The sequence below is a fragment of the Lithobates pipiens genome, unplaced genomic scaffold (assembly GCF_037356315.1).
Source record: "Lithobates pipiens isolate NorthernLeopardFrog02 unplaced genomic scaffold, aLitPip1_a1.2 Scaffold_13, whole genome shotgun sequence".
Lineage (NCBI taxonomy): Eukaryota > Metazoa > Chordata > Amphibia > Anura > Ranidae > Lithobates > Lithobates pipiens.
This window is the reverse complement of record NW_027507718.1, coordinates 119,729,453-119,873,631: the sequence shown is the minus strand read 5'-3', so window position 1 is coordinate 119,873,631 and position 144,179 is coordinate 119,729,453. Positions and strand designations below refer to the sequence as shown.

At 39.3% G+C, this 144,179-nt stretch overlaps 1 long non-coding RNA gene across 1 annotated transcript; it reads right to left on the bottom strand.

The window, feature by feature from the left end:
* Nucleotides 1-30,152: 30,152 nt before the first annotated feature.
* On the bottom strand, nucleotides 30,153-116,218 carry LOC143974271 (uncharacterized). The gene is made up of 4 exons (XR_013272192.1): nucleotides 114,217-116,218; nucleotides 112,734-112,769; nucleotides 51,199-51,632; nucleotides 30,153-30,602 (listed from the first exon to the last, which is right to left on the bottom strand). It is a non-coding gene; the product is annotated as an uncharacterized LOC143974271 (long non-coding RNA).
* Between the last annotated feature and the right edge of the window lie 27,961 nt (nucleotides 116,219-144,179).

The window sequence follows — 144,179 nt, the reverse complement described above, 5'->3', positions numbered from 1 at the left end:
ACACATATTTCCCATCCTGAATACAACCAGGTGATTTTACCTGCGTGCTGCCACATTACACAGTCATTCCCTGAAATCAAGCAAAAAACACGTCAAAATCGTGGCTGCGAAATCGAGGCAAAATTGCGCAACTTTGTAGTCGCTATAGTGTGAAAGGGGCCTAAAGGTGATTGACTGGCCAAGAATGTCTCCAGACCTAAACCCTATTGAGCATCTATGGGGCATCCTCAAATGGAAGTTGGACTCCATGCCCAAGAAGGTTAAGGCAGTGCTGGAAAATAATGTTGGCCATACAATATATTGACACTTTGGGCTCAATTTGGACATTTTCACATAGGGGTGTACTCACTTTTGTTGCCAGCGGTTTAGACATTAATAGCTGTGTGTTGAGTTATTTTGAGGGGACAGCAAATTTACACTGTTATACAAACTGTACACTCATTACTTTACATTGTAGCGAAGTGTCATTACTTCAGTGTTGTCACATGAAAATGTAGCAAGGTCCAAGGCCTCCTCCAGTCTAATGAGAACCTTTAGAGCAGGGGTCTCAAACTGGTAGCCCTCCAGCTGTTGCAAAACTACAAATCCCATGAGGCATTGCAAGGCTGACAGTAACAAGCATGACTTCCACAGGCAGAGGCAGCTGGAGGGCCGCCAGTTTTTAGACCCCTGCTTTAGAGCCAAGAACTGCTGACATCCTTCTGTATGTGGTGGGTTGTAAGGCATAGTGGGTGTAATGCAAGGTAGATTCATTGGGCGCCAGACACTTCTTGAATGCAAAGAGATTTTTTATTTCTCTTGAACAGAACTTTGGGAGAGAGGATTAGGGCCAGGACACCCTTAGGTAGTTGCAATGTTAACTAACAGACTCTGAGACTTCTACAAGTAGACAGCCATGCAGGGAAAGGCATCCAGCAAGACACCACATTTGCATGTGTAGGAGTGCTGCCTCCTATGGCAACAGTCTTTAACAGTTTCTTACACAAGGTTACGTCACAGTGACGTCACTTCCACTACAATCACTTCAACCCACTGAGCTCCCAGTCTCTCTCTCACTAGACTAGACGATTCACTGCCACTGAATCCCTTGAGCTCTTCCAATCTTCACAGTAGTATCTTCCTCAAGCGTCACCCCCGCTTCTCTGCTGGGTCTCTAGGTTCGCACTCCAGATACTTATCAAGCTTCACCACACTGGCCTGTTTGGTCCCTGGCTTGACACACAAGGCTACTCTGCAAGCGTCACCTCCACTGGCTGGGTCCCTGGCTTGATGCCCGCTGAAGTTTTCAGATTCTTCACTGTTGGTTGGTGAGAATAAGGCTCTGGTAATTGTTTCAGCTACTCACTGTGGTCCCTTGTAATAAAGCGAATTGTCCCTTAGTGGCAACAGTTTCCCCTCTACCTCCGACCATGAGAGGTTCTCTGGCCGGCAGAACCGGCACTTCTGGTTGGACTGCAAGCCGCAATCCCAACTCAGCGCAGCTCTCTTACTTCTGGATAGGCCCTGAAGAAACCTTTCCGTCTTTGGAGATTAAATCTTTTTTGCCTCTAGACGTAAAGAGTGCCCCTTACTCCTCTGTGATGACCTTAAAGTGAATAACTCAACGTCAATTAACTATATGGACCACTTATTTATTTGCACATGTGCATCATATCCCTCCTTAATCTCCTCTTCTCAAGAGAGAATAAATTCAGTTCCTCCTAATCTTTCCTTATAGCTGAGCACTTTCTCCAGTTCCCTGATATCCTTTTTGAGAACTGATAACAAAAATTGAACAGCATATTGCAGATGAGGTCTTACTAATGATTTGTACAGGGGAATAATAATATATCTCTCTCTGCAGTCCATACCTTAATACAAGTAAGGACTGCTCACTTTGGAAACCACAGCTTGGCATTGCATGCTATTATTGATCTTATGATCTACCAAAACCCCCAGATCCTTCTCCATTATGGATTCCCCCAGTTGTACTCCCCCTAGTATGTATGATGCATGCATATTCTTAGCCGCCAAGTGCATAACTTTACATTTATCAACATTAAACCTCATTTGCCACTTAGTTGCCAAATTAGACAGTGCATTGAGGTCAGCTTGTAAATTGAAGACATCCTGTAAAGATGTTAATCCACTGCAAAGGTGTCATCTGCTAAAACAGAAATGGTACTTTTAATCCCAGAACCTATATCCGTGATGACGAACCTATGGCACATGTGCCACAGCTGGCACGCAGAGCCCTCTCTGTGGGCACACAGAAGCTCCGGGCACACAAATGCTCCTCGCGCCCAGTGCCCCCACATTGTCCCGGCACCACCTACCTCCTCTGGATCACATACAGCACTTTGACTCAGCGGACAACTCTTTGGAGAATGGACTGTGGGACTGACTCACAGACTGGCAGGAAGGGTGGGCAATTACCTCCCTCGGCTGGGAAATGAACAGCCAATTAATTGACTGGCGCAGGAGGAGAAGTGGGTGTTTGTTTGCCTGGAAGTCACCTGTGTGCAGCTGCTTCATTCCATTGGTGAGAAAGCCCGGAGATGAGGCTGGCGCGGCCGGTTGAGCTGCGTGATGAGCTGCGTCACATGAGCATGTTCTGTGCTATGGTGATAGCAGAAGAGGTGTGTATGGGCAAAGGGTGCAAGACAGGCTACATGAGTGTCACTGCACCACTGCCGTACCACAACAGTGGGGGGAGGGGGTGGTGAGTTGCAGAGGGGGAACCAGATGTGTGATGGAGTATGCCATGAGTTGCATGAAGGGGTGTGATGCATGGTGAGGAGGTGTGCTATGAGTTACATGGTGATGTAGCTCACTGATGTGATGTGGCTGGACAACAGAGAGGTGTGAGCTGATGGCCAATACACAATATGTGCTAGACAGTTACAGTGTGATGGAGATGTGCGTTGTGCTGCACGGTGATGGATGTTGGGACTTTGAAATAAAAAGTTGGTTTTATGTTGCAGTTTGGGCACTTGGGCTCAAAAAGGTTTGCCATCACTGCCCTGTAGCATTTATAAAGATATTAAAAAGTAAGGGTCCTAACACTGAACCTTGGGGTACACCACTGATAAGCTTAAACCATTCAGAGTAAGAATGATTAACCATTACTCTCTGAATTCTGTCTTTTAGTTAGCTTTTTATCTCATTTACAAACTGATCTTTCCAAGCCTGTAGACTTTACCTTAAACATTAGCCGTGAGTGGGGAACTGTGTCAAACGCTTTTCCAAAATCATAGTATACCATGTCCACAGACACTTCTCTGTCCAAGTTTTACTTACCGCCTCAAAAAAAGAAATCAGGTTTGTTTGACAACTTCTGTCTTTTATGAATCCATGCTGTTTGTTGTTTACATTTTTTTTTCAGCAAGAACCCATCTATGTGGTCTTTTATTAAACTCTCCAGTATCTTCCCGACTATAGAAGTTAAGCTAACAGGTCTATAATAACTTGGTAAAGACTTTGATCCCTTTTTAAATATAGGCACCACATTGGTCCTACGGCAGTCCAGTGGTACCATTCCAGTCATTAATGAGTCCCTAAAAATGAGAAACAATGGCTTTGAAATGACAGAACTCAATTCTTTTAGGATCCGTGGGTGGATGTCATCTGGTCCTGGTGCGTTATCCACGTTTATTCACCTTTATTCTGTCTAAATATTTCTGGACTATATCACTTTTGAGCCATTGTGAATCATTTAGAGCTGTGCCAATACCACCCGCATTATGGGCATGAGCTCTCCCATGCTCCTTTGTATACACAGAGCTGAAGAAAGTATTTAATAAATTAGCCTTCTCTTTGTCCCCAGTCACCCACTCTAGATTATTTTGTAAAGGGCCTACATGCTCAAACCTGATATTTTTACTATTAATATATTTGAAGAATTTTTTTCCTACTATCTTTTGCAATCTGTTGTTCGTTTAGAATTTTTGTGTCCTTGATTTCCTTTTTACATATCCTGTTATATTCTTTGTAGCATTTAAACGATGATAGTGTTCCTTCATTTTTATATTTTTTAAAAGTTATTTTCTTATTATTTATAGCTATTTTAACTCTGACCGTGAGCCACCTAGGTTTTATTTTTAGCCTTTTAAACATATTGTCCATGGAAATATACTTTGCAGTGAGTTGGTATACAGTCTTTTTGAATAATTCCCATTTCTGTTCTGTGTCCATTGATGCCAATATTGCCTCCAAGTCAAATGCCCCATACGCACGATTCGAAAATCAAACGACAGATCATCAGACTTTTTTTGCTTACTAGTCACAAGTAGAAATTGAATAGGTTACTAAAGTCCCGAAAATTCTTGTACAACAGAAGAAAAAAAATCTGAAGTGATGCCATCTGTTGTAGTGTATTTGTATTGTATTTTCAGATGGCAACTGTACGGACTAAACAAAAATCGTATGATCTGGTATCATACAAGGAAAATTTTCACGCTTGTCCGATGAACTGTCATGATCAGCTCTCGAAAGCTCTGTACTAACGATCCGATTATCTTACGATCGCGGCAAAAGCTGTATTTTTCGTCCGATTTTCAGGTCCTGTGTATGGGCCATTAGTCTTGAAGAGTAGCCCTCATCCTTGGAAAATTTGCTCTCTTAAAATTGTGTTTTTATCTTTCCTGTATGTGTTTGTTGCTTACAGCTAACATTAAATGAAATGTTATGTTAATGTTATGGTCACTGCTACCCAGATGTTCTTTTATATGAATATTGGTAATAAGCTCTGCATGTTTTGAGATTCCCAGGCCCAGCAGAGCATCATTCCTAGCCGGGGCCTCAATAAACTGGACCATAAAATTGTCTTGTAATAGGTTTATAAATAGGTTTAATAAATGTAGATGTAATAGGTTTAAAATTTTTTGCCCTTTAACTGTCCCAGCAGTGCCATTACTACGGGTAGTTAAAATCCCCATCATTATTATATCTGCCCCAGCCCTTACAGCCCTTTCTATCTGTGCAAGAAGCTGAGCAAACTCCAATGATGACCTTTGTAATACATATACCCATGTACAGTTCCACCCATAATGCTTCAGACTCATCACACTCTCCATCAACTAGGTCCTCTTTCACACTCGCTTTGAGGTCACATCTTACATAGAGATAGCCACCGCTCCTCCATTTTACCTTGTCTTACTGAAAGAGAGCTTAGCCAGGAATAATAATAGCCCAGTCATGTATATATTATACAATTTTCTTATTCAATTTCCTTTACATTTACCTGCAACTATGTAGTGCAAGGGCCTGTCTGATTACAAACATATTGAATGGTTTGGTATGATTTTGGTAAATCTACAGGGAAATTGTACAAGAAAGTTATATAATGAATGGCCAGCCTTACTTCCAAAGGGAAATCATGTCTAAAGAGATGTAAACACGTTAGAGCCCTGCAGGTGCAGCAACTGACTGATAATTATAAAACCACTCCCATACATGTTCTCTCTACACATGGACATAAACAAACTATTTTTTCTGAATAGCAAAAAGTAGGAATCTGCAAAGTTTGTTGAAATCCTGGCAATTTACATTGATCGCCCGGAGGGGAATGTACTGTATAAATGTCACTGGCAGGGAAGGGGTTAACACTAGGGGGCAATCAAGGGGATAAATGTGTTGCTAGGGAGTGATTCTAACTGTGGGGGAGGGGACTGATGGGGGAGGTGACTGATCGGTGTTCCTCTGTACTGGGAACAGACGATCAGTCTCCTCTCCTCTGACAGAACGTGGATCTGTGTGTTTAGACACACAGATCCACATCCCTGCTCTGTGACCGGACATTGCTGCTGCGAGGCATGCGCATTGGCTCCGGAGTGATCCGGGCCGGTGCGCGCACCTCCTAGAGCCCGGGAAGCCGTGGACGTCATATGATGATGAGAAAATTAAGTTCAATGCTTCCAAGCATGCATCAAATTATTTCTGAGCGTAGGAATTTTGCGGAATTTGTGCAGACAATCAGAATTTCTGATTGGAACTTTTTCCGCCCGAAAAATAGAGAACCTGCCCCCAATCTTTTGCTGGCTGGAATTCTGCCAGCAAAAGTCCAATGGAGCATACACATGGTTGGAATTTCTGACCAAAAGCTCACATCCGATTTTTGCTGGCAGAATTTCTGATCGTGTGTATGGGGCTTAACTCTTCGTATTGCATAGGTGGTAAGTGTGCTGATACACAGGACATTATCTTTTTGTGCCCTATGATGTTAAAATAGATGCAAAGGGTCACTTTTTATTCACATTAGTATGGTAAACCATTCCCATTGATGTGTAATAGCAGCAATAACATATCTTCTTCCATTTAAAGTAGTTTTAAAGTCAGAAGTATTGTATGCATTAAGATAAAAAAAACCTTTAGTGTGCAGCAGCCCTCCTAATACTTATCTGAGCCCATCTCGATCCAGTGATGTTTCTCGAGAGTCTTGACAACCTCCTGATAGGCTGAGACAGCAGTGGTGTGCCATTGGCTCCCACTGCTGTCAATCAAAGTCAGGGAGCCAATAAGGAGAGAGAGGGGGTGGGGCCAAACCATGGCGTGTGTCTGAATGGAGACACATTCAGGGTGCCCTCATAGCAGGCTGCATGCTGTGCTGGCACTCGGCAGGAAGAAAGGGCCAGGAGTGCCGGTGAGGAACCTGAGAAAAGGAGGATCTGGGCTGCTCTGTAAAAAACCACTGCAAAAGCAGTTAAAGAGGGATTCCACCTACAAAATAAATATTAAAAGCCAGCAGCTACAAATACTACAGCTGCTGACTTTTAATAAATGGACACTCACCTGTCGGCTCTCGGCTGCTGCCGCCGCCACCATTCTAGGTGAGGGAATCAGGAAGTGAAGTGAATCAGCTTCACTTCCCGGTTCCCTACTGTGCATGCGCGAGTCGCGCAGCGCAATAGGAATTGTCCGCACTGTCACTGGGACCCGTGTGTGTCCCAGCAGACAGCGCGGCAGGACAGGAAATTACATAGACTCCCATGGGAGTCTATGCCCGGAAGTGGGTGTAAATACCTGTCTTTGACAGGTATCTCCACCCCCCTCCCCCCTGTAAGGTGCCAATTGTGACACCGGAGGGGGGGAGGGTTCCGATCAGCGGAAGTTCCACTTTAGGGTGGAACCCCGCTTTAAGTATTACATGTTTATTATTTTTAAATTAAAAATAATGAGACTTTAGTATCACTTTAAGGGAGAGGTATTATGTGTTCTGTTGGCGTATCCGCTTGGGATACCAGAAACTCATTATTATTGCGGGTGATGTCAATAGTTATTTAGATGGTACACCACATACCCACAATTTGTCTACAGTTTCCTGTAGGCAATTGAAAACTCATCTCAGTAAATTGATTAAGGGAGTCCAATCTGTTGATCTTTGCAGTTGTATCATTCCTTTAGTAATCCCCTCATGTTTCCATTTGTCAGTCAAATCTATTACGTATCTAGAGAACTGTCTGACCACTTTCCACTCATAACCGGTGGTCTCTTTTGAGCTTGTGGCCCTTCCCCAGTGCAAAAACAACTGTGGAAGCTGAACCCCTATTGGCTGACATTGCTTATGACCCAAGAATATATCATAGAGCTCATTGAGCAGTTCTTTGTTGATAACTCTATATAATTACATTTAGATTTACAAAGGGTTCAGAGGGTGCGTGTATCTGCGGTATACACGTCTCTCACTTAGCCAAACCCAAAACTTGCCTATATGAATCAATGGGAAAGGGACCTGAACCTTACATTTGATCTGACTGAGTGGCAGGACATAGCTCAAATTTTTATCTAAAATCTCCATCAATACAACTCTAATAGAAGCTAATTACAAAACACTCCTGCGCTGGTACCTGGTTCTGAATAGGGTAGCTAAAATGCATTCCACTTCGTCAAATTGTTTCTGACGTTTTGGCCAGTTGGGGACAATGCACCATATTTGGTGACAATGCCCCCTTGTGACTAGATTCTGGATCAGAATATTTAATCTTATAAACTCGGTGACGGGGGTGAACATTCGCAGATCTCCAAAAGCAGCTCTTTTTCACAAACTGCCTGATGAAGTGCACAGAAAATCTGTGAAATTGATCACTTTTATATTGCTGGCAGTGAGGATTACAATTGCTAGGCATTGGAAACAGTCAATTATTCCTCTCAATTACGTTAAAGGAAACTCAATTGGATCATGGTTAATGATAAGCTCACTCATATACTCTGTAATAATTCCAATAAATTGATAAGATATGGGACCCGTGGATCAGTTATATCTCGACTCCCTAATGAACTCCGGGTTCACTCTGTTCTTCTTCTCCTTCTTCTTCTTCTTCTTGTTCTTCTTCTTCTTCTTCTTATTCTCCTGCCTCTTCATCTTCTTTTTCCTCATTATTTCCCTCTTTTTCTGCTATCTACATGTATGGTACATTTGGTTGTCTAGGGAGCCTCAAACAGTTGTGTGCCCTACATTAGTTTCAGGGATTAATGCCAGGATTCCCCCGTGGCTCCTTACCCATTACTTTCACCCTCCCTCCATCTTTTCCCTATACCATGCCCTTGTTCCTGCTCTCCATCATCCATCATACATAGTTGTGCTCCTGACTTCCGATGAGAAGCAATTGGTTCCATCACTACTCAGGATTACTTTTTTTTTTGGTCTTGTTTTTGATGATGATGGATAGTACAGTCAACCCTCGGAGGTTAACCTGAGATTATTTTTGCCTAAAAAATGCTTGTTTCATGCAATGTTGGATGACAGTTATCTTTTTTGGTCATACTTTTCATGCCTTTGTTTTACAACCTGAGAATTGGCTTTGTTTCAATGATACTTTTCTTACTACCAGATTTTTTTCTTTTCTAAAAATATTGACATAAATTTACAATGGGAAAAGTCCTACTGAAAAATGCTGTCCTTGACCTGAAAATTGGATTTCACAGAAGGAATATATTATTGCATTTGTTTTGAGAGGATTGTTGTTTATATTGCAATTGTATACATAATTGTTTATACACATAAGAGACGATGTGGAGCTGTTTTTCAATGAACATTTGCATACTGTATTGGATAAGACTATTATAATATTAATTGTTTAACATGTTTTATGGTTTGTATTAAGACTAGGACATTATTTACTTTAAGTTTTGGTAGATGATACGTAAGTATGATTGGAAAAATCAAGGTTTTATTTTATTGAGTTAAATTAGATGGACCCAACTAACCCGAACCTTCCATTGTCTGATGCTATTAATAATTTCATATACATAATGTACTTTCAGACATATGCCTTCTGCTATTGAAGGGCTAACCTTACCTTGCCAATGTCATAGTTATATAGTTTCCTCCCTATGCTGGAATCACCATTGAGGTATTTATATATCGCTATTATATCTCCTCTCAAGCGCCTTTTCTCCAGGGAGAATAAGTTTAATGTTTGTAGTTGTTCCTCGTAACTGGGATCCTCCAGTCCCCTTATTAAAGTGGATGTAAACCCTCACATATACCCAGTGAAGTGAACAGCCTCAGATGATACACAGGGATGAAACAAATCTCCCTACATATTAGTTCCCCATCTGTTGTTCTGTGGCTGTAATTTTGTTTTGCCAACCCATTTCCCAAGGGTTTAGTTATTATGGTTATAGCACCCTCTAACTTTCACTCACTGCTGGCTTTCGCTTACTTGGATCCCTCCCCCCGCCACCTAGTTTAAAAGCCCCTTTAGCCATCTTCTCCTCCAACAGAGCTGCACCCTCCCCATTAAGGTGCAGTCCGGCCCTACCATAGAGCCGGTAACCGAATGAGAAGTGAACCATGTTCTTCAGGAGCCCAAAACCCTCTTTGCACCAATTACTCAGCCACTTGTTAAGTTCCCTAAGCTGCCTCTCTGGTGTGGCTCGAAGTACAGGCATTATCTCTGAGAATATCACCTTGGAAGTCCTTCTCTTCAATATAGCCCCTAAGTCCTTGAAATATTTTTTTTAGGATTCTCCACCTTCCTCTAACTTTGTCATTGGTACCAACGTTTACCATGACAGCTGGGTCCTCCTCAGCCCCACTCAAAAGTCTGTCCATTCTAATGGTCATAGGAGTTTACAACCATTAGACAGTGTTTAAAAATAACTTTTTTATCTGAAATACAGACCCTGGGGAAATAAAATAAAAAATATAATTTTTCCACTCATCCAAACTAAATAGCATAGATGAAGGAATCTCCCCTGCTGGCTATTGTATTCTGACAGCCAGGATTTGTGGCTGTCAGAGTATTGGAACAATGTCAGCATCTGATTGGATGTAGTCACTGTTCAACCAACAATTTTCCACCTGGCTCTTTCAACAAAAGTCAGGTGGTTCTGCTGGCAGAGCCACCCAAGGCTGGGATTTGGCCCAAATCAGCAGCAATCTTGCTGAATTTCAAGATATGCATGGCAGACTTTACTTGCAAAAAAGGAATTCCTCCCTGGTTAACCCCTCTTTTCATAAAGATGTAATGTGATATGACTAGATCTAGATAAAATAGGCAATTCTTTAAATTGAATGAGAGGACACTCTTGTGTTAGGTGTGATGTTAATGAAGAAATATGGTTCTTTATTTGCCACACACCTAACCAACCCTTGGATTCTCGTATATTTAAACAGAAACTGATCTGATTATTTTCAACTTCATCTTCACTTCACATCTATCAAATACAGCATATATGTTAACATCAACACCTGAGGCTAGTCTGGGTTTTTCTATAATTGGTGTGAGCTACTGAATTACTGGCAAATCATGCAGCCCCACTCTTGGCAGCCTGTGATAGTCTTTTAAAAGCTGGCAGCTGCTGCAGTTGGATGGTACACCAAGTGGTAATTATGCTTAGGGCAGTATGCATCCAGGGAAGAAGGCCCAAAACGCAAAAAATATGCATTCTGGGCATTATTCCCTGGGAGCATACTCCCCTGAATTTAAGTTCCCCGTGTGTACCATCTAGCCACAGCAGCTGTCAGCCTCAGGCTGCATGGCATGCCTGTACCTTCTACCTGCACCTAAATGCCGAAGCCTCACGCACCACGTCTAAACACTCAGTGTGCATGAGGCTTAAAATATAAATCTTAGATTTTGAGTTTTGGAACCAATCCACAATACTGTCTTGTGATATATTTCAAGGTCAGGAAGGCCAATTCCCCCTTCTTGCTTAGATGTACATAAAATGTCATATCATATTTACTCTCATCTTTAACCACCCACTATCGCTGAAGTAAAACGGTCCATGGTAGTGCTTCCTCTTTTGGCTGGCCATTTTTAATTCCTTTTTTTAATGTAAAAGTCATCAGAAAATCAGATATGTTATTTATCAATAGCCACTTGAAAGTCTGAAGGTGCTCTTGGTTTTAGGGCCCCTCTTTGTGGCTAAGCATAAAAAAATTCTCAATCATGTTTATATGTGAAGGAGTAGCAGAATGTATTCTTGTGTGTGATTGTAAGTTTGCCCATACTGTATGTGGGAAATATAACATTGTGAAAAATATCCAATTTCCTTTCTTAATAAAAAAAAACATTTTGGCAAAAAAAATTGTTTTTTTAAATACTCACCATGCCTCTTACCAAACACCTTGGAGAGCTGTTTGTACAATCCTGGAGGCAAGACCCAGAAGAGAATGTTCAGCCGTCATACTCATCCACCAATCTAGGCAACAAGGAAGCTGTCTGTTCCATACTGTGAATGGGTCCTCCAGTCTCTCTAGCCACAACAGGCCACGCAACTCAAGGGATTACAGGCTTTTGTTACACCTGCTGGGATGGCTTGAGAGCACCTCTTCCCATATTAATATGTGAGTAAATATTTATTATATATTATATTTATTGATATATTTTTAATTGTTTATTGAAATTAATTTTTATGCTTAATCACATCAGTACAGTGCACTGTGCTTCTTTCATTGTGCTTCAGAGCCTAGGCGAGTACCTGTCTCTCTTGCTGTGCTGACATCCGGGGTGCCAAAAGATACCACTGTGCCAGTAATCTTTATATGTGGGGCTATTCATATATCTTTTTCATACATTCTGATAGGTGTCATGTTTTTTTTTGTTCTGTGTTTCTAGGGTGGAATTTGTGCCCTTAACCACTTGTCTACAGGGCACTTACACCCCCTTCCTGCTCAGACCATTTTTCAGCTTTCAATGCTGTCGCAGTTTGATTGACAATTGCGCGGTCTCGCTACACTGTACCCAAATGAATTTTTTTATCATTTTCTTCACACAAATAGAGCTTTCTTTTGGTGGTATTTAATCCCTGCTGGGTTTTTTATTTTTTACAAAAAAAAGACGAAAAACTTTGAAAAAAAAAATGTTTTACTTAGTTTCTGTCAGTAAATTCTGTAAATAAGTAATTTTTCTCCTTCACTGATGTGCGCTGATGAGGCAGCACTGATGGACACTGGTGGGCATTGATGTGGTGGCCCTTTTGGGCACTGCTGAGGTGGCACTTATGGGTACTGTTTAGGTGGCACTGATGGGGAAGCAATAATATGCTGCACTTATGGGCACTGATAGGCGCCACTGATGGGTATTGATAGGCAGCACTGATAGGTGGCACTGAAGGGCAAAGATAGGTGGCACTGATTGGCACTGATAGGCGGCACTGGTGGGCACTGATAGGTGGTACGGATAAGCGACACTGATGGGCATTTATGGGTGGCACTGATGGGTGACACTGATGGGCATTGATGGACAGCAGTGATGGGCATTGATGGGCAACATTGATAGGTGGCACTGATAGCCAGCATTGACTAGCATCATTAGTGGGCATTGATTGGTGGCACTTGTGGGAGATGGTGGGCACCAATTGCTGGCACTGGTGGGCAATGGTGCACACTAATTGCTGGCACTGATTGGTGACATGGTGGCACTATATTGTAATCAGTGCACTGATGATCAGTCATTTGCTGGTGGGCGGGTGGCAAGTAGTTAAAGGCCAAGTTCACTTTTTAGAAAAAAAAAATTTTTTTATCATTTCAAAAGCCTGCAGAGCATTGCACGGCAGATTGTGGGTGCCAGGCTCCTGCAAACACTTATTATAGCTTTTAGCCCATTCCTGTGTATGAGCTTACTGTTTCAAAGCTGTAGCAAGTGTCAATGAACTATGAGAGTGCACATCAGCACTCTTACAGCCCATTGAGAACTACAATTATAACAATTTTGCAGCACTAGTGAAAACATTTCTACAAGGCTACAGAAATCAATGACTGTTAGTGCTCATAAATCTATGAACAAAAATAATGATCATATATATAGTAATAATGCCTGTGAAAAGAGTCCATATAGTGCAAAAACTTAAAAGTTGTGATCATATATGATAAGACTGAATCTATTAGAAAAATGATAGTCCTTTAAGATATGAATAGATGTGAAAGACAGCCACCACCATTTGCAGGAAGGCTTACCAGAACAAATGGATCCAAATGGGCATATGTCCAATGAGTCACCAAAGCTTGCGGTGTAAACACCAGAGGATGGGTCATCCGCATGTATGATTTAAGTGAAGATGAGAGATGCTTCCATATACTGAAAAGGGCTCCGACCGGGCTCCGTTTAGATAGACCGGTGTCCACAAGTCTCGATGGGATGTGTCTTTAACCTTGTAACATGCAGTATAACCGAGAAGGAAACAGAAAACTTTGCATAGTGTAAACCCGAAGGTATACTAAGTTTTAGGTAAAAAAAATTAGGAACACTCACATTTGGGAAGAATAAAATAAGTGCTTGTAATCATGAATAAAAGCAATGCAATGACATCAGCAGAGCTCGTACCGACGCTTACAGAGACATCATCTTCTTACATGATTTTAGATTGAGAATTACAAGCCATTTGCCGCTGTGGGCGATGGGACTTGTATTTCATTCATACACAGATCACTGTAAATTAATGACACGATGTGTGTTGTCGCAGGGAGGGATTGGGAGGTGCGGGTAGGTGCTCTTTAGTAACATGCTACACCCTAAATATGGGTGTAACATGTTACTAAAGGTGAACTTATCCTTTTCTTTCTATTTCTATACTACATATCTGTCGTGTCTTTCCCCGGACATCTGTAGAGCTTCAGCTTACACTATATGGTGTCATCCCCATCCCATACTCAGAAGTTGCATACAGCTTATATATTAACTACTTGCCAACCAGTCGCCGCAGTTTTACTGCGGCAGAATGGCACAGCTGGACGAAACGATGTTACCTTACATTGCTTCGTCTTTTGGCCCGGAGCCGATGCGAGTGCCCGGCGGGCGCGATGACCGCTAATCAACCACGATCGCTCATGACAAAGCAAGAACCGGAATCTGTGTGTGTAAACACAAATCCCGGTTCTTTCAGGGGAGAGGAGACAGATCGTATGTTCATACAAAGTATGAACAGCGATCTCTCTCTCTCTTCCCCTATTCAGTCAAATCCCCCTACAGCTAGCCCTTCCCTGCCAGTGACATTTATACAGTAATCAGTGCATTTTTATAGCACTGATCGCTATATATTTGTCAATGGTCCCAAAATGTGTCAAAAGTGTCCAATTTGTCCACTGCAATATCGCAGTCCCGATAAAAATCTTGGATCGCCACCATTACTAGTAAAAACATAAAATAATAAAAATGCCATAAATCTATCCCCTATTTTGTAGATGCTATAACTTTTGCGCAAACCAATCAATATATGCTTGTTGCGGTTTTTTTTTTACCAAAAATATGTAGAAGAATAACATATCGGCCTAAACTGAGGAAAAAATTAGTTTTTTTGAAAAAAAATGAAAAAAAGATATTGTGTTTTTTTTCAAAATTGTCTCTCTTCTTTTGTTTATAGCACAAAAAATAAAAAGATGATCAAATACTACCAGGGCCGTACCACAAAAAATGGCCTAGTCATTGAGCAGCCAAATTTTCCAGGGCTGAAGTGATTAAACACACTTGCCAGCTAGTCTGCTCTAAACTATGAGAATCTCCATGTCTGAACATATGCAGCAATGTATAAATTAAGGGCAGATATGTGTGAAGGGACCCCATTTCTCCTTAATCACACATTAGATGCTTTCAACTGCCATTGTGCTTTTGCTGGGCTTTATAATGTGTTCCTGCACCTTTTTAGAAGAAATGGGCTCCCTCCAGGTGTTCCTCCCCTTAATTTATCCATTGCTATATATGCTCCAATATGGAGACTCTCAAAGATTAGAGTTAGGAGCACACTATACAGAGGGGCTTTGATAAGGCAGTGTGGCTTCCACATATAGTGCCTTGAAAAAAGTATTCATACCCCTTGAAATTTTCCACATTTTGTCATGTTACAACCAAAAACATAAATGTATTTTACAAAGTTGCACATAATTGTGAAGTGGAAGGAAAATGATAAAGGGTTTTCAAGTCAATACTTTGTAGAACCGCCTTTTGCTGCAATTACAGCTGCAAGTCTTTTGGGGATGTCTCTACCAGCCTTGCAAATCTAGAGAGCACAATTTTTGCCCATTCTTCTTTGCAAAATAGCTCAAGCTCTGTCAGATTGGATGGAGAGGGTCTGTGAACAGCAATTTTCAAGTCTTGCCATGGATTCTCAATTCTAACACCTAAATATGCTTTGATCTACACCAATGTACTATAGCTCTGGCTGTATGTTTAGGGTCGTTGTCCTACTGGAAGGTGAACCTCCACCCAAGTCTCAAGTCTTCGGCAGACTTAAACAGATTTTCTTCTAAGATTGTCCTGTATTTGGCTCCATCCATCTTCCCATTAACTCTGACCAGCTTCCCTGCCCCTGCTGAAGAAAAACATCCCCACAACATGATGCTGCCACCACCATGTTTCACGATGGAGATTGTGTTCGGGGTGATGTGCAGTTAGTTTTCTGCCACACATAGAGCTTTGCTTTTAGGCCAAAAAGGTAAATTTTGGCCTCATTGGACCAGAGGACCTTTCTCCACAGTTTGCTGTGTCCCCATATGCCTTCACGCAAACTGCAAATGGGACTTCTTATGGCTTTATTTTAAAAATGGCTTTCATCTTGCCACTCTTCTATAAAGACCAGATTTGTGGAGTGCATGACTAATAGTTGTCCTGTGGACAGATTCTGCCACCTGAGCTGTGGATCTCTGCAGCTCAACCAGAGCTACCATGGGCTGCTTGGCTGCTTCTCTGATTGACACTCTCCTTGCCTGGCCTGTCAGTTTAGGTGGCCATATCTTAGTAGGTTTGCAGTTGGGCCATAGTCTTTCCATTTTTAGATGATGGATTGAACAGTGCCCTGTGAGATGTTCAAATCTTGGGATATTTTTTTTTATAACCTAACCCTATTTTAAACTTCTCTGCAACTTTATCCCTGACCTGTCTAGTGTGTACCTTGGCCTTCATGAGGCTGTTTGTTCACTAAGGTCCTCTAACAAACCTCTGAGGGCTTCACAGAACAGCTGTATGTATACTGAGATAAAATTACACACAGGTAGACTCTATTTACTAATTAGGTAACTTCTGAAGGCAATTGGTTCCACTAGATTTTAATTATGAGTATCAGAGTAAAGGGGGCTGAATACAAACGCACGCCACACTTTTCACATAAAATTTCACAAAAACAATTTTGAAAACCATTTATAATTTTCCTTCCATTTCACAATTATGTGACACTTTGTTTTGGTCTATCATATAAAATCCCAATAAAATACATTTATGTTTTTGGTTGTAACATGACAAAATGTGAAAAATTTCAAGCGGTGTGAATACTTTTTCAAGGCACTGTATATTAGCAAATGTTGTACAACTACAACTCTTGTTAGACAGTGTAATTTTGTTTTGTTTTTTTCTTGCAGGCTTGCTGGTACGTGTGCTGGGAAATACATTTTGACAACTGAGTTGCTGAATGTTCTTCCTTATAACAAGTAGTGCCTCGGCATATGCTTTCTATTTGGATTATAATTAAGAAAGCTGCAGAGTTGAAAAAGATGGAACACAACTTTTGGAACAACGAAAAACCAACTCCCCCTCCTCCGCCCACTGGGGGAAAAAAATCTCTGTATACATACATATATACTTTTAGCTAATCATGTGGCAAGCAGGTTCTTTGCTTTTCTACTCTGGTGTTGGTGGTCCTCAATGAAGCAGCACCATTTTTTTCAGCATCGCACTATGAGCTCAGGCCCATGTCATAATATAGTTTGAGGGTTGTGTCCGTGGAAGCCTGGGCACATGGGAACATCGGGAAGTGGGTTGAATGATACTCTGCAATCTAAAGAGTAGCACTGGAGGATGGAGTGAAGTGTCTACAAAGCCAGAGAAAAGGTGAGTATTGCAGCAAAAGCTGTAGTTTTTATTTTGAGAGCTCTTAGGCAATTTCATATTTACATTTTGTGCTTCAAAACTTATATGAGATTTTAGATTTGACATAACTTCATGGAAGCTGGCCGCTGGAGAGATCATGTGACCGGACTGGAGCGCTCTCAGCATAGGTAAGTATAGCCATCTTTGCTTTACAGGGTAGTTAAAATAGGGTTTAAAATGGAGGCGGGAGCAGGTTTAGTTATTATTTGACTGGAATTCTGCTGCCAAGATGTAAGACAATGAAAGGCAATTAGACTTATGGATTGAATAAATAAGGCAAAAAGAAATACACAAAATGCTGTAGCGTAAAGCAATCAGATAATTCATAATAAAGATGTGATTGCTTGATATGCTGGCCTATAGCCAACTTAGCCCCTATTACAGATATTAACCATTTCAATTAACTACATTTTAGCATAAAAATACATACCTCTGTTCTTTCCAGATACCCAACTGGGCATAGTGAATGGTTATAAAAGAAAGGAATCCTGGTAGTAGTTTACAAATAATGCCTTGTTTTACTAGCCTAGCTAATCTGAATAACAAATAGTGTATTTATTGTTGCTTTTGGTATACTGTCTCTTTACAACTTTTTCCCCGCGTCTAGACCAGATGCTTCTCTGCAGTTAATTAGCTTGTTAATTGGAGTTTTTATGTACTAGCTACTAGTGGGTTTATGGCCCATTCCCACTATTTGATTAATGTTGCTTTTAAATGAAAGCACTAAGCCGTACAGCAATATGTGTTAACATCTCTTTACAGTCTTAAGGTCATCCTTCACAAGTCTTACATGGCTAATGACATCTGTGCTTTAGCCCAAATGATGCTTTTCATTGCGGTCTGCTTTTTTGCAGCAGTGATTGATACACTAAATCTCAAGCTGGTCATACAGTTAGGGCCCTGTTCACACAGGGAGGTTGATTTATTAAAGGCAAATATACTTTGCACTACAAGTTCACTTTTTGCGAGTTCACTTTAAGTGCATTCGCTCTGGATCTGCTGGTTTCTATCATCCAATCATGTATAAACAAAAATACTGTTTTTTATATTCTTTGCATGTGATTGAGTTTTCTTTTCAAAGTCAAGTTTTACCTTATTTACTAATCTCTGGAGCAGTGCACAGTATATTTGCTTTTAGTAAATCCACACCATAGCGTGTTTGCATATGGCAACGCACTGTGTAGGTGTGCTGCTATTAGCTTTAAATGACATGTCAACACCTCCACACAACACCTTGTTCCAACAGTACACCACAGCGCATGAAGTGAACAAAAAGAGTGGGAGTGATTTCTCCTGCATTGGAGCTTATTCAAAGCAAGTAGGCTGCAGTGATTCAGCATGCCATAATACACAATAAACCATGTTGCAGCACCAGCTATACTGTAATGTAATGTACTGTGAAGGGGGCCATAGTTTTTTTTCACTAGTGTTGCTAGTGATGATTATGGAATTGGCATATAGCAATTCTTACTAATTGGAAGGGGTTGAGGCTTGCAGTCTTCAAACATTTTAAAATCAGTTTTCTCAGTGTTGTCTTCTACATATGTAAAGGCATGATCCTTTCTTTGTGCGCTTTATATGCTAAAACCCAAATTTGTTGTTATGGCAGCACCAGGGGAACCATGATTGTTTCAAGGCAGGCAGATCAAGTAGGCAGCTCTTTTTATGAAATCTGTATGTCTGTAGTTGACCTCATTCTTTAGTTGAGCAATTAGAAAGCATCAAAACCATGATAAATCAGCTTTTATTTCAGGCGGTTAAAGAGTTAAGACCAGAGTAAAACCTTTAATCCTTCTGGAGAGTCAGGTTGAAGTTTTATCAGTAGTTCAGACCCCTTCAAATCCTGAAATCACTTGTAAGCTGCAGCTTCTTTCACTCGCATGTCATATGGATGAGCGCTCACGTGGTGGGAGGTCCAGGATGGATTAACATGACAGGGAAATTCAGGCAGCCTACAGAGGAGGCATGTTCTGTCCTTTCAGATACTGTAAATCTTCTGAAATCCATATGTATTTAACAAGGTTTTTTTTTTAAATGATTACAATTATCCTATGCAAACACATTTATGTAATGTCAAACCATTTTCATAACACTTTCTATAACTCTATAGCTTATCCCTAGGTTTCTTGTTCACCTGTCAACCTCTTTTAAATCCTGATTTCTACTTTTCCAGCAGCTGCAGCTGCTGCCCATAATTCCTTTGATTTACTATCTACAGCTATTTTAATAAGTTGTCAAAACAAATCAAATCAGGTGTATGTATAGTAATTCGTAAGATTTCATTTTCACTGGCTGTAGTGGAGAAACCGAGATTAAAGGATTACATCTAGGTATTAGTGACCAACTCACAAAATACACAGAACTGACCCAGATCAAACCCATTAGGATGACCCTACAAATTGCACAGGTCAAAAAGTGATTCAAAGTGTTCATCAAGTATATTATGTTTCCCTCATTCCTGGTGAATTTCCTAGCCTTCCTTCTACTTTTAACTTAAAGGTGTAATTTATTTTAAGGCCCAGTGACATCAGTCAGCTTTGTAGCATATCTATGGCATAATGGATTATTGGTATAGGTTGTTCTTGTATACATATGTGTAGCGGGTGCCCCGTGGCCCCACACTTCTCTCCAGCCGCCGGACTTTACGCACACAGGCACTGATTGGCTCTAACAGAGGAGAGTGTGCTTGTCAGCTCCTGTGGGGGAGAATCTTTCCTCCCTCTCCTCCTCACTCACAGTGTGACAGAGCGGCGCTCGCAGAGGACACAGCTGCCTGACCTAATCCCTCCCCTGCTTGCTCATTGGCAGGGGGAGGAAACCAATGGGACATTTAGTCCCTAGCACAAGGAGCCCCACTGTAATTTCTGGGAGCAATACTACAGAGGCCAGCATGCTCTAGGAGCAGAGAAGTAATGGAGATAAGAGGGTGCCTGGGATCTGGCAGAGACACCACGAGGCAAGGGAGAAGACCGGACCTAGGGTAGAGGTGTTGCCTCCCAGTCAGCCTGTGCTTCGTTACAAGCATCCACGGCTGGCCAGGGACATCATGCCTGAGAGGGGATCTCAGGCGCATCTCCAGAGGAACCTGTACTGACAGCATAACGTTTTTTCAGTTGTAAGGTAGCTAGTTGGGTTACCTGAAGAGCCTGCCTGTTCCAGGACATTTCACTTAGGCCTTTCCTGCAGGATTGGTGAGCGGGCACTTGCCCATTTTCATGGAAACAGAGACACTGCATACAGACAACGTTACTTATCTTGCCCACACTTGTCAGAACTTGGGTCACACTTACCCCCTGTTGAGCAGTCACAGTGTCCACCTTCTTACTCGTATATTGCCAGTATACTGTAATTGTACTCTACCAAGCAGGACATTTAAGTGCACCAACTAAAGTGGCTAGCTGAAGATTAAAGGCCTTCTCCTCCAAGGAACTGAAGTTACTGGTGCCATATGGGCATGCACACACATACTCAGGCCTCAGTATATGTAGTGCATGAGCGGTGTAGTCTGACTTGGGAGTAACGCCATTGACCACTGAACTAGGTGCAGTGTTTATAGTTTGTGGGCCTGTGGTGTCAGGGGAGAGAAGAGAGAGGTCTGACATAAGAAAGGGTAATTCCTCTGCTCTCTTCCTGCCTGGACTCATAGAGCCCAATTTAAGTAGAGTGTTGACCAATCCGTTATAGTGTTTGGCATCTTGTGATCTCTCATTTTTAAAGTGTTTTGCCTCTGCTCTCTGGGTTATTCGCTGTTGAGGAATCCCCTGAGAGCAGCCTGATAATACCATTGAGTTTATTGCTCTTGGTTCTCAGTCGTTACTATACAATTAATTTACTTGAGCTATACTTGCCTGCTGTTCAGATATACTGCTACTGTTTGTTACCCCTTCAAAGAAACTTCACAGTAAAGACAATTTCTGTTTTTATTATAAAGTGTGTCTTTCATTGGTGTTATTGCTCTAACATTCTCACCAGGTGTGCCAGAGGGGCTGAGACGGTTCTTGGGGTTGGGAGGTAGAGTACGGAACCAAATATACCAAGCGACTCCTGCAGAGGTAGCGCTACATAAATAATTATATTATGGCTGTAACTGAATCAATCCTCCTCACTAAAGTGGATAACTTGGCTTTAATGATATGGTTTAAACTTTTATATGGTAAAATATGTGCTATTTTATGAGTAGCCATCCTCCTCTGTATGTATGTACATTTTTTATTTAAATGTTTGGACTTGGTTGAGAACCATTGCAGTGCGGTAGTTTGTAATTATGGTTGCATGATCTAGTTTCTTGGAGACTCTGCTAACTCACCCAAGACAAGTCTTTAAAATCACAAATAGTTTCTTTAGTTCTGACAGTTTTTGGACCTGTAGGCTCAGTATTTCAACCCCTGTATATAACATTTTGACCATTGAAGCATGGTATCTAGCCAAATATTTTGGAAAGATTTGTTTTAAAAAGAACATACTGAATTCAAACAGACTATCACTAAGAACAAGAAGGACAAGGAGTTGTTGAAACTCACGTACAAATGAAAGGATCCATTTGTGGGAGAAATATTTGGAAGAAGAAATGATCCCTTAGGGTTTGAGAATACAAATCATATATTAAAGACATGTCTTCACAGTTTAAAGGAAATTGGAGCCACATCTACAAATCTGTGCCAGGAACATGATGCTCTGTGAAAACCATCTATATAACAACAAATGGGTCTTTGAAATATTCATGGCAATAGAACCCCTTAGACCAGGGATGTCCAAACTTTTTTCAAAGAGGGCCAGATTTGATGAACTGAACATGCGCGAGGGCCGACCATTTTGCCTGACATTCTTTGAACCATTAAAATTCGGTCTAAGCGTGTCCATCCGAGCACTAATACACGGCCCAACAAGAATTCTCTTGCCTTTGTGGCTGTGTGTGGTGAATAGATGAACTCAAGGGTATTATTTGGATACACCGTATTTATTGGCGTATAACACGCACCTTCACTTTAAGAGGGAAGCTTCAGGAAAAAAAAAATTAAAATTTTAAATAAAGAACTGTGAAGCAAAACAAGGGTCAGTGTCTATCTGCAGACCCACAATTGCTAGGAATGCAGCGCTCACCATTGCTAGGAATGCAGCGCCCACCATTGCCAGGGATGCACCCACCATTGCCAGGGAATTCACCCACCATTGCCAGGGAATTCACCCACCATTGCCGGGAATTCACTCACCATTGCCGGGAATTCAGGGATTCACTCACCATTGCCGGGAATGCAGCCACCATTGCCGGGAATTTCACCCACCATTGCCAGGAATTTCACCCACCATTGCCAGGAATGCACCCGCCATTGCCAGGGATTCACCCGCCATTGCCAGGGATTCACCCGCCAATGCCAGGAATTCACTCACCATTGCCAGGAATGCTGCCACCATTGCCGGGAATGCAGCCACCAGTGCCGGGAATGCAGCCACCATTGCCGGGAATGCAGCCACCATTGCCGGGAATGCAGCCACCATTGCCAGGAATGCAGCCACCATTGCCAGGAATTTCACCCACCATTGCCAGGAATTTCACCCACCATTGCCAGGAATGCAGCCACCATTGCTAGGAATGCAGCGCCCACCATTGCCAGGGATGCACCCACTATTACCAGGGAATTCACCCACCATTGCCAGGGAATTCACCCACCATTGCCAGGGAATTCACCCACCATTGCCAGGGAATTCACCCACCATTGCCGGGAATGCAACCACCATTGCCAGGGAATGCAACCACCATTGCCAGGGAATGCAACCACCATTGCCAGGAATGCAGCCACCATTGCCAGGAATGCAGCCACCATTGCCAGGGATTCACCCACCATTGCCAGGGATTCACCCACCATTGCCGGGAATGCAGCCACCATTGCCAGGAATGCAGCCACCATTGCCGGGAATGCAGCCACCATTGCCGGGAATGCAGCCACCATTGCCGGGAATGCAGCCACCATTGCCAGGGATTCACCCGCCATTGCCGGGAATTCACTCACCATTGCTGGGAATGCAGCCACCATTGCCAGGAATGCACTCACCATTGCCAGGAATGCTGCCACCATTGCCAGGAATGCAGCCACCATTGCCAGGTATTTCACCCACCATTGCCAGGAATTTCACCCACCATTGCCAGGAATGCTGCCACCATTGCCGGGAATGCAGCCACCATTGCCGGGAATGCAGCCACCATTGCCGGGAATGCAGCCACCATTGCCGGGAATGCTGCCACCATTGCCAGGAATGCTGCCACCATTGCCGGGAATGCAGCCACCATTGCCAGGAATGCAGCCACCATTGCCAGGTATTTCACCCACCATTGCCGGGAATGCTGCCACCATTGCCGGGAATGCTGCCACCATTGCCGGGAATGCAGCCACAATTGCCAGGAATTTCACCCACCATTGCTAGGAATTCACTCACCATTGCCAGGAATGCAGCTACCATTACCATCAGTGCAGCCATGGAGGGCAGGACGAGCGCCAAAGACATCTTACAGGAGAATCTCCTGTTTACACAACGGCCTCTTTAAGAGAAAGTCCCGCCTCCTTTGATGGACAGTACAGTCATCCAATGGCAGAGACGGGACTTCCTATTACAGCTGCCGTGTAAACAGGAAATTCTCCTCCTGTGTGCACAGCACTCGTCCCGTCTCCTCCCTCCGAGGCAGCCGGACTATATATCTTTTGTGGCCCCGGCACTGGGAGATCGCCGGGGGCCACAAAAGATATATGTATTTAAACAACCAGGCGGGCCGTTCAAAACCAGACCGCGGGCCGCGATTGGCCCGCGGGCCGGACTTTGGACATGCCTGCCTTAGACAGATTCTATGTTATCAGATAAAAGAATTGGATATACAACAGTTCATTGAAAAATTCAGTCTGTACATGGGAAAATGTTTAATTAGTGTGGAGAGGGCATGTTTGGTAAGACATATGCATGTGGTACATATGCACAACAGACATGTTGTAAATAGTCACACTACAATGCAAGGGAGTAGTGTTTTTGATGTGAATCAGTTACACAGGCTACACCCAGTACTCAAGGTTATAGACATAAAGGACTTAAGGAAAGATTGGAAGGACTGGCTCTAAAAAAAGTACATACAATCCAATAAAAATAAATAATGCAGTTTTTAATGAGGAGCAAGATATGAACATAATCAGTGTAAGCACAGATATGAATGATCAACAGAAAGCTACTGGTTTTACACAGAATGGTAATGTGTGAAACGATTGTAAGCATACTTTTATGGGTAAGCACCCTTGACTGTATGCATGTACGTATTTATTCCCATTATTTGTCTTGTAGAGAAGTAACGCAGTTGTTTTAATTTTTGTTAGTATTGGTCTAGCTAAGAGACTTGATTTTGTCGATAGATCTGGGAAATGTTTACTGTCCTGTTCCAATGGCCAATTCTTTACAGAGTTTTCGGAAATTTGTGGTTCTGAATCGTCAGCTACAGTTTACCTCTCTTTCAGTTTGACTGCCTTTTGCTCCTCAAACTTTGTAGGTGTTTTTGATCAGTGATCGCCATTCTGAAAGAGAAGAGACTGCATATTTATTACTATTGAGTCAACATTCTTCTGATGACGAGAGACAAAGAGTTTTCTTTCTCAGAGACCAATTTTAGATCTGCCGTCAATCCTTTGGATTGGGAGAAAAGCCAGTTGATGACTTTCTGTAGCTTAGAATGAGTTAACACCAGAACAGTGGTTTCTCTTCTAGCAGCTCCATGCTTCTCTATTGCAACTCAAGGTCTATTGCACACAGCGAATGTGTGCCTAGGTTTGCCATGCAGGGCCTAATGCTTCTTTGCTGCATGAAGTGCCCCCTTGCCTCTCTGTTGCCAAGCTGGGCCTCATGCCTCCCTATTGCATGCAGAACCTCAATGCCTCTTTAATGCAGAGCATTATCCCCCCTTGCATGCAGGGTCTACATGCAACTCTTCTGTCATGTGGGGCTTCATGCCCTTCTACAGTATGCAGAGACCCCAGGCCTCCATATTACCATACCGGGCCTCATGCCTCATTGCATGCAATGTCCCCATGCTTCTCTGTTTGCAGGCAGGCCTTCATGCCTCGCTCATGCCTGCAGTGCCCCTATGCCTCTTTATTGCCATACAGGGCCTTATGCTTCCCTACTGCATACAGCACCTGCACATCTCTCTAATGTCATTCAGGGGGTTAAGCATTCCTTTTATCGCAGTGCCTCAATGCCACTCTGTTGCCACATAAGAACTTATGGCCTCCACTGGATGCAGCTCTTCTATTACAGTTTATGTTAATGCCTCATTTTCCCACATATGCCTTCTTGTGCTTACCTGTTGCATAGAGTACCTTCATGCCTCTTTATTGCCACACAGTATTTCATACCCTCCAATTGTACACAGCAACTACATATGTCTTTACTGCCACATGGAGCCTAATGCCTCTTTATTGCATGTGGTACATCTCTATTTCAATGCAGATGTATTTTTCTCTTTGTCACGAACAGTGCCTCCATTGCAATACAGGGCCTCATAGCTTTCTTTTGCATGCAGGAACTCTCTTCCTTATTATGATATGAAGGGCTTCATGTCTTCCTGTTGTCATGCAGGCTCTTACGTCTCTCTGTTTCCATACAGTAGCTTATGCCTCTCTGTTGGCAGACAGCACCCTCTGCAACCCTTCTTCCTTTTGGCCATGCCATGCCCCACTCTATTCTTTCAACTGTCTAACTGAAACCCCTCCCCTAATGCCATGGTCCCCTCCATGTCCCTCCTCCCCCGTTCTGTCTCCAAGCCTTTTCCATACCTCATCAATTCCTACTACTACCCCTCTCCCTATTGTCTCTACGATTCAGCCCCTCCCTTTCTCCTACCTCACCTTTCTTCCTCCACCCCACTGCTATTTTCAAATTCCTCTAACCCTCGCTCTCCTAGGCCCATTCTATATCTATGCCATTGCCCTTCACCCCACCCCCCCCCCCCCAAATCATCTCCATCCTTGCTCTGAAAACCTTTTCCATCCCTCCACCTAGCCCTTTCCATCGCTGTTATTGCCTCTCCCCTTTCCCACCTGGATTTCCCTGTTCTACTTTTACTGACTTTATCCTCCATTTCCAAAATCCCAACGCCAATCCCCTGCCTCCCTCCATTTCACCTTTAATTCACCTTCAATCCTAACATTTTCCTCCTTCCCTTCTTTATTGTCCATTCCTCCCAAAATGCAAACCCTCCTCCCCATTAATTTATACCCTATTGCACTCTAGAACCCATTTTCCGTTCTGCCAGCCCTTTCAGACAGTCCATTAGTGCCTTTGTCAGGCGTATCCACAGCACAACAGTGCGCTCTGTATTACTACTCATGTACCAGTGGCACTACTTAAGAAGGAATCTGAGACTGTGGAGTCTGCATATGTTATTTGCACCTATGGCTTCCTTGCACATAAATTGTACAAAAAAAGAAAATATCTACCAAAAGTGAAAAAGCGATTTAAGGGAGCTCATAACTTCCTGTAATGAGCTGACATTTGAAATCCAGAGGGGTTTTATAAGCCTTGCCCAGGTTCCCCTGAGAACTACAAACTACATACCTCTCCCTAAGTTATGGATATAAGAAGAAGGTGTTCTGTAGTCCCAATAAGAAATGCGTATCCTAGGGCAGTGATGGCGAACCTTGGCACCCCAGATGTTTTGGAACTACATTTCCCATGATGCTCATGCACTCTGTAGTGTAGTTGAGCATCATGGGAAATGTAGTTCCAAAACATCTGGAGTGCCAAGGTTCGCCATCACTGTCCTAGGGTGACAACATTCACTTCTATAGATACAGAGCAGCGAGTGTTGTCACCCTACAAAAGGGATTGTGTTATTGGCAGGATTACTAGGTGAAAACAAGGGGATTTGTTACTGCCCTTCAGTCTTGCCTCCACTTGCCTTTGCATCACTTTGGCAACCAGCTGACCAGTCAGTGATTGTTTCAGTATCTCCTGCAGGTCAATTTGAGTTGATTATATTTTTAGGTCTATTCTGAGAACAGTGCAAAGGGTGACGACCTAAAGCGTTTCAGCTTACTATACTCAGCAATCAAGTGATTTTTAGGTGTGTGTGTGTGTGTGTGTGTGTCTATAGACAATTTACTTTCACACATGCCTACTCCAATGGTACATTTTTACTCTTTAACAACCAGGCAACATTGTGCAACATATAGACAATATTGTTTACTTCATTTTATACCTAAGGGATGATAATCATTAAACTGTCTACACTACATTATTTGCAGTGATTATGTACTCCTTTAAATTCACTATGTAGTGTGGATGGATATTTAATGGAATTAAATGGATTTTTTAGATATTTCCATAGCTTTGGGATTGTTGTTAAAATGCATCATGGTGCTTCTTTTTTTTTTTGTAAAATTTGAAAATCTACATAACTCACATAACACAGCAGTGCATTGCAATGGGGTATAGTTTCTTGGAACACATTGCGCAAAATTGCAACGTATCCTGTTTTTTTAACAGACACCAACATAGTGCATTGGTATGAACAGAGTCAATAGGACATAACGCAAATTGCCTTACCTATATGTTGGGCCTGGTGTGACTGAGCCTACTGTTAATCCTGAAAGCATTTTAATGTGCATTGTGCTAAGGCAGACCATTAATTTGAATGCGCTACTAATGCAAAAAAAATCACACCAAAAATGCATGTACTATTTTCTCTAACGCAATGCACTGCAACACAATGTAGTGTGTTGAGCCCTCTTTACGCATACTGTGGTCACCTGCATTTTATCACACAGGATAAATGCTGGTCACGGCTAGGACATACAGAAAACAATTGTCTTGTATGTGTCCTCTTCACACTGCGACCCAGCCCAGAGGTGTGGTGCAGTGAGCTGCAATAAAATGTGAACATGCTGCATTTTAACGCAGTGCACAGGAAGGCATAGCATATCACTTTATAGCAGAGCAATGTACCGCGCTGCTGTGTAGTGGCACGAATGAAGCGTCACTTAGTGCAAGTCAAATAAAATTGGCACAAAATAGGGAACTGTGATGCACTGAATTGCCAGTTCACTGCAGTCTGCATACTACATCACTGTGGTTTAGTGTGCAGGCAGTGGAAACAGGTCCTTAGTATCCATTTTGGTGTGCTGCAATTTATGTACGTTGGTGAGGTGCGCTGTTAATTAAGCATGGCTCTTCTGAAGCCACAAGAGGCTTGCTTTTATTAGTGGAAACCAAGGATGGATTGGTATCAAATATAATTCTAAGAAGAGTACCTGATGGTTCTGATTATCTAGGGTTGGCTCATTCCTTTAAAACCTGATACATCTAAATGAGGTTATGTGGCAAATGAAATGCTGGTAAGGCACTTTTTTACAGCTAACGTTTTTTATCTTTCAGCCCCCCTAATATTTACCTGAGCCCCATAAAGATCCAGCGATGAGCCTCAGCTCTCCTGGGTCTCTCCTGCCTTATTGGGTGAGACAGCAGAGCTAGCCATTGGCTCTCATTACTGTCAATCACAGCCAGTGAGTCAATGAGGAGAGGGAGGGGCAGGACCAGGCCACACTCCATGTGTAAATGGACACACAGACCAGCAGCTCTGGGAGCGAGTCTGCTCAGGTACCCCATAGCAAGGTGCAGGAGGAAGGAGCCAGGGGACCTAGCAGGGAACCAGAGAAGAGGAGGATTGGGGCTGCTATGTGCAAACCCAGGTAACCACACAACCTGTGTAATGTATATGAATTTTAATGGAGTTTGGTGGCCTTCCTAGCCAGGTCACATTCAATACATCATCCTTTTAGTCCTTGTTTCCTTGTAAAATGTTTGTATGTGGTAAGCCGTCTGTATCTGGCATAGCAAATCAGTTCCCACATTACTAGTACCTATTATTGCATATGGAACTTGAACAAAAATTGACAAACCATGCAGACTTTCATAGTGGAAACTTTGCCTGCCACAAGAGTCTCCCTATATGCCAAGAGGCATCTCACTGCTCCTTTTGTATTTTACATAATGTGAAATTAATGGAAAATTAGCAGGTTGAGGGAGAGCCCCATAATGTCTGACTTGCAGTTGTCCTAGAAATTCCTCTACCCCTGTGAGTGCTGCACATTGTGTCCAACAGTGGCACGGTGGCCCCGTTCATTCTGGATGAGTATTGCATTCCTAAAGCAATAAATAGCGTCGCTTGTGCATGTACAAACTATGGTTTTCATTCATGACTGCTTGCTTAATGTTGTGAAGCTGTGAATGGCTCACAGCTATCACATGGTACCCAGCTACCTGTACTATATGATTAGCTGTAGTCAATCACAGCATGTCAACAGTAACTAAGCTGTCATGAATGTTAAGCCATTCATGACAGTTAAAACTATTGCTTATAACAGTGAACTTTACTGTAATAAGTCATAACAGTGTAAAACCGTGTAAAAAAGCAATCCCTGATAACCCCCCTCTATGGTGTAACTGGTGACACTGAGTTACTCTGACAAGTTGTAAAAAATAAAGTGGTAGAAAAAGAAGAAGTTATTTAATTTTTTTATTTTATTTTACATACTGTCATTAGTCAGTATCCCTGATCTCCGCCACACCCGTCATATGATGACATTGTACTGCACTGGTGACAGTATGTAAAATATAAACCCTGCAAATTTTATTTAATTTCTTCATTTTCCAAATAATCCACATCCACCATTTTTGTTTATATCATAAAAAAACCCAGTGGTGATCAAATGGCCCCAAAAGAAAGCTCTATTTGCGTGAAAACAAATTATACAGATTTCATTTGCGTACAGTGTTGCAAGTGGTTAAAGAGATTTCAGGAGGGTGATTCAAATCATCAGTATGTATCCCAAAAGAACATGCTAGTTTTAAATAAACAGTTTATTTGTTATTTTACTTTGAATAATACTTGAACTTCAGAAAGATACCAAAAAATTAACTCAGCGTTTTGCTCAATAGGCCTTTGTTTTCATTGCTTTATTTAATGATATAATCATATCTAGCAGACATAACCCAAACATCATCTTCTGAAGCAAAAATATACCTGCCCACAGTTCTGTTTGGCCCGAGCAGTGTAGTTTTTGGATATTTCAAAGGGATAGTAGCCTATAATTTTATAGGCAAATGCTGTGAGCCAGGTTTATACTCTGTCACAATTTTTTTACACCTTTGCTACTTGTAATGATCGATGACCAAAGGCGCCACATTGCATATCTTGCTCATTAAGTCTTCTATGCTTATTCCTTCTTATCTGCCGTCAACAGTATTGTTGTTCATCAATTTCTCTTCAGCTTCGGCTTTGATATTTTCATCCTGTTGGAAACAAAGTTTTGTGGTGAGTAGTATCATGCTGATGTTGTTACAAATATTAACTATACACTTACTATATGTTTTTTAGTTGCCTTACTGTCATGTTCATGTTTTTCCTTTTCGTACAGTGAGGACCTGACCTCAAACAAGCATGCAGATGGGGACTTATAACGTTTCCTGAATTTTCTAATCTGCAGATTAGTGACTCTCCTGCCCCTCCTTCTCCTGATGCCTGTCATGGAGGTCCTGGGAACCCAGGAGGAACAGGTAAGCCCTGGACACATGGAGGAGTTGGGTTGTAACTTCCCAGCAGTGTAGAAGTTATTGGGTAGCTTAACCCTACCCTTTGTGTGCTCCTTGAGGGTAGGAACTGATGTGAGTGTGCAATGTACAGGGATAGGGACAATTGTAGACACTCAATCAGGTTGAACTGGATGGACTGGTGTCTTTATTCAACCTTACTAACTATTTAACTATGTAACACCTATCCGAATCACTTTTTGCTAGAAAGCCAGCAGCTGGGAGCAAAATGGTAAACCAACTCCTGGCTGCTATAGCTGCTAGAAGTCTGTTTAAATGGCAGTATTGTGGCACTGTAATAGGTCAGCAGCAGCAAAATCAAAACTTGTTTTGTACTTTTGGATAGACTTGGAAAGAGCAAGTACTTCTGTTAATACTGGTGTTTGTGACCCTTTTAGGGAGATTTTTTCTCACTTCCTGTCTCTGTGACAACAGGACAAGAAAATAATGGGCAAAAAAAACACAGACAGTATCCCCACTAAAGAGATGTTCCATAATTTTCTGTCCCATCAAGAAGTGAGGGAAATTCTAAGGGGTCACAGACAGTCATAAAAACTTGACAGAGATTCTATATCTTCTGCACTCTGTTCAAAAATATATATATAAAAAAAACTTGTTTGGATTGGTCACTAAATATTTTATCCTCGAAAAAAAAAAATCCATATACATTTATTACCTAATGGCCCTGTAATCTATTTTTTATGAAATAGTTACTTTCTGTGTTTTTCTGCCTCCTCCTTGTAGACCCCCCCCCCCCCCCCATTTCCACTTGTTTTGAACAACCAGTGCGTGTTAGTTGTGGTCATGTGCACTGGACATTACACACTACAAATGCCATAGTCCATCCCATAGCCCTTCTCGGTAGTACACAAAAGTAGGAACATGGAGAACGCAACCACCATCTAACAGGAAGTTGGATCACAGCAGGAGATTGGAGATTTAGAGGCTGAAAACAATAGACGGTTACTTTTTTGAGTTGAGGATACATACTTGAATAGAATTCATAGTTTAATGTCACTACCTGACCAGTTATGAAGAACATCTTATTTTGATTGATTTCCAGCAAAGGGCTGTAATGAATATATAAATACAGTATCTTAAAATCATTCGTGAAATATTAAATAAAATGGTAAAACCGCAGCACCCATATACTGCATAATAATGCATGCATTGTTTCAATAATCTGGCATAATAAAATCTGTGTAAAATTCTAGTTTGGTTTTAATGATGGTTGTTGTGCAAGCTTTGGCAATACATTCATGCACAGTTGGCTCCTGCAGATTTAACGTCATGCACTCACATGCAGGCAGATTGTAGCAGCATTAATACGTGTTCTGTTTAATATATACTGCTAAGTACTCTCTTAATTTAATAAATTAATAATTTAAATATTTTGTTATTGCATAACATAAGAACTGTCAGTATTCAAACATAACCAGGTTTGAATTTAAAAAAAAATGCAAAAAAAAAGTTATTACATTATTTTATAAGTAAAGTAAAATGACAGCACAGGTCAGTTGAGTTGCCAATGTGTATTCATTTGGTAACTCCCTTATTTTATTCATTATAACATTCCTATACATACAACAGTTATGCGGCAAGGGAATATGCACTTGAAATATGCTTTTATAATTATGGGGCCTTCCCAAGTAAGGTATGCATGTGTGCATAGAAGAGCCAGGGTTCTGTGAAATTTGGCATCACCAGTATCCCTGTTACATGTAAAATATCTCCTAATATATGATTTGATTAGATTGTGAGCTATCATAGCTGTAAACAGGCATCAGTGTATGATCGATTCTGCAGTGGATTGAATTCTTGATTGAGCAATCCAAAGTTACATAGTAGGTGAGGTTGAAAAAAGTCCATCAAGTCCAACCTATGTGTGTGATTATATGTCAGTATAACCCTGTATATCCCTGTATGTTGTGGACGTTCTAATATCTAATAGTTTCTTGAAACTATTGATGCCCCTCGCTGAGACCACTGTCTGTGGAAGGGAATTCTACATCCTTGCTGCTCTTACAGTAAAGAACCCTCTACATAGTTTAAGGTTAAACCTCTTTTCTTCTAATTTTAATAAGTGACCAACGAGTCTTGTTAAACTCCCTTCCGCAAAAAAGTTTTATCTCTATTGTGGGGTCACCAGTTCGGTATTTGTAAACTGAAATCATATCCCCTCTCAAGCATCTCTTCTCCAGAGAGAATAAGCTCAGTGCTTGCACCCTTTCCTCATAACTAAAATTCTCCAGACCCTTTATTAGCTTTGTTGCCCTTCTTTGTACTTGGTCCATTTCCAGTACATCCTTTCTGAGGACTGGTGCCCAGGACTGGACAGCATACTCTAGGTGCTGCCGGACGAGAGTCTTGTAGAGTGGAAGAATTATCATTTCATCTCTGGAATTAATCTCCTTTTTAATGCATGTCAATATTCTGTTTGCTTTGTTAGCAGCAGCTTGGCATTGCAGGCCATTGCTGAGCCTAGCATCTACTAGGACCCCCATGTCCTTTTCTATCCTAGATTCTCCCAGAGGTTCTCCCCTCAGTGTATAGATTGCATTCATATTTTTTCCACCCAAATGCATTATTTTACATTTTTCTACATAGAACCTACCACAATTGTTATGATCTCACTTACACAGATCACTGGTGAATTTGACCTACATATTTAAAAATGGTGAAAGGGGGCTAACCACGGTACTCTGATTTCTCAATTATTGTTCTATGAGCCCATTTGCCACTGTACACCTCTTTTCCTAAACTCATCACAATTCTCTATTTGCAAATGAATGACCCCCAATAGCCAATAGTCCTAATAGCCGCACTTGCATTTCCAAGTGGGACAGAGACCTTAGAAGTACCAGAGACAAGGAAGACTGGTCACAGATCTGGTCCACTGTGACTACCTATTCCATCAATACACTCACAGTTTAATCAGCTTTCAAAACAGTCTCGAAGTGGTACTACATAGTCCTTTCCCATTTGGCACATCTCCACCCATCCTCTCCTGACACCTGTTTTCAAAGCTGCTCTGTTCCTGGATATGCCATCCACACATGGCAGACATGTCCTATGCTCTCTAGATTTTGTTCTTAAACTTTTACAATCCTATCTAGCTTGTCCTTCTCCTAGAGACTGATGGCATGTCTGCTACACTTGAAGCCCCTGGACCTCACAAGCTATCAATTTAAATTGGCAACGTATGTAATAATGGTGGAAAAACAAACTATAACAAGAGCATGGAAACAACAATTTGTCCCCTTTACAGTCCACTATATTTTATCAATAGAAAGCTTACCAACATATTCCTGATAAGCAATGATTCCAAGAGCATTGGCGCGTTTACCTGGCAGTCTTCATTTAACATCGGGTGGAACCCTTCTTACCGTTTTTCCAGTGGTGGGAGTTCCTGTTTGGGGTTATTCCCTCAAGAGTGCCTGTTTGATCCATATACTATACAGTACATGTCTCCATCGAATCTGGTAAGAGGGAACACTCTACCATTTTGACTGTATTTTTAAGATTCATTCTGGATTATCCAAGAAAGACCTTTTCACTTTATTCTGAACTCTAATGGACTTTCCATAGATATTTATTATTCACTTTGGACTTTTATGTTTTGGTTTTGTTCACATTCAATTTTACACTGCCTGTTTTACCTTATCAGGTTGATACGTTATTCACTTGCATACCTAGCACCACACTTTTGTCTTTTATACTCTTAGACATGCATAAGAAATTCCTAAAAATGTGGACCCCATTGTTTCAATACGCCCACCCTTCTATGCCTGTAGCCAGTTATATACACTGCTATAGACATTAAGGCCCCTGGATTCTGGCTGGGGTGTCTCTGATATTCTTTCCTCTTCTCTTTTTTCCTTTCTCTTTCTTCACTTTTTTTTCACCCCCATTCTCTTCAGCTATCTTGCTGTGGAGACCCTTATTTAAATACTTCCCTGCTTTCTGTAAGATGGACCCAGCTTCCGCATCAAACCTATGAGCGTCCCTTGCTTTGTTATTGACACTCAGTCCATGTTTTTCCATACACTACTATAAACATTTATTGTTTTGCTAACAGGTATTTTGGTGTAGATATTGTTCTGCCCTTTAATTAAGCCGGCCAGTTCAGCAGGGACCAGACCAAAATACGAACCATATATATGCAGGATCGATCAACTTGGGTACAACCAGCCTGTTGCATTGTACATGCAATTATTGCTAGTGGCTCCCTTGCCGCTAGAACACAATGGCTCCATAGGAGGGATTCCCCCACCAACACTGACTTTGTTGATGGGAGGATCAAGCAATTTTCTTTTTTCAACCATGAGTTGCAGAAAAGAAAATCCCTCCATCTATGGCCGGATTTACTCTAATTTAATTTTATTTTTGATGGATATTGGATATTGTTTTGAAAATCAATGATATATTGATCTTGCAAATACATCTACATGAGGTTATGATCTATGACCTTTAAAATCTTTCATAATAGTTATTGAAAGAGAGTGGTGAAAAGGACTATTCAGATGACAACATTCTCGGTGCTGCCTCTCCTCTACACTTTTTGAGTGTTTTATATGAATTGCAACGCTATTGCTACAGTATGACAGGGCACCGATAAGAGCTATATTGTAAATATCACACTTTTATTATTTATGAGAAATCTATTGTCAATACACTGCTGTGAATGAGTCTTGTGATCTTCCGTAGTATGAATATGAACAACAACCATCTTGTTTTTAATTAGGACTACATTTGTATAACTGAATCAGACTGCATCAAAGTTTATTTAAGGCAGGCCATACATGGTGCAAAAGAAATTTGCACAATTCCCCCCGTCAACACAGACAGTGCTGACAGGGGAATCCCTCCTGCCGAGCAATTGTCTGCTCCTGTGAAAGTGATTATCGCTAGCAGCTATAGCAGGCGCTCACGATAATCAGAAGACTGGTTGTACTCAAGTCGATCAACTTGGTACATTCAGCCTGCCCATTAACAGTTCAAATCTGTCTAAACCGGCTGAGATTCAAACCGTGTATGGCTCGCCTAAGTCTATCTGTCTGTTATGAAAATCCAGCACTTGTACCATTATCTTCTTCCACTAGATAGCACTATAACCTGCTTTACTGAATTTGCAGTTATACAGCTTAAAGTATACTTCCATTGTTCCATATTTATTCCATAGTTTATTCCATCTTTATACCATAGTGATTTCATACCAAGGTATTTTAACTACTAATGTATAATGAGTATATACATCTGCACAGTCATTATCAGCTATAAGATTCCTTAATAGCTCAAGACTGCAAAATCAGCCGTAATGCTGTATAATTCCCTTATGCTGTAAACACATATATGGAGAGTACAATACTGCGCATGAACAGGACTGCAAAACGAACGTCATGGCTCTGCCTCTGCCTCTGCAGGAGACATGGACCTCATCAGTGAATGGTGAGGGGTTTCAACTACGACACAGGACAAGCTTTAACAGAGAGAATACCGCTGAACATACTGTGAGGGAATTTCCTTAGGAGCCAGTTGAAATGTGAGCTGTTGGTGACACTGTCAGCACCCTCCTTCCCAACATCTTTCAATCTGAAAGAACTGGGTAGAAAATTATCAGCAGAACAGCAGCCACATCCAATCAGATGCAGCCGCTGTTCAAGTATTCTGACAGCCATGAGTGCCAGATAGTAGAATAACATATGCCATCCATGTTGTGAAATATCAGGGGCATTTGAAAGAACACTATTTTCCACGGACAAACATTCTGAGATCTGGGACTGAAAGAAATCACAAAAAAAGCTTTTTAATAGCTCACAGGTTGTAGGAACAGAAATTAATATACCTGTCTTGATGATACATAGAAAAATTCAAACTATGTATACTGCCTGATATATTATTATTTTCAGACCTTTTACACTATTAGCTAGGAAAGGAGAAAACGAAATACATTTTTACTGTACCCCATGTGATCCAGTGGTCTTCAACTACAGACATACTAAAGGAGGATGTATTGACTGTAGACAAACCTGTGAAGGTTTCTTCACAGTAAGAGCTGTGGAAATGTGGAATAGACTCCCTGCAGAGGTGGTTCTGGCCAGCTCAGTGGATTGCTTTAAGAAAGGCCTGGATTATTTCCTAAGTGTACATAATATAACTGGGTACTAACATTTATATGGAAAGTTGATCCGGGGAAAATCCGATTGCCTCTCGGGGGATCAGGAAGGAATTTTTTCCCCTGCTTTAGCAAATTGGATCATGCTCTGCTGGGGTTTTTTGCCTTCCTCTGGATCAACTGTGGGTATATGGGCTTATATGATATTTATTTTATATATATATATATATATATATATATATATATATATATTTTTTTTTTTTTTTTTGTGGTTGAACTGGATGGACTTGTGTCTTTTTTCAACCTGACTAACTATGTAACTATATGTAATGTTGAAAGCTGGAAACCTCCTGCTCAAGACAGTCATAGACTGAGAAAAAGATGTATGAAATGATTAGAGAACACTGCCATCTTGCAAATTAATGCCCTGCTCCCACTACTTGGGTCTTCAAAGAACCACCAATACCAAAGAGCTGCACATTGAGTACCAGGATGCTATAAATTCATTATATTCTCAATTTATTTGTGAACTGATCATTTCTGACAAGCATTGATAAAAAAATACACGATATAAATATGCTTAATTTATCCTTATCTAGTATAAATTACACTGCCTCCCTTTTAGACAAGCCTAGGTTTGATTTTTTTAACCACTTGGGTACCGCGCTATTGCCGAATGACGGCATTAGCGCGGACCTAGATTTCCGGGACTACGTCTATTGACGTCGTCCCAGTTACGAGCGGCCTGCGCGCCCCCCGAGGGGCGCGCGCGGCGCGCTCTGTGATCGGCGAGTCCGTGAGACTCGCCTGATCACCGATCCGTGTAAGGGGTCGATCCCGACCCCTTTTCACGTGATCAGCTGTCAGCCAATGACAGCTGATCATGTGATAGAACGGAGCCGGTAATCGGCTATTATTCCTCCTCGCGCTGACAGCGCGAGGAGAAAAAAAAAAAGCCGATCACCGGCGGCCGTGATCGGGACATCAGTCCCGATCACGGCCAGCAATGCAAGGCACCACATGCCACCTGCCAGTGCCCACCTGCCTCCCGCAGTGCCATCCTGAAGTATAACTAAAAGTAAGTGCCCCCCGTCTGTGCCCATAGTGCCCACAGTGCCACCCACAGTGCCACCCACAGTGCCACCCCACAGTGCCACCCACAGTGCCACCCAATCTGCCTCAAAGGTGCTGCACCCCAGTGCCGCCCATCAGTGCCCAGCAGTGCCGCCCATCAGTGCCCAGCAGTGCCGCCCATCAGTGCCCAGCAGTGCCACCTATCAGAGCCACCTATCAGTGCCACCTATCAGTGCCCATCAGTCCCATCTATCTGTGGTACCTATCAGTGCCCATCCGTGCCACCCATCCGTGCCACTTATCCGTGCCACCCATCCGTGCCATCTTATCTGTGCCCATCTTTGCCCATCAGTGCCGCCTTATCTGTGCCCATTGGTGCCGCCTTATCTGTGCCTATTAGTGCCGCCTTAACTATGCCTATCAGTGCCCACCAGTGCAGCCTATCAGTGCCCACCAATGCAGCCCATCAGTGCCCACCAATGCAGCCCATCAGTGTCCACCAATGCAGCCTATCAGTGCCGCCTTATCAGCGCACTTCAATGAAGGAGAAAAATGACCCATTTGCAAAATTTTATAACAAACTATTAAAACATGATTTTTTTTTTTTGCATCTTTTTTTGTTTGTTTAGCAAAAAATAAAACTCCGAGCTGTAACTAAATACCACCAAAAGAAAGCTCTATTTGTGGGAAAAAAATGATAAAAATTTCATTTGGGTACAGTGTTGTATGCCCGCGCAATTGTCATTCAAAGTGCATCAGCGCTGAAAGCTGAAAATTGGTCTGGGACTGAGGGGGGTTTAAGTGCCCAGTAAGCAAGTGGTTAAAGAAGTAGATACTTAACATTCTTTGCTACTTTTCAATTCAAAATTTTACAGAAGCCAGTTGAACAGGAGATTAAAGGTATTGTAAAGTCAGAAGGTTTTTTATCTTAATGCATTCTATGTATTAAAGAGGGATTCCACCAAAAAAAAAATATTAAAAGCCAGCAGCTATAAATACTACAGCTGCTGACATTTAATAAATGGACACTCACCTGTCCCGGGTTCCAGCGATGCCGGCAGCCGAGGCCGATCGATCGCTCGGCCCTCGGCTGCTGCCGCCACCATTCTAGGTGAGGGAATCAGGAAGTGAAGCGAATCGGCTTCACTTCCTGGTTCCCTACTGCGCATGCGCGAGTCGTGCAGCGCAATAGGAATTCTCTGCGCTGTCTCTGAGACCCGTGTGTGTCCCAGCAGAGAGCGCGGCAGGACAGGAAATGGCGTAGACTCCCACGGGAGTCTATGCCCGGAAGTGGGTGTAAATACCTGTCTTTGACAGGTATCTCCACCCCCCCTCCCCCCTGAAAGGTGCCAATTGTGACACCGGAGGGGGGGAGGGTTCCGATTAGTGGAGGTTCCACTTTAGGGTGGAACCCCGCTTTAAGATAAAAAGCGTTCTGTGTGCAGCAGCCGACCCCTCAGCCCCTCTAATACCTACCTGAGGTCTCTCTCTGTCCAGCAATGTCCACAAGTGTCTCAGCTGTCCTAGATTCTCCCACCTGATTGGCTGAGACACAGCAGCGGCACCATTGGCTTCTGCTGCTGTCAATCAGCTAGCCAATCAGGGGAGAGAGGGGCAGGGCTTCGTGTCTGAATGGACACGGGGAGCTGTGACTCAGGTCAGGTGCCCCCATAGCAAGCTGCTTGCTATGGGCACACTCAACAGGAGGGAGGGGCCAGGATCTCAGGAGAGAGACCTGAGAAGAGGAGGATCTGGGCTGCTCTGTACAAATCCACTGCAACAGAGCAGGTAAGTATGACATGTCTGTTACTTTAATAGGAAGAAAAACAAGAGTTTACAATCACTTTAAGGGAAGCATTCTATTAGGCACATCTGTTTTGATGACTTTAAAAGGTACAAGTTTAAAATAAAATTTTCAGTGATTTTCAAAGGCTAAAGGTGCGATTTTAAAATCATTTTGTGATGATTTCCTTCAACCTCCAGGCATAGGATTCTCATCATCCTGGCGAGGCTAATCAAGATTGCCAAAGATCATAAACCTGGAAGATGCTGGCAAGTAGATGTTGGAGCTAACGACGGAGCTTGCAGACATTGCATCACTGGAGTGAGGGGGAGTATATCTCTGATTTATGTAGCCTATGAGTTCAATATCTGGATAAAAAGAATTTACAGAATTTACTTTTTTGTTTCTGTGTTGATGTAGCATTCTCCCTTGTGTACTGATCTGATAATTCATGTTCTTGGAAATATAGCATATAATGTTCATTTTTTTAAATCCCTTTGGGCTTTTGCACTAACAATAGGCAGCATACACAATTACTCAATGGGGGAGAAAATAGACTGGAATATATGTATAAGGTCCATCTGACTTGTACAGCTCGGCCTAAGGGAGCTGCTAAGTTATCTGGTAACAATAAGATCAAGTTTACTACTGTAAAATCAACGATGAGAACACAACAGAAAAAAACAGCCTACCATAGTCAATTTTTAAATAGTAATGGAAACCACAATTAGAAAAAAATGAATAGGAATCAAAGTTATTGCAATGCCTGCACTTAAGTGTGCAGGAAAGGGTTACAGTGAATCAGCTGAACTGAATAAGTGTCATCAACCTTGTAGAAAGGGAAATGCCTGGTAATACACCATGTAGGTATAATCAACAGGAAGGATTTAACTGAAAGTATCATCTGTCAAGATGATAGTGAGTAGTTTATGTTCAGACTACTTAACCCAGGGTGGACTGGAAGGTACCCCAGAAAAAACTCAGATCCGAAATCTGAGGGCCACAAGCTAATAACCCAGCTTTGTCCACCAACAGGCACAACTCCAATCTTCTATCATCTTTCCAGATCATATTGGGAAATACTGTTGTCCATTTTGGGCTCAGATACACTCAAATTAATTGACATAATTAAGAATTTCAAAGTTTAACAAATCATGTACAGTATATCATAGCAGTCTATCTAGAATGTATGGATAGTTTACATTTCTCTTTATTACTATGGACCAATCTCTTTATAATATGGGAATGTTCATATGTGAACACTCCCGGAATTTATTTACATAACGTGCTATCCATGCTACCATGCTTGGAATGATTGAATATCTCCTGTGATCTTGTGGGACCCCCTACCCAGACAATGAAGATAGTGCATGCAAAACTGGTATTTGATGATTTTTAATAGAACAATTGGACCTATTTAACACTCATCTCAACTTTATATATGGAGGTTATATTCTTTGTCTTCTTGATACTTTTTGATCTGTTATAGATGCATATGGGAGCATGGATTTAAGGAGGAGGTATTCATACATGTTCAAGGTTCATGAGCACAATGTTTTATTCATCTTTTAATGTGTATACTAATAAAAATTTACACGTTTTAATATATTAGCAGTCAATTACTTTGTTTATACTTTAAAAGTCGCACAATGCTCCTTTTGATACAATAACAATAACCTAAGAATGGTTCTAACTCTTCTAAATTTTACAGAAATATAATGGATTTTATTGTAGTCAGGTTCCCCAATAGAAAGATTTTGCACAATTTCTTGCAACACATGCAAGCTAGGAGATTCTTCTCAATAGAGACATAGGGGTTGATTTACTAAATGCAAATAGGCTACTCGCTTTGCAAGGAAATTGTCCTTTTATTTAGTGAATGTGGTAAAAATTCATTACTAGTTGACTCCCATTATGCTCTGCCTGGAGCGTGCACTGGATTTCCTGCTCACATTACACACTATAGAGTGCAGACTGAAGTGCCAGTAGCCTGCATATGCTAATAAAGATAAGTGCCCCATTATCATGGGAATAAGTGTTCCCTCCTCTTTTGTTTTTCTCAACTCAAAATTTTGGAATTTCCCTTGCTTTCAGTCCTGCTGACAATGGTCACCTCATGACAAACAGTGTAAACACAGACAACATTTAAAACATATAAGGGTTTCTAGTCCCACCCCACTCTTTTCAAACTAAATAAGACATATTTATTTAAAGTGTATCTAAACCCAAAAGGAAAAAGATAATATATTACAGCTTACCAATCCTTGAAGTGCTTAAAACCACTGCCACCCCCCTCCTCCTACCTATGCTGTAAAGTGCTAGAAAAAAAAGGTCTGTGTAAATACCCTTTTTCAGTCTGGTTTGATCTGGTCACGTGATGCAGAAGTTCCAGCTCCCCTGTATCATGGAACGCTGCTGTAGGGGAGAGGGGTGAGCATCAACAACGGATGGACAAAGGAAGCAGCTGACGTCATGGCTCATGGAATTCAACCCTGTTGCTGAGTGCTCCATGACACAAGAGAGCCAAAGCTTTTGCATCATGTTTTTGGACAGAAGCAGATTGAAAAAGGGTATTTAGATTTCTCTTTTTTACCAGCACTATACAGCATAGGTACAAGGAGGTTTTAGCATACTCATATGCAGGCTTTACCGCAATATGTATATATGCATTGTAGTTTGCAAATGGTTTATCTGGATTATGGCTGAAGATACTAGCCTTAACCCCATATTTTGTTTTTCAGCTGGTGGCTGGCTTGCTCTTAAAAGCATTCTGAGCGGCTCATTTGCCATTGGAATGCTTTCAGAAGCGGCAGGAGGGGATGTCTCTCCCCCGCTCTTGCTGCTAGCAGGTGTCTCACGGGCTTACTGTTTCTGCAAGTTCCCCCAAGAAATGATCCAATGGTGCAGGTCACACAGGCGATCAAAGAGTAGATCTGCTTTGATGGCCTCTATGGCCTTGGCGGGCTCATGCCGTCACTTTGGGTCCAGGGTGGAAGTAAACAATTTTTTTTTAAAGGAAAAGATCAAAAAAATGTTTTTTTGTATCTTGTGCCTTTAAAGGTAAAGAAGAGATTTTGGGTCTTTATGACCCCAGATCTCTTCATAAAGAGGACCTGTCATCCTTATTTGTATTACAAGGGATGTTTACATTCCTTGTAAAATAAATAAAAGTGATAAACAAACAAAAAAAAAAAATCAAAGGGACAGTGTAAAAACAAAGTAAATAAGAAAAAAATTAACATTTGCAATTTTAAGGAGTAACATATTAGGTATCTACTCTGCATAACATCAGCCATCATATTATGCAAGAAAATGGGGTGCATGAACATATATATACTGGCAGGATCTCCAGGTCAAAGTAAAAAAGGGTCAAAAAGCATCAAAAAATAAAATGAATGCAGACAACACATTTAAGGATTGTTGCATTACATTCTTTTGTAATGTTTGAATTTAGATACATTTTTTGTACATACTATAACGTTTAATGGTTTCCCCACACATCTATAAGTTCCTCTTGCCTATAGCTAGGTTGTATATAAAAAAGTTCTATATATCTCTTGATACTCATCACCCTAATATGTAATGTGTGCGGTTGTATTGGGGCCAAAAGGACAAGACTGTCCATCAGAGCTGCCTTTAGTGGAGTACAATGGAATCTACATTCAGTAAAAGACCACTGAGTGCTTGAGAGGCTGGTGGTACCGTTTTCTTCCATTACTAATGATACAGAACCAAATCTTGATGCCAGCTATGTAGGTTACATATGTAACAGTAAAAACAAGTCTGGAAATGCAAAACAATTGCATAAAACACCAGGTAAATCAAAGGTTATATGGCTGTCCCTTCCACCACAGGCCCTTTCTAATGACTTTAATAAAATCTGAACGATTAATTGAACATATTCTACAATGAAAACATCACAGGATTCAAAAAGAAACTGACCTAATTGTGTCTACAGCATTTTTGTAAGTAAATGACTGTTGTAGTGCTAAAAAGGGCCATCACTGGAATTTTACTCAAAGCAAAGCTAAACCTTCCTCCAAAAGAGATGCAGTTGGCATTAAGCAGAGCAGGACGGAATGTGTTCTCATATACAGCTCATCTGATATATCACATGCATATGCCTTCCATCTTGCCATATCTTTATAATATTTCATAGTCATAATAGCAAGGAGAACACTGTATGATAATGTTGCATGCATCAATAGAGGACGTGTCTGCGAAAAATGCTCCAACAATGGATTTCTGACTATACATCTCCGCTAATGTGATATATAAACACACAATGGCAGTGTGTTCATGTTTTATGCAGCTTTTACTCTGTATTATTCAGGGTTGGATAGTTTCTAGGTCAGTTGGGGGCTGTGGGCATTGAAGGGTCTTTAGTTCTACAGAGTATAAATCTTTTGCTTCTACCCCAGGGGAGGAGGATGGGGGGGAGGGGGGGCACGCCACTTTATGTCATGCTGGAAATTTACTGGGTTACGCACAGACAAGCTAAGATGTTCACTGGCCCTTTCTTTTGCAGAATAAGTCAGATGTTTCATCCCTGCAGATTTTTAAAGGGGAGAATGAAATGACAATCTTTACAATCATTAAGTGGAAAATCATATATGTCAATTTAAGTCTAAACATCCTAAAACATACATTGAAATATATATATATATATATTGGTGACTTTGGAATGGCGTGCTTTCTTGTGAAAGGTTGGAAAGGGCAAGGTTTGGAATACCAGTTGCTGCCCAACCACATCATACACAGTGCTTAGCATGGTTGCCTAGGAAATAATGTTAATTGGTGAGTATTTTGGCATGGACACCTATTTAGACAAGCTTTAGAATGTAAATGTTAACATAAAAATTCAAAGCTATTTTTAAGACCTGTCAGGATTTACTTTGGCTGTCTGTGTCTCATGGGGGAGAATTAACTTCAACTTCTGTATATAGACACAAGTAAGTGTGTGTGCACCAAGTATTTTAGCTTTATTTCTTACCTCACTTTCAGTCCCGTGACAATAGGGAGGAAGAGAGGAAAATAGAGAGTGAACTGGGGACACAAAATGCAAAAAAAAAATAAATAAAAATAAATAAAACAAAGGCTGACATAAGTTCTAGCCCTTCCTCACTCTACAAGAAATATGGTAGTGACTCAATTGATGTCAATTAAAACACATGCCCAGGAAGATTCACCAGCTGCTGCGTTATAAATGTGTTCCTTTTCTTTATATTATTCGCATAGCAAAGTTTTTTTCGCCCCTTGCTTAGATCAAACAAAAAAGTTCTTGTACACAAAAATACTAGGCCTTCGCAACCTAGAATTTCACTGTAGAAAACAGTTTTGAGTCTGTGCTATTCTATTGCATCAAGGTAGCATCTTTTCTTGACAGCATGGAGCAGCTCCTGGTCCTTCCCCATCCTCAGTGCTGCACCCGGGCAGGGACATCCTGAAAATTGGAAAGGAAGGACAAATCCTGGTGGAGCCCCATTTATCCTCACATCCCCAGTATTTTTTCCTGAAGCAGGAGGACTGGTAGATGGGGACACTGAGTCAGATGTGCTGCTGGTGGGACAGCACACCTCCAGCCGAGAGGAGCCAAGAGCAGCTGGGGGTGATCACCACCCTCGGGAGCCAAGCCAGGTGGTGGGCAATAAGTGAGATTACACTGAGTGGCCAGAAGAGGGATAGAGAGAGCGGAGGGATGACCTCCCTTACTGGTCTCATGATCCTGCACCCCTCCCTAAGGTACAACTTATGAAGGAGAATTTGTTTTATCTCTGTGTATCACCTGAGGCCAGTCACTTCACTGGGTATAAGTAAAGTTTTACAACCAAAAGTAGGAACCAACCTAATAAGTTTGCTAATGCACTGTGTATCAATAACAATTGCCCTTTTTTAAATAAAATACTGTGATCACCTTATTTCATGCTTTATTGAATTTCATGGTTGGATTTTTTTATTCTTTAACTCTAGTAACTAAATAATTCCTACTCTTTTAGTATATTAGCACCATCTGTGTTTATAATAGACAGGATAAACATTGATTGTTCAAGTTCAAGTTATTTTAGTATTGGATATAATGAGATAAAGTTAAAATTTATTTTAGGCTTTCATTTCTATCTGTAACTCCTTTTGAGAGATATTTCCTCACTTTCCTGTCCCTGTGGCGCTCTTACAAAAAGTGGGGTGTCATTGTCACTGGGACAGGAAAGCATAGACAGCAGAAACATTTTCAGAAGTTCTAACTCATCCTCGTTCTACTAAAAATGTGCGTCATGATATTTATTTATTGATTTATTTATTTTGTATTACTTATTATTACATTGCCTTCACATTTTGTTGGATAAAGCTTCATACATATGATCAGATTTTCAGACGACCGTTCGTCCGTTTTTTATTGCATGCTAGTCTAATGCCAAAAGTGAAGAGGCTACTCACCATACGAAAATTCTCGTACGACAGAATACAACTTTAGAAGTCACGTCATGTGTTGAATAGTTTTGTATGTATTCTTTTGTTTCTGAGCATGCGTAGTCTTGCTCTTGCAATTTTTTTGGGACGAAAATCGTACTAATCAAATGAAAATACAGCTTTTGTCAGACTAAAAATCGTAATTGGATGTTGAAAGCACAATACTAACGATTTGAAAATCAGCAGATCGTTAGTTGAATGAAATTTTACTTCCAATTTTCGTATTGTTTGTACGGGCCTTAAGCCTATATAGTAAGTACTCAAGGAGTTAGATTCTAGTGTCAGTGAATGTACAATGCTCTTGTATCAGTGTGTGAATAATGCTATAATGCCTGAAGGAAGCAGCATAACCAGTGTTCCAGAATTACGCCATTCTGTGTCTCTTGATGTATAATTAAGAAAAAAGCATTTGTATTTTGATTTCAAAATTAACTATATTCACTAACTACATCTATGTATTACAACACAAATTATCTTATCAAACACCTCCTTGCATCCGTTTCTAGAAATAGAGCATAACCTCTACGTTCCAGTAGTACCCACTGCCAATATTAACTACATTCGCAACCACGGTATAACCAAATGACATAACCAAATATGATGTTCTCCTGTGCTTGATCGTAATCTGTGGTCGGCATGAAGAGCCAATCACGGCGGCTCTTTACCACATAATCAGCTGTGTCCAATCACAGCTGATCATGGATGTAAACAGGATCACATCAGACACTTTTGACACTATTTTGGGACCATTGTCATTTGTACAGCGATCAGTTTAAAAAAATGCACTGATTACTGTGTAAATGACACTGGCAGGGAAGGGGTTAGACACTAGGGGGCGATCAAGGGGTTAAGTGTGTCCTAGGGAGTGATTCCGCTGTAGGGGGATGGGCTACAACTCCCATGACAGCGATCACTGCTCCCGATGACAGGGAGCAGTGATCTCTGTCATGTCACAAGGCAGAAAGGGGGAAATGCCTTGTTTACACGCTAGTCCCGCCAATTAAAGGGGACATACCATACAGGTACACCCATTTGCCCACCACTGCCACTGTGTGACTTATATTGGCATGCAGTGGTTGGCAAGTGGTTAAGCCCTCACTGACATCTGCAGCTGCAGCCACTGTGGAGTAACTCATTCACACAGATCATAACAGAGAAAATAAGGCTGATTAACCAAAGGAGTTTTTTCTACACTTGATAAAAATTAACTTTAATTATCCAATTATGTGGAAAGCAAATTCCTGTTTACTTATTTTATCATCACATGGTTGGGTATTCAATGTGAACAGATATGTGTTTTTACATGACTGGATAACTGAATGTTCAAATGCCTTTTAGAAAATAGGCCTTATAGAAATCAGGTTGCAGTCCATTTCTAAAATTTACAGCACCTGCTGTTTACATTTAAAGGCTGGCAGTCCCTGCTACTTGATGATTAGTTGTGATTTCAGGGCCTCTGCTGTAAATTGTGAGGCTGAATTGCTCCACAGTTCCTGCAGCTAGTGAGCTTAGTGTAGGCTTATTTTAAAGCATGTGTACTGACTGTAAATACTTTAAAGTATATGTGAGCCCTAACAATGGTCAAATACCTGTTTGTCATGTCAAAAATTCAGGGTTATCCTGTATTCTTTTCACTCTGCCTGTGTTATCTCAAGGAACCTAATCATCTCTCCCAGTCCTTACACTGGACTACGGAACATTCCCTCTCTGTATTTCTGAGATGAGGAAACAAGAATTCTGTCGTTTATAAAAAAAATAACTCGGCAGGGCTGACATCATTTCTTGAGTGCATTTAAAGCAGATTATTGTGTATTTTTTTTACTTGAATGATGAATTTTTTTTTTGTTTTCACTTTAATGTCCATTCACTTTAACCACTACAGATCCGCGCTATTGCCAAATGACGGCATTAGCGCGGACCTACATTTCCGGGACTACGTCTATTGACGTGGTCCCGGTTACGAGCGGCCTGCGCGCCACCTGAGGGGCGCGCGCGGCGCGCTCTGTGATCGGCGAGTCCGTGAGACTCGCCTGATCACCGATCCGTGTAAGGGGTCGATCCCGACCCCTTATCACGTGATCAGCTGTCAGCCAATGACAGCTGATCATGTGATAGAACGGAGCCGGTAATCGGCTATTATTCCTCCTCGCGCTGACAGCGCGAGGAGAGAAAAAAAAAGCCGATCGCCGGCGGCCGTGATCGGGACATCAGTCCCGATCACGGCCATCAATACAAGGGACCACCTGCCACCTGCCTGTGCCCACCTGCCTCCCGCAGTGCCATCCTGAAATAAAATAAAAGCAAAAGTAAGTGCCCCCCGTCAGTGCCCCCCGTCAGTGCCCATAGTGCCCACAGTGCCACCCACAGTGCCACCCACAGTGCCACCCACAGTGCCACCCCACAGTGCCACCCACAGTGCCACCCAATCTGCCTCAAAGGTGCTGCACCCCAGTGCCGCCCATCAGTGCCCAGCAGTGCCGCCCATCTGTGCCCAGCAGTGCCGCCCATCAGTGCCCAGCAGTGCCACCTATCAGAGCCACCTATCAGTGCCACCTATCAGTGCCCATCAGTCCCATCTATCTGTGGTACCTATCAGTGCCCATCCGTGCCACCCATCCGTGCCACTTATCCGTGCCACCCATCCGTGCCATCTTATCTGTGCCCATCTTTGCCCATCAGTGCCGCCTTATCTGTGCCCATCGGTGCCGCCTTATCTGTGCCTATTAGTGCCGCCTTAACTATGCCTATCAGTGCCCACTGGTGCAGCCTATCAGTGCCCACCAATGCAGCCCATCAGTGCCCACCAATGCAGCCCATCAGTGCCCACCAATGCAGCCTATCAGTGCCGCCTAATCAGCGCACTTCAATGAAGGAGAAAAATGACCCGTTTGCAAAATTTTATAACAAACTATTAAAACATGATTTTTTTTTTTTTTTTTGCATCTTTTTTTGTTTGTTTAGCAAAAAATAAAACTCCGAGCTGTAACTAAATACCACCAAAAGAAAGCTCTATTTGTGGGAAAAAAATGATAAAAATTTCATTTGGGTACAGTGTTGTATGACCGCGTAATTGTCACTCAAAGTGCATCAGCGCTGAAAGCTGAAAATTGGTCTGGGACTGAGGGGGGTTTAAGTGCCCAGTAAGCAAGTGGTTAATGTCCATAGCCTGGTCCCAGGTTCTCTGTAAAGTAATAAAAATAAGCCAGAAGCATTGTAACAGGTGCCATATGGAGCCTGCTCAAGGCTCGTTCATGTTTCCTTGTCATCTCAGTCTAGCTCTTCAGAAACAGTCAGCTATTTCCTCTATGAGGCACATCAAGAAGCCACCATTCTCCTCTTACAGCTTTGAGTAACCCCCCCCCCCCATCATATATTTTCGGAAAACACAAGGCCTTTCGAATTTGTAGCATTTAAAGCAGTTCTACACACACTTTTCAATATTAATGCCATTGTTTTTAATATCCTTTAAATATGCCCAATGCTCATTTATTTTTAATTATTTTCCTCCTACCTTTAGTTATCTGCTGGGGTTTGTGGTCCTACTAATCTTTCCCTGCGGCTATGGGCGGGGTTTCTGCGGGTATCAGCATAATTTCTGCTGATCTCCGCACTGTCTCCTGGGATCTCGTGTAATTCATCCCAGGAGTCAGTGCACCTAGACGAAGTGAAATCTCACGTGAACGGGGGGGGTGGTAACTTACTAAGACACCACCCGTTGTCATGGCAACATTTAGGATTACGCCACTCGTAGCTGTAGCCACTGAGCATGCGCGGGAACCAGCAAGGAATGCTGGTTCCTCCAAATCAGTGCAGAACCGCTTTAAAGATGGTGCTACTGATTTTTTTATGTCTCCTGATAGTTGTGCAAATGTTTATCAAATCTATATTTTTAATTAAAAATACACTAAAACCAGTGGAGAGAAACACATGTGAGGGATGGTTAAATCATAGAAAGTGTTCATGTCTTTGATGGTGAAGATGAACTGTAATGGCTGGGACTATCTTAGAAATGTCCTATTTAGTATTGGATTGAATAGGGAAGGGTTCAAAAACTTTGATGTTTTTATTGTTGCCTTTGTCCCCACTTTGGCAATGTACACTCTCTATTTATCAAGTGGTACCAGTATTACCAAGACAGAAGGTGATGAGAACTGGAAACAGAAAAAGAGGAGTCATCTTCCACCAGGGACACCCGTTGCAGTGACAACTTTCACTTCCTGTTGTATCTTTGTGACCGGAGATGATGAGAAATTCTTAAAGAAAAACATTTTGACTATGTATGCATAGTATTGCTGTGCTGTATGGTACACGCTACAGTTTTTTTTTTTTTTTAGGTTTTATTTAGGATTTATCTATGCTGTAAGAAATATAAAGGCTTATATTATTGTTGAGCTCTTTATTTTATTATTGCTTGCCTGGCTGTCTCTGTCTTTGAATACTTTTAGCATACGTAACCTGAAAGTAGTATGCAGCAAAGGAAGCCATGACAGTAAGGCAACTAGCATTTTCAGAAATAAAGGTCAGCAATGGCAGCCCCTTGTTTCTTTCAATGCATTTTTTCAAGGGTGGTTTAACATTACATCGCATAGTATCACAGCATGCACACAATTATTGCAGCTAATTTGTGTATGCTGGGTTGCAGCTCAATGACTGTACCACATTACTGTACGTTACCATATGCTGTGTTAGAAAAAAAAAGGGTCAGGTCCAATTTTCAGGGTGCTGGGGTGAATTGTCAGCTCATTCAAAATAAATGGGCTACCTAATGCAACTTACATCAATGTACAGTATAACACATCAGCTCATGTAGAATATCTGAAAATATTGCACAATTTCTATATATTTTTTAGTTGGCTTACCTGAAAAAGAACTGAAAAGTGCTGAAAACCTCACAAAGGAGTTTTCTAAAAATAAAAATGAAATCCAGCCATTCAGTCTTTTCTACTCCATTGGGCTTGTGTGTCCATGTTTTTTTAGTCAATAAACTTCATTTTAAACCACTTCGGTCTCATTGTTTACTTTGAATTGCTTCTTTCATGGCTGGTGTATGTTCTTTACCTGAATATCTCTATGATTTGACAGTTCATGGTCATAGTATGAAATCAAGATTCAAGTCTTGCTGAATAATCCTAGCACAAATCATATTTCTATATTATGACTCTATATTTGAAGTTATGTAGATTGAGAGAGCCATATTTGTTGAATTCTTGGCAGTTTCTTTTGTGGTATCTTTATTTCTTTCCAGCAGTTCAGCAAAGTGACCCGTTGCTGTTGCATCGAGGCAGGTGTTCATCTGGAGGTAAGCATAAAAAAAATATTAAGACTAGCACAGTTGAGAATTTTCATTTCCCTGAAATTTTTGCAAAAAGTGGGAAATTAGTTTGCTTAGAGTCAACAGAAAAGACAAAATTAAGGTGGTCTTTTGGAGACCAATGGACATTAAAGCCAGTATGAAACTCCTGTGCTGCAGTTTGGTTGCAGTGCAGGTGTAGTCGCAGTTTCCCACAGAATTTCTATTAGAATGCACGCTTTTGGTCCATTTTCTGAAAGCACACCAAAAGTCCTGCATGCTGCATATTTGATGTGATTTCTGAAAATGCACCAAAAATGCCCAATCTTACAGAAAGTCTATGGGAAACTATGGATTAACCGCAAGAAAACCGCGAGCACACCTGCACTGTGGCAAAACTGCAGATCAGAAGTTTGAAACTGACCTAAGAGTCCTGAAGGTTACAAAAGCTACTACTAACTATCCTGAACCTGTTCTAAAAATGCCTCCTTATTGGGCTCATTATTTCACCAAAAGAAATATCAACCTAGAAAAGTAACAAAAATGCATGCCATAGATCACAAATAAGAATAAATTATACAAAAATGGGAAAGATCACAAATGTAAAGAAAACTATACACCAAACTACCAAAAATATACTCCCACCCTATCAAATAAATATATGCGAATGAGGCATAATCTTATGTCCACTGACAGGTAAAGTGAATAACATTTATTATTTTGCTACAATGTCACCTGGAAGTTGGTGAGATAAATTAGGCAGAAAGTGCACATGTCCCTGAAAATGATTTGTTGAAAGCAGAAGAAAATGTGCAAGCATAATGATTTAAGTGACTTGAGGGCCAAATTGTAGACCACTGGGTCAGAGCATCTACAAAACTGCAGCTTTTGTGGGATGTTCTTGGTCTCCAGCTTCAAGCTTCCAAAAGTGATCCAGGGTAGGAAAACTGGCAAACCGGTGACAGGGTAGGCAGCCAAGGCTCATTGATGCACATAGCAAGCCAAGGCTGGCCTGTGTAGTCTGATCCACTAGAAGAGCTACTGTACACTGGTTCCAAAAAAAAGGTGCAAGAACACACAGTGCATCGCAGTTTATTGCCTATGGGGCTGCATGGCCACAGACCAGTCCGGGTGCCCATGCTGACCTTTTCCCACAGCCAAAAGTACCGTTAATGCACACGTGAGCATCAGAAATGGACCTTGGAGAAATTGAAGAAGTTGGTCTGGCCTAATGAATTCAAGAATGGTTTGAGGAACACAACAGTGAGCTGGAGGTGTTGACCTGACCTCCAAATTCTCCAGATCTCAATCCAATCCAGCATCTGTGGGATGTGCTAGAAAACCAAATTTGATCCATGGAGGCCCCACACCAAAACTCACAGGACTTAAAGCGGCTGTATACCCCTTTAGCACATTTGTACCTATAGGTAAGCCTATAATAAGGCTTACCTGTAGGTAATATAAATATCTACTAAACCTAACTGTCAGATGGTTTGCTGCTCTCTACATCTACCAAAAATATGTTTTTGGAGGACTGGTCCTTTATGCGCAACACTGTCTAATATGGTCGTCTGAGAATAAATGATAATCCTAACAATGATGGTGATAAACAATATTTTTATTATCATTATTTTATTTTAGTGCTTTATACTTTTTTGGTAAAAGCAGAAAATGATTTTAATGTCAGTGTGGTGTATCAATTAGTAAGTGGTAATGAGAATGTAATAATTTGGCATAAGCAAGGTGATTTTGGCAAAATTGATCTTACAGTCAAATAACCATTTATGCCTTTGAAGAAATTTCATGGCTGACTCTCAGTATTACTCTGGGATGAGATCTGTGCTTGGATTCCTGGTTTTCAACAGGAGAATCTTCATAAACGATCACAGTGGGACATTTTGGAGTATCCAGGGCAAATAAGAAGCCAATGGCTAACTCAGTCAACCAGACTCCACCTATATATAACACATCACTTTTGGATTGAATGACCTATTAAAAAATAGAACCCTAACCGTATAAGCTATTGTCCATAGTTTTTCTTCCTCTGGGATGCTGTTTTTCTATTTTCTCTTAATCATACACATGTTCTTAATTTTGTTTGTTTCATAAATTTGGGGAATTTGCTGTTGTAAAGAGGGCCATACTTTGGCATAACAGATTATTTTGTAATTGATGCTTGTGTACTCTACTAGCTAATCTTTACATACTGCTACACCTAGAAAGGCCAAATGCCTATCCAGCAATGGATTTATGAATATACTTATTTATCTCTGTTTATGTGTATTTATATGTTTTACCATCCGTGTGCTACATTTGTCTAACAGTGATATTCCCTGTTGGAGGGTTCCTAATCTGAACTCAGTTTATTGTCCTCAGATTAGGGAAAGGATGCAATTGTGCATAAGAATGATAACTACAACAGCCAGCTCTGCACAAAGATTTATCTTTGACAGACATTGCAGAAAGAGTTCTGTGCCCCCACCTCACCTCTACCCCCACTCCTTCAACCTTGCTCATCGTGAGAAAGTGTTGAGGACATGTCATAGGGAAACAAGACTCTTTTCAAATTCATATTAATTTATCCATGCACTCTGGCAGAGCTGCAAGGAGCCCAGAGACCAAGGGAAAGGGGGGTCTGCAGAGCCAACATTAGGAAGAGAAAGGATGATGGGGGTAAGTGGGGAGAGGTATGAATAGGATCTCAGACACAATAATGACATTCATAGTTGGATTGAGCAGACACAATAAGAGAGTTCTGTGTGTGCTGGGTGGACAAAATGGCTCCATCCCAATCTTTTTTTCTTCCCTTCATTATATAATAGACATGCTCTGTGTGTCGTCCTCTCTAAACAGTGAATGAGACTCATGTTTGTGTAACTGTCAGAGGGATAGAGATAGAAGATGTTGGTGTAGAGAAGAGCTGCCTGCTTTGTCTTTCAACATTGGACTTGCAAACAGATAGTTGCTGTGATCAATCCACCCCCCCCCCCCCCCCCTAAAAAAAGAAACAACAAAACTGCTGCAGTTTTAATCCATGGAAAGATATTAACTCATATGGCCTATAGATGTCTAAAAAGTAGCTCATTTGGGGCTAGTATTAAGATTAGATCTAATAATTAATAGAATGTGAAGAACTATGGCAATTTATTTGCAAAGTGCATTAATCCACAGTAACCATTAGGATTAATCTAATTGGATATGATGACCTACTGCTCTTTGCATATTATATATTCTACTTGAACATAATTTGCTAAATAATCCAGCACGATTGTGCTTTTTTGTATGTTTGTATGTGAGTATAATATACTGTATATTTGCCTGTTTTTGTGTATTTGTGTCTGGGGAGGTTGTGTGAATATATCTACCGGTATATACAATTCCTTAAGGTTTATCATTTCTAGCTATTATAGAAGTTATTAAAGCAGAATGTGACATTTTTGAAAGTATCTCTGTACATTTCGGACTAGCAGATTTAAAAACCCCAAGCATATCCTAGCAAGATGAAAACATCATACCACATAGTAAGGAATAATTCATTATATTTAAATAACCCATAGACTTTACTGCTTGCTATCTTATTCTTGAACTATCTTTATTTTGTCATTTATGTGCAGATCTGTTTCCCATATAGATAGTCTTAAAATTATTAACATTTATGTATACCCTTTGTTTAAAATGTTGAATAGATTCATGGGAAGGATTCTTGTCAAGTTCAGCTTTTAGTCAAAGAATGTTTGGTGGAGTGGTGCCGACAGGGCCACCCACTGACCAAATTTTATCTGGTTCCTTAGAAAAATTGCTCAGTGTATGGCAAGCTTAAAGTGGTTGTAAACCCTTCAAACCACTTTGACCTACAGGTAAGCCTAGATTAAGGCTTACCTGTAGGTCCAAGAAATATCTCCTAAACCTATATGGTTTAGGAGATATTTGCCCGAAAACAGGCACCGCTGTTGCAGGCACAGGCGCACTGAGCGCGGCATTCTCAACGACAGAGCTGCCGCGCGTGTCGGCTCCCGTGCGCATGCGCGGGAGTGACATCATTGCGGCTTCGCCGAATGACAGCGGCGGAGCTGCGAGACCCCACCAAGAAGATGGATGCGGCGGACTACAGGGGACAGCGGCGGCTTCGCTGGCTCCTGTGTCAGGTAAGTGACACATAATGGGCTACTATGCAATGCATAGTAGCCCATTATGCTTTGCCTTTGCAGGGAATGAAAGAGGAAGTAAACTCATCAGGGTTTACTTCCTCTTTAAGGCTGACAGTACATTAAGCAATTTTCTTTCCTTCAACCCGTGGTTGCTCAGCACTAAATGTGTTGATGGGAGAATCTCTCCTGCTGTGCTATTGTATTCTAACAGCGGGAGGTTTCCCCACCATCAAAGTACAATGATTACTGCTGCTGGCTACAGCCGGCAGCAGTAATTGCATAAAAAAAAACCGGACAAAATGGTTATACAGAAGTCTATTGACTTTGTTCAATCAGCTTGCCCTTAGATGGATCAAAATTTGTCTGGTTCCTGCTGAACCAGAAAAATTTTGACCCATCTATGGGTGGTTTAAGAGGGGCATTTTCCTTGTCCTTTTCAGATATTTCTTATCACTTTTTGTTATGTTTCTGTCATGTTTCTGGGTCATGACATAACATTTTCTTGGAACACAGATCACAAAAAAAAAAATGGCTGCTGTTAAACCCTTCCTTACGCTGCTTGAACCTGAAAAAAAAAAAGGTTTAGCTATCCATAGCGTTTAACCAAAGTGAACCAGGACTACAGATGAGGCTGGAAGCTTAGTAATAGTTTTCTTTGCAGTGACAACATTTTTTTTTTTTAATCAGGCAATTTGTATTAAACAGATTTTACAGTTTATAACACAACTTAGAAAAATCACTTCCAAAGAACAAGTGGAAGCAAAAAAAAGACATGCAAAATAAAAGAAAATACAAAGTTTAATTATATCATATGACTCCAAGATCATGCCGACAATTTTATTTTTTAAATGATCTTTTCTTGCGTTCGTGTTACGTGACTTTATGCTTTTTTATAGGTTGCGTTTGAGCTATCGAATAAGATTGGATTATGTTAATGAGACGTTGCACGTTCAGGCTGATGAAATATGCAAATATCTTACATGTAATCATGTTTATGATGGCATAGTGTAACATAGGATTCTCCCTGTAATCTCTCTTATAGTGGAAAGTGAACGTTTCCTATAATTTTACCACTTTAAGGCACTATACAATGGGGGACATAACAGGACATGTTTCTAATGTGTGCCTTCTGTCAATTGGCCAATCGACTCTTGTTCAGGGGGCCTGGGTGAAAAATTTGTGGCTGAACAGTGACTGCATCTAATCAAATGCAGCCACTGTTCTGATATTTCGAGAGCCGCAGGTGTTGGCTGTCAGAAAACAATAGCCTGCTGGGGAGATTAGTCCTACCATGTTGTTTGGCGTGGAAGAAGGAAAGAACAAATGAAATCTATGTGTATATGGTCTTAAGTCTACAGGAATGTAGCGCACATTATCTGAGCAGCAATCTGTCTCGCGTACACTGTTGCCAACCGGAAACGTGTATAAAGGCAGGATGCAGCAATCTGAGAACTACTTACAACTCCCAATGTTCTTTCTTCAAAGTGGGTGCGAAAGACAAACTGAAGAACATTGCTGCACAAGTCTCACCAGAGGGTTTCACACCTTTCTATCCTGTAACAACAAAGTGCTTCTTCCAGCAAGGGCCAGAGGAGGGAACCCAGCAGGTTGTAAAGAACAGGCCTTTTTAATGTAAATAGACCAACATCATCATAATTAGTGGGGTGAATTAGAAAACTACAATAAAGAAAGCTGCTAGAGAAACAAGGATTACACTGGGAATTGTCTGCAGTTAATTAACAATGTCATCTTGTTTAACGCACTGCAAAACCACTCTGCTTTTATTGCACACTCATTATAAGGTAATCAAATTTACTTACAACCTGTCAGTGAAAGGGACTTGGCTAGAAATGGGAAAAAGACAGCACTGGATAATATCCAGCCACATAAAATAATAATAAAAAAAATGACATCTGCTCTTGAAGTGCTTCCTAGTTTTGGCAGTGATGTGAAGAGCTGAATTGGGTGCCAGCTAGATTTTATTTGTAAGGAAAATAAAATGAGTGTTAATGGACAGATGATCACTTTAAAGTAGGCTAAAAAGATATTAGAGATGCCTTTAGCACAAGGTAAAAGACCTGAAGTTGGGTCACAATTGAGGTCAATATATATGCTGAAAAAGAAAATGAAGCTGCATATTGCCATTGATAAGGGACACAGACTGTGTATATATTAGTGATGTGAGCCAGGCTGACCTCAGCGGGGTGAGATGTCGTTTGGGCGTGAGAAAAACTCTGAGACCCTTTTCACAGCTGTTCAGAGCGTCCCATTGAAGCTACGGAGAGCAGAGTTAACCGTCTCCCCTCCCTACCTCTTCCCATTCATTCCGCAAACCCCCTTTGAGAGCTCCTTAAAAATATACCTCATTACTCAGTGCCGGTTGTATTCAGGATCCCACAGTGCTCCTGGTATCTTAGCGATCCCCTGCTGCTTCCCTGTGTTTTCTAATTCTATTTTTTGGAGGGGATTGGATAGTTCAGCTAGAAATGCATCATATGACATTTAGTTATCTTCTTTTTTTTTTATATAAAGGATTGACTTTATAGTATAAGAGTGAAAACAATTATTTTCATAATATAACTAGTGAAAATATTATTTGGAATATTAATGTCATTAGTGCAATGATGGCAAAAAGCTGCCTTTTTTAAATTCAACATAATGCACTTTAAGCTTAAATAATATTCATCATTACTAATCGTATAATGTTGCAAGCTGGTATAGCTAATAGGTACAGACTGCAGTCAGGGGTCTCTGGCTTCCTATAGACCAGTATTTACTGGTTCATAGTTCTCCATTCAGGAATGGATTAGAATGATTTTGAAATATAAAGTACTTAAAATACTTTTTTTATTAAATAAAAAAAATGTATGGAATGTATTCTGGCAATTTTGCGTGTGCATTTTTTTGTTTGCCTACAACAAATAGTGAAATTGGTGCCGATAACTAATAGGATCATTATAATTTTGTTGAAACTGCACAAACCTGATAGCTAGACTTGAATAACTTGTGCGCAGTAGCTAGCTATATATAAATGAGCACATAGATGAGGCATGCAGTCACATGACAACAATGTGCAAAGATTGAAGGTTGTAAAATCTACATATTGAAATACCAATATAAAATATTGGGTGTACTACTTTGTGCTATTTATGGATCTTTAAAGTAATGTATCCTACTTTTATCCTAGTATAAAATGTATTTATTTAAGAAGTTCGGGAATTGGAAAAATAAATAATTATACTAATTTTGGACCTTGGACTGATGCCGCATCTGTCCCCTGCCATCTCTAAGACCGAGTGATCAAACACTGCTGATTGCTCTGCCACTGGCTCTCTGCTCTGCCCCTCCTGCACTCACTGGAGTCTCGGACTGTGGAAGGGATAAAATCGTCTGGCTCATTCTCCCAGTGGCTCGCTGAACCAGCTGCCTGTCCAGGCATCTGGGTGCATCCCGACATTAAAGTCAGTATTGACCCAGAGCCTAGACCGGCTAAGTGATGTCATCTGACAGTGGACTGTGGCCTGCTTTTGGCTGAAAACAAGTCATAGAAGTGTAAAACAAAGTCCAGTAGTTCTGGATCTATTGCAATGCCAGACTGTGAATAAAAAACAGCCCTTGCATATAAAATACACCAGCTTATTTCTTTGTACGTAGGCAAAGTTTGCAAAGTCAATGGCACAATACTGTGTATTCATTGTGCTCTGATGGCAGGGAAATCTCCCACTGTCATAATACAATAGCATGGCGGGAAAGATTCTCCTATCAACACTAAATGCGTTGATATAGGAACTGAGCAATGTTCTTTCCTTCAACCCACAGTTATAGAAAAGAAGATTGCTTAAGGCAGGCCATGAACGGTTCAAATCTCAGCCGGTTCAGCAGTAACTGGACGAGATTTAAAGCATGTATGGGCAGGCTGAATGTACCAAGATGATGACTCTATCAACTTAGGTACAGCCAACATGCTGGGTTTTACCTGCGATTATCGCTAGCAGCTGCTATAGCCGCTAGCAATAATAACTGTCTTCTATCGGGAGAAGACGATGGCACAGCAGGAGGGATTCCAGCATCAGTACTGTCTGCGTTGATGGAGGAATTAAGCAAATTTCTTTCCTGCAACCTACGGTTGCAGGATAGAAATTTGGTTTGTGAATGGCCGGCCTTAGGCTCAGCCCTTGCATATAAAGCACACCAGCTTACGTCTTTGCACATAAGCAAAGATTGCAAGGTCAATGGCACAGTACAGTTAATAGAATCTCAGCCTAGATCAGTCCAGGGGCAATGTAACATAGTTTGCTGCCTTGGGTTGTCTAATGCCGCGTACACACGAGCGGACTGTATGGCATACATAGTTCGTCATACAATCCGATGGACAGTCCGTCGTACTTTCCACTGAACGGACTTGACCACACATGGATGCACAAACAGTCCGTCGAAAGCTTGCGCGATGACGTGTACAGCACGTACGACGGGACTAGAAATAGGAAGTCCAAGACACAGCAAAGCACCCTTCCGCCGTGTAAATCCTTTCTGGGCATGCGCCATTCTTAGTCCGTCGAACTAGCATACTGACGACCGTACTGTCCGCTGAAACCAAAGTACGACGGACAGAATTTCGAAAAAACCGAAATACTTAGTACGCCGTACTGTACGCTGAAAAAGTCCGCTGAAGCCCACACACGAGCGGATTGTCCGCTGAAATGTGTTTCGACGGACTAAGTACGCCATACAGTCCGCTCGTGTGTGTACGCGGCATTAGATGACTTAAGGTCTATGCTTGCTAATCCATAAATAACCTCAGATTTAGTAGCCCTTGCCAATTGCCATGATTTTCAGCCTATTTATCTGGGCTTGAACCCATAAAACTGAATGCCACTACAGACTATTTTTACAATGTAACACACTGTCCAAGGGACAGAAAAAAACATTTTGTGCCAGCACATGATAGATTAAATGTATGAGCACAGCATCACCTTATTTACAAAGCTCAGTGGACATTTTATTTGCTAAGTGAAAAATCTCTACTTCTTTAGTAAATCAGCAGCATTGGTTGGGAAACTTCAAAGGCCAAAGTAAAGATGTGATGTGTTGCCAAAATCATGATATATCTTTCTGTGTTTTCCATTTTTCAGAAAATCAAGCCACATTTAGCTAGTATTTTTCATTAGATGTGTTGGTTTCATAGTTATGACACTGAACCTCAAAGTAACTGCTAAAATCACAGAAAAGCAAACCTATTTTCTAAAGTTCTGCAATCAATGATGTGTCTGTTGTAGGCGTTGTAGGGGTAGTCAACCTTTTGGGCCTAGTGTGATGAAAATTTTATGTAAGAATTTGAGAGAGCCAGATGCAGAAAATTGGTGTTTAGTGGTTTTATTTATAATACCTCAGTACCTGCTCCCACTATACCCCTTACCTCCTCTGAGGCTGCTTCAGTTACTCTGCTAGAACTCTAATGTATTGGGCAGAAAACCATTGTAGCAATTGATGGCTAATTAAAACTGCAGGATCCCAGTGGGTCTTGCATGCTATCTGACAGTGGTATGCCAAAGGTTGCTGACTTCTAGTCTAACGTATAATGCTATTTTATTGCATGTACTACAAAATGCAGAAGCTATTGACAATGATGAAATTTTGGTTTGGATTAAGATTTGATATTGTCTATATCTTTGTAATACTGGCATTATTTATGCATTCACTAGATGATGTATTTAGTATTAGCAGGAAAGGAATATAAGAGACTGCATAAGTAACTATACACTGGGACTTATTGCATGCTACATAGTTTACATAGTAGGTGAGGTTGAAAAAGGACACAAGTCCATCAAGTCCAACCTATGTGTGTGATGCTAAATGATGAAGAAAGAAATAAACCAAGACAGTGTTTTTATGCCGTGTTTTCTGGAAAGCAGATGAGCATGTCCACCCACAGATTACAAGAAGCAACAGTGCATTCCTACCCATAGAACATAGGGTTATGTTCTAGGAAAAAAAGAGAAGCAATGAATGAACATGTGAGCTTTATCAGCTACATCACCACACGCCTTTCCTGGCATTTTTTTTAAAAACACTGTATAGTAGATAATAGTGTACACTGAAGTTCTCAATATGACATGTATTGCTTAGATTAAATAAAAAGGTGTTTTGTATAAGTCATTACTTTTGATTAATAAATATTAAATACGTAGGCCATGTCCTCCAATAACCTTGAAAATGCATTTCCGATTGAACAGAGGACACAGAAATATTTGATTCCCCCCCCCCCCCCCGCCCCCCATAATAGTAATTCCCAGTGAATTAGTCGTCTTTGCAAAACATTTAAACATTTTAGAAGAAAAAGGTAGAAATGAACCCACTGTTCAAAGAAGCCAACAATGTATAGGCATACCCCACTTTTTAGTACACAATGGGGTTTATTTACTAAAGCTGGAAAATGCAAAATCAGACTCACTTCTACATAGAAACCAATGAGCTTCTAACCCCAGATTGTTCAATTAAGCTTTGGTAATAAAACCTGGAAGCTCATTGGTTTCTATGCAGAAGTGAGCCTGATTTTGCACTTTCCAGCTTTAGTAAATAAACCCCATTGTGTACTTAAAAGTGGGGTATGCCTGTATTTCTTTTATTTTCCCAGTCCGAAAAATGTCAAAGGGAAACAACTGTCTAAAATGCCTTCACGTTTGTATTTCTCCTTTTTTTATACAACACTTTTGACAGAGATTGTATTTTTATGAAAACACTGGCTTAAAGAGGTTTATTTTGTTTTTATGACATTCGTATGACTACTAAGTTTAAAATATTTGAAATATTGATGTGCTTGCAGTCCATAGCCATGCTTTGTAAATAACATTACCAAAATGGTTTCAGCACTACTACTTAATGGCAGAATACAGGCTTTGACATGCCATCCTCCTGATCTTTCTCCCTGACCTTTCCCCAATGCCATGATATATATTTTTTGACAAAAGAGAGGGGATTACACACCTTTTAATGCTGTGTTCTGCAAAGAAGGTTAGGCAGTGGGCCGCCAGCCAGTAACTGTCAGTAGGCATTAGGGGGATATGAGTTTTCCCATCCTGGGATGTTTTGTGCATGAGTGCGTCAAGCCTACAGTTAACACCCCCTCTTCCTCAGTGTCCCTGACGCCCCTTAAGATGGGAAAAATATGAACGGACCAGACACATGCACCAGAGAATTCAATCGTGCCCAGGGAGAAACTTCTATTTTTCTTCCCCGTGTCCCTCCCGTGTGTGTGTGTATATGTATGTATATATATATATATATATATATATATATATATATATATATATATATATATATATATATATATATATATACTATCCATATATATTTATATTTAGCTTTATTTTAAGTACATATGAATATAGAATGGGCGATCTAATAATTTTATACTCAATTTACATTTTACATCTAAAAAGAGCGCAGTTTATGTATATTGCTATTTTCTGTTTATGTCCTGTTTATTCACCACCCAGCGGTATTTCAATGTTCTCTTTCAGATCTCAGACTGACAATCTCACATTTATCTTTGGTAGCTTTGATCCTGCTTCTTTTTTTTTTTTTGCAGCTCTGTCCAGATCAATCACTTAAAAAAAAAAGTGACTAACTTTTTCTCTAACTGCCATCTGTCATCTTACTATGTGACTAAAGTGTAAGCTCATTAGATTGTCCATTCTCCTTTCAGGAATCATAAAGGCACAGTCAGATATTGTCTTAAAATATTTCCTATGCTCCTCTCCAGGCCATACTGAACAGCATTTTGTGTAAGTAGTATCTATTCAAAGTCGCCCTAATGCACCTAATGCACAAAGAGACTCTGTGCAATAAAAATTCTACTGGTCACCCTAAATCACAACCATTAATATAACATCACACACTGCACAAAATCACAATTGCCTTTAGGAAAAAGTAACAGTGAATATACCTTAAAGGACATCTTTTTTTAGATATTAAAAAAAGTTATTTAAGAATAGAAAAATATTTCAGACATAAAGAAATATTTCATTCAATATTTGAATATATTCAAATCTTAACATCCATAATTAACATTCAGAAAAAGATCTTAGTATTTCATGTAGTACCAGAATGTGGCAGTAGGTAATAATGGCTTCTAATTTGCCTTTGATATGTGACATGCAAAATGGTTTTCTATTAAAGCATACTTAAACCCAAAGAAAAAAATTAGATAAGATAAGATATTGCAGCTTATCAGTCCTAATGCAGCCATTGCAATAGCTGCATTCGTTTTTAATTTTTATGCTTGTTTTTCTTTGTTTTCACCAAGTAGTCCTGAAAATAATACACGTTTTGCACTGCATCTATGGAGGGCTCCATGGCTCCATGGTTGTCACACCGGCTGGATATCCCTGTCGTCATCTCCTTTACATAAAGGGTGGGGGATTAGTAGTTTACAAAAGAAAGATAACACTGTGAGGTTTATTTACTAAAGCTGGAAAGTGCAAAATCAGGCTCACTTCTGCAAAAAAACAAAAACAAAACATGCAGCTTGTTCAATTAAGCTTTGGCAATAAAACCTGGAAGCTGATTGGTTTCTATGCAGAAGTGAGCCTGATTTTGCACCCTCCAGCTTTAGTAAAAAAAAAAAAAAAACTATTTGTGCTTCCTGTTCAGCTCACAGGACGTGACAAGGACACTGCATTTCTGGCAAGATCAACAGATATTTTCTGTACTGTACTTGCTGAAAATGTTCTTAGCCCGAAAAAAGAAAACAAATCCACCCTCCACATCTAAGGGCTGGAAGGCTGCAATATATTATATCCCAATGTTGTAAAGCGCTGCGTAAACTGTCGGCGCTATATAAATCCTGTATAATAATAATAATAATATTACATTTTTGTGTTTGGTTTTAGTATTTTTTAATTTGAAATTTATTTATTTAATTTTAAATTTTTAAGTATCAGCTGATGGTGGAAATGTTGTGGTATTAAAATCAGTTCAGTTTATTTGTATTTTTTGTTGAAAACTTTGTAGTGGTTTGGGAAAGATAAGACAACTGGCAGAAGTAGGTAAAAGCTTTTTTGATCAGTTGCAAACAAAGATGATAAAAATGGTGTACCTTTATTAGCTAACTAATACTGACTACAGTTTTTGCTTGCCGTACACTTGGAGACCCTCCAGCCAAAACAACAGAATTTTTTTATATTTTAGTGATTTTCCATTGTCTAAGGTATAGTTGACATACAAGATACTGGTTCCATGTTAGTGTGTTTTTTAAATACAAAAGGTACTATATTGTACAGTGCTAAACATAAACTCTTTGGGAGGGTTCATATTGTTGCAATATGCATTGTGATAAGGCACCCCCAAGTGTGTTGTATGTGTTGAACATACCCAAGGGAGGTTTAAAATGTATTAAATTGCTTCCTGCAAAACAAATGAATGTTTCAGTAGGGTCTGTAGGGCTAAATTTAAATACTTGTGTGACTTTCTGCAGTCTATCTATTTATCAGGTTCCAGGGAATGGTAAGAGTGTCTTGTTAAGGAATCTCATAATTGTACCTACTTCCTGCACCTCTGGGTTTGATCATCTTAATGAGAATCTAGCACTCAACCACTGAAGGCTATATTTGGTAATGTTAGCGTCTTTGTCCATGGGGTTCTGTTTGCCATAGGACTGCTTCTTTTATAGGGGAATTCAAAGGCAACTAAAGCAGGTCAAATGCAGGTCAAATGCATTGAATTCTGAATAGTCTCAGAAGCATCGAAGCCTGTCTACACTAATCCTTACACACATATGAAACTCAGTAATGGTGTGAGATTGATGCAGTAGATTATTCTTCGCTCTTCTTGCTTTACATAGAGTTTATTTATAAAAATGTTGCAGACAGAATCCATTGGGGTTTATTTTTTTAAATTTTTTTTTGCAAGGCACCTTTTTTTATTTTTTATTATTTGATATAGACATAAAAGGTGGAGGTGTGAACCATTGCTTTGTGTCAGCAGCAGAACACTACCTGCTCCTTTATTTATTTTTCTATTTTCAAAATGTACAATTAGCATAGTGAATGTTTTCTTAACTTAGTGAATAAGGTAAAGCTCCCACATGATTGGATTTTCAAAGTAAATGAAATTTCTTCTTAGTGACTAAGTACGCACGACCGGATTTTCTGACAGGAATTATGTGATGACAGGCTGTTGGTGGAAAATCCAACCGTTTGTACACTCCGTCAGGCAATTGTTGGCCAACTTTCCATGGACAAATGTTGGATGGCAGGCTTTAAATTTTTCCGTGATTAAATGTCTGTTGTTGGAATTTCCGAGCGTGTGTCCATCGGACAAAAATCCAAAGCACAAGCACGCTTGCTCAGAAGCAAGGACGAGCCAGAAGCGGCTGGTCTTGTAAACTAGTGTTCGTAATTGAGAATTAACATTCGTGACACGGCAAATTATGAAATCTCAAAATGCAGTGCACATTCTCTTCTTCTTTAATGGGATAATAATGAAGTTGCTTTGGTGGTGATACTGTTGGAGTTATGGCAAAAGAATTTTCAAAGGCTTTTTTTTCTAGGATATCTAGAATAATATTATTATGCTTTTATTTTATTTTTTTGGTGCAAGTTACCACAACACCATTATCCCGTAGTTTTTAAGAGCAAAGATACAACTATGTTGGTGTCCCTTGTTAATTTTACATTGTATTTTTTAAAATGTAACTGCCTACTCCCAAACTGTCACACATAGGTTGGACTTGATGGTCTTTTTTCGACTACATCTACTATGTAACTATGTAACTATGTCATTTAAAGTAAAACACATAGCCAAGCATTGTTCTCAACAATTTTTTTTACTGTGCATTAAAAAAAGAAAACAAATAAAATTAGACATGCTATCTGCCAATAGAACTTAACCAAAAAGTGCATTCTATGCATCCAAAAATATAGAAAATATAACTAATCAAATCATTATTATTCAACCAAAAAATAATTAAAAGTCTCATGCATGTGTCCTGATTCTTAACATAGGGGGTCACCAATGCCAAGAGTTAGTGAAATCAGGGGTCCGTCATTGGGAGATAATTCCTAAAATCATCCGGATTATTCTCCTGGAGCTCCCACAGCAATGGCATATGACATAATTGGTCACGATTAATAAAGCAACCAATTTTTGGTTCAAGAAATCCTTCTCCTCCTGTTCCTGGACTGAACTTGGGTCAAAGAAATTACTCCAAGGCCAATAATAAATAACACGTTATCACCTCTGATTCCACAACATGGCTGGTTGATGAACGGCCGAAAAGTGCAAACTGAAAAGTGCAAAATAAAAAGTGCTAAATGAAAATCTTGAATCAACATTCATCAAACTTCTACTAACATGAAATTAGCAGAAGGAGCACAAAGGTTAGCGTCTGACAATTGAACTTTCTCTTTTTTGGCTCGTAGTACGTCTAGTATGTCACTACGTTCATGTTTGTTGGCCGACAATTGTGTACTGTTTGTATGCAAGATGAAATCCAGGCACGCGCCTTCGGACAAAAGTTTGAGGTGAAATTCGATTGTGTGTACAAGGCTTAAGCCTAATATACAGAAATTTTGCAAGATGTATACACAATTTTGAAAGCTAACATTCACTTTGCTAAGTGAACAATCTCTGCTCCTTTAGTAAATCAATGGCCAATGGTGATCTTGCTACAGGAGGCAATCTCTGCTCCTTTAGTAAATCAATGGCCAATGGTGATCTTGCTACAGGAGGCTATGGGTAAGAATACCCAATCCCTGTGATGATAGTGGTCTAATGAAGTATTATTTCTCCTTTCTCCTTATTAGTTGCGGTCTTAAACTTAGACAAAATTGTTACAAAAAAATTGACCAGACAGGCTCTGTATTGCAGATGAGACATGCTATGGCATGCTTTCACATGTGCAAGATATGCTAATGGAGATTCACTTTCTGTAAAACAATACAGGGATTTTATACCCTGGCTGCACAGATGGACCAATATTGTATTCAATATGAGTGTGAGCATACATAAGCACTGACCCATAAAAGCAGATTCAATAGAAGTATTCCATGCAGTGTGTGTGAAAACTGCTCTTTATAAATAATACAGAGTATATTTTTATCAATTACTTTTTTTTAGACATTGAGATAAAAGGCATGTTTACTAAAGAAGTTGAGAATATTCATTGGATAAAACGTGTTATCCAGTTATCCAGTTATGTGAAATACAAATGTTTACTTTGTTCCGCACATGATTGGGCATTCAAAGTTAAATCTTAGCTTTATTATCTGTTGTTTTTTGGATCAAGCCTTTTATTTAATGAATTCTTTTGGATTCACATATGCGATATTATATTATGCTTCGAATGGTAAATATTTGGGATATTTTGGAATTAAAGTATTAAAAAAAAAATGCAAGAAGACAAAACTGATGCCTCCCCCAAAATGCAATAAGACAAAGTTGATGTCCAAATCAACAATGTAGCATTGGCCTTATTCTCTGGTATTCATTTTTAGTATTTCACAGCACTTTGTTTTGGTAATTATGGTAATATATCCTGTCTCCAAGCAGGATTCTTCAAATTCATTTTGATCATCTGAGTATAGCAGGTTTGGATTTACCGAGTCCAATAATTAGCATCTTTTTTTAAAATGTTACAGTATGTTCTTTCTTTTGTATAAACAGTATACAGTATGTTCATTTTAATATAGCCATGTTGAATTGTGAATTACAGAAATTACATCAGAAATTTACATAAATATATGTAAAATAAACTCTACATTTTATACTGATCATTGACATTAGTCTTTAGCATTAGTAATGCCATACCTAATAATGTCACACCTGCAAAAAGAGGCATTTAAAAAAAAAAAAAATCTAGAGAGCTTCAGTAAATCTGTATATCTTTGAAATGTATATATATATATTTTTTAAACTATATATATATATATATATATATATATATATATATATATATATATATATATATATATATATATATATATATATATATATATATATATAAGTATATATGAATACCTATTGTTGTGGGCCTGTCTGCTGACAAAATTGTGTATAATCTATAATTATTATTACTATTTTTTGACCAGCAAACAAACAAAAAAAATGCTTGTGTCTAACATTTTTTTCTTCTTCAAGGAAAAGTGCCAACATTTAGAATAAAATCATTGATGGCACTGTAATGTGCAGTGTGCAATGAGTGTTCACAAATTAGATAAAGTAAGTGATTTTGCTGAGCTTTTCGTAGTTTTGATTAACGTTATAATATGGGTCATAACATGAGTAACATGTGACAGATTTGCTTTAAAAATGCATATTTATGCTTTAACTTGTGAACACAGCAGTGCGTCTTTTGAAATAATCTTAGTAACAGAACTGTTTCTTAAAGGAGACTTATGAAAAAAAAAAAAACTAGAGGCTGCCATTGTTGAGATTTTCTTCTGAATATGCTAATTGTCTGAATAGAGAAAGATCACATATCTTAGTGAACAAGGCACATCTACTGAATTCATAAATATGTGCTAGAGAAATTAATAAAACAAGTTCTTTTGCTTGCCTAAAGCAGAATAGCTTATTAAAACATAAAATAACTCTGCAGCACTTTTTTTTTACTACTGGATGTCTTCAGTCTGATGGCCAGCATCATTCAACCCACTTCGTCTGAGCCCAGGTCATCTTGGACCTGTCCTGGCTTGTGAATGAACAGTGAAAGCAGCACAGTGATAAGCTCCTCTCTGCTTTCTTTTCCTGACAGCATTCTTGTCAGCACATGCACTGATTGGCTTCCTGTACTGCTTTCTTTCACACTCCAACCCTGCTGTACAGGGACTGAAAGACACTAATACCAGGTCAAATTTATTTACTTACGCTGTTTGAATTTACAAAATACATTTAATAATGTAGTAAAGATTTACAGAACTACATTTATTTGTATATGTTATATCTGCCTGGAGGCCGGCTTAAAAAAAAACTAGACATTTGCTTGCATTTGATTGGATGACTTAAGTGGACATAATATTGCTTTATTCATTATGGTAAACCAACAGCCATGATAAACCCTGCTGTGCGCTGACATTACAGAGTGGTCAAGTCTTGGGAAAGATTCCAGCCATAAAGAAGCCTGGACTGGCAGCTGGCTCAGCCTCTCGGTGAGCCGCTGAGAGCCTGAGCCAGCTGTTCCCACCGCCTGCACAGCCCAGCGCTCCAGTGAGCGCTGGAGGGGAAGAGCAGTGATTGATAGTCACTGACTCTCTGCAGCCTGAAGACTGAGAGCTGAGCAATCAATGGTATTTGTATGCTTAGTTCTTGGTCTGGAGGCGGTGGGGGATAAATGCAGCATGGGACCGATGCTGCATTCACCTAGGTGAGTATAAATTTTTTTTTTGCAGGAATCTCAAAAGTCTCTTTTAATAATACATTAGTGAGAGAGAGACTTAACCAATGTGAGACAGGGAAGTGTAATGAAATTTGACACATTTTGAAAGGTTAGAGGACTGGCGCTTGGATCTGTAAATGTTGATAGATTTTTTTTACCTAATACTAAGTGTTTGGGGTATTTAAAATGTTGGCTGAAAATTGGAAATATAGTGGCTTATTGGGTTTAAGGTTGAATATGCTGTTTAGAGAAGATATGAAGAAGGTCTATAATAAGAATGTAATTGAAAAAGTGAAGGAAAGATATAAGATTTGTTTCTAGTGACTTGGGAAATTGTGGTAATAAGAAATTGTTTTATAGGGGATCAACGGTTGAGGGGAGGGGGGGGGATGTTTTATACATGTTGCAGTGTATGCAGAAACTGGCCAGATTTGCACTGTGTATGGGCAGGCTGAATGTACCAAGTTGATCGATCAACTTGGGTACAACTAGCATGCCAGGTTTTACCCGCTATTATCGCTAGAGGCTACTATAGCTGCTGGCAATAATCGATGCCTTCTCCGTGAGCTGATTTTCTTTTTATTATATGCATACTTGCTTCAAGTTAGTTAGGGCATAAGGTCAAAATAACAGCCAGAAGATTAGCATTTTCAAAAGAAGGTTAGCAATTTAGCCCTCAGTATTCCTCTTATGCGGCGTCACATGATCGGAATTCTCGTCAGAAAAAGCTCTGATGGTTTTCCAGTCGGAATTCCCACGGGAATTCCACTCAAACTGTCTTGCCTACACACGGTCACACCAAATTCCGACTGCACAGTGACGTACAACACGTACGACGGGACTAGAAAAAGGAAATTCAATACCTAGTAGTCAATAGCTTCCATCTCCTAGTTGAATCTGTGCATGCGTGAGTTTTTTGCGTGTCAGAATTGCATACACATGATCGGAATTTCCAATAGAAAGTTTTTCCATCTGTAAAATTGAAAACATGCTATCAAATTTTTGCTGGCGGGAATTTGGCCAGCTAAATTCCGATGGAGCATACACACGGTCGCATTTTCTGATGAAAAGCTCTCATCTGTCTTTTTCTGTCCGAAATTCCGATCGTGTGTACGTGGCATTAGGAAAGTTTTATTTTAGGGTATATTGAACCACCATGGTATTTACAGTATAACATGGGCGGCACAGTGGTGTAGTGGTTAGCACTCTCGTCTAGCAGTAAAAAGGGTCGCTGGCTCGAATCCCAACCACAACACTACCTGCCTGGAGTTTGCATGCTCTCTCTGTGCCTGTGTGGGTTTCCTCCGGGTACTCTGGTTTCCTCCCACACTCCAAAGATATGCAGCTAGGTTAACTGACTTCTGTCCAAAATTAGCCCTAGTATATAAATGGGGACTGTGGACTCCTTGAGGGTAGGGACCAATGTGAGTGTGCAATGTACAGGGAAAGGAACAATTGTAGACACTCACTCAGGTTGAACTGGATGGACTGGTGTCTTTATTCAACCTCACTAACTATGTAACTATAACATGGTATCAGATTTATACTACAAGGTGTATAATGGAATAATTAGGGCACTCAGCACATAGACTAGCCTTGGATAAACATGTGCATGTCTGAAGACTGAAGAGTTTGGAATATATCACCTTGAAAGCATGGTACACTCTAATGTTGCAGTTAAAACATATTTGGTAGGAGAAATGCTATTCCTTCTTATCTTTTTATTTGTGTAATATGGGATATTTGTCAGGATGAAGGGGTGTTCTAGAGGCTGTTCATATTTCTTATTATCTCCTCTGCCTTACAAAGTCTCACTGCTGCTGGGGAGAATAGCAAACAAAATATAATATTTAATAGCAGCCTAGATGACAGCCTCTAATTCTTTGATGGAATAGGCATAAAATAAATCTGATGCTTTATACATACTTAGCCCTGTCAGATGCCATTATTCTTTATTGCGAGCGAAAACTTGGAAAAAAAAATCCTTAATTTCGGAATTCTTATATGGGAGCTGACACTTAAGACTATTTATTGTTACTCTGGTTCTATGATCTAAATTGCATATGAGCATCTTATGCTTCCTACAATTTAGAACATCCAGGACCAGCCTTCAAGGCAACCTTCACATGCCAGGAGTGATGCCTTTGCTGGAGGCTCTGTCACTGTGATTGACTTGCCTGTTATCACACATGGATTTTCTTTCCATATGCCAAGAGGTTTCAGCTACAAATAACCAGTGTGACAGAAGAAGCAATTCTGTACATCAGCCCTACCGTAACAATGCAACAAGGTGTACTGCTACCTGTAAACTTTGTACATTTCATATTAGCACTCTGATAAAACTGGTCAAATAAGTGTTTTTGCTGCGGCCAGCAGCAATTAAAAAAAATCGACTGCCATAGGTGTGCGCACGGGGTGTGCCAGGTGGGCCTGGGCACACCCTAATTACCCCATGTGGTGCTGATACCCCCTGCTGCTGACCACATTGTATTTACTATAGTTCAGTTTGTGAATGAACAGTAAGCCACCTAGCACAGGACATGTCCCATTCATTCACTGATCAGTGCATCCAAGGCTGCAGAGAAAGGGGCTAGGGAATCTCTCTCCTCAGTCTCTTTCTAAAAAAGAGACATCAGGGGTCCATTCAGACCCCTGATATTTCACAAAAGCCCCCCATTGGGGGGGGGGGGGGGGGCAAAAAATGATAAAAAAATGATATTGTAAAAAATCATGCAAAATATAATTGTAAGAAATAGAACAATATAATAAAAATAAAAACACAATCTACTGCTCTTCTGACACCATCCATGTTTTAATACATTTAAAAATGTTTGGTTACATTTATAACAGTGTATGTATATATATATATATATATATATATATATATACACACACACACATACATCCATGTGTATTTGAGCTCTGGGGTGCATACCCTAATGCAAAAGGCTGCGCACACCTATGTCTAATGCTATCAGCTGAGAATAGTCAGAGTTATTAACCGCTTGCCGTCATCACACCGCCATGATGGCATAATGGCTCCCCTGCGTAAATTGCCATAGCTGTACTGAGGAGCCGATGCGCATGCCACTGTCGGCCGTGATGTCCACCAGGCACACGCAATTGCTTCTGACAGAGCCAGAACGAGGATCTGTGTGTGTAAACCTTGTGTTCCTTGTAAATAAGAACACTGATCAGTCTCCTCCCCCAGGAAGTCCCATCCCCCCCACATTTAGAACACACTGAGTGAATTTAACCCCTTGGCCGCCCCCTCGTGTTAACCCCTTCCCTAACAGTGACATTTATACAGTAATCAGTGGCTATTTATAGCTCTGATCGCTGTATAAATGTCAGTGGTCCCAAAAAAGTGTTAAAAGTGTTCAATCTGTCCGCCGCAATAAAAATTAAAATTGCAGATCGCCGCCATTACTAATAAAACATAATAATAAAAATTGCATAAATCTATCCCCTATTTTGTAGACGCTATAACTTTTGCGCAACCAATCAATATACGATTATTGTGATTTTTTTTAACAGAAATATGTAGAAGATTACATATCTGCCTAAACAGAGGAAAACATTTTTATATATTTTTTTTTTAATTAGGGGATATTTAATATAGCAAAAAGTAAAAAATATTGTGTTTTTTTCAAAATCGTCGCTCTTTTGTTGTTCAAAACATAAAAACCGCAGAGGTTATCAAATACCACCAAAAGAAAGCTCTATTTGTGGGAAAAAAAGGACGTCAATTTTGTTTGGGTACATCATTGCACGACTGTGTAATTGTCACTTAAATCGACGCAGTGCCATATCGTAAAAAAATGGCCTGGTCGGGAAGGGGCTAAATCCTTCCAGGGTTGAAGTTGTTAAAGACATTTTCTCATTGTTTGCTACCCAAGATGTATAATTATTTTTCAATATTGGTTTACTTGCCTACCATCACAGTTTTTCTCATAGATTGTTAAAAAAAATCCCCTGTCTGTACTGACCTAAAGCAAATGATTCATATTTATTGTAATCAATGAGAATATGTGGTTGATTTACTATAGCAATAGGAGCAGGGCTCAAGTCCTGCGGGAACTCACGGGAACGGAGTTCCTGTACTTTTTCCACAACAGGAACTCAGTTCCCGTTAGCAGCCGTGTCCTGCAAGACTTGGAAGTATGCGAGCTGTGTGGCAGGTGCTACACCAGCAGCCGCTGATACAGCTTGCAATAGTAAGTGCCGCACACCTGACCATTCAGGCATTGCCAGTAGGGGCCCCATGACAGCTTCCGCTTCATCTACCTGTCAATCACAGCTAGTTGACGGGTAGATCAGGTCCCTGCTAAGAGATTGTATTTAGTTTGACCTCTCGTGATGCGCTTCTCCCCGCCAGCCCCTCCTGATTTTCTGTTTCCTCATCTCCCCCTCCCCCAGTCTCCTGCATACTTGCTCTGTGCGTCCCGCTGAATTCCCCCCTCCTCTATCTTCAGTGCCATATGATGAGAGAACCCAGAGGAGGAGCACAGCTATTCTGCTCATGCAGGGAGAGAGGTGAGCTGAGGGAGGAACATCAGTTTGGGGTGGTAAGCTGGGCACAATACCTGGCAAAGTTTAATGCCAGGAGGGAAGTTTATGTGGAAATATGTGAAGGGTTGGAATAGCAGTGAGTGTGTTGGAGCCCTGCAGAGTTTACAGCATTCTGTCCAGATAATGTGCAGTTAATTTAGGACTTTTCCGTTTAACCCTGTGTTATCCAAAATCTGTTCAATGAAAAGTGTAAACTCACCACATAAACACTCTATATACAAAATAAAATTCCCCAATAAAGATCAGAACATGATGTTCACATTTGCATGGAAGCACAATTGAATGAATGCTGATTATTCAGAGAATTACTGTATTTATGTTTATTGAGGATTTTTTTATTTTTTTTTATGTACTAACAGTTAAGCTTCATACACACAATGCGAAAATTGGATGAAAAATACCACTTTTGAAGCGTTCGTGCATATGAGCCTATCATTTTTATTTTTTTTGGTGGGGGAGTGGATCTTGGGTGGGAGTTCCCACACTTTTTTTCCCAGGACTTGACCCCTGAATAGGAGCTTTTCACCAAAGTGTACATTCACTTTGCAAAGGGAATGTTACTGAATAAGGTAAAACTGTGTTCACTTTAGATGCCCAATCATGTGCTAGAAAATTAAACCTTATTTTTAAATTTCCCTTCCAAATTGTTGAGTACGCAAGGTGAACACAGCATCAACTTATTGACTGACATTTACTTTGCAACGTGAGCATATACTTTGCTAGGTGAGCAGCTCTTATTTGTTTACTGAATCAATATGGAATTATTTGCCATGCATATAATGAACCTGCATATGGCATTCAATATAAGCAAGAAGCAATGCACAAAGTGCAATATCCTTCAATTACCAGGCAGAAGTCATCTTAGCATGTGATAATATCAAAGGAAATCTAAAATTGCACTAAAGAAAATTCCTATTGTGCAATTGATATATCAATTTGAATTCTAAGAACAAATATGGCCCTGAATTATGATGGCACTCTGATAATTCTTTGCAACGCTATGGAATTGCAACTCTGTGGGTTAAATTAACCGCTTCAGCCCCAGAAGATTTTACCCCCTTTCTGACCAGAGCACTTTTTACGATTCAACACTGCGACGCTTTAACTAAAAATTGCACAGTCGTGCGACATTGCAACCAAACAAAATTGACGTCCTTTTTTTCCCACAAATAGAGCTTTCTTTTGGTGGTATTTGATCATCTCTGCATTTTCTATTTTTTGCGCTATAAACAAAAAATAGTGACAATTTTGAAAATAAAGCAATATTTTTTACTTTTTGCTATAATAATTATCCCCCTCAAAAAAATATAAAAAAAATATTTTTTTTCCTCAGTTAAAGCGGGAGTAAACCCGCTGACCTTTTTATTTTTTTACACCTGTAAGGGAAAAGGCATAATGAGCTAATATGCACCGCATACTTTTAATTTAAACATTTTTTTGTATATGATGGCCCACTTTTGGGAAGTCTTGCCTGTTGGGACAGGACACATTGAAATAATATGAGTAGGCTGTTGAGGTGTAAATATACAATATAATAGTACAACAATAAAAATGAGTAATTCTTGGAATATTTGGAAAATGACCCATTTAGCCAGGCAGATTCAAATTTTTTCTCAGTAGTTCCCTTGTTTATATCACAGCCCCCTTACTCATACCATGCTAGAATATACAGTATTGGTCTCACCTCCAGGATTTAAACAAAGCCAACCTATTACAGATAGCTGGTGTTGCCAGGAGACTACGTTTGTTAATAATGAACTGTAGAAAATTAATGACACTTTCTCTAGCAGCTATTTTAAGCAAGATGCTCCAGCCATGCCTGATAAGGATAGAATTGTACTAAAGGAAAGATCTTTAATACGCAGATATCTTTACACCTCAGATGCATCTAGTTTGTCTTTTTTGGCATCTCTGCCAGCCCAAACGAAACACTGGATGGAAGATAACCCATAGGTACTAATTAATTCAGACAATTATGTTAGCTATGATATAAATGAAAAAAAAAATATTGTCAGAAGTCTGGCCATTAGGCACACGATGAGGATAATATGATAGATGTATACATAATTACCATCTTATCGATTGGTTTGAAGGCACAATAGTGTTAAGGGGAAATAATTAAAACAGCAGTATATTGGGTATTAATCTATTAAGAACCCTAATCTCTTTAGTACAGGACTATTCATAAATCAATGGAAGTATTAGTAATAACTAAAACTATTCTGACATTTTAGAACCAACCACAAAAACAATGAAGTTGCGCTACCACCTGGATTGGACATTTAATAAATTTACTTACCTTACTCATCAAATTCTAATCCTTTTTCTGGGATTACCCTAGAGAAGGGTTTCTCAACCTGGGTTCCTCCAGGGGATGCTAGGGGTTCCTTCAGCATTGGGCAATTTCTGCCTCTCAGAGAAGTTCCCACTGACACCATTGATCTTTTTATCTATCTGTAAGGAGGTAATTCTTCCCAATGACCATAAGTGTAAAGGACCATTCTTCCCATTGACCATCACACTAATGTATCATGGGCTGTAGATTTCAAATGCAGAGGTTCCCTGAGAACGGAGAACTATTTCAAGGGTTACTCTGTGTTGCAAAGGTTGAGAAAGGCTGCCCTAGAGCCTTGGGTTGGTATCCTCAGATTACATCAAGCAGCCTAAACTGATTAGAATATGCCATTTTTGTTGTTTTGGATACAGGGGAGAGGGATTATAACCCCAGTCAATTTTTATTGTAGTCTGTGCCTCCGTTAAAGAGATTCACCCTCTCTGTTTGTCCTGTTTACCATTATCATTAAAGGTAAAAGAAAATCCCAAATTTTGGGTTGTCCCCAGAAAAGTAAGAGACTCAAAATCTTCCAATGAGGTCACTGGTTCTTGTGACCTGGGGATCCCCAAAAAATTCCCTTAATTTGCAGGGATTTCCTCTCACTTCTCACTTCTTTGTTTATGGGACAGGAAGTGAAGTGAAATCTCCATAATGGGACACAGATGGTGAAAAAAAAAATCTGACATGGGTTATGATCCTCCATTGCTCTATTCAAAATGAAAAAAAAAAGAAAAAAAAGTTTTGCCTACAGTTCTACTTTAAGAGCTGAATTTCCCTTAAGTGTCGTACACACGATCGGATTTTCCAACGGGAAATGTGTGATGACAGGCTGTTGGCGGAAAATCCGACAGTGTGTATGCTCCATCGGAGCAAATGTGGGATGCCAAGTTTTAAAATTCTCCCCTGACAATGTGTGTGGTCCGTCGGACAAAAGTCCAAAGTACAAACACGCATGCTCGGAAGCAAGGACGAGCCAGAAGCGGTCATGCAGTGTATTCTCTTCTTCTTTAATGGGATAATAATGAAGCTGCTTTGCTGGTAATACTGATGAAGTTATTGCAAATTAATTTTCAAAGGCTTTTTTTTTCTAGTGATGTCAAGAATAATATTTATTTATTTAGTTATTTTTGGGCAAGTTACCAAAACACCATTATCCTGTAGTTTTTAAGACCAAAGATACAACCATGTTGGTGGCCCTTGTCAATTTTACATTGTGTTTTTTTTACATGTAACTTCCTACTTCCAAACTGTCATTTGAAGTAAAACACATAGTCAAGTATTATTCTACACATTTTTTGTTTACTGTGCATTAAAAAAAGAAAACAAATATAATTAGACATGATATCTGTAAGTAGAACTTAACCAAAAAGTGCATTCTATGCATCCAAAAATTTAGAAAATATACCAAATCAAATCATTATTCTACCAAAAAAATAACATCAAAGCAATAACTCCAAGGCCAATAATAAATAACACGTTATCTCCTCCGATTCTGCAACATGTCTGGTTGACGAACGGCCATTCAGAAACGAACTGAAAAGCACGAAATGAAAAAGGCAAAAAGCACGAATCAACACTCACCAAACTTCTACTAAAACAAAATTAGCAGAAGGAACCCAAAGGGGGGCGCTAAAGAGCTGAAAAACCATGTAGTACGTCACTATGTTTGTGATTGTTGGCCAACAATTGTGTGCCATGTGTATGCAAGACAAGTTTGGACCAACGCCCTTTGGACAAAAGTCCACGGTTTTGGTGGCCAACAATCCGATCATGTGTACAAGGCTTTACTGGTTCTTGTAGACAGAAAGCTACCTAACCTCCCTTTTCAGGATCCCATCTTTTGCACAGAACATTTTCTTGTTCTGGTCTTAACCTGGCTTAAAACATTGTAAAGGGGTGTTAATAAATTTGCATGAGATGCAATTTCATTGATCATTACAAAAACATGTGTGGCCAAAAGCTATGTTGGAAAAGGTTGCTACTTTCCCTCTTGCTTCCTACAAAAGGTGGCCTACTTTGCCTAATAGCCAATTTTGGCTATGTATACACTGTGGTATATAGCCAAATTGGTAAATTCTGGGGGTTTAGTGCCTAATCTGAACTTCCAATTTGTTCAGGCTGCAATTAAAACCGCAGTAAAACTTACACTCCCAAGTGATGTGGTAATTTCACCTCCATATGCATTTGTGTTCCAGTATGGGATTAAGTGGGAGGGTAATCTGGTTCCCATGTATGGACCAATTATTTCTAGCTTGGAGCTAAAATAAAATGCACCTACATTACTACAAGTTAATTGGTTTGTGCTCAACGAAGGCAAACAATACTGCCAATAGTCATTGAAGAGTGAGTTTATGATGGACATCAATATTGTATCCGCTAGATTTAAAACAAACCTGTGTTCAGGATATGCTGAGGCTAAATCAGTAGAAAGTTACTCAAGTTGGTGTTTTCCAACAGCAAAGGTGCACTCATATGCAGTCAAATATATTCTGCCATTGATCACTAATGTGGTCAGCCTAAACAGAATTAAAGTGCGCAATAATACAATGCTGGAATCATTATATTGTATCTGCTAGTGTGCAAAGCTAACCAACAACCATTACCCTACTACAAGGGGAAAAAAAATGGGCCTCATTTATCCATGTCTGCAGTAATATGAACTGTCTGTATCTTCCCATGGTGATTTTAAAATTACATTTGGATAATGAAAATTTAAATCTGACTGGATATTGTGAGACAATATAGATACTTTTTTTTTAAATATCTTGAGTCTTGAAACGTTTTTTCCCCCCTTGTGTTTACAGCTTCCCTTTAAATAAATGGCATGGCTGGTTTTATTAAGAATTTCATAATGCACAAAATGGTGCAAAGCGCTGTTATTAGTATATTTGCTTTCAGCACTAAGAGATCCATTCTGCTAGTTTCCCTTTGTCTGTGTCAAAATGTGTCCTTTCTGGTATGTTTACCTTGTTTTTTTTAGCACTATTTCCTAAAACTACTTCGGCGATCCATTTACATACAGGGAACATCCAAATGTAACCACTTCAGCCCTGGAAGATTTTACCCCCTTAATGACCAGAGCAATTTTTGCGATACAGCACTGCATCGTTTTAATTGACAATTGCGCGGTTGTGCGACGCTGTACCCACACAAAATTTAGGTCCTTTTTTCCCACAAATAGAGCTTTTGTTTGATGGTATTTGATCACCTCTGCGGTTTTTATTTTTTGCGCTATAAACAAAAAAAGAGCGGCGATTTTGAAAAAAACACAATTATTTTACTTTTTGCTGTATTAAATATCCCCAAATAAAAAAAAAAAATGATATATAAAAATGTTTTCCTCTGTTTAGGCCGGTAATCTTCTACATATTTTTTGTAAAAAAAATTGCAATAAGTGCAAATTGATTGGTTTGCGCAAAAGTTATAGCGTCAACAAAATAGGGGATAGATTTGTGGCATTTTTATTATTATTTTTTTTTATATTAGTAATGACGGCAATCTGAGTTTTTATCAGGATTGCGGCGGACAGATTGGACACTTTTGACACTATTTTGGGACCATTTATACAGCGATCAGAGCTAAAAAGAGCCACGGATTACTGTTTAAATGTCACTGACAGGGAACGGGTTAAATAGTAGGGTGGGATCAAGGGGTTAAGTGTGCTCCCTCAGCGTGTTCTTACTGTAGGGGGGATGGGCTACCACTGACATGACAGAGATCACTGTTCCCGATGACAGGGAACAGAAGATCTTAGTCACGTTACTAGGCAGTACAGGGAAATGCCTTGTTTAGATTTCCCCGTTCTGCCTCTCCTCGCCGTATTTGCGGGCCACCAGCAGATATTGAGTCCACAGGACCCACGCACGCGCCCGCGCTATCCTGCTTTTGTGAACTGACGTACAGGTCAGTTTGCGTAGAAGTGTCATTATGCTGACGTATATCGTGCAAGTCGGTCGGCAAGCAGTTAAAAAAATGTCATAGTTGTAAAGGTCTCAGGTGCCATATTTTATACATATATATTTTATCATATGTATCAAGGTCAGTGGACATTTACTTTGCAAAATCGTATCATTTTCTTTAGTAAATCAACTCACTAGAGTTATTACTTTACTGTAAGTATACATACTCACAAGACACTGACAGGTTACAGCCCAACTCCAAGGGCATTAATGTCTCCATACTGCAATGGTTAAATGCTCGTTTGGGTCTCTTGAATGAGAAAAACAGTTTAACTTACCTGATCCTCTGCTTCCTGGGCAGACCATGCTCCACTGTGCTCTAGTGGTACACTATTGCCTGGCGTCCTTACATCCAGTGCAGGGCTATTGACCCTATGTTGGTCTTGATGATGTCAGAGGACCTGTCACTGCCAGAGCATAGTGAAGAGAAGGCTGTAGTGACTTGTCTTACAGTGCAGAGGAACCTGCAGAAGCGGAGGATCGGGTAAGTAAAATATTTTTCTTGTTCCCCTAGTCCACTGCCATGGGTAAACAAGCATTTACCCCTGACAGAGCAGGGTCAGCCCCATTGCAAGGGAGGATTTTCCCTGGAGTTCAGGTGTAAACTATCACTAGTTATGTCTAGTTGCTATGTAATGGCTAACAGGTCCCAGTATCACATTGTTAGATTTATTGACTGATGCATGCACACAACCTACATAAACCAATGCTCACAAAGGGTTAGCGGTCTGCTGACGTTGCTTTAGCACTTTGTATTCCTTTGTAATATAAGGTCAATAGAGGTCTTATGTGGTTCACTATAGCCTATTAGAAGTTGAAGTAAGGAGACAGGCACGGAAGGGACACAACAGAATAGTGTTTCAATAAAATGGGAAAGATAGGTAACACATAATTAGTCACAACTTGGGCTTTAATATTTTTCCTGTTACAAGTCATAATAAAAAATACCAAAATTAAACTTCTGCTCGACCACTGATTTCACTAGCCCTCCCCTTGATCCACTTTTTAGATACGTTAGTGACTGCTGGATAAAGCAAATTTTATGTTATAATTTGGAGCAGAGGTGTTAAGTAATCACTGGCCCGCAGCTCTGCTTAGCAATGGGTTTGGATAATTGTAATCAGTCAAGTGCTCTTTATGGTTTAGATTGGGTAGCTCAAAGTAGCAATTGGGAAAAAAAATCCATACTTTCAATTAAATTGTAGTGGTCCATGTTGTTGTTGGTATTGTCAGAGATGGTTTTGCAATTGCTGTCAGAGGTAGTGGAGAGGCGATGCAGGACCTGTACCTCTTGGCCTGGATAAACCAGCCAGAAGCTGGGAGCAGAGGCTAGCTTGATAATTTCATGCAAATTTTATCTTTTAATGGGTCTAAAAGCATGTCTACTGAGTAGTCATCTCTTTCTTCAGCATGGATGATAAGCTTGTCAATCTGGAAATGAGAAAGCAAGCAGCTTGCTAGTCTATGTGTGAGTCCATAGTTACCCTGTACTCTATCTTGTGCAACTGCACTGGAACTTTAATCACAGTTGTCCTCTTCATTATCATCATTATAATGGCATGCTGGTGTTTCTACTAGACAGGAGTCAGTCTAATTTTCATGCTGCCGCATCATCCACATCTGCTGTTCCTCCTAAATGCAATGTTATCAACCCTACTCTGTTTTTGTTTCCATGTGTCTCTTATGGGGGGGGGGGGGGGGGGGTTCCTGGTTCCAGATTCTTGGTGGCAAATGAATGATGGCTGTAGGGTGGATGATGTGTATAAAAAGAAGGATGATGGTGGGAATGAGGATCAGCGCTAATATTAGATGGACCTATCTTCTCACCCTTAAATGTTGTCTCTTACTCAACACACAAAAAAGCTGTTTGTTAAATGTATTGTGTGATTTTGCAAGAACAATGGGTAGGAGGTTTCACAAAAATAGCAATGCGCAAAAACATGGGGGCTATTCCTGCCTCAGCAGAGTAGCTACTGTTCATTTTTCTTTATTTTATTTTTTTGTCAGTAGTAAACAAACTCTAATGGTATGTTCATCACTGTGTTATAGCATAGCCCACAAAAAGTAGGAAATAAGGCATGCTAAGGCCTTTCACTTTGCAAGAAAAGAAATTGCAGATCTTTGGAATCTAAAGATTTTTGAACTATAAATAAGAAAAGCATTATACCCTAAGGCTGGCCGTACACACAGCAAATTTCTTTCCCACAACCATGGGTGGGAAGTTATCCCGGCCAGGAGAAGACAATGATTATTGCTAGCGGTTAAAGCAGCCACTTGCGATAATCAGAAGCAAATCCAGCAGGCTGGTTGTACCCAAGTTGTACATTCAGCCTGCCCACTAATGGTTCAAAAACCTTTAACCTGCTGAACTGGCCGATATTCCAACTGTGTATGGTCAGCCTAACTCAGCATCAGTCATTCAGTCACTCCCATTTTAAACTACATCCTTACTATGAAACCTGGCAACTAAAAGACCATAAAAATGTACCCTGCCTAAAATCTGCTTTGCCTATGTAAAACTGTTAACTCTGCAACAGAATTAGCAAATATGTATCAGTGACTTTATTGTAAACTGAGCTGAAAGTGACAATAACAATGATAGCAATTGTAGTAAAATATAGCATTATGAAAATGACAAGTAGTAGTAAAGGCGCTGAGCAACGCTGGTCTAACAAACCGCAGATGCACTGAGGATTATAATGCAAGAGAAAGAATTTACATCCAAGATAAATAACGAAAAAGAATTGGGATTGAAATTCCCAAAGCGAAAAAAATAATAATGGAATGCACCTGTGTGACCCTTGAAAATTTAGCCTTGTGAAAGAAGAGCTTAGATGTTCAGATTCCTCTGCAACTGATGGAATAGAGAATGCGCCTGCAGTGCTTCTATATGGTAGGGGAAGCAATGAGTATAATGATATGCAACCTTCTGATTGGCTTAAGGAAAAGAACACGTGAGAAAGGGTGGGACAACCACGTGTCAACCCAACCTAAAAATTGATGTTTTGGAGCAAGCTGGTCCCAAACCAGGTAAATCAAACTGGTTATTTCTAATAGCTTTGCTCTTGATTGTGAGACATCATGCATTACACTTTAGTACATGCTGTGCTACATCACAAAAGCAAAGTACTTTACAACAGTGGTCATCAACCCTGTCCTCAGGGCCCACTAACAGGCCAGGATTTATATATTACCTTGGGGAGATGCAGACTAGAATACTGCAAACACTGAGCAGCAAGTGATATCACCTGTGATGTATTTCAGTTATCTTGCAAACCTGGCCTGTTCGTGGGCCCTGAGGACAGAGTTGATGACCACTGCTTTACAATAGCTTTTATATCTTGTTTCCAACAATAAACAGAACCATATATGCACAATTCTTGACACATTCGAGCTAATGGAATTTACCCATTGTAAGTTTGTGAATTCGTTTTAGCATATTAAAACAAAATGGCCCCATGTATTATGTAATGCAAAGAAGAACCCCAGTAAATTGTAGAACATGTGGTAGCAATTGCTAGTTTTTAATGTAATAAACATGCACCCTTATTTCTGTTTCTGTAATATTAGTTAAATAATACATACAGATATTTTACAATCAAAAAACAAGTAAAAAGATATAAGATAATGTACCAATTAATGATACCAGTTAAAGTAAGGTCCCTCGCGTTACATAATCACTTGCTAAGAAGCAATATTTCATATGTATCAGTTGCTATTGCAGAATGCAGATATACATTTATTTGGCATGTCCATAATTTTGTCTATTACCACGTTCCATTTGCTGATGAGGTTTCTTGTAATTGTCTGGATTTCAGTGTAGAGGAAAGAATCGGTTCATACGTTCGGTTGTCTAGCTTTATGAAATTAGTATACTCATACAGCTAGGTAACCAAAGACATAAACCGGCTCAAAACCAGGAGTTTCCCAGGGATCCAGGACTTGGGATGTAATATGCCATGAACAGCTTTTGAGAGACTCTATAGTGATAAGTACAAATGCCTTTACAATGCACCTTCTATGCTTTATGTCCATCCTAATTTGAAACAGCTCACATATGAGGGTTTCTGAGCAGCCATCTAAGACTGAACAGGCCTAGAAAGAAACATGCACACAACTGTTAAATGTATTTTGCATGCACTCCTTACAATTGTGAGATATGGCACCATTTTGTTTTGGAAAATGTTGAAAGTCCTGTCTGATGTAGGTGAATACTTTCCTGGAAAGAGTCTTCCTGTTTACTTAATGCTCATAGAATGAGAGTACCACCCTCTGATTTAGAAATCATCTTATGTGATCAATTGAGCTTTAGACACTGGACATTTTTCATATGATGTCCCCAAATTCAATTATGCAGTGTTTCAGATTTAATGTGCCAGGTGAACACAATTCACCAACAAATGAGTAGTTTGAGGAGGTTTTAGGTCCACATACTATGTAAGTGTTCTTAAGTTTTGTTGTTCTAACAAACCAAATCTGGATTCACATTTGTGAGCATTCTTGATCTAAAACAGTGTTTCTCAACTCCAGTCCCTAAGGTGCCCCAACAGGTTTTGTTTTCGGGATTTCCCTCACATTGGAACAGCTGTGGTAATGACTAAGGCAGTAAAATTGATCAAATCACCTGTGCAAAACAATGGAAATCCTGAAAACATGATCTGTTGTGCCGCCTTGAGACCTGGAGTTGAGACACTGATCTAGAACACTAATAGTGTAATTTTCATTATCATTATCAGTTACGGACATTCGTAAAGGAATGTTGCTAGCACTTGCATCAATGCATAACTTCCCCCCATACATTATAGAAAAACACAAGATAGCAATTCCTACTGTATTGTATGACAATTTCATGTTCATGACTGGAAACATACAAAAGAAGGTGCCGACTGGATCCCTAATCACTACTTGCCCCCTTGATAAGTTGGCACCAGCATTAAAACCCTTCTGTGCTTCATTCACATAATCCTGTACGTTTTGCTCATTACAAAGCACTGAAGATTTTTTAGCCTGTGAGCGATTGGATTATGCCTGCATACCCAAATACTATTTGATGTCTATGCATAGCTGAGGACTTTAACCACTCGTCGTTTTACATCGCTAATTTGAAGAGGAATATTGTTGTTATGGCAGCAGCTAGCTGCCATAACCCCGGTGTCGTCTTCTTCAGCGGGCGGTCCGCTTCAAGATAAGAGTCATCTCTGCGGCGGATTCACCGCAAGATCACTTTTATTGCTCTCCGGTGCCCTCCGCGATTACCGGAGCCGCTGACAGCGGCAAAGGGCGATTCGCATCTGTTCCCTAGCTTAGCATGGAGACGAGTGAGGGGAAGATAGCCCCCACCTGTCTCCTTATCAGTGCAGGGCGGAAGCGACGTCAAAATGTCACTTCCGCCCATAGCTCTTAAAGGGACTTTTTAAAAAAAAAATTATTGCATTTTAGTGTAAATATGAGATCTGAGTTTTTTTTTACCTCAGATCTCATATTTAAGAGGTCCTATCATGCTTTTATTCTAATACAAGGGATGTTTACATTAGGAATAAAAGTGACACATTTTTTTTTTAAAAGAACAGTGTAAAAATGAAAAATAAAAGGTAAAATAAATAAGAAAAAAAAAGTCCCACGAGCTTGCACGCAGCAGCGAACGCTTACGTGAGTAGCGCCCACATATGAAAACGGTGTTCAAACCACACATGTGAGGTATCACTGCAATTGTTAGAGCAATAATTATATCCCTAGACTTCCTCTATAACTCAAAACATGCAACCTGTAAAATTGAAGTGAATTTTTACCAAAAAAAGTGCACTTACAAGACCGCTATATAATGTGTGACAAAAAGTATTGCAATGACTGGCATTTTATTCTCTAGGGTGTTGGGGAAAAAAATAAAAATAAATTTTATATATATATAATATATAATAATATATCTATATATATAATGTTTGGGGGTTCTAATGAATTTCCTAGCAAAAAAAACAGTTTTTAACTTATAAACACTAAATCTCAGAAAAATGCTCAGTCCTTGGGTGGTTAACCACCATCGGTGATATAGACACACATTTCAATGTAAAATACACAAAAAATAAAAAAAAGTTCTAACACTTGGGCTTGGAATCACTGGATACAAAACTGTTTTCTTACCGACTGAGAATCATATATCACTACAGCTGAAAATATATAAATAGAGGAAAACAACTATATAGATTACAGAGATACTGGTACTGTTGGTGGAAAGATTAACTATCAACAAAAATAATCCAACCTAGATGACAATATCTTGGCCTTAAGAATGATCTGGTGATGTTTGTGAATATCCATAGGCATTTGTTATTGATCAATCCTGCAAATTTTAGCCAGAATGGGGAAAAGATCATATTATAGCTTTAGATTTTACTTAAAGCATGCACAAGTATTGCATGGAATAAACAGAAATGTCAGACCATGCATATCTGAGGCAAGGCCTACTAGGACTCCTGATGGTAGCAGCCCACTGATGACTAAAAACTAATACAGTATTAAAAAAAAAATATGCAAAATGCATTTAATACAGGGCATTTTCTCTAGTGTTTTGGAATGCTACAAAAAAGATGGTTTAATGCATCAAAAGGGAGAGCTCAGAGCACATTCCTGGCACTCTGTGTGCTTCCTGTGGTGTATTGCAGAAAGTCAGTATTAAACCTCATTCCCTAGTACAGCCAAGTGCTTGCGGAAGTGTTTCTATTGTATTGTGCTGCATTAAGATGAACATGAACTGTAGCATCTGCAGGGACTGAGATTGAACTCCACGTTCACATGAATCGCTTGCCTCATTGAGCTCCAAGAGTCCGAACACAAATGTTGGAGACCTAATTTAGAAAGGTTTTCACTTCTCAGAAATGCCCACTTGACCCAGCAAAGTTTTCTTTTCCCTAAAATGTTCAAATATTAAAAAAGGAACAAGGTAAACTAAATGCCAAATTCTGTATATGGACAATAAATAAGAAGGTCTTTGGCCCAGTGCAACTGGCTAATACCATTCATAACATAATTTTCTCACACATATCTTTCTTTTGCTTTCCAACCATATTTAATGTCTTGGTGATTCTCTTTTCAGTTGGTTGTCTATTCATTTCACATTCCTCTCCCTCTTAATTGTCTCATATCCATTCTTTTTTTCTAATTCCCTGCTTCCAAACACTTGTGCTTCTGTTGACCTGACCTTTAGACACTGAAACTCTCTATACTCTGGGACAACATAGTGAGATTTGTCATACTGCATTAGGTAGATAGATAGATAGATAGATAGATCTTGTACGAAATAAGTTTAGTCACGTAAAATACATTCTGCTCAATTTTCAAATGCTCAGATATTGCACTTTATTCCATTGCAACGCATGAAAATATATTAAAAAGCAATTCTATTAAATTTTGTTACCATAAGAGGTTCAGATTCAAACATAGCAATTTTTTTAAACCAATGCTTAGCGCACTATAAAAATAAATGAATATATGATAAAATAAATACACAAAATAAATGGTATGGTATTCAAGGAATCTACAAGCCTATATTTAGTAACATACACAACATACTGACAGTTCATACCTTAATAACAAAAAAACAAATAGTAGGTCTAAATAGGCAGGAAAAGAAATGAGGTAATAAATACCTTTTTGAAGAAGTATTTAAAGTTGTTGATAAGTTGCATGTAGAGCACGATATAAGAGACGAGGGTGAAACTCCATGAATGTGGCTTCATTTGGAAAACTAGAATGACCCTGGGAAATTATCACTCCTACTCCTTCCCCCACTCCCCTAACATTAACATAGACCCCCCAACCCCCTCCTTCTTTTTGTGCATTAATTCAAGAGAAGGGGCATGGTCAATTTGGTCCATTCTGGGAACATCTCCACTCTTCATATAAGTGATAAGACTCTTGCCAGAAGATTAGATGAAGGTCTTCTCCCTCTCCATAGTTTTGGGATCTGGGAAAGCCTGGGATTGAAAAGAGGTTTTGGGAATAATGCTGAACTGAGTCAAACAAGTGAAAAGGCCACATCCTGAGTAGGGTAACCCAGACAGGCTAGAGGTCATTCCACCAACAGTGTGTCATGATTTTACCACACCATGCATGCTTCCCTATTCATCTGAAAGTAGGGATGTGAGACAGTTTGTGTGTGTTTGTGGATTAATAAAAGAGGTTACAAAAGTATATAAATTGTTTATACATTGGTCCCTAAGTTTCGATCATGCCATTCCACAGATCCTGCACAATAATAGCGCAGTCTAACAGAGTCTATAGGAATACAGCAGCACTGCTCTACCTGGCTTATATGGTGTTTGTTTTCTACTATCATACTTTACTATTAACTTTACTATGCTTAGTTTTTTACTACACCATACCTTTTTGATCCTAATGTAAGAACAGCTGACATTTAAAAAATGATATTGTTTATTATCAATTGATGTTTCATGCTCTTGTAGACATGCAAATATTTTCTTTGCCTTGATAATTTAAATGCAAAACCATGCAAGACACTTGAAATTTAAATTCTAACAAAAACATTGTGAAATACATTGAATACCCTATGATTTACAACAATAAATCTTAACCCTCTACTACACATTTTTTTTGTAGTTCTGCTGATCACTGATGTTAGTTTCCTTTTGTTTGAAGTTCTTGATTTTAAGCTGCTACTTCTGGGCAAAATCCTGATTCTGGTAACCATGGTAACAGTCTGGGAATCCTATCAAGTTGAATGCTGACAAATTTTGCATGCTATTGTTCTTGCCTCATTTTGGTGCAAATACTGGGGACAAATAAAGCATGCAACATGAAAAAGATGGTTGCTTGACTTATTACCCATCTTATATATGTGCTAGCCATACTACAAAAAATGCAGTTCTTTACAAATATGCCATTAGAATAAAAAAAAAATGGATTGCTGATATCATAAAATTCATAATATTATGGAAAATTCCTCCGGGAAGGTGTGTTTTGTTATAATGAAAGATTATTCAAAATTGTCTTATAAAAGCATGGCACTTTTTTATAGATTACTGCTGGCTTTAATTTGTAGAATAACAGAATTTGTCATTCATGGGAAAAAAAATATCTTGAACAGCTTTGGGAATATAACTAAAACAGGGGTTTTGAATTCTTTCTTAGGTTCACTTAATAATTTGTTACATAGAACCTAGTTTACATTTTTATGGTTATTATAAGAGTGGGTTGACAGTTCTGTTTAATATCTCCACTCTTCCTTACTGCTACTTTTAATTTAATAAGTAAGAAACCTTTATCGGATCCTCTTGGTTAGTTTGGGTGTGCGTTAAAGGGCCAATCAGATTTAGTTCCATTTGAATAGAAACCCTATTTCAAATTTAAATGAACACAGGTTTGCCAGGATGGTGGTATGGTTCAGTTTAACAAATCATCCTATCTGGGTGTCATTCTTTCCCTTGTGAGACTAAAGGGACTTTACCTGCTGAGTGACGTATAAATTATGCAAGAATGATATGAACCCATTACCGCTAAAAACACCCAACTGAGTTAAGCAGATGAGGATTGTTATTAATATTTTTGCTACTATCATTATTATGACTATTATTTCCTCTTATCCAAATTGAAACCCTAACTGTACACAGCTTTGTTGGTCTACAGCACAATATTTTCATCCTAGATTGTGACTTTACTTTAATTCAAAAGTCTGCATGTAATCAATTGAATACTGGCATGAACACATCAATCAGATGAAAGCTGTGGCAGATTAGTAATGGTGTTTCCATAAAATATCCAATCAGATAAACAGATTTAAAAAAAAAAAAAACATATTGGATATTTAATGGAAACATAGATTCCATGGTTTACTGCATACTTAGTAAAACCCCCTATATTTGGCAGTTCTTGAAGCCACAGATAGGAGCCTAGACTGGCCACTATTGCAGGCATAATATGCCAGTTTATTGCATATAGTCTAACACTGTCCATATTGTTTGTATTGTATCTTTTTTTTTCCTCAGGATTATTAGAACTGAGTAAAAAGAGGTTAATATACAATAAAAACATTTTTACATATATGATAATTTCCCAGAATTTAGACTGCAATCAATCATATTGACAAATCAGATTTTAAGTAAATAAAAATCAAACTGAAATCTTTTTTGCTATATTCTGTATGTCTCTGTGGAAAAAGCTGGCATAATTAAAATAACTCAGCATCCCAATTAATGCCTCGTAGACGTGTAGCGGAAGGCTAAAGGGTCTGATCGTACATTTCTGGATAAACAGATTCCACCATGTCTGATAAAGCCAGCTACAATGTTTAAAGGAAACCTGCCATGTCAAATTCTTTTTTTAAATGTTATTTCTAATAATGATTCTTCTTGAAAATGTTTCATCATGGGAATTAGCTTGCATATATATATGTATTGCTGAAATTGGCGTCCCAGCGAATTACAGCTTTGGATTTAATTTCAGAACTATGGTTGCAAGAGAAAAAGCCATACCTAAATAAACCAAGATCACAATATTTGAAAGAATGTCTGAGCAAAATAAAAAAGGGAATAGGAAAGAAGGAAGAGCAATGCATCAAAGTAACAATTTCCTTTACATCGCCTCAAAGCACACTGTGGGAGGGAGTGGATTTAGCCTGCTAAGTAGAATCAGCTATGTTTCACTGCATCAAACAGTAATGCATTACATGTCTAGGAGAAGGAAATGTTTAGAGGTAAACATATGTGTATGCTCTGCGCAGTGATAAACAATGGCAGTACGTCCAACTGGGTATATGCAGATGAGATATTTTACCTACAGAAGAGGATTTGCATGAACATGATAAGAAGGCTTCCTAGCATTGTTTAACATCAGTAAAATATACCTACCTTCTTAAAAGGAAAGCTACAGATTGTTGATTTACTAAAGGAGTAAGGGAGGTTTACTTTGCAAAGTGAATGCTCACCTAGCTTAGTTAATAAGGGAAAGCTTTAAATATGAAATTGTGTGCAAAAGAATAAAAACAAAACAAAAAAACAAGCACCTGATTGAAGAATTGAAGAGAACGTAGCTTCACCTTCAAGTGAACATTGGCTTTTGCAAAGCAAATCCCCTAGAGGTTAGCAGTGGTGCACACTGATTGTGATTTTGGGAGCATTCACTCTTCTGCACTTTAGGTCCGCTTTCCATTGTTATGGTGGAATGAATCTCCCCAGTGTGTTTTTGTGTGGTGCATTTATACAATTCTTGCTTATCAGTTTAGTTGTAGTTTCTACAAGAATAAATTGCACAGCATGAAATTTACAGCGTATGCTTGATTCACTAAAAGAAACAGAGAGTGTGCACTTTGCAAAGCGAATGTTCACTTAGCTCAGTCAATCATTCAATCATGTGCAAGTAAAAATGTTTTGTGGTTTTTACTTGCCGTGCCCATGATTAGGCATTCATAGTGAACACAGTTACATCATGTTTACTAAGCTTAGTGAACATTTGCTTTGCAGAGTGGGCATTTATTTTCTTAAGTAAACAATCTCTACTGCTTTAATAAATCCATCCATATATGCATGTTTTATATACATGGCTCATATGGAAATGTTGCACACTATACAGAATGCACACTATACAGTATGAATGAATGAATGAATGAAATACTTATATAGCGCACAATGCGAACTGAATCGCCTCTAGGCGCTGTGGCGAGCTTTGATCATCTGCTAAAAGAGGAAGGTCTCTTATTGTAATACATATACATGTATTACAATATTTGCTATGGCATTGGGTTTTTATAAACACATTCTGTGAGTGAGAGAAGGGGCTGTGGCTTCAGAAATCGAACATTGCATATCTGAAATTAATATCATGTAAAACAATAGAACCTACTAAACTTGCAATATTTATGCAAATGTAATTATTATGTTAACTCTCACATGACGTGAACCTGAATTCTAAACAACACTGAAAAAAAACCTTTGTCTACCTCTTAAATAGGTATAATTTAGCTGGAGTGGCTCTATTATTTTTGTTATTTATTGTTACTTTTACGTAATTGGGTATTTAGAGTGATCGCTATAAATTATTATGTTCATTGGATTTATTGTGTCACTACAGCAGTTTTTAGAATATAGCAATCGCTAATGCATAAAGTACAGAGGATATGAAATTCAAATTTTTTTAGAAAAGCATTAGGATTTTAGAATGCAGTGAACGGCCTTCATAAGGACGAATGCCACTAACCATGGCAACCAATCAAATTCTACCTGCAATTTTTCAGTTAGCAAATGGAAGTTGACACTTGACCCCATTATTTTTCCTTGGGTTCACTTTTTCTAAGTGATCTCAAGTATTGTGAACAATATCACTGACATAATTGTGTTCACTTACTTACCATATTATAATAAGCAAACAGTAATTTGTTAACAAAATCATAACTTTCTCAAGCCTACAGAACCCATGTGTGATTTACTGAAGGGATTACATATACTAGGCTATGTAATTCAAATGCTACAAGAAAGTTGAATTTGTTTGTGAGACTAGAAACAGTGTTTTATAAAGGTCCAATTTAAATTATTTTTCTAAACAAATACATAAATACTGTATATATACTATATATACATGCTGTAACTTAAAGTGTTACTAAACCCACAACAGTAAAATCAGTCTGTATATGCAGCATAGCATTCTTGTTATACTTACTGTGGAACTTAAGGGGTTAATCCTCTGCATTGTGTAAAAAGGCTCTTTGATACTGAATGCACAGATCCTCCCCCCTGCACTGTCTATCTGGGGAAAGGCTAGCTAACACAGGAAGGTTAGCCGACTTGCACATGCACAGTTGTGTCTTTCACACTGAGGCGCTTTACAGGCACTACAGCGCTAAAAATTAGCGCCTGTAAAGCGCCGCTGCTGTCTCTCCAGTTTGAAAGCTTGAGTGCTTTCATACTGGAGCGATGCGCTTGCAGGGCGTTAAAAAAACTCCTGCAAGCAGCATCTTTGAAGCAGTGTATACACTGCTCCTAAACCGCTCCTGCCCATTGAAATTAATGGGCAGCGCGGCTATACCGCCGGCATAGCACTGCCGCAGCAGCGCTTTAGGGGGGTTTTACCTTTTCTCGGCTGCTAGTGGGGGTAAAAGCGCCCCGCTAGGGGCCCAATAGCACTTCAAAATTGATGGTAAAGCGCCGCTAAAAATAGCGGCGCTTTAATGCCAACACACCCACCATCCCAGTGTGAAAGGGGCCTTATGCTGGAGAGAACATTTACTTGTTCTCAAAGCTAGCCATGTCACATGATATTGACATCACACATGTGGGCGTGTATACAGGCTGTAGTGGAAATCTCCTCCTACCTGAACTCTCAGCACTGGAGAAACTGTTAAGTTTATCATGTAACCGTGGTATACAGATCAGCCAAAAAGGTATATAGTGGCAGTATTTTAATGTAAAAAGAAGATTTATAAGCTGTGGGCACTGTGGGGGGGGGGGGGGGGTGGATTAACTATTTTAATATTAATGGGTTTAGTAACCTAATGTAGCGTTCATACACCAAGTGTTGGCTATTAAAAAAATGTGAACTAGTGAAGGCAAATGTGTCAAGTGTTAAACAGAATAAAGCAGTACAGAATTAATTTATTTTCATTTATATATTTGTGCTGCCAGTGCAAAACATTCTATAATTTTGGGTTCAAAGTGGGGAAGACAAAGACAGTAATAAAAACTAGACAGGCATTATACAGTAATCCTTTCCTAATCTATACATAACAATAAATAGCAGTTTTTGGTGGAATTTCCAAAGTCCCTTGCAACCCCCTCCCCCATCCATAACCCCATAGCCGTATGGGGGTGCCTGGACCTTGTCAAAAATGCCCGCCACCCTCCTCCGTTCCTAGAAGCCATACTATAACTTCCATCAATGAAAAGCGCTCTATGACTGGAGAATGGGCTGATGAATGAAAGGTCAATCCCCTCCATTCATAGATATATAGATATATTAACCCTCCACCATCGGAAAGAATATTGCTGCAGGGGTATGGGGGGGGGGGGGGTAGAGGACTTTGGATTTCAACTAAGAGCACAGCCAGCAGTACAAGGGACATTTCCCATCTAAAGTTCTGTCCCTTGTGTTTTTTCATATTTAACTAAACTTAGACTTTCAATGTCTGACAGATGACAGCAGCAGGTGTGTCAAGCGATGCTGATATCTCTCTATACCTGGACACTGTACTTACTATTTCTAAAGTGCCATTGTCCATGCTTAATTTAATAATGCCTATGACAATTCTGAGATTTCTCACATACATGTAAAAATCTGCATTTTGTTTGCTAGAACACAAAAATATTTATTTTCTGAAGCAAAGGCCCTGGAGAATAAAATGGTGTTCTTTGCACTTTTTTTGTCCCATGAAATGTGCGCAGTTTTAAAATGCAAATTTTCTGGTAAAAATACATTTTAATGAACTTCAGTGCACATAAATACTGTAAAATAAATAAGATGATGTTATGCCGAGTAAATAGATACCTAACAAGTCACGCTTTAAAATTGCGCACACCCATGGAATGATGACAAACTATGGTACATGAAATTATCCATAGGCAATGCTTTAACCACTTCAATACTGGGCATTTCAACCCCTCCTGTCCAGGCCAATTTTCAGCTTTCAGTGCTGTCACACTTTGAATGGCAATTGCGTGGTTATGCAACACTGTACCTAAATTAAATCTTTATATTTTTTGAGACAGATAGAGCTTTCTTTTGGTAGCATTTAATCACTATTGGGGTTTGTATTTTTTGCTAAACAAACAAAAAAAAGACAGAAAATGTTAAAAAAAAAACTAAATTTTCTTAGTGTCTGTTATAAAATGTTGCAAATACGTAATATTTCTTCTCCAAAGGACACAGTGGTCACAGAGCCTGCCCAATGAACATGTGGGAGACGTGTTCTGGGAGGACATCTATGGACGCCCTTCTAGTACAGGAGAGCCATGCTGTAGCCATCTCTTGGCTATGGCACGGCATTGAAGTAGTTAAAGGCCTTTACAGGTTACCAGTTAAGAGTTAAACAGGAGGTCTGGCACTAGAATTATTGCTCCCATCGATGTTTGCAGCAATACTTCTCATGTGTGATGCAATCACTGTTTATATACTGTATGCTGTATTTTTCATTCAACTTTAACACCACCTCCAGCTAAAACTTGAACAAAATTGAAAAGGGATGAAACCTCAGAAAGGCAGCCCAATGGCCAACTTAAAGTGACACTAAAGGTTCGATTATTTAAAAAAAAAACAAACAAACGTGTCATACTTACCTCCACTGTGCAGCTCGTTTTCCACAGAGTGGCCCCGATCCTCGTCTTCTGGGGTCACTCATTGGCTGTCTCGGCTCCTCCCCGCTTCTGATAACCCCCTCTGGGAAATGCTCTCCCAACGGGGTTACCTTGCAGGCACGCTCCAGTGTCCTGTAGTCAGCGTCCATAGACGCCGACTACAGGACTCGGCCCCACCCCCTGGCCCTTGTGTCATTGGAGTTGATTGACAGCAGCACGAGCCAATGGCTGTGAAGAGCCGAGAAGAGTCGAGCAAAGAAAGAGTGCGTTCATGACGTGGGACTTTTCAGGGCTCAGGTAAGTAAAAGGGGGGGGGGCTAGGGGGCCAGTAATTGTAAGATTTTTTTTACCTTAATGCCTAGGGTGCATTAAAGTGAAAAAACATGACCAACATGAAGGTTCATGGAAAGAACCTTTACAACGCCTTTAAAGGGGTTTTCTGCCAGCCCCCTTATTTTAAGCTGTCATCCTGCACAGTGTAATTGTTTATTAAAATTGAAGCCTCTAAATAACTTCTTGTGAAGTATCTTTAGGCCGGTCATGGGACTCCCGGACACTCTAATATTCCGTTTCAGGGCTACAACAGGAGGAGCCGAGCTTTCCCTCTGACATCAGCCGGGAATCACGTGACCGCCGAGCTGGCTGCTCGGCTCCTTCCGCTGTAGCCCTGGATTAACAGAGCGGCCTGGAGTCACGTGACTGGCCTGAAGATACTTCAAAAAAAGTTATTTAGAGGTTTCGATTCTAACAAACAATTACACAGTGCAGGGTGGAAGCTTAAAAGAGAGGGGCTGGAAGTTATTTGTTAAAAATGTTAGTGTGTGACTAACAGCGGAGGGCATAGACAGAGACACAGATTCCCGAGCTGACAGGCAGGGTTTTTAGATTTACAAACACTCTAAGTAGCATATGTAGCAGGCTGACAACACTACTACAGTGACTTAGCATTGTCAGCCTGAAACAGGAAGTGCTGTTACTGGCATGAACGTCAAGTAAGACACTTTGCAATAGATTCACAATAAATCAATTGCTTAAGAAATCTGTATATATAGTGGGGCATAACGTCAAACATACTGAAAAAGAGATTTAGTGTTTGCATACCTTTTACTACAATTTAATAACATTCAGTTTGCTATACCACCACGTATCATAACATATCACCACGGCAATTTCTTATCCCATAAAATACTGTGTTCACTATTTTTATCCTTTGTTGGATCTCGCTGCTTCTGATCTCCTGCAGCCACTACCTGTCTATAACTTTACATGCACTCACTCCAGCAACTGCTTCATAACTTTCTCATGGTGGGATTCTTGATAGCGATAACAGTTGGACAAGCTTGCACAACGAGCGTTGGCACAGCCGCTGTTGATCTCTACAGGAAGCCTGTATGACAAAGTGACAATGCAGGTGAACAAGTCAGAGACAGTGATAAAGTGTTGTCACCTTACAATAGGAAATGTGTAAACAAGGACATTCATTGTTGGATCACCAGCTATTATTTTCATGAAAGAAGCTGCTTTAAAAATATTGAACATGCCTTTTGAAATTACTTTAACATGTTAAAAGGGATATAAGGGATTGTGTTTACATGCATTTTGTAGGCTAATTGATTCCTAATATTTGAAAGGAATTCTTTGATTATTATATAAATCATCTCTTTTAATATTAGTTATTTGTAATTATTTTAAATATATTCTTTAATTAATATATGACTTATCAATTTTAATGGGTTCTGTGTTCAGTGAGTTGCCATTTTCTACACCAATTTAATTTACAACAAATAAAGTTTTTTTTCATAGCCTTTTCAATCATTAAATGTAAAAATCAGGAAACGCAAGGTTGAACTATATCCATGACAACTGCATGCTGATGATAGTCTCACTTTTTACAGTGTCTACTGATGTCTTTGACATTTTCATCTGCTTGCTATTTTTGCATGATTTGCATCACATATGCCCCCTAGGGGCACTACTGTGCAAAAGTTTTTTTTTAAAGACACCATGAAAACATCATATACGTTTTTAGGAGAATAGTTACAAAAATAAGCTAAACCCAAAAAAATCTGCAATAAGCCACAAAGAAGTTCACTAAATGTGTATATATCAGCTATATAATGGTGACTCAGTCCTTTTATTTTTTTCTTGTGAAAATTATTCTTATTATTTTTCAATTACAATACAATGCAGAGACTGCATGTCAAAGAAAAAAACATAACAACTACATACAGCTGTGATATGCAAGAAAAAACAAGAAAACAAAAAAAAGGGGGAAAAAACGACAACAACAAAAGCTGAAAATTCACTTGTGACCTGTACAGGTCACAGGTGAAATTTTACCTTTTTTTTGTTGTTTTTCTCCCTTTTTTTTCTCCACATCCCATGAGAAATCAAGGGTATACACCCACCTCACCCATAATACAGCAAGATAACATATAAAAATAAGGATACCCTACATCTCCTCAAAAAAAACGTAGGAACTGTGATTTTTTAAGCTTTTTACTTTATAAAAAAAAGTGCTGCTATTGCAATCACGCAGCAGCAGAAAATAAGCAGTTTTGGTACCTTATGTTTTAAGTGATACTCCAAGCAAAACAAATAGTTAATTTGGGATAAAGTGGGAAGGGTTGGAACCTCTGTGTGGTTTTCACTTACTTTTTTTGTGGTGTCTGAGGCAGGAAGTGGGAAATTTCCTCAATTTTCCAGCAGGGACATCAATAAAAACCTGCTTCTATGTTTTATTCATAATTCTACTGTACATTAACTGAATTAGATCAGCATTCAACTTCAATAAATACAGCTAAATAGACCTGTAACTATCATAGTTATATCTCACTTGCTCCTTTATTATGACACTCCAAATTGTTATTATTGTTACATTTTAGTGTAGTAAGAAAAAGTTAGATTGCTTATGTCTCTGAAAAGTATCCTGAAAAATAGAATTTTAATATGTTTTGGATAAAAAAAATTGCAGCTAATATTGCTGATGGATACATTAGATCCAAATTATTCAGTACTGCACTTCTGGCCAGCAATTTTCTTCTGGTTCTCTTCCCTCTTACTTTGAACTTGAGTAAATACATTGCATTTAAACAGTCAAAGTACCCAGGTTAGTGATTTTCTAGTGATGTTGGCTAACCAGCCAGTTACACGAATCTGATTGCATCATATTTGTCATTTGACATACCGACACAGCATGAACACACACATGCACACAGATAGATATGCACATACACGTGATTAAAAATGTAACAAAATTCAGATTGAAAGCATGACTAGATTAGTGTGTGCATGCATGTAAAAGGTGTGAGGCCTTATCAAGTTTCATTTAGAGAGAGAAAGTCTGAAAGGAAACAGCTTCCATTGTTATATAATTGTAATCCTAAAGTGCTTTGGAATGCTGCCATGTATTACATGTGTGTTTGTAATATAAAGGTTTTAAATGCATAGTAAAAAAAAGGATGGTTTTAGAACTTAGAAACTCAGAAACTGGCCCCCAAACACATCTATCACTGGTTCATGCACTGAACTGATAGATGAACATTACACAGGTGTTTTTTGTTGTAATGTAATAATAAAATCAGTCTGGATAGAGACATTTTTATTAGTTATTTGTAAACTTCAGATGCAGATCAATGTCAGTAGGTCCCACCACATGCATCCTATATCCAGTTAATGGACTGACTTTTCGTCAATGGCAGCATGGATTTACAAAGTACAAAGAAATCCCATAATACAACACCACTTCCTTTAATAATATCACGTGTAACACTTGTTAATGCCAAAAAAGAAGCTTAGGAGTCCACACAATCAAACTGGAGTTATGTACTAAAAAATAATTTGTATGCTGTTATATAATGGTAGAAAATATAACAGAAAACAAGCCAATTGTAATGGGCAGAGTCACAGTAACCCATACTAGTGAAAACTAGTTTTATTTGAATGTATTGCTAAATGCTGGTTAGATGTTGTGGGCACCTGCACATTTCTGTTTACCTTGAATTTTGCTTTACTCATTATTATGAATACTAAAAGTTACCTTATCTTAATTGTACAGTATAAGACATGGGACTGTGGGTTATATGCAGGCTTCCTTCAGGTGTTTGGACACTGACAAAAAATGTTGCTAGGGCACACTCTATGGCACACTCATATAGCGCCACCTACTTAGTAAGACTCTAGTTTTTTGCTAGTGCACTTAGGTGATGGACCTCTTTTTCCTTTGGAGAAGTATTTTTCTTTTTAAGCCATTCTTTTGTTCTTCAGACTTTTTTTATCTGCTTATTGTCCTGGACTATCTAGCAGTTTTCGGTTCAGAAACCCTTTTTAGTGTTTACCTTGGGGACACTATGTGGACCCCACTCTAGTTAGGGCCAGCCTGTATAGTTTGCTTTGAGCACTGTATCCCGTGTTAAAGGCTCACCTTGACACCTTGTTGCAACAGGCGTAGTCAGCCTAAGTGTATTATTCGGGATCCTAGGCCCTGAAGATCCATTTGGGGTGTTCCCACCATATTGGGTGCAACCTGGACCCTTAACAGGCCCAACAATTTGGACAAGGTAAGACAGAGTTTTCCTTTCATTTGAACTGTTCCTTGCTATACACAACAGCTGCCTAGATGTTATTCACTCACATTTGTTACTCTCATTTATACTTGTCTCTGATCCCTTTGGCGCTATACTTTTTTACACTTAATTTTACATTTCAGTGACTTTTCCCATCCGCGCTTTGTCTTAGGATGGTGATCATGGTTGCAACATGTCTGCTGACACACTTCCACCCACCATAATAGAAGAAAACATCCACACTACATTTGCTGCACTTTATGCCGCCTTCTACAGGAACATGGCCAGAACCTGGGTTAAAGCTATGCTTTGCTGTTTGTGCCATACTAAATTTCTCAAAGTATTTGTTACCCCAACATTTTATACTTCTGATATTTGTTGATGGTACCATGCACTTGTATTAAAAACGATCCTGTCCTCTTTGTATTGTGTGAAATACTTGGTGATTCTGCCAGTCCCCCTGCTTTCATATTTCAAACTGACCACACCAAAGCATGGAAGCACATCCCAACATGGTCAGTTTGCCTGTTTGCTTTCTATTTGGGAGCACAACCTGCCCTTATTCAGACTTGTGCTGACACACCAACCTGCAAGCTAATCACTTGGAAGATCAGTGTCTTGCAGTTTCTCTGCCTCCTGCTGACCCCCCCCCCCCCCCCCCCCCGCAGTCTCAATCCCCACCTCTCCAAAGCCTCTTGTGTAGCTGAGAACAGAAGTCCTGTGACCACTTATAAATAAAGGAAAAATAAAGATATTCTAAATTATATATATTATACACACATATTTTGCCTTGCATTTTCATTATTTCTATTTTCTATTTTCTATTCTATTGGGCTAGGTTCACATATACTTTAAGTGTAAAAATATATAACAAAACTATTAGAGGTCTATAATGACTCATGTATTTTTAAACTGTATTAGTTCAAATACTCATCTTTTGCTTTTTTCAAGTAATTCATTAGATTTTGGTGGCCAGCATGTTTTGACTGACTTTTGCCACTTGATGGCACTCAACTGTTGTATGACTGAACCTTTCCAACTATGGCACATTTCCACCTCAATCAATAAATGCAAAAAAAAAATGATATATTTATACATAAGCAAAACAATCTGGTCTATCATCATAATTTTTAAGGAAATATACTAGTCAGGCCTTGCTTCCTTATTTTAACAGATCATGTTTGGAAGAAAGCTTAAATTTGATTGGTTACTATAAGCAGTAACTAAAAAGTTCTTGTCCATTAGTTTTGACGAACGAGGACTGGTTGTAGATCACATATCCTAATTTAATCTTATCATATAAGATCCCTTGTATGAAGTTGTACATTTAAATAATATTGTAATATGCAAAGAATAAGCTACTTTGATCTCTGGCATAAAAAACCCTGTTTGCCAACTACTTATCTACTCATTTTTTACAGTAATTGTAAATGCTTTTTTTTTATTTTGCTTTTTTTTTTAATAACAAACGGGTTTATACTAACCTGCTGTGTGCAATGGATCCTCCTGTTTCCTCGAGGCACTGCGGGTCCTCCTCTTTTGTGAGTGCCCCCATAGAAAGTCGCACATGCGGGCACTCGTGCGGGCTCGCTCCCGAGCCTCTCTCTCTACGTCTATAGACACAGACAGTGGGACTTGGCCCTGTCCCCTGCTCCCCCGTCACTGACTTTGATTGGTGATACTACTACCTAAACATTTTTTCCCTTAATGCGAGGAATGCATTAAGGGAAAAAATGTTTAAGCTTTATAACCACTTTAAATAAACACCACTACAGTGATGAACATATTAACATATGCAAACATGTTAATAGTGACTCCTGTCAATATTGCACTATAGCACCAATTTAATTTGTTTCAAAACATGCTCTTTATGCATATAAGGGAAGTTTTAAGGAGTTATATGGTCACAGCATACATTTTCAATTTATAACACCAGCATTGTAATAATAATAATACAAACAATAGTTATTATTGATAATTCAATGCAAGCTAACTTCAAAAATCTCTTTTCAAGTTTTGAATTCTGCCTGTCTGCTGGCCATCTCTTTCCACAACTTCCTGGATTCCCGGCAAGCTTTGCAGCTTCTCCTCTGCGCTTTACTTTCCGTTTCTAAGGACTACATATCCCATGGTACCTTGCTGTCTGCAAGCAGTAATTCCTGTAATTGATTTCTGAGCTGTCCCGCCTCCTGAAACTCCTCCCCTCAGCACCTCTGTAGTTCACAAGGCAGGCTATGTGAAATGTGTGACACAGCAGCGCCTATTCACAGAACATTTATGTCACAGAATTCAAGGAAGAAATCTGTGAGGATCTTCACAAAGTAAGTTTACAAACTTCAAGATTGTTCAGATTATTAGATGTAGGCTGTAAATAATTGAAAATACGAAAAAATTTAAATACGATGTGGAAATTAATATGTAGATATTAAATATAGCTATAGATATGCTTTAAAATCAACAGGTGATCTACTGGCCTGCATGCATTTCAAATACTTGGTCAAGTTAGGGTAAATAAATAAATAAATTAGCCCCAATGTCTTTGTAACAACATCTTCAATGTTAGGAAAATAGGACATTACACACCAATGACATTAGATCACGCTCAACTTTGTTAGACCTGGACAAAGCACACTGTAGACCCACCTAGAACCACCCCCCCCATAACATGTTACCCTAATATGGGCTTGAGTGAAATGAGGGGCAGTCCTAGATGGGGCTGCAGTATGCTTTTTCTGGGACTAATAAAGTTAGATATGTTCTGACATCATCAATGTGCAATGTCCTGCTTTTCTAATGAGTTCATCCAGCACTGGGCTGCCTTTCGGCAACACTTAGGCTTCCAGATGAAAGGATTTTCATACAACCTTGATGCAGTGGTATCTATTTGCATGACCACCACTGTTAACATCAGTTTCAGTTTGTTTATTAGCCAGTTCCTCCCTATGGCAAAATGACAGCCAGGGGGACTTTCAGCCTTCTGAGTGGATGTCATATGAAGTCCTCCCAGAAGGCACCTCTCGCAAGGTAACCTCCACCGGACACAGCTGATGACTAATCACTATACCAGCCCACTGCCAGTACCATGTGATTACTGTGAACAATCACAGCAGATCACATGACAATGGTAAACAATGGATAGTTTCCTTTATGCCATCCATTGTATACAATTGCATTTCTAGCTTTGTTTGGTCACAGTGATCACATTGTACAGACAGGACACATTACTCCCCATCTGTACCATGTGATTAGCATTGGCCAATCACAGCTAATCACAACAAAAGACACTAAATGAATCTGTTTCATTCAGTAAAAATGGTTGTTTATACCAATGAAATTTATTGGTATAAGCAATCATAATGTGTAAAACAAATTCTGTTCATTTTCCCAGAGTAGTACAGTGTTAATATGGTAACAATATATTGCTCTGATCACAGTGTGTTAAAAAAAAAAAAAGAAAAGAAAGAAAAAATGTAAAAAGAAACAAAAAAGAAAATTAAACATTTATTTTTTTACATACTGTCACCAGTCAGTGTCTCTGATCACCACAACACCAGTTATATAATGCTGCACTGCACTGGTGACAGTATGTAAAAAAAAATTGTGACTTTTTTTTTCAATTACTTAATTTTCCAAAAAATTTTGACAACAAGTTACAACTTCAAAATACCTTCAACTCTCTACTTTTCAAAAAGGGCTCATTTGAGGGGGTATTTGGTGTTTTTTGGGCCTCAAGAAATAAGATAGGTTGTCAGTATATCAGAATTAATCAATTATATATTATATATATATATATATATATATATATATATATATATATATATATATATATATATATATATATATATATATATATATACTGTATATATACCATAGTTTGTGGATTACTGAATTTTCAACACTGATTTGGGTTATTTTGACCAAGGAAATGTAGCAAAATATATTTGGCCTACATTTATGAAGAAACATTATTTATTTGTAAAAAACTCAAGCTAAGAAAAACAAGTGTTTTTTTTTTCTAAATCTTCAGTCTTTTTTAGTTTATTTAGCAAAAAAAAAACTAAAAAACTCAGTGGTGAATAAATACCACCAAAAAAAAACATCTATATGTTTGAAAAAAAGATTAAAAAAATTCTTATGGACACGTTGTACACGTTGGACGTGTTGCATGACCATGCAATTGTCATTCAAAGTGTGACAGCACTGAATGATGAAAATTAGCCTGAGCAGGAAGTAAAAGTGGGGTAAAAGTGCCCAGTATTAAAGTGGTTAAAAGAAACCTGTATGAAGAAAATACAAAATGCAAATTCCTTAGGGCCGGGTTCACAGCTGAATCACACAGGAACGCGCTCCGTGTTTCTGTGCGATTCCTATGCAACTTTCAACCCATTCATTTGAATAGGTTAAAATTGCACTGGATTGCATGTACTGCTTTTCAAAAACACACTGCACTGGATCACATGGTACTGCGGTACCATGTGATCTAGTGTAGGCAATTGCACTGTGGAGGTTATTTACAAAAGGCAAATCCTCTTTGCACTGAAAGTGCACCTGGAAGTGCAGTGGCTCTAAATCTAAGGGATAGATCTGAAATGAGAGGAAGCTCTGCTGATTTTATCATCCAATCATGTGCAAGCTAAAATGCTGTTTTTTATTTTACTTGCATGTCCCCCTCGGATCTACAGCGACTTTACTTCCAAGTACACTTTCAGTGCAATTTCAAGTGCACTTGTAGTACAGTGCAGTGCAGTGCACTTGTAGTACAAAGTGGATTTGCCTTCAGTAAATAACCTCCTGTATTTGTGATCCGCATTTGGGGTGTCATTAGCATTATTTTGACACCCGTAGAAGATGGCACACCTAGTACATTTTGAATGTGGTGTGGGAAATATGCACTGAATGTAGGTTTCCCGCACTGCATTCTGGTGTGAATAAGCCCTAAAATCATCAATTTAATGCTTTCCAAAACAGTTACATTGAAGGCATGTTGTGATTGATAACTGTCACAGGTGTTTGTTCTCCCAACTGAATTGTCAAACAATCACATGACTGGTGTCATAACTGATCACATGTGCAGCACCAAGGCAACTCCAGATCCAACACAAAGGCTAAGATGGCTGCTTCTTGGCTGTAAAGGATAGGAGGGGTTAGTTCCACTTTAACACTTCCGTAAATGCTTGTTTCCTGGCTGTCAACCTAAACCAATGGCGTACATACAGTGTTTTTTTTAAGGCACTGACCTGCATAAAGTAAACACATTAGGAGTTCAGTCTACACCTTTTTTATCTGCATGCTTGTTCCGGGTCTGTGACTTGCAAAGTATCAAAACTAGTAAATTATTATTCTTAGAAGACGGTCAGCAATGGCAGTCCATCTCAGCGTGGCAGTGTGGTGCGTTTTGAAAACTATAACATATCCATTATTTTCTATGTATTTGTGAGTTGGGAGGCCCATCGAAGTCAGTGGCAGTGCATCAAAATGCATATAATATACATTTTAGTGTGTTCGTAACAAGCACTAACAACCACTATCCACTCCAAATTCTAAATTCAAAAATAAGATGCTAAACATGTCAAATCTCATTGAATATCTGTAAAGAGCACAACACTGAATGACAACACCTTCTTGCCCTTTGTGGTAGTAAGTCTCATCACAGCATGTCCACTGTTCTGCATACTTAGTGTTATCTTAAAGCTAAACTCTGGGATAAGTAAATACTGTCTAAACACAATAGGCATTTGTATTCTTACTTGAGTCTTGATGCGCTTTGTGTATTTCTTCTAGATCTCTATGAAAAAACCTTGTCTTTGTGCAGGTGTGTCCTGTGACAACGACCAATCACTGCTGCTCTCTCTACATACAGCACAATAGAGATTTCACTTCTTCTTTTACAAGAAACCTTGGGTTTGCATTGCAAGGACATTTGGTGCACCAAAAAGTTGATCTGTTGTTATTGTTTAGAAATATATTTAAACTAAGGTTCTCGGACAGATTTTCCAATCTAGTGTTAAACAACTACACCTTGTGCGTCAGACAAAAAATCAGAAACATTTACTGACAATAGTTAGAAATAAAAACTATATTAACCTTCTTATATTGGAATGGGCAACCTTAGGACACAAATCGTAGTTGTGTTACAAGGCAATACATGTATGAAGCACTGATAAGTAACTGTAACAGCCAGCTATTACTTATGCTACAATACATTCTACCTCAGGGTGACAATACAGCCATCATATTGCCATCGCAGATTAGATTTGTGGACAAGCCTATTTAGCTTTGTTGTATATTTTGTTACTCTCCTGATCCTAGTACTGAGCAAGGACTGTCTCCTTGTATTGCTTCCATCTCTGAGTTTGAGCTCTGCTGTACAGTAAACTGGTAAAAAGACGGAGATTGGTAAAGAGATTCCCTGGTAGCTGGTGAAACAACACCCCCTAGTGTTTATAACGCTCAATCATCCAGTTACCAGCGCTAAAAATAAATAAACTTTTAACACTTCCTATACAAAAAAAAATTAAAGATTCAAGACCAAATAATTTTTTTTTTAGTCCAAAATATTGTTGCAGTGAAATTCAGTTTATTTATAATGCACTCTGAAGAATGAAATAATATCTATTATTCTTCAATCTCAAGGGTGTTTCTGGATGAATAGCATTCCAGATTGTCAAAGTCTTTGTGTAAATATGTCTGTCATCTCTCCTAGTGGGTATGTGTGTGTCTGTATTTATCCAGGGCTGCATCTCCACCAAAATGTTAGGAATTTGTTTCATAGTAGAAATTGAAGAATCCTTAGTTTCGTACAATACTTCAAGAAAAGTTGTTTATTCAACAGAAAGATAATAAAAAACAGGATTCACATAATGACAGCTGGTAACATATGGTAAGGTGAAGGCTTCAAATGGAAGAAGAGGTATCAGATGTTACATTCTCCTCCATTGTGTAGGGTTCCTTCCCTCTCTTCCTAACTAGCCATTCAACCCTCTTGGATTCTTATACTTTTTCATAATGTTATGTCAGCATTTCACTAGCGTAACACCCATTCTTGCATATATGCTTATATTGTTTTAGTCTATAGTTAAGTTAAATAACTCCACCCATTGTCCTGACATAGTAACTTAGAATAGAAATACCTACACAGCAAAATTACTTTTCTCTGTATTCTGTCAGTAAGCTTCAGAAACTAACACTACAATTACATTATTACATTCATGTGTTTCATATATTTTTCAGAAACTTCTATCACTTAAAATAGTAGTAAACTCAAAATCTCTAATACAATCCTAAAAGTCTTTATCTTTGAGTACTTTTCATTACATGCCCTTTGCCATAGTGGAAAAGGAGGCTTACCAGAACTTATTGAAAACTTATAGAAAGTGAGTCATAAAGCATTTTTTTAAATGTGATCCAAGTTCCTGCAAACTCAGAGGGAATTCCCCTCTTCCAATAAGTCTCTCATTTTTAACTCAACTTGATCCTGAATTTAAAGATGGCAGCTCCCACAGAGTTTGCAGTAACCTGGATTACATAAAAATACCATATTGACATTTAGTGATTTGTGCTTCAGTGAATGAGTGAACTAAATAATCTGTTTGCCCAAACATTGCAGCAAACCTCTTGCTGTGCAGGAAGTCATTCATTAGTGCAAAAATTAAAGCGTAACTCCACTTTTGTTGAGAAAAAACACATTCCCCCCTCGGTGATCTATGTACATTGCAAGGATTATAATAACCTTTGGTGCAGATTCCTACCTTTTGTTATTCTTGAGAAATCCATGTGTGTTTGTCTGTGACTCTGTACTGAGTGGGTCTAATGGGAGTGGTTTCATAATTAACTGAAATCTGCGGGGCCTTTAGACAAACTCCTATTGAAAGTATCTCTTCAGAAATTAATTTTTTTGTTGCAGGGGAGGCTTGAAATCTGACTTGTATCCTAGGCAGACTTCTGGGAAAATTGGTGAGCCAATCACACAAGCAGGAAATTATGTTTCTGGGGAGAGGTCAGTACACACTCTGTGTACAGAACAGCTTCAGGTAGCCATATTGCATTGCATTCTCTGAATATTACAGTGGCTGCAGATTGAAAAGGAAAGGTCATTTTTAATAACATTCAATTACAAAATGATTAGTGTCACGATTATATGTGCTATATTATTTTTTCTTTATTTGCTATTTTATCCAGCGAAAGTGGAGTTACCCTTTAAAGGCAGCCTCCTACTTTGGGCTGTGGTTGATAGGATGCCAGTGGTCCCATTAAGCTAAATTTAAGCAGTGGGGCCTGGGATAAGGCCATATTTGGTCTTACAGCCAATTTCCAAGGTGCTATGCAATGATCATCCCCCTGGAAAGGTACCCTCTTCAAGCTGACTGCAGCATGTGCCCAGCTCTCAATGCCCTTTGTTTGACAATCCCTTTGCTAATTTCCTTAAAAATGGGAAAAATGTATTTGCAGGACTTAAATAGGGTTCAGGGAATGTTTTCAATTTCTGAATTTTTATTTAATTGTTCAGAAATTGTCCCTCAAACCAAACTCAGGCACATTTAGCTCATCACTACTTAAAGCGGTTCTGCACCTAAAAAAAAAATATTAAAAGCCAGCAGCTACTAATATTGCAGCTGCTAACTTTTAATAAAATCACACTTACCTGTCCCAGGGTCCAGCGATGTCGGCGGCAGATGACGAGCGATCGCTCGTCTCGCTGCTGCCCCCGCCGCCATCCTCTGTCAGGGAATCGGGAAGTGAAGCATTATAGCTTCACTGCCCGGTTCCCTACTGCGCATGCGCGAGTCGCGCTGCACGTCTCTTATGGTCCCCCGCTGTGTCTCTGGGAACTGTGTGTTTCCCAGAACACAACGGGGGGGGGGGGGGGGGCGTCTGCGGGGGTCTGCGGCGGTCTGCCCGGAAGTGGGTGCAGATACCTGGATTATCCAGGTAACTGCACCCCCCTCCCCCCTGAAAGGTGCCGATTGTGGCACCAGAGGGGGGGGGAGGGATCAGATTAGCAGAACTTCTCCTTTAGGGTGAAGAACCGCTTTAACAAAGTGGTCCTAATGAAAGAACTCAATTTTACCTTAGGATTTATCAATAGCTGACATGTTTTTGATGGTTTGGTTGCCTAACCGCCAAATCACAAGTAATAGAGGAACTGTGTCAATGGCACCTCAAAAATATTGTCAAGAACAAGGAGCCACCTGGATTTATTTCAAGAGACAATTTACGGTAACTGAAGGTAAAAAATAAATAAAAAAATATAGCTGGTTGGACTCAGCCATTAAAATATATAGTTTGAAATTAGCTATTGCTGTACCTCTTCAAATATTACTCTGGTTACTTTAATTATTTGTAGGAAACAGTATTTATATAAGAAACAAAGTCCGATCCCTAAATGGGAGTCTCCACTGGCTCTGCTCTTATGTGTTTTGTGTGTTGTGTAGATCTCTGTTATTCCCATAGGCTGGGCATGTGAAAAATGTATTCCCTTCTCTGCTGAGGTGAGCTGAGTAAAAATAATATATTTTTGAGCTGGTGTATAGGCCACCTTCTTTCCAGCTTTGTGGAAGAAAATAAACATGTAATATAGACAGAGGGGGCAGCACTAAATGCTAGCAATATGGCCAAGTAATGAATTTAATTACACCTTATATAGCAGAAGAACCAGGAACCATATTAAGCGTGAAAAAAAAACACCCTTAATGAGATTATGCAAGAATCCCAAAGAACCCTTATCCTACCAATGGATATTATACACAAATAACATCCCCTAATACCCAGTATCTCTGAGTTTGAAAAATGCCATTAAGAGATTACAATGTATGCCTTGTATTTATTGTATTTCATTATTTATATATACTATAATTTTATTTCATATTATTTATTGCTATTATTTTGTTTTACTTTAAATCAGGACTATTTTTGCAAGGACATAACCATAAGTAATCTATGTAACTTACAATGGGAATAGTTATACCCATTTAGCGATAAGCATAATTGTGAATGACCGGTTGTAAATATTCTAACATACCAGAAGGTGCACAAAGGCTCAATAATTGATCTAGAGGCTGGCAATACAGCTTGAATGGCCTACTATTTTACTCAACATCTATCTATCTATCTATCTATCTATCTATCTATCTATCTATCTATCTATCTTTATTGTCTAGTATGGGTCCTCTTTTTTAGAATGGAACACACTACTAAGTCAAGAAAATTAGACAGAGAGAGAGAGAAACATCAAGACTGTACAATGCTGAGCAGAAAATTGAGGTCTACTCAAGACTTAACTCCACCTCTCGGAAAATCTATTAGTCAGTACACCCAATGATCTTGGAATGTTTTTGCGCATACACATCTTAGCTTTTACTTCATAAGGCAAAGAGCAATATGCAAAGTGCAGTCCAGCAACCAATCAGCAATATTTTTGATACTCAGACTGATCTAAACCAATTAAAGATAAAACCTGATTGGTTACCATGGGTTACTGTACATCATTGGTCTTTACATCGCCTTGGTAATAGGGTGACCGTAGCCAGGTAGAGTTTAGAGCTGCCTAAAAATATATACATTAGATATACCTTTTATGAACAAGCACTGTATCAGAAATATCATCATTGACAATGGCTAACAACCATCGCTTGAGGATTGTAAAGGTGATATTCCATCCATTGTACATGCAAATTTTATACGACTGTTGGTAACTGAATTCCGCTAACGTATTTTCTTATCTACTAGGGAAGGCAGCATGTTGCAAACATGATTATTTTGGTAATTAACACACTGCCCCTCCACCACCACCATCACCACAAACACACACACACCACCCCTACCTTTCATCTTTCTTTAACAGAACCATTTTAGATGTGTAAACAGAAATGGTGAATCCAATGGATGAAAAAATATTAGGTGAACAAGGGTGGCCATTTTAAAAAAAGTAAAAACACACCTTCCAAATTTCTAAACCACTAAACCACTAAACAGACGCACACAAACATTAATTTGTAAATAATTTTTGTACATAATGTGTGTGTGTGTGTGTGTGTGTGTGTGTGTGTGTGTGTGTGTGTATATATATATATATATATATATATATATATATATATATCTATATATCTATATATCTATGTATATATAAATTCAATAGAAGTGTAGTATTCAATCTGTGATGTGTAGTATTATGTATTCTATGGTTTTAGAAAAGCAAATTAGAGCTGACGTTTCCTTAAAATCATGGGATTTGATTAACCATTGTTGGAAAATTAGCATTTTGCCGCAAAAGCAGTTCATCTTAACTCGCAACATTAATTGTAGGCCAAATGAACAAGAATATAGTGACACGCACCAGTTAAAAAACATTCCCATGTATACACGTGGATGTTTCACTGAAACTGTAGTCAATTTAATACCATGCATATGCTTCCCATAGGATATTCATACTCCTCTACTGTCCTTGCAACATAGATGACTGGATAAACAAGAATTCTATTGTATGCATAATAATATTGCTGGTAAAGATAGTTGTGTGTCTAAGTGCTTATATTGCAGTTGAATATGTCAATTAATGTCACTTACTCTCCTAATGCTATAAGCCTAAACTATGTGCAGTTACAACAAGAAATGATCAAAAGGAAATATATAAAGATTATTTTTTGTTGTTGCAAATTATGTCCACCTCTGTGATCATACAATACACTATATACATAGGCATGTCTTGTGGATATACCAACTAAAATATATTAGATAATACACTAATATGAATACAGAAACAAATGAGTGTTCCATAAATGTGCAAGTCAGCAATAAGACATACAGGAGCAAGAACCACACCTGCACAATATCGAAGAACATTTGAACTCAGACTCAAGCCTTACCGTATGTGGATCAGGAAATGTCCCTGTGCTCTTAACCTAGGAGAGATCAGACCAAATGTAAAGCTTTTTGTTAATATAAAATTACAGGGACACCTATAGCACAATTAATCATTAATAGTATAACAAATTAAAATCCACAAAACACACCAACACATTTGTCTATAACTATATTTGAAAACCTTCTTAAATAAGTCTTCCATTGATAAGCAAAACATGCTACATTAATTCGTGAATGTAGCAGGGATGTTTTTTCTGAGCTTCAAACGTATACAATTGTTTTTTTAAGTAGTGGTGTGGATAATTTCATTACCCCAACACTGCATGCATTATTTAGGCCCTATAAATTGTCACATACTTTTCATCCTTCTGTAGTATAACAGCTGAAACATGCTACATTATCTATATATCTAGCTCTAACAATGTTATAATGCCTTATCCCTCTAATTACGTAGGTATGTATTTATACATAGAAGGGTAAAGTGTGTGAGATTATATATAAAAAATCATAAAATCATATGTTCACTTACTGTATGTTATTATGCTAAATAAAAAATTAAAGCAGAAGTAGTGGCTTTTACTAATATGCTTTTTGAATGTAATTTTGCTCAGCCACATTTACAAATTCTTTATGTAGCAGACGGTTAACTGAATATTTACTCGATATTTCAGAAAATTATGTATAGAGATGTGCATTTAAATAGAAGTAAAACTTAAAGAGAAAGAACCCTTTGATATAATAATTGTAAATAAAAGCTGTACTTACTGCAGACGCCCAACTAAGCAAATTCACAGATTAGAGAAAAAAAGGTTTTAAAAAGTTAAGTCTAAAAAAACACATCCTTTGTTTTCCCTGTTTTAAGCAAGGCCTCATTAATTAATTTCACACTGTAGGTTCTTCGTTTTTTTCCCACAGACAAAAAAAAAAAAAATAATCAGCCCAAATAGAGAGGGGGATTCAAAATCAAGTTCAGTTTGTCCAATTAGCATGACAATGATGTCTGAGGGGTTAGAGGTCTCTTGAGGCAGAGGGTCTGCAATGAATAGGCTGGACTCTACGGTACTCAGGGCATTTTCCCAGGCTTCACAACAATCTCACAACTGTTTGTCTTGCATGGTAAACGTTTTATTATGAAGTTTGTCTTCCAATAACGGGAAGAATGGATCATTAGTGTAGAGGCAAGACCCCCAAAAAAAGCAGTGGGTGGAAACATATAGTCTGTGCAAGGCGACACGATAGTGAAAAAAATTATATGTGCGTGTGTGTGTGTATACATGTGTGTATATGTATGTATATGTATATATATATATATATATATATATTTATAAAATCAGTTACATTAAGTCATTGCATTAATCCTGATTACCTAAAGGAGCAATTTGGGTATTTCAGTTGAACAGAGGCTAAGGTGATGATTACACCTAGCTCCAAAAACAAGTTATATAGGAAAACAAATAAAAAAAGGACATATATTCTAACACTTACTTGCAAACACAGGCTTCAAGGCGCCATCATTTGATGTTGTGGATAAGGACCATTAAAAAAATATCAACAGAAAACTATTTCTTGGAAGATGATAAAAGTCCAAGCACATGCTTGTCTGTGTGTTCCAGGCTTAGACATATCCTTTGTATAGGCTGGAGATGAGTGAGCTGGTACCCAGTCTGGTACATAGGGAGAATCTCTGAGGGGGGAGGGAGACAGGCCCCTCTGTTAACTTAGTTGTAATAATTTGATGTCTTGCACTTATTTTCTCACGGTTCACACAAGAGATGTCTGGGATTCAATCGTGCCAGTCAGATTCAGTCCAAGCTGTTGCAGACGTGTGTAGAAATCCTAAGAGAGGTTCCCATTCATTGTCCAGAGTGCATTGATATCTATTGTGTGGGCTCTGCATGATCTATTTTGCTTTTTATTCACGCCTTTTAGTTACCCCCCACTCAACAGCATAAGAATAACTTATGAGATCCCATTTAACTCCGGGAGACAGAACGAGAGCGCGATAACAATATTAGCAGTAGCTGTAGCAGCCACGAACATATAAGAACATCCATTAAACTTGGAGATAGTGTGGACTTCAGCAGCACAGACCAGGAGCTGTAGATACAAGTTCCTCCTTCATTTTAGCACTCATCTTCTGTTATGGAGTGGCTTATAAAAAAGAAGATGCTCTGAGAACAAACAACAGATCCTACAAATTCCAGTCTGGCATTATTTCAAGCTGGATGAAGGAGAAAACAGCAGAACAGAAGGAGTGCTTGTGGTATTGGCAAGAATGACCTGCATCCCTCAGGAATTAGATGAGATCTTAGCAGAGGATGCTGTGACCCTCCTCGAGGTCTATCTCCAGGGTCAGATAGTTCTGCTCCATGGCTCATGTTCAGAGAAGACAGTTGTAAGATAAAAGTCCAAAGGAGAAGACCAAGGTGCTGAGGAAGGTGTTGTCAGATGTTGGGAATAAAGTGAGATGTTGCCAATGCAGTCAGATGTTATGTTACAAAGGCGAGATGCAAGGTGTGTAAGAAGGTGCTGTGAATGCAGAGAAACAGAGCAGGAAGGTGCTGTGGGGTACTGGAATTCTTGTGACATGCTGGGATTGCACAGTGCAGTGTGTGCGGTGGGGGTGGGGCAGTGAGATGCTGAGATTGCATTGAGGATTTAGGTGAGGGGTTGGAAGAGTACTGACAGGTCCAAAATGAAGTGATGACTTGAGAGTGCTTTAAGATGTTGGTAGTGAAATGCTGACAGTGCATGGCCATGACAAAACAGAGAGTGATGTAAATATTGTGAGAGGGAATCCAGCACTGCATAGGGATAAGGAAATACAAGAGGGTTGTCAACATCATTGTTTGGGGTAATAAGAATGGTCTGGGAGAGCTGTCAGACGTAGACTGAGCAGAGATGAATGAGTTAGCTCATTTGCATGCCATGAGTTTGGTGCTGAGACAGTATACCAGAAGCAAAGCTATACATGTTCAGTGAGGAGCATGCAGGTCTCTTCTAGGGCATCATGTGCTAGAATAATCGGGAAATGGAAGTGCTATTGGCAGTGTGGTGAATGCAGTGAGCAGCGTGTTGGTGTGTGTAAAATGCGGTCTGAGAGATGTTGACATAGATACGATGGAGTATGTAGATGTAGAGAAAAGATGCTATGTACAAGGGATGCTCGATGAACGTACGATGCGGTGAAAAGGATGCTGGCGTTGAATGAGATGCTGTCTAAGCAGTGAGGTTCTGCACGATGCTGCCAGTTCGATAGGATGCTGGAAGACGCGAGCAGTGGACTGACATCTCATCCACACAGGAGATCTACAAGCTGAGTTCTATTAACCCTCTCCCACCCACATGCATCACCCCCCAAGCCCTGGAAGGGCAGGCTTCTTGGTTCCCTGCCCCTTAGCCAGTCTCCCTATATGAACTCCCAAAGCCAGCTCTCCATACCTTACTGGGATAATCTGCACATCCATTTTGGAAAGTTTCTCCTACTTGCCTACACGCAGTGCTGCGTCCTGACGTCAAACCCCAGGATAGGTCAGCTGGATACACATTTTAATGCATTTTACTTCTCACAGGGAGGTGGCATCCTCATTAACCTGTCCACTGTGTGTATTTAACTGGAAAGAGGATAAATTGGGATTTATAGAGATATATTCCAAGTCTCGGTACACTAGTGTTCTGCTGAACGTGTTAAACATTCCCATTTTCTTTTTTCTTTTTTTTCTTTGTGTGGACATTTATTTTAGATCACCTGCTATATAGTGGCAATAATCTTGAGAAAAAAAGTAAAGAATTTATATATATATATATATATATATATATATATATATATATATATATATATATATATATATTTATATACCAGCTCCAAATATTGCAGGAAGCACTCACCCAGTAGATGCAGATAATGTAGGTGCACAGCAGATATAGCCCAGCCCAGGCTCACGTGTATATAAAAAAGCAAAGTCCAATCTGCAGCTCTTTATCCTTTAGTTTTAATCTGCGTAATGCTTTCATCAGTACAATAGTTTCAGATCCCACAAGGATCCTTCAGCAGGTTTGTATAGATTGGACTTTGCTGCAGATTAGACTTTGTTTTTATATATATACTGTATGTGTGTGTATGTGTGAGTGTGTGTGTGTGCGCAGAAGTATACACAGATGTACATATATTTCTAGGTAGGTAGATTTATGGATGTGTGTGTAAATATGTATGTGCATTATAAATATGTGTACATATATGGGTATATATGTATGTAAGTGTGTAGACATAAATTAGTATATATATATATATATATATATATATATATATATATATATATATATATATATATATATATATATATATATACACAGACACATACACACACATACATCTCCACATTCATTTCTATATTTAGCCTTTTATTAGTATTATATATGTAATACATATATTTCATTCATACATTTTTGGCTTGCTGAGCCTCAATAATCTTCTTTTAATCAAATAACAAGTGTTAGCAAAATCTCATCTGATTTTAAGCAATGATAGCAATGGTATTGCTACTTTAGTCAGTAGAATTATGAGGGATTATAAAATTGTGAATCTGATTCCTCCATAGTATGGATGTCTAGTGTGACATGGACAAATTCATATAGACAGGAGCTGTTTAGATCTCTTCAGATACAGAGCTTACACAATCTTAAGTAAGGATCCTTTGTGTTAGGGTATATTGGCCTTCTTCTTGCATGTATAGGTTTCTATTTACCTCTGTGTTGGATATGTAATGAAAGACACCACAGAATATGGCACAAAATACTAATGTGGCATCCTCTGTTATATGTAGAATGTTTAGAATGGTATATTTGTCTGGAGATGGCAACCCTGCCAAAAAAATATTCATCACCTGAATTTGTGAATATAAACCTAATTACTTAGGTACAGATCAGGAGTATCTATCTATCTATCTATCTATCTATCTATCTATCTATCTATCTATCTATCTATCTATCTGGCTGTCTTCACAGATTAATGCATTGTTGCAATACCTACTGTTAAACCTATGCATACATACCTTGTACACTGCATATAGTATGTTGAAATTCTGTATACCCCATTTTTCCGAGAAACACACACATTTTAAACTTCAGATGTGTCACTTATAAAATCAGAGACTCAAATGAAAAAAAAAATTTGAGAGTTCCCTGTCAATTGCATTACTTAATTTTAATTTAAGCTTTGGTTTTGTTCAAATAATAGATTGCTGGTTATTTTATACCACTCATCATCAACTAATAAGCATTGCCTGTAATGTATTCATAGGTGCCAGTATGGCAGTCTTCTTGCCCCACTTCCCTACAAGTCACCTCTTATTAGTTACATCATCATCTGTACATAACATAGTGATCTAGAGTACAGCTGTTCAACACCTTCAGTTCTCAGATATTCATTTATTTAGCTTCTGAACATGACTATTGTATTAATCGTTAACATGTACAATGACATATAAGAAGGATGATGAAAAATGAATCTTTTTACTATCTTATTACAATTCCATTAGCATAGATTGGTGTATCTTGTTTTGTTTAATCTGGATTAAAGCAATATAAGATCCTATTATGCTATTGTTGGTCAGAACAAAATACCTGTAAAATACTTAGCCAGTATTAAATCAGGTATTTCCTTTATTCACTGTAAACAACAATTTCTGAGCCTAATTTGTCTTTGACCATTGTCCCCAGCATTACAAAACCTGCCATACTGTGCCCCATGTCCAGCCACCTCCCAGTTTGGTGGGGAATGGTTAATCTTGCCAGCCATGACATGCAAATTGTTCAGACTGCTGCCTGTCTGGCTGGCTACACCACGTGACTTTATTATACAAGGATCACCACCTGATTTGCATAGATATTCTGTACTGTATAAATTATTCAGCAGGATTTGCAAGATTTTCCTCATTAGGGTCCAGGGAGAATGCTGCAGAGAGGAGTTAAACTATAATAGTAAAAAAAACAAAGTAATAACAAAATATCTGATCTCCATATGATACCAAACATATGTGGTAAAAAAGCATATTTTTAGTAGAATTAGCACACATACATATGTGTTTATTAGAGAATATTAGCGAAGGTGTGTTGTGTTTTCCAGCATTGGCCATTTTATTTCAGTTTTTTTTTTTTTGTAGGAATAATAATGTCCATTAATATAACTATCACTAATTCAACAGTGCCAAAGAAGGAGGAGTATAGCCCATGGTGTGTGTATTTCAGCATTAGAACATATTTATTGTTGAGTGAATGTAAAAGGTAGAAAAACAGCATTATGTGGTGCATATTATTATTATCATGTCCTTCTTTACAAACTTAAAACACACTTGCAATTTTAGATGTAATATAGTGCATGCATTATAACTATGTAATTTAAATATAGAAATAAAAATATAAGACATTTATATATACCCATTACATAACATATTCTTTCAAGAAATATACTGCAGAGGTTGTATATTAGCTATATGGTTGCTCACTGTAGATCACAGTATTTTCAGATTCCAATACTGGACAGCAGGAAACCTATCACATTCCTAACCGTCAATAAACTTTCATACATTATGAGCAATATAACCTTTTTATAATTAAAATGCTAAAATTTATGAAGCGTATGTTATATGATGAAATGCATGAATGCTTTAAATACTGTGATCAGGACCTCTAAAAGATGTTATAAGGTTATATAAGCATCTTCTACATATATACTGTACACACACAGTATATATATATATATATATATATATATATATATATATATATATGCAGACATTATAGACACTTTACCTGCTAAAAAATAAATCTATTCACCTAGTGTGATGAATATACCATATCTCTCTATATATTCCTAAATACCTGGGCAGATGCAATGCCATATATCTGTAAAATGAATAAATATGCTGCTATTAGTTGCTAAAATGTTATCTATCTATCTATCTATCTATCTATCTATCTATCTATATATCTATATATATATATATAGATATATATATAGATATTTATTTGATATATTATATATTAATGTTGCATCTTGAAATTATTTACTGCTGATTATGAACATTTTTATGTCATATACTTATTGTCATATTCTGATGATGCAGATTTAAAAGGATGTGTCTATAGCAGTTTGCGGACTGCTAAGGAGTACTAATACAGGCATACCCCACTTTTAAGTACACAATGGGGTTTATTTACTAAAGCTGGAAAGTGCAAAATCAGGCTCACTTCTGCATAGAAACCAATGAGCTTCTAACCCCAGCTTGTTCAATTAAACGATGGTAATAAAACCTGGAAACTCATTGGTTTCTAGGCAGAAGTGAGCCTGATTTTGCACTTTCCACCTTTGGTAAATAAACCCCCATTGTGTACTTAAAATGGGGTATGCCTATACTTTGCTACAGAGCAAAGTATACCCTTGTCTTTGAATATTTTAACATATGCCCATTCTGCCCAATCTATGCAGCTAGTAGGCACTAGGCAGAATACAGGGTATCAGAAAGTGACAGAATTTTAAGATAATCTTCCACCAGTCATTTATTCTGAATAAACAACTGTAAAAGTAAAAGTTTTATTCCCTTTTGGTGATTTATTTCAATAAAGTATTTTTCTGCATCTGTAAATTCTGATAGTTATATTGAACTGTACCAATCTTTGTTTCTTGCAAACCTTACAGAAGGACGTTATATATATGCAGATAAATAAGACAGTTAATAAAGTGTATATTTAACTATTCATTGTAGAAAACTATTTAAAGTTAGCTTCTTAAGTTTGTAAGATACCTTTCTCATAAGTGACATCAGGTTTGAATAAACTGCTTAGCTTTATGTGTATAGAATATATCACAGCTGGTTATTTCAATTAAAGTATACAAGTTATCTTGCAGCAACGAGTTTATCATTGATACAGCTGTTCACATACCCACACTTTGTTCTTATTTAATTACTTTATACTATTCGTTATTAAAGATATTATCTGATTATATTACATTCTTTTTTTTATTCTAATATTGGATAGCTCTCAGTTGATATGATATACATGAAGTCAAACCATTGTTATAGGTAAATACATACATATTAACAATAATGTTAAATTTTTTATTATTCTAATGATATTGTGTTTGAATAGATTTAAATATGTTACACAGAATAGTGCTAGACCAGATGCCTATCACAGTTAAAACAACTATTTTGTTAAATTCAGGTAAAAATGTGTACACAGGAATGTGATTTTCTAAAGGTAAGCTTAAATAGTGAACTTTTTTTTAATCAAATCTTACCAAACTACCACAGTTATACATTTTCCAGCCTTGTAATGTATAAACATTTAGTAATTTTCCAATTTTCGAGGAAATATTAACATATATATTATATACAGGCATTCTGCAAGGCTGAATCCATAATATTTTGTTCATATATGCACAAAAATACACCTGGAACAAGCATAATATTGCTATTGTTCTTATTTACTAGGCTTATTACCAGTAAGCTAGCATAACAGTTGCCATTTATTAATATTGGTAAATGTGATGTTTAAATTTGATTGTTATTATTAGTATTCATTTTTGTAGGTTAAAAATGTCATGCTTTGCCTGTGTGAGTTTTTTTTAAAACTAAAAACACATATCTATCTTGTTGTTAGGGTTATTATTTTTTTGGTTTTTATTGGTATTATTATTAATAATAATATGAATATTTTAAAAGCATGATGTTGCTAAGATCATTGAGATCAGAAGTTATATACCTTTTTGGAATACACATTAACAGAATAACACTATCTATCTTCAAAATACAATGAATTCCTACAGTAATGCCTGTGTCTGCCAATTAAAAAAATATGTTTTGGGTCTTAAGCCATTTACTAATTAGATAAAATAAGTTCTTAGTCTATATATGCAAAGTATATAGGATTTTTTACATTACCTTTTCAGGTGGATTTAAAGTATGTTTTCCTATATTTTATATGAAAATTATAATGAGTACATAAGAGTACTCTTATCATTTTTGAAAATTCTCGTTAATCAGTGAATCATTTTTATGCATAATACTTTTACATGCCTTTAGACCATATTACAAATCTTTTTAATTTTTAAGTGTGTATTATAATAATAATAATAATAATGATACTAATAATAATTGTTAACCTTGATAGCTATGGTGAAAAGTTATTATTCCAGTAAAAGATTAAACTATGATAAAAAATAGATAAAAAGATGAAATTACTATTTACACCGCATTAGGAAATAATACCCAGTAGTCCAATGCTCATAAACAGAATAAGAAAAAACACCTTTTAAATACAGTCATTTCATACACTCCCCCAGTAGATAAAACATGAAATTGCTATATACACCCAGTTAAGATGTAAAACATTGCATTCTAATACTCATTACCAGAATAGGAACAAATGCCTTTTAAATATAGTCTTTTCCTACAGCAATATATGTTTCTGTCACCAAGAAAATATGTATTTTATGTTCTACAGCTCAAAAAAACAAATACAGTGACTTGTTTCCTGTAATATTGAAATTCAGTATTTGACTAGAGCTATTTTTTTTATATATTCTGTGAAACTGTTTGGAAATGTATAAAGATACATTTTTATATTTCCCATATCATTGAGTCTATACTAAAGAGGTTGTATTTAGCCTGAGCATTGTCCAGTGGAGTTGGGTTATATATAAATCTTTTTATATGTCAAACCTAAATTTCAGTAAACATCTAAAAGTACTCCTTAACAATTCCAGTGTACCGTATACATATTTGTGAACTAATAAGAATAATGTTCTTTGATAAAATATAGACATATATTAAATGTCATTATAACACAGTTTCCCCTTTATATTTTTTATGGTTGAATTGGATGGACTTGTGTCTTTTTTCAACCTGACTAACTATGTAACTATGTATAATAACAATAATCATAATAATAATTATTATTATAATATTTAAAGAGTATCTATTTCAAGTTACAATTAAACACATATATCTCGTATGTTCTGTCCAGAATAAGTGAAACAAAAAAAAAGCCCAATAATATGATTTGGTGTTCTTACCATGGATGCACTAGTCTGGAAAATATCCACACAAAATAAAAAAAAAACTATAATGAAGCTGATTAAATATCTAAACTAAACACAGGGTAGGGTTTTAAATGACTCCTTTAGTAAATCAGCTCTTTAGTATTGATACACTCTGGATTTAAACATACCTCGACTACAGAGTTTTTACTCTATGCCCTGTATACTCAAGTAAAGGCTGAAGGTTTGCTCAGAGGGGCACTTAAAGAGACCCTGTTGCAATGTTAAAAAAATAAATTCAGTAGCATCCAGGTATTAAAGAGATTTTTATACACCTCTGCTTCTCAGGCAGTGTGTTAAATCTTCATTCTTTTGCAGAGCTATGAGGGCTGCTGTTATTCAACATTTGCAGGAGTGTAGGGTAGTGTGCCCCCCCCCCCCCAACAGAGACTGTGGTTTCTCCCTACAGGACACAATAGTGATGTAGGGGGCAGCAAGAAGAGCAGAGTACCCAACAGGGGACCAGATATCTGACATAACTGGTAGTGGCGGATACCACCTGAAACTCGTAGCTTTGCAAGAAAGTGAAGGTTTAACACTACCCTCTGGGTAAGGTGGGCAGTACATTTTTGTTACAGAGTTGTGCCGTTTTTATATTTATAACATAGTTACAGGGTCTTTTTAAGACACCCACATAGTTCCAATTTTAGCATGATCAGCTGAGAATTGTCATGTCTGTGGGTAGCATCAGGAAAAGCTAGCTGTTTGTAAGCTAGCCAACGTAAGACTGGCTCTAGCTGTATCTTCCCCCTCTGTCCAAGAAATTAACAAGCACAATAATATACTGTATGTGTCTGGCTGTAATCCTCAGACAATTTGTTTTATTTTGATTTCTAAAAGAACCTGCAATGGTTACTTTATCTAATGTAACTGCTGATACATAACCAGATTCTTCATGTAATTTGAAGACGGTGGCTGAATGATAGTATTAGTATGCAGCTTTAATCATTTGGGGTTCATCAGTTATTGTCACAAACTAGTATTTGTATATATCTTGTAGATGACTTACATATTTGAAAAATCAGCACGTGATCGTATGCGCTAAAATATATCTTAAATTCCTGTCTGCAGAGAATGATTTTGAAACATAGTGTAACATAATTTTGACAGACAACATTTCATTTATTGGCAATGATAGTTTTTCTTCTATGATTATTGTTCGTATTTATCAAGCAAGTTTTGAATCCTCCAAAAAATCCTCCTATGTATCACCCATTGGCTACCATGCCACTTTAGCAGGCACCCACAACCTGTAATCTTCAGAGGAAAAAACATCAGTGGCATTGAATCTTATGCCACGTACACACGATCGGAATTCCGGCCAGAAAAAGACCGATGAGAGCTTTTCATCGGAAAATGTGACCGTGTGTATGCTCCATCGGAATTTAGCTGTCCGAATTTCCTCCAGCCAAAAGTTGATAGCATGTTCTCAGTTTTCCCAACGGAAAAGCTTTCTATCGGAAATTACGATCGCGTGCATGCAATTACTACACGCCAAAAATCACGCATGCTCAGATTCAACTACCAGACGGAAGCTATTGGCTACTGGCTATTGAATGTCCTTTTTCTAGTCCCGTCATACGTGTTGTACGGCATCGCGTTCTAAACGATCGGAATTTGGTGTGACTGTGTGTAGGCAAGACAGCTTGAGCGGAATTCCATCGGGAAAACCATCAGACCTTTTTCTGACGAGAATTACGATCGTGTGTACGTGGCATTATAAATTTGTAAAATTTGTGAAATTGTGTGGCTTTTGGAAGGTTGAATCACATCCAACCATTAAAACTGTGTCTAATTTAAAAAAAAATTGTAGACTCTTGGCAAATTTTGAATCTTGTACAACATAAAGAATGTGCACTGTCCTATGTTAATCCTGGGTCATGAAGTAGCTGAGTGCATTTTCCTCTCTGCCCTGAATGAGCATTGCCAATTGGTGCAACAATTTTTTCGGGTACACAACAGAAATCCCAGGGCAATCAGTAAACTGCTGACATCACCTTTGGCTAACAGATCAATGAAATATTTTCCCTACTGGAATCATCACTGCCTCCATAGCATAAACATGGATGCTCAGCTAAGCCTGCTGTGTATGTTTAGGTAACAGTCAGTCAACAGACAGTTCTGAGGGGAGTTGAATCATGTCAGCACATCATACTGCTCTCGGACATTTCTAAGCTCCATTGACAAAGGAAGGCTGACTGGACCTGGGTTCTGCTTTTTTTAAAGGTTCTGTGTAACTAGTATGTGGCTAAAAGTATACCCAAATCAGAACTATTTGGAGACAGAGTAAAGAATGATTAAAGCGAAATTTCAGGATTTAAAAACATATAATACCCTTACAGTGGAACCCCCTGCCACGCAAGGGTTAAAAGAGAAGAATGGTCAAATCTTTTTTAGCCATACTTTTCTTGTGGGTCACAGGAGCTTACTCTTTTTCTCCTGTGACCCAAAGTCAGCTGATAGCAAGCTGTTACCCACTATCAACTACCTCATGTAGAGCCCCTCCAGGCTGTGGAAGAATCCTGACAATATTGTTGGGATCCACTCAGATGTCTGATTGACAGCTGGCCTCACCTCACAGCGCATGGCTGAGAGCTGGAGCCAGCTGGGCCCCGTCCCTCCCCAGCCCATTGCTCCAATGAGCACCAGAAGAGCAGAGGGGAGAGCAGTGAATGACAGTCACTGCTCTTTGCTCAGAGCAGACCATTCGCTGAGTGATCATTGGTGATGTGATTGCTCAGTTCTTGGTCTTAAAGCTGACATGGGACAGCTGCAGCATCACAACATTTGTTTTTCGGAGAACCCCATATTTCTCCCTTAACCACATGCTGACCGGTGCACGCCGATGTACATTGGCAGAATGGCACTGACAGGCAAATGAGTACATCCATTGCGTCCCTTTAAATTTTCCGCTGTGCCATTGCGTGCCCCGCCGCCGGTCGGGACCTCCATGAGTCCAATCACGGGTCCCGCAGACTCGATCGCCATGGGGATAACCGCGATCGTTTCACAGGGAGGAAGAACAGGGAGATGCTAATATAAACAAGACTCTCCCCCTTCTGCCTAGTGACAGTGTCACTGATCTCTGTTCTCTGTGACTGAAGCAGAGATCAGTGACATGTCTTACACAGCCACGCCCCCCCACAGTTAGAAACACTCCTCAGGGCTCACTTAACCCCTACACTGCCATCTAGTGGTTAACCCCTTCACTGCCAGTGTCATTTACACAAGAATCAGTGCATTTGTATAGCACTGATTTCTGTATAAATGACATTGGTCCCAAAAATGTGTCAAAAATGTCCGATGTGTTTGCCATAATGTCGTAGTCATGATAAAAATTGATGATCGCCGCCATTACTAGTAAAAAAAAATTATTAATAAAAATGCTATAAAACTATCCCCTATTTTGCAAATGCTAAAACGTTTGCGCAAACCAATCAATAATCGCTTATTGCAATTTTTTTTACCAAAAATATGTAGAAGAATACGTATCGGCCTAAACTGAGGAAAAATATGTTTTTTTATTCATTTTTGGAGGATATTTATAATAGCAAAATTTGTTTATAGCACAAAAAATTAAAACTGCAGGACATCATAGTTACATAGTTACATAGTTAGTCAGGTTGAAAAAAGACACAAGTCCATCCAGTTCAACCAAAAAAAATAAAATAAAAATAAATATAATAAAATATACTATACATATATATACACATATACATACACATACACATACATACATACATATACATATATATATATATATATATATATACACATACACATATATATATATATATATATATATATATATATATATATATATATATACATACATACATATACACACATACACATATACATACATACATACACACATACATACACATACACATACATACACACATACATATACCAGCCCATATACCCAAATCTATACCCACAGTTGATCCAGAGGAAGGCAAAAAACCCCAGCAGAGCATGATCCAATTTGCTAAAGCAGGGGAAAAAATTCCTTCCTGATCCCCCGAGAGGCAATCAGATTTTCCCCGGATCAACTTTACCTATAAATTTTAGTACCCAGTTATATTACGTACACTTAGGAAATAATCCAGGCCTTTCTTAAAGCAATCCACTGAGCTGGCCATAACCACCTCTGCAGGGAGTCTATTCCACATTTTCACAGCTCTTACTGTGAAGAAACCTTTCCGTATTTGGAGATGAAATCTCTTCTCCTCTAGACGTAAAGAGTGCCCCCTTGTCCTCTTTGTTGACTTTAAAGTGAATAACTCGACACCAAGTTCCCTATATGGACCCCTTATATATTTGTACATGTTGATCAAATCCCCCCTTAATCTCCTCTTATCAAGAGTGAATAAATTCAGTTCCTCTAATCTTTCCTCATAGCTGAGTTGCTCCATGCCTCTTATCAGTTTGGTTGCCCTTCTCTGCACTTTCTCCAGTTCCCCGATATCCTTTTTGAGAACTGGTGCCCAAAACTGAATGGCATATTCCAGATGAGGTCTTACTAATGATTTGAACAGGGGCAAAATGATATCTCTCTCTCTGGAGTACATACCTCTCTTAATACAAGAAAGGACTTTGCTCGCTTTGGAAACCGCAGCTTGGCATTGCATGCTATTATTGAGCTTATGATCTACCAAAACCCCCAGATCCTTCTCCACTATGGATTCCCCCAGTTGTACTCCCCCTAGCGTGTATGATGCATGCATATTCTTAGCCCCCAAGTGCATAACCTTACATTTCTCAACATTAAACCTCATCTGCCACATAGTCGTCCAATTAGACAGAGCACTGAGGTCTGCTTGTAAATTGGTGACATCCTGTAAGGACGTTATTGCACCACATAGCTTTGTGTCATCTGCAAAGACGGAAATGTTACTCTTGATCCCAGACCCAATATCATTTATAAAGATATTAAAAAGTAAGGGTCCCAGCACTGAACCTTGGGGTACACCACTCATAACCTTAGACCATTCAGAGTAAGAATCATTAACCACTACTCTCTGAATTCTGTCTTTTAGCCAGTTTTCTATCCATCTACAAACTGATGTTTCCAAACCTGTAGACTTTACCTTACACATGAGCCGTGTGTGCGGAACATCAATTTTGTTTGGGAGCCATGTCGCACAACCGCACAATTGTTGGTTAAAGTGACGCAGTGCCGAATCGCAAAAAGTGCTCTGGTCTTTGGCCTGCAAAATGGTCCAGGGCTTAAGTGGTTAACTGGTCATGAAGTCTAGTGGTAGAGAAATATACTGTAATACATATTCCTCACTCTCTCTGCAGCTGGTGCTATTCTCCTCTCTCCGAAGCTTTAGAGAATGCTAAAAAGAAGAGGTCTCTCTTCCACATTGTGGTGGAAGCCTGCAAGCGTAAGGAAAAGGGTAAATCTTCCAGCTTATTCCTCTACCCCTAGACTTAATCGACAGTTAAATGATAAGTTCACATTTGGAACATATTACATTTTCCATACATTTTTAGGGTGGAAAATGTAGCGTGCTTCAGCATCTGTAGTCTTCCCTCCCCCCCCACTTCCTCCTACCTGTGACAGCAGGCAGGGGCATTTGCTCCCCATACTCACTGTTGCAATTTGAAACAGCGAGCTACGAGCAGACAACTATGCTGAGAGTCTGCAGGAGCCTGCGATTGCACCTGCAATTAGCTAATAACGGGTGCAATGCTCTGTAGGCTCCTTAAAAAATAGAATATAAATGTATAAATTTACCTGCAAAAAAAATGGGTATTTATTTATTTATTTATTTATTTTTAAAGGCAATCACTGGAGGAGAGAGGAGACTGAGGACATGCTTCCTCCAATCTTCAACACATTAATGATATAATCTTAGCCGTAGGCAGTCACTAGACTGGAAGTCAAAAGTTTATTTTAATGACAAAAAAGTAGAGCTTTTTTGAAAAATGATATTATTGCCATGTTGTGACATGTCAGGAATTTATTCATGCATGTAATGTTACTGAAAGGTACAATTTAAGATGGCACTTTAAGATGACTAGTTTTAATCCTTATACTGTTAATATTAGTAAATAGGTAAATAGGTGCTCTTATCTGCATGCCTGAGCTAAGGGTAAAGTAAGTAAATACTACATGAATCATCTGCCCTTAATCAAAATGTCCAAGGCGAGAAATGCTAGGATGTGTTTTTCTGCGTGATTTCTTAGCAAAATAAAGAATGGAGACATGAATTGATGGGGGAGTTAGCTTTCATTATCAAAAATGTATTCAATTACATTTTTGGTTTGTGTTGCTCAAATGCAGTGTAGTTCTACTTTAGGGTGCTCACCATTATGCCTGGATGCTGAGATTTTCTGATGGGAAAAGCTAGCACCCACCCCTAACATATTTATCTTGGCCTGTGCGGCAGCCTATCATAGTCAGGCAGCCTATCATAGTCATAGACCAATTAGAATGTGATGGAGGTGGTAGGGTTCATGCAAACTGAAACATTACCAGGTAGTATTAGAGCCGTCAGATAACTGATCTCCTTTTCAGATGACAAGTGACAAAGGGGAACATGGACCTATCGTCACTGGAGAAGACCAAACTAGGAGGTATGTTTGCTATAAAGTGAAATAACGCTCTACATACTTGCACAGTTTAGCAAGTGCTCCTGTAACACCATCACTTTTATGGTGATGTGTTTTATATACTGTACTATCAGTCTATTAAACTTTTTCCAAAACAAGCAGTCATAGGTTTTACTCAAGATTCAGAAACCCCTCCCGACTTTTGAAAATAAGTCAACTAGAATAAACATTTTTTAAATTTCCCTTTACTGGGATTGGATCTTTGAAGCTAATAAAATTTTTCTGTGGCAGCATAAAGCTTGCACCTTTTATAGATAATCCCTATTGCCCAGAATTAATACTGCAAATCACTGATAAGAACGGACTGTTTTAATCTTTTATTCTTTGGGGGCTTTCTTTAAACGTAGAACTAACAGAGAAATTGTTAAATAACCTCTGGTGCATCTGACAGTCATACATGAGCCATCTTAATGTTTGCCTGATCAAAGAGGCACATTACACATTCATATACTCATGTGAAAACTCCCCTCTGCCTATACTTAGTAGTAAATAATTATACATAGCTACTCTAAGGTTGTAAAGTTTCTGGAGTGCATTCTTCCATGGGCATCTTGGAACTTTTTGCATTTTGTATTACTGTTTGTGTATTTAAAAAGCTTAATACAACACCAATTCCTAAAACATTGGAGCTCTTTGTAAAATCTAGAAACCAGAATGCAATGATTTGCAAATCTCATAAGCCCATGTTTTAGTCACAATAGGAAATAGAAAACACGTCAAATGTTTAAACTGAGAAAATGTACCATTTAAAGAAAAAAATAAGGTAATTTTGAAATTGATGGCAGCAACAAGTCTCAAAAAAGTCGGGACAGGGCAACAAAAAAAGCTGGCAAAAAAGTAAGCGGTACTAACAAGGAAGAGCTGGAAAAACATTTTGCAACTAATCAGGTTAATTGGCAACAGGTCAGTAACACGATTGGGTATAAACAGTACATCTTAGAGAGTCAGAGTTTCTCAGAAGTAAAGATGGGCAAAGGTTCATTAATCTGTGAAAAATTGCATCTACAAATTGTTAAAATTTTTGTAAACCCATTTTATTAAGTCTATGCCAGACCCTCTATTAGAGCCTAGCATAGCACACTGTGTTAGTCTTTTATTAAAACAAGTTTTCTAAATACCTGTTTAGAGCTGTCTTCAGGCCGCTCACATGACTTGTGGCCGCTGTATACCTCCGATACATGGATACTGCTGGAGGAACTGAGATCTCCCTCTGACGTCAGCTGGGGAGGTCACATGGCTGCTCAGATACTTCTGCAGTAGTCCTGGAAATTGGCTGAGAGTCATGTGACCGGCCTGAAGAGCACTCTAAACAGGCATTTAGAAGCCTCATTTTTATAAAAGAATACTACAGTGTGGCGTGCCAGGCTCTAATAGAGGGGCTGGCAGTGACCATTGTGAATTTTTTATTTTACTAATAGCGGCAGCGGTGAGGGGGGATAGGGGCAGGGGGGAAACACAGACACAACTGACAGGCAGGGAGGAGGGGATGAGGGGAAAAGAGGAGAGCTGAGAGCAGGGCTGCGGATGATGCAGGGGCATACTCTGACCACGGTGGTCAGGGCTCAGCAACCCTGATTATCGTGGTCAGGGGAATACAGGAAATGGCAGGTTTTTGTTACAGTGGGGGCAGATTACATAGCACAAGCAGTGTGCTGTTTAATCTGCATTAAGGGACCAGGATATCAATTTTTTGGGGGGGTTAACAAACACTTGAACCTCCCTAGCGGTATTCCCAAGTGTGGCTCGGGGGTTGATTTTTATTACCAAAAGCGGTAACCTGGTACAGGTTACTTACCTGGTCCCCAGGATCCTGTGATGTCCTCCCGCTGTGTCCTCCACCAGATCCTCTGCCCAGTGTATTACTTTTCTGGGCTTCCTTCCCTGCAAGCGTTGCGACGCATGGGGACAAAGCCCGGCGGCAAATTAAAAAAAAGTACAAAACACATAATACACTGTAATCTGTAGATTACATTACTGTATAAAATCATTTCACATTAGTTTTGTCCCTAGTGCTTTGTCCAGTGCCCTACCTGCACTTTTATATTATATATACTGTTCTTTCTGCCTGGAAACGTGAGAACATCCATGACATCCAAAAAACTTCCATTTATGTCAAAAGCGGATTTAGACTAGCTAGAAAACAGCAATAGTTAAGTAGAATCACTTGCAGAATTGAGCGATAGTAATTCGTGGGGAAATTCGTTACCAGACAGTGAAAGTGGCGTCTGCAAATTTCAGTGTTTTTGATTTGATTACATTATTGAATACAATTTATTATTATTATTATATTATTTTTTATAATTATTTATAGTTATTTATTATATTATCACCCTCCCTTCTAGATTGTAAGCTCTAACGAGCAGGGCCCTCTGATCCCTCCTGTATTGATTTGTATTGTAAGTGTACTGTCTGCCCTCATATTGTAAAGCGCTGTGCACACTGTTGGCGCTATATAAATCCTGAATAATAATAATATTAAAATTTAAGATTTCGCATTTCAAACTTTATCATACCTGGGGTGTCTAGACTCTTGTTTGGACGTATTTAAGTGAGTTATTCCTAAGAATTACAGGCCTACAATATAAAACGCCAAATTTCCATGCAAAACAATGTACCACCTTGACATTCAGAAATCAGACATAATCATACCACCAGGGAGGTTAAGCAGTTTCTGAATAATGTTCCCCAATGTAAGATTGCAACGATTTAATATACATCATCATCTGCAGTACCTAATATCATCAAAAGATTCTGAGAATCTTAAGAAATCTCTGTGCGCACGGGACAAGGCCATATTGGATGCCCGTGCTTTTCAGGCCCTCGGACAGCACTGCATTTAAAACAGGCATGATTCTGTTATGGGCATTACTGCATAGGCTCAGAGATACTTTCAAAAATCACTGTCTGTGAACACAGTTGACCTTGCCATTCAAAAAATGGAAGGTAAGGTTCTATTATGCAAAGAAGAAGCCATAGCCGAACATGATCCAGAAATGCTGCCATCTTCTCTGGGCCAAAGCTCATTTAAAATGGTCCTTTGCAAAGTGGAAAACTGTTCTGTGGCAGACAAATCAAAATTTGACAATTTTTTGGAGAACCATGAGCGCCATGTCCTCCGGACTAAAGAGGAGAGGGACTTTCCTACTTGTTCTTGGTGCTCAGGTCAAAAGTCTCCATCTCTTTTGGTATAGGGGTGCATTAGGGTAGGGGTGCCCAACCTGCTGAGCTCTCTGATGTGGATTGTCACCTGCTCTGGGATAGTAGGTCGGCAAGCCCAGATTGTGGGTTCCTGAAACGCCAACCCAGAGTGTTGAGAATGGAGGCTGCAGTAGAGAGCAGAGCGAATGCTTCCTGTCATAGGCGTAGTGATACCAAATGCACTCCACCAGAGACAACAACAGCGAGACCTGCAGGGTAATTCCTGAAGTAAAGATTGCTTAACCACTTAAGGACTGAGCCTCTTTCTGAGATTTATTGTTTACAAGTTAAAAACATTTTTTTTTGCTAGAAAATTACTTAGAACCCTCAAACATTATATATAGTTTTTTCTAGCACCCTAGAGAATAAAATGGCGGTCATTGCAATACTTTCTGTCACACCGTATTTGTGCAGCAGTCTTACAAGTGAATTTTTTTGGAAAAAATACACTTTTTTCAATTAAAATTAAAGTTAGCCCAATTTTTTTATATTGTGAAAGATAATATTACGCCGAGTAAATTGATACCCAACATGTAACACTTCAAAATTGTGCCCAGTGGAATGGCGACAAACTTTTACCCTTAAAAATGTCCATAGGAGATGTTTAAAAAATTCTACAGGTTGCATGTTTTGAATTACATAGGGGGTTCTGAGCTAGAATTATTGCTCTTGCTCTAATGATCATGGCGTTACCTCACATGTGTGGTTTGAACACCGTTTTTATATGCGTTCGCTTCTGTACGCGAGCCCGGCTGAAAGGGCAGCGTTTAAAAAATGTTTTTTTTCTTATTTATTTTAAAAAAATTATTGCGTCAATTTTATTCCTAAAATATGTAAACATCCCTTGTAATAGAAAAAAAGCATGACAGGACCTCTCGATTATGAGAGCTGGGGTCAAAAAGACCTCAGATCTCATATTTACACTAAAATGTAATAAAAAAAATGTTGTTTAAAAAAAAATGTCTCCTTAACAGCTATGGCTGCCCAAGTGACATTTTGACTCAATGGTATGGAGATGGGTGGGGGCTATCTTCCCCTCACTCGTCTCCATACCTAACAGGGAGTGTGGCAGGAGGGAGGCCTCTCCCGCCACCGATACAAGTGACGTTGTGGCTTATGCGGTAGAGACCACTTTTATCTGAAAGCGGACCACCCGCTGAATAAGAGGATACTGGGGTTATGGTAGCTAGCTGCCGCCATAACAATGATATCCCTCTTCAAAGTACCAGCGTATAACGATGGCGGGAGGTCCATAAGTGGTTAAAGGTCAGCTTTTATTATTAAAATCACATAGCAATGGGCAGATCTGTTCTGTTCTGCACTGGTTACTCTGTGCTGCTTTCCAATCTACAAAAAATAACAGAAGGGGATCCGATCCACCCAAACGGAAGGGGACGGATCCCCTTCTGTTATTTTTAGAACAGTCCTGTCATCTACCCACTCTACTCATTGTGGCCTGTGACTGGTTATCAAGTCACTTAAGTGGCCCTCGTTCTTCAAAAGGTGGGCACACCTGCATTTGTTTATATGGAATGGCAGCTTGCACATCTGCAAAGGCACCATCAATGCTGAAAGGTATCTCCAGGTTTTACAGGTTCCAGAAACTGGTCTCCTAAGTTCCCAGATATTTACAGAGTGTTGGTAAAAGAAGACGATATGCCACACCGTGGTAAATATGGCCCAGTCCCAACTTTTTTGAGAAGTGATGGTGCCATTAACTTCAAAATTATACAGTGTTTATAATTGAAACTGTATGGATCCACGAAGAGCAGGTAGGGTGAGACACTGAGTTACTTCTTTGATCATTTAGCTGTTTTTGGAATTGGCTCAGATATTTAGCTCTATTCAACAGGTTCTGAATAAAATCCGATAAGGAGTGTAATAACACTCATTCCACTTTTAAAGTGAACTTTTGGTGAAAAACAAGGCTTTTCTTGTACACACTTCGGACCCTGAGTAAAATCTCAGTGTTAAATGAAGAAAAAAAAAACAAACAAGAAGAAAAGATAGATATACTTACCTTACACCTCTTAATTTTTTTCAGATAGCTGCATTTTTACTTGGGAGGGGGAATGTAATGTAGCCCTGGAAGTCAGCATTCATTTCTAAAATGCTGTACTTTTTTATTAGCTTCTTCTTAATCTGACTGAGGATTTGAAGTAAACAGAAAAAACAAACTACCTTCATGATATACAAGCAAGTTCATTTAAAAAGTGTGCAGACTTGATATCAGCTACTAAAAGCTGTTTTATGGTAATTAGAAAAGTGCATCTTCACATGACTGATATTTGAAAAAAATGTATTAAAGCTTCCTGCTTGAATAAGTTGTGTCATACTTTAAAAAAAAAAAAAAAAAAAAACAATTTTAGCAATAAAAGAGTCTGTCCAGAAAAAGTGGTTACTTGTCAATTTGTATTGAGCCAACTGGCCTTTTTTAGTGGTATCTTCTGTATAGTATTATTATTATTTAAGGTACTTATATAGCGATGTCAATGTACGCAGCGCTTTACATATACATTGTACATTCACATCGGTCCCTACCCTCAAGGAGCTTACAAGGAGCTTACAATCTAAGGTCTCTAATGCTGCATACACACGTCCGGACTTTTCAACAGCAAAGGTCCGACGGAACGAATCCGTCTGACAATTCAATCGTGTGTGGGCTCCATTGGACCTTTGCTGTCCAAAGATCTGACGGACTTTAGAAATAGAACATGTTTCAAATTTCTCCGCCGGAACTCCACCGGACCCAGTTCCTATGGAGAAATCCGCTCGTCTGTATGCTAGTCCGATGGACGAAAACCGATGCTAGAGCAGCTATTGGCTACTGGCTATGAACTTCCTTATTATAGTCCGGTTGTACGTCATCACGTTCGAATCCGTCGCACTTTGGTGTGATTGTGTGTGGCCAAGTCCGTTCATTCTATTCTGCCAGAAAGTCCGGTCGTCTGTACGTGGCATAACTCACATTCATATACCAGGGCAAATTTAGACAGAAGCCAATTAACTTACCATCATATCTATAGAGTGTGGAAGGAAACCAGAGTACCTGGAGGAAACCCGCGCAGGCACAGGGAGAACATGTAAACTTCAGGCAGGTAGTGTGGTGGTTGGGATTCGAACCAGCGACCCTTCTTACTGCATATTATAATATTTCTCTAAATTCCTTTACTAGAACCCTCAATTGATCACTATGGTAAATGTTATAACACAGTGCTAAATATGTTAAAGATACAGAATACCATACAGAGATATTTTGGACAACTGTACACCTTTTGTTTGAGGAAGGCCCTTTTCTGTTCTAGCAAGAAAGTATCCGTGTGCACAAAGCCAGGTCTGTAAAGATATGGTTTGACAAGTGTGATGTAACTCGAGTTGCTTGCACAGAACCCTGACCTTAACCCTAGTGAACATCTTTGGGATGAAGTGAAACACAGAATTTGAAGCAGGTCTTCTCGCCCAGCATCAGTACCTGACTTCAGAAAGCTCAATTACCTGAATGGACACAAATTCCTATGGACACACTCCAGAGTTTTGTGAAAACTAAAACTCAAAAAAGCAGAGGCTGCTATAATAGCAAAGGGGGAACTCGCTCCATATTAATGTCCATGGATTTGGAATGGGATATTCAACAAGCTCATATAACTGTGATGGGCAGTTGTCCACAATGGTTTTCCATATAGTGTAATAATCGTTAAACACATCTTTTGAGTAATAAGTAAAACCCAATTGACCTTTTTCATTCATATTTTTATTCAGAAAATTCTACTATGTTTTGTAGTTCTCTTAATTTGACATTGTGTGACGTTTCTGCATGCCTTTAGTCCAGTGACTGTGTGTTCATTTAAACAACCTTTATATTTGAAAAGGAAATTTACATATAATTTGGTATGAATCCATGTTTGCTGGGATTGTGTAAAAATATATTTAGATATGTTTTATCACCTAATCAACAGTTAGACCTGAAATTGCAACTCCAGCTAAAATGCTTCTTTTTTGGTATTGTTATCCCAGTTTTCAGTCTATCTCCAAGATTCCATAGAAAGTTAAAATGATCTCTCCAATAAGGACACAGACAACAATTAAGGCATTCTTTGTTACAGAGTGGGGAAGGGTTAGAATTTTTGTCTTGTTTTATTGTTGTCTGTACACCAGTTGGGGATATTCCCTTACAGCAGAGATAATGTGACCAAGGGCCTTGGCTTTCACAAATCTGGCTTTGAAGGACACGCAAAACAGAATTTTGTTTAAAGGTAATTAATATAGTGTTTCTTTCACTCCTAATTTATTTATTTCAGCAAGACTATTAACTTAGCTAAATAATACCATTTGAGAGCAGGTTTACTTTGAGTAATATACAAATGTTATCACGTGTGAAGTGATGTATAGCAATGTTGTAACAAACAAAACTGTTAGTACCCTGTATTTTGTTTTACACAATCAAATCTTGATTTTAAATGAAATAAGCACTATTAACTTTTTCCTATATACATCGTGGATACTATGGACCATCTGTGAGAAGATAGCAGAGAGGAGGCTTGGAACACGCCATGTTGTAGCCCTGGAGAGGCTAAAAAGCAGTTTCCTGACGAGTCATGGCAGCACACACACACTGGGTTGTGACTCTGCCCCCACAACCTGACAGGATTGGCTAACTATAAATTTGAAGGCAAAGGCACCCCGCCTCATTCTCTTTTTTATCCTCACCTGACAAGATTGAAGTTGAACTTGACACCTCTTACCACATTCGCCCCACCAGGTTAAGCCTCTGCTGGTTGGAAGTCCCTCCTGTTCAGTCTCTTCTCGGACAGGAACCCCAATCTGGTGGTCTTGAGTGCACTTCATCTGGCATATACAAGCTTTAAATATTTAAATATAATTTGCTGCAATGATCTAATACCTTGTTCTTTCTGCATTTCAGGTACTGTCTTTTTGTTATTTTTTTCTTTAACTTTGGCATGATGGGCTCTATAGTTTCCCAGGAGGCTGTGCCTCTCCATCATGGCGGCTGCATCCATTTGGGCGCTCTGCGCATGTGCAGGAGGAAATGTGGTGTCCAATCTGGTAGTTTCACCCTTTTTAAATATGGCGCGGGTGCTGCCCCATCGCGGCGGTGTCATTTCCAGTGCAACGGCGGTGCCAGTTTTAAAAATCTTGGATTTTCTGACAGTTTTGCTGTCAGCCACAGATGAACACTATCCGTTGGATTCTGTGATCCCTGCTGCCAGCCCAGTCTCAAGTAAGCCCCAGCTCGCACCTTGTGATCCTGCAGACATTAATGCTTTTCTATCTATGCTTCCTTATCAACCTTTCTGTTCTAGATACTATACCTGCTCACTGTCATGGAGACCACTGCCCAAGCAGACCACCCTCAACTTGTAAGGTAAGAGATGTCTCTTACTATAGTAAGTAATTAAGAAGAAAAAGAGTGTATGACCACTAATGCTGAATTTTTTTGGGCAGCCCATCCAAGTCAAGATCAGTGAGTTCCAGTCATCAAGGTCGCTCAAGCCATGCCTCAAGCCATAGGAGGTCTAGGAGGAGCCGCTCAAGATCTTCATCTCGTCATTGCCATTCACGGCATAGTCGCTCACATCAGAGGAGGTCATAACTGTCCCGTCACAGCAGCTATCACACCTGCCCTGCAGGAAACGCTTGCTGGGTCTGCAGAGCTCCAGCTTGGCCAGGCAAATTAGCCTGCTGCACATGCTTTAACAAGGCTACCAGGGAGAAAGAGTCGGACTCAAAGGAGGTAACCGATCTCATCAGGGAATCTGTTCGGGAAACTATCCTGGAGACATCAGCTCCTGAGACAGACAGAGCAGGTCCAAGCCTGTCTTCTGTAGCTCCCACTCCTTCTGTGGATCTGGAGTCATCTTCAGAGACCGAAGACCCAGAGATGTCTACTGGTTTTGACTTTACTCTGGTCGAGCCCTTCGTAAGATCAGTGAAGGAGGCCAAAGGGTGGGAGGAAGCTAAGGAAGCTCCCCGTAAAATCCGGAAGTATTTTCCCAATCTAAAGAAAGAGACTTCTCTTTCATAGAAGAATCGGAGGACCTCATTAAAGATGAGTGGGAAAGATCAGATAAAAGGTCTAACCTCAATAATAGACTGGCAAAACTTTATCTCCTGAAGGAGCCTAATGTGAATCCACTGATTCATCCACCTGTTGTTGATGCCTCTTTGATGCATCTCACAAGGCATGTCACCTTACCAATAGAGGACGCACTAACCTTCCGTGATGTACTAGATTGGAAAATTGACCTAGACTTGAAAAAAGCGCACTGCACGGAGGGAGGAGCTTGTAGGCCAGCAGTCGCTGCAGCAGCAGTCGGCAAGGTGATTTCCAGGTGGTCTGCCAACATAGAGAAATCTATTCGTGAGGGGGCCGACCAAGAGAAGATCATTAGTTCCCTTCAAGAGCTGAAGCTGGCAGGTGACTTTCTGGCTGAATCCTCAGTTAATATCATCAGATCTTCTGCAAGGGCTATGCTGGCATCAGTCATGGCAAGGAGAGCCCTATGGCTCAAACCATGGGTAGCGGAAGCTGGTCAAGATTCCTTATGACGGAGTTAATCTTTTCGGTTTGACAGGTCAATCTCTAAAGTGACTGGAGGAAAATCATGATTGATCCTGTCTGACAGGAGACCTAAACCACAAAAGAGTCCTTTCTACAAACATAACCTTCCGGAAAAGTACAGAGAGGCAAAGACATATAGGCCAGGGAGAGAGTTCAAAAGAACCTGGAGGAATCCTTTTTGAGGCTCCAATAATCCAAGGCCACCCAGACAGGGGAACACCAGAAATCTTTTTGAGAGTACGCCCATCCTTCCTGTGAGAGTGGGAGCCAGGCTCAAGGAATTTGAACAGGTTTGGATGGACCACATAGAAGATGCATGGACACTTTTCATAATAAAACATGGGCACAGATGGAAGTTCATAGGTGGTCTACCAAGAAATCACTTTCAATCAACCAGGTTACCGTCATTCCCAGAAAAGAGAAAGGTACTGCTCAAATATGTGCTACAGTTAGTACAAAAGGGAGCAATCCTGGAGGTTCCAACATCCCAAAGAGGGTTGGGTTATTACTCCCCCCTATTTCTGGTAAAAAAAAAAAAACTTGAGATCTGCGTCCCGTGATGGATCTAAAGAGTCTAAACAGAAAAATACAGATCGAGGCCTTCAAGATGGAAAACCTCCAGTCAATTCTGTTGGCAATAAACTTAGGAGACCGGATGCTATCCATAGACTTATTGGACGCTTACCTACATGTGCCTATTCACCCTGCTTTTCAGAGATAGCTACATTTTTCAATTGATCACCAGCACTTCCAATTTCAGTGCCTACTGTTCGGCATCGCTTCTGCACCCAGGACCTTTACCAAAACCCTAAAGGGAGAAAGGCCTGAGGCTGCATCACTATCTGGATGACATTCTACTCCTAGCAGACAGTCGAGAAACCTTGATTTATCATCACAACATAGTAATTGCCGCACTCCAGAATTTCGATTGGTTGATCAACTGGAAATGAGCAACCTGCAGCGAACTCAGAACATGGTCTTCCTATCGAACAAGGTCCAATTACTGGAGAAGGTAGATCCATTAATTTGGAAGTTCAGGAGGGTGATGACATCAGCATTCCTTCCAGCCAGAGCCTGTTTGAGCGTTCTGAGTTCCATGTCATCCACTCTGCCAATGATCTAATGGGCACTGCAAACCTAATTTCTCAATCAGTGGGATGCAGCATCAATGCTTCAGACAATCTCCATTTGTAGGATGCAGGTCTTCAACCTCAGGAAGCACAGACCCATAGTTCCCCCAGAACCAGAAGTGATCACTTCAAATGCCAGCCAGGAAGGATGGGGGGCTCACTACCGGAACCAAGCAGCCCAGGGTCCATAACAATTTCAGGCGCAAGGCTGGGTGTCAAATATTCTGGAGCTCAGAGCAGCTTTTCAGGCCCTACTAGCCCTCAGATCATCCTTGAATGGGAAAAGTGCCCTAATCCAAATGCACAACAAGGTTGCGTACATTCAGAGGCGGGGCACCAGAAGCAAGACATTACTGGAGGAAGTTTGACCCATCTTGGAGTGGGATCAACTGTTCCTGACAGACCTACGAGCTGTGTATGTTCCGACAACTCAGAACCTTCTAGCCAATTGTTTGAGCAGGGAATTCCTGTCGAACAACGAGTAATTTCTGAACAACCAAGTCTTCAGTCTCCTGACCAAAATCTGGGGAACTCCGGATATCAACCTGGCCACAACACCAAGTGCCAGTGGTTCCTGTCAGCCTTTGCATCAGAAGAAGTAGACTGCCTTCTTCACCCATGGAACTTTCTTCTGGGGTACATATTCCCACTGACTCCGCTAATTGCAAAGTTCCTTTCCAGACTCAGGAAGTCCTCAGCATTATTAATAACAGCAATTCCATTCTGGCCAAGGAGACAGTGGTTCACGACATTGCTGCAGCTCAGTGTAGAAGATCCACTGCCTCTTTCTGTGACTCAGGATCTGCTTTACCATGGGCAGTTCTTCCATCCGACTCCGGAGAGATTACAGTACACCTAATGGCATGGAAGTTGGGAGGAATAGGCTCCTAGAACAGGGCTGTTCCCAGGAAGTTGTTTCTACCTTGCTTCAGGCTAGGAAGAGTACCACCAACGCCACTTAAGACAAAATATAAGGGAGATTCTCATCCATGGCTCAACAAAATAACTGGGATCCATTATCTCCAGAGGCACTGATTGTAGAATTTCTTCAAACAGGTCTAAATAAAGGTTTACGTTCAAGTACCCTGAAGGTGCAGGTGTCAGCCTTATCTGCAAAGACGGGCTTCAGATGGGCATCTCATCCCCTTCTGATAAAGTTTATGAGGGCATATGTGAAAATAAGACCTCCAAGAAGGCCAACATTTCCAGCATGGAACTTATCAGTAGTCTTGAACGCACTTTCAAATTCTCCCTTTCATCCAGCTGACTCTATCTCTCTGTGGAACTTAACGGTGAAATTAACTTTTCTCATCGCCATCACTTTAGCAAAGAAAGTATCAGAGATGATCACAGAACCCAACATGGTATTTTACCCATCTGGGTAAAATACCATGTAGGGTAGTATTGAAACCTTCAGACCACCTTACGCCGAAGGTGGCAACATCTTTTCATTACAGTCAGAAGATCAATCTTCCAGTCTTCTCTGACGATCAGGGTCAACCCCATGCCCTGGATGTAAAATCTTCCACTAGCAACTATCTGACAGCTACAGTCTCCTTTAGGAAAACAAACAATTAGGAAAACAAACAATCTTTTGGAGATTCCTCATGGGAGTAGGAAAGGTCATATGGTGTCATCTCGCACCATAGCATCATAGCTTATCAAGTCAATCAAAAAAACCTACGGCATTCAAAATCTACCAATACCTGTAGGCGTTAGAGCTCACTGAACAAAGGCAGTGTCAGCTTCATGGGCAGCATATTGCAGGATTGCCCTGAAACAATCTGCAGGGCAGTGACCCGGTCCTCCAGTCACACTTTCATGTCTCACTATAGGGTGGACTTATTATTGCAGTAGATTTCAGAAGATCTGTTATTTGGGCCAATTCTACTGCTATTTGATTTAATAAATGTTACTTTTTTTCCTTGTACCCACCCAACTGGGAAGTTATTTCCCAGTGTGTGTGCTGCCATGATGCGTCAGGAAAATGGAAAATTGTATACTCACCTTTCTGACGTATCTTCATGGAAGCACACAGCATACCAACCTTCTTTAAGTGATAGCTTTGACTTCAAATTTATAGTTAACCAATCCTGTCAGGTTGTGGGGGCGTAGTCACAACCCAGTGTGTGTGCTGCCATGAAGATGCATCAGGAAAGGAAAATTACGGAAAGGTGAGTATACAATTTTTTGTTTTCTGACCCTACTTAGCTATAGTGGTCACATTACTTCAGGTGAGATTACTCCTGGAGGGGGGAGCACCTGCAGTGATTAATTTGTCTTCACCAACTGTGAGCATGAGAGGAGTGGATGGAGTCAAAGACACTAGTGTGTGAAACCCGATTTATGTGGAGAAAGACATTTCTTCTATGCTTGCATGGACACATTTTTCACTTTATCTGGATTTTATAATTCTATATACACTTACCTATTTGATTTTGGTGACACAAGTTAATGTTGTTCGATTTAACTGTGTATGATTTTTTATTATCCTTTATTATCTTTCTTTGTTTAATATCATTGCATGTTGCATTTAATAATTGTGGTAGTTTTCATAGTTTAGTGCTGCACATTTGACTTGATTAATATCTTTGCTGCACAACTATGGAATTGTGATGAGTGTCAGCTGCTTTTCAATATGGTTTTCTTTTAGTTTTCACATTTTTAGTAGTAGTGCTTAGGTTTTTTGTTTTATATTATTAGAGCTGATCAAAAAAATGTATTCCTATTTAACTATATGTTTATCTATTTTTGTTTTTGTTTTACAGGTTTTCAACTGATGTCCAATGCAGACTAAAGGTCACACCTTGATCTACATATGGAGGAAATAGTGAATACAATGTAACAATACATTGTTACACTATATTATTACTTTATTACAGACTATCTGCAAGTGCAATTTTACAGAGTGGTAGCTCATGTAATATAATACACATCAATTGCAGGCTGTCATTTTGACAGTCAGCAAATGCCGGCATCAGCAGCAGGGGAAGTGGAGGCAGGGGAGAGGAGCTAAACATAGGAGATACATCCTAGAAACATTGTTGACATATTTTAGGATGTATATCCTATGTGTAAAATCCTCATGTGCTTAAACTATAATGGACAGGCTATGGGCATTCAAATATTTACATATTCCTAATAAGCAGCAGTTTAGCTTTAAAGCAAGCTCTTGATGACCTCTATAGCTGCAGACACTGTGGAACAATTCATTTTTATAATTCACAGCAGAAACGCTGTTACCTTGGTTTTCAGCATCAGCTCCCCCTGCTCTCCCTCCTGGCAATGACTTGGCGGCCTTCCAGATTTCTAATCTCTAAAGCAGGGGTGCTCAACCAGTGGCCTGGGGGCCACATGTGGCCCGCGGAGCCCTCTGAAGTGGCCCACAACCTCCTTCTGTGGGATGGCAGATTGGCAAGCCCAGATCACTGGTTGCAGACTCGCCCTCCCAGAGCATCTGTGTTGTTAATGAAGCCAGCAAAGCAAGCAGCTGTGGAGCAGAGCTGTATAAGCTGATGCTTCATGTATAGCGCCATCTCTTAACACAGGCGGAGTGATACCAAATGCATGCTGCCGGGGACAGCAACAGCAGGCGATACCTGAATGGAAGACTGTTATTAAAGGTCAGGTTATTACTAAAATTGCAGTGTATGTATGGGCATATCTGCGCGGTGGTTACTGGGCTGCTTTCAAACTGATCCTTAGGTGCAGTGCACCTTCAGGCTACCTGCACTGAGGCATAGACTTCTGTTATTACCTGTGGGTTTGGTGAGCTTTCAGAAAGTGCACCACACCTGCCGGCTCTAATAAAAGTTTA